Source organism: Ovis canadensis, chromosome 13, assembly GCF_042477335.2.
Source record: "Ovis canadensis isolate MfBH-ARS-UI-01 breed Bighorn chromosome 13, ARS-UI_OviCan_v2, whole genome shotgun sequence".
Lineage (NCBI taxonomy): Eukaryota > Metazoa > Chordata > Mammalia > Artiodactyla > Bovidae > Ovis > Ovis canadensis.
Window position 1 is genome coordinate 55,510,110 of NC_091257.1, and position 144,179 is coordinate 55,654,288.

Below are 144,179 nucleotides of genomic sequence, written 5' to 3' on the forward strand. Positions count from 1 at the left end.
TTGAAACTCCAATACTTTGGCGACCTGATGCGAAGAACTGACTCCTTGGAAAAGACTCTGATGCTGGGAAAGATTGAAGGCAGGAGGAGAAGGGGATGAGAGAGGATGAGATGGCTGGATGGCATCACTGACTCAGTGGACATGAGTTTGAATAAACTCTGGGAGTTGGTGATGGACAGGGAGGCCTGGCATGCTGCAGTCCTTAGGGTTGCAAAGAGTCAGACACAACTGAGCAACTGAACTGAACTGATAAGCTAGTAAGTAAAATGCTTCTCTGAGTTCTGTGAGCCCCCCTAGCAAATTAATGACCTCCTGAGGAGGAGGTCACAGGCACTTCTGATCTACAGCCCCTGGGTCAGAAGCACACATGGTGGCCAGGCCTTCAGGTGGTCTCTGAAGTCTCAGAGGAGGACAGTCTTGGGGGACAGAGCCCTCAACCTGTGGGACTGTATGCCAACAGGGATGGTACCTCCAAAGAGACCCTTTGTTCCTTTTCTTGTTCAAAACTTGCTCTTCTCAAGACTGAGGAGTGTCAATTTTTAAAAAATTCACAAGGACTTCCCTGATGGTCCAGTGGCTAAAACCCCGCACTCTCACTGCAGGGGGCCCAGGTTTGATCACTAATCAGGGAATGGGATCCCACATACTGCAACTAAGAGTTTGCATGCTGGAACTAAAGATCTTGGTGCAAGCAAATAAATAAATCAATATCTAATTTTTTTAAAAAAGGCTGTTAAAAAGTGCACGATGTGAGAGTTACAAGCTAAGTTTTACCTGAGGCAAAATGTGCTGAGAAACTGCTCTCAAGAGGTTGGGGGGAAGGTCAGTATAGACGTGACTTCTGGTGAAGGGGGAAGTACATACCATCAAGCATATATTTTTCAAGAAGATTTCTACTGGTTTCATGAAGCCTTTGCTAGTCACAGGGAACCATCTTCACCATGGACAATTTCAGTGCTTTTTCTAGATATGGGGAGATACAAGAATTGGGCTCCTAAAATAAGCTCCTGGAAATATCTGCCTGAAAATGTGTCCTGCCAGTTCCCACCCGCCTCCAGGACTGAGGGCCTCATTTCTGTTCTCCACCCTGAACTCCTTTCATGGGGTGTTGAAGGTCAGCAGCTGCAGCAGGACATGATTTAATCTTTCTAGAGGTAAATAAGTAGATAAGTATTAGTCCCTCAGTCATGTCTGACTCTTTGCAGGCAAGAGGCAAAACCCTATTGCATTCTCTAGGCAAAATATTGGAGTGGGTTGCCATTTCCTCCTCCAGGGAACCTTCCCAACTGTACATAAAGGGGACTTCATTAATGGGCATTAGAGGATACCCCAGGTTAGCTTGTCATAGAAATCTGTCTCTTGAGCCTTTAAATTCTATACCAGTTATAAAGCTCTGGTTGGCTTATCATTTCTTCCTTTACTTAGGTTTTAAGGTGAATACATTGGGGCTATTTGTTCCCAACAACCTGATTGCAAATCTAAAGGCACAGTTGAGATGTCTATTTTTCTTGCTATCCTCAGAAGATATTGCTGCAAATCTACCCTGATTCTTATTCTGTTCAGCTTACAATACAAATAGCTTATTATTTTTTGCAACCTATGTCTTACAATAAAGCAGTGCTGAAAAATTAAATAGAAGAAAGTCCAGTTGCCATATAGGCTATGAAAAAGATTTGCTGGTGGTGATTTTTAAGCCTGATTCTAAATAGATTTTCTAAGAAGGGCACTTGGAAAATGTGGTTCAAATTTTGCTATTTAAGCTATCTTGAAATTAAAGGTTCACTCTCCCTAAAATTTCAAAAAGCATAGAACTTAGGCTTTTAAGGGTATAGCAGTGATAAAAGCTTTCAAAATCATTTCTATAAAGCAACACTTCACAGTTTTTTCTCTTCAATGGTTCTCTAATATAATTCTAGAAGGAAGGCAACAGAAAATTAAGAATAAAAATGGCTGAGCTCTCCACAGTTGGGCTTCCTGCCTACTTTTCCTGTTCAAAGAAAAGAGGAGACACCATCTTGCAACAGATGCATTATAGACAACTGGGCTTCTCCAGTGATAGTCAGCATTTGATGCCCCATATCCCTTGGTTCTTTTTGCCAACGGTCAGCCTGGTGATGGTGGTGAAATGGGGGCAATTAATCTGTAGATCAGGGAGGGCTTCCTTTAACAGTTGAGGGTTACCATCCAGCATGATTCCAAAGACCTGTAGTGTTTTTAGTGTGGGAATTTCTCCAAATTCAAGTAAAGTTTCAGGTATTATGTCATAGCACCGACTGAGTGCTATGTTGGAGGTAGCTCAGTTGGTAAATATCTAGAAAGCAGTCATATTTCAGCATAACACTATCACTTAAGTCTAGGTGGACAAGATTGGGACATCTTCCCAACTGAGGTAGAGACATCTGATCTCTGCAGATTCTTTCGGTACCTGCTGAGATTCAGCTGGATGATGGTCTCTGACACGTATGCTGCTGCTGCTGCTGCTGCTAAGCCGCTTCAGTCGTGTCTGACTCTGTGCCACTCCTTAGACGGCAGCCCACCAGGCTCCCCCATCCCTGGGATTCTCCAGGCAAGAACACTGGAGTGAGTTGCCATTTCCTTCTCCAATGCATGAAAGTGAAAAGTGAAAGTGAAGTCACTCAGTTGTGACTAACTCTTAGCGACCCCGTGGACTGCAGCTTACCGGGCTCCTCCATCCGTGGGATTTTCCAGGCAAGAGTACTGGAGTGGGGTGCCATTGCCTTCTCCCGACACATATGCAATAGCCACGTATACGTGCTTTTCAGCAAAGTCAAAGTACCAAGAGAGTTTTAGCTCATCCAGTCTGGAACAGCTGCTCAGCAAAATCTTCACGGCAGATTCAGAGAATCCAGAACACCCAGAAAGGTTGAGTTTCAGTAAATTTGTATTCTTAGCAAGATTATCAACAATGGGACCAGAAAGCTGGAGGCCTTCCAGGCTGAGATTCCCCAACTTGGAGCAGTGACAGAAGGCCGTGGAGGGTAGACACATCGATCACTGAGTTCGACATGTCCAGGTGCTGTAGACAAAAAGGGCTGAAATATTCAACAAACAATTGGTCCATAAATGATCATGGGCAGCAGAAGGCAACCACCCGTCAGGACAGAAGCCGACCAACCACATCTGGGTAAGGGTTTCTGCCTGTGAGGTCTACAGTCTGCCAGAGAGACTCATCAAACTCTAGACAATGCTGTCTCTTAACAAACACTGGAGACTTTCAGGAGTTCAGGGAGGCACAGACAGGAAAAGGTTCCTAAGAGTAGCTCGTCTGGAAGGGAGTCCCAAGATATAGCTGGAAAGTTCTCTTGGTTTAGCTTAGGTCTGCAGATAATCGTAAAGTCCTTGTCATTCCCTTTGCTTTTCAGCTGTTTTCATGGGGGACTCTGTGGGTGGCCTAGGTTTGAAAGCAGTTCCTGGCAGATGTTCTCACTGTCCATCTCCCTCCTTCTCTAGGGTGGAGACCCCCATGCCTGAAAGCAGTCAGAAGTCTAGAACCCCATCACCACCTGAAACTGGTGGTAGCATTGGTACTCTGGTTGGGAGTCTCCTGGAAGTGTTTTCTGTGTGTGGCGTCTGCAGGTTGGGGAGTTTTAAATGTGCTCATTAATTGCAGAGGTGCCTGCCTCCCGGATTCCCACTTTGGTCTGTAGAGGCATACCAAATAGATAGGTAGATAGCAAGTGCCAATTTGTAGTTGACAGGAATACCAAAGAAAGGTGGAGGGGCAGATATTGTAACCAAGAAGTACCCCTTGGGGCCTTCCTGGGTTGCCTCCCCCGCTACCCACATCGTCTGCTTTAGCTCCTCTCATAGCTCAAATGGTAAAGAATCCGCCTGCAGTACAGGAGACCCGGGTTTGATCCTTGGGTCAGGAAGATCCCCTGAAATGGCAACCCACTCCAGTGTCCTTGCCTGGAAAATCCCATGGACAGAGGAGCCTGGTGGGCTGCAGCCCGTGGGGTCTCAAAGAGTGGGACACGACTGAGTGACTAACACACACACAAAGTATCTAGATAACAATATTGGATGCAAATTTTCTGAGTGGTTTTAAAGATGTAAAAGCCTCCCAGTCTCCAACAAATGGAAGATGTTGACTACTTGAAGACCGAGAGCACAGAGCCGCAAGCCTCCTGGAGCCTGAGGACTGATACTCTGAATCCCTGTGATACCATCCTTCTGCCTCACCATCAGCCAGTCAGATGATTGCACAAGCTGACCTCAGATCTGTGACACCACTCCCTTCTCTGGCCCTAAAAATGCTTTCCCGAAACTCTTTTGGAAACTAGAGGTTTCTCAGGGCAAGAACTACCTTGTCTCCTTACATGGCCCAGCAGTAAAACTTTCTGTGCTCCAAACTCTGACGTTTCAGTTTGTTTGGCCTCACTGTGCATCGAACGCACCAACTTGCAGGAACGAGGTCTGATGCTGTCTCGGGGTAGACAGTGTCAGAACCTAGTTGAATTGTAGGACACTCAGCTGGTGTCAGAGAATTGCTTGATGGAGAATTGCAATTACACACTGAAACTGGTGTCAGAAGCTATATGTTAATTATAACCCAATGTTAGGGCTTCCCAGGTGACGCTAGTGGTAAACAACCCCCCTGCCAATGCAGGAGACGTTAAAAATCACAGGCTCGATCCCTGGGTTGGGAAGATCCCTTGGAGGAGAGCATGGCAACCCACTCCAGTATTCTTGCCTGGAGAATCCCATGGACAGAGGAGCCTGGCAGTTTACCATCCACAGGGTTGCACAAAGTCAGAACGACTGAAGCAACTTAGCACACATGTGCACACTCCAATTTTAAAGAATGGAAAATGGCTCTTCTTGACACTAAAATACAGCCCACACCCCACTCTCACACTCTATCCCTAGGCCCTGTTTTATTTTACTCCAGAGCAGTTATCACAACCCAATTACATGTTGTTTCTTCACTTAGTTGCTCCCTACCCCAAGCAAGACTGTAGAATCTAGGAGAACCGGCCATTTTTTATAAACACCCAGCACCTGTAAAAGAGGCTGACACAAAGCTGTGCAGTCAAGATCTATCAAACGTCACCAAAAGCATTGAATGACTGCAGGGAGGGAAGCCCCATTCAGCTGAAAACAAGTTGTGTATGTCGGCGTATTCAGTGAAAATCACAAATGCCACAGGCATTTGGACAAGGAAGGGGTGTCTATACTGGATGGTTAGAGCCAGAAGAATCCTCAGAGGTGACTGGGTTTAGCAAGTGGCTTTACAGGTGAGGACGGTGAGGTCCCAAGGAGGTGAGAGGCTTGTTCAAGGCCACACAGCAGTAGGTCTAGAGTCAGGCCAGTGACTTGGGTCACTATGTAAACTTAAAGCTCCACATGTCTTATTCCTCTCTCCAATGAAGCATCTTTTAGGGCCGTAGCATCCATAGCCTGACAGTGGTGGTTGGCTGGGCAACAATGAATGAGATTTCAGGAGGAGACTATGGACTGGGCAGTAAAAGTCAGGCTCACATGCTGTGGGATCTCTGGGTACTAGACAGAGGGAAACATATTCTTTGGAGCTTTACTTGATTCACCTTGGGTCATGGGATCAGCTGCATGAAAAATAGTTCCAGTCTTTTGTATAAAATCCTGTTTTTCCCAGACATCAGCTACAGGGCTCACTGTAAAAGATGGAGGTTTCTAAGCCAGTTGTCCTTAAGTAAGTGATCCCATGATAGAAAGATAGAAACACGTGACTGCCGTTCACACACAGAAAAGCTTGTGGGTTCTTACTTTGTTAACTTTCTGAGAGCACTAATTAATTTGAGGCACTCTCCCATGGTGCTGGACTAGCTCCCACATTGTGCAGCTAGAAGCTGAATCATGACTCATTTCTGCATCACACAAGTGTCCAATTCTGTCTTAGTTCTTATTCAAGTTTCTTGAGTGATTCCATTTGAGTAACATGTTCTAAGACAAAGACGTGCACTAGTCCAGGTAGAAGATTCATTTCAGAAAAGAACACGAAGATTTGCAGAACAGTGGGAATCAGTTAAAAAAAAAATACAAGAAACGAGACATGGTGCTTGCATGCTTTCTACACCAATGCACTTTCTCCTTCAAACTGGTATGGTTTTAGCAAATTTAGCCAAGCGAGCCACTGGTAATTTTTTAAAATGCACAGTTCTTCTCTCAGCCATCCTTGTTTTCATCTTCATAATTAGCTTTACCTTGAAGAGTGAAAGTGAAAGTCACTGAGTCGTGTCCGACTCTTTGTGACCCCATGGACTATACAGTCCATGGAATTCTCCAGGCCAGAATACTGGAGTGGGTAGTCATTCCTTCTCCAGGGCATCTTCCCAACCCAGGGATCGAACCCAGGTCTCTCACATTGCAGGCAGATTCTTTACCAGTTGAGCCACCAGGTAAGCCCACCTTGAAGGGTGTTAACTACAAATTGGCAAGAGTGTCAACTACGAATTGGCACTTGCCATCTACCTCTACAGGATTAAAGCATGTGCTGCTTGTCTTCGACACCACCTGAAAGGAATTCAGGGTGGAAAGCAGTAATGAGATCCTCTGTGCTGGGGGTTGGGGGTGGAGGGGAACTGATAGGACACATCTCCAGGTAGTTAGATATTTTCAGGGGCCAATTTTATGAGCCCAATTCTTATATCTTCTTTACCTAGAAAAGCATGAAATCCTTCACGGTGACAGCTGCTCCTCATGACCAGCAGAAACCTTCTCCAAAAAATAATGTGCTTAATTGCATGTACTCCACCTTCGCCAAAACCACATATATACTGACCTTCTGCCTTGCCCCTTTGAGCAGTTTCTCAGAGCTATCTGAAACGCTGTCTCCCAGGCTACAGTCCTCATTTTGCCTCAAACAAAACTTAACTTGCAACTCTCGCACTGTGTATTTTTTAAGTTGACAAGAGAAAACAGCTGAGTGAGACAGGGTGAAATAAACCCTTTGTTTTTCTTCCTCTTTGTAATCATCATGAACTGTACATTCCAGTTTTCCTGTTTGTGCTTCAGATAAAATTGTATCAGCCCATGTGGTCACTTCATGCTCGCTTAGAGCTGTCTGCTACTTGCCCTTTTTGACTGCTGCAGTGACCCACACCCATCCTACAGAGACTCTACAAATGTATCTACTACTATGCCTTGCTCACAGTAGATACTCAGTAAATGCCTGAAGACTGAATCTGTGAAGAGAATGCCCTCTATACTCCCCTCCCTTCAAAAAGAGGATTTCTGAAATCTTACAAACATGCTTGAAATGTTTAGAGACAAACAAAATTTCAAGATTCATGGTATCTGGGAAATTTGTCTTAAGAATGTGCATAAGTCACACATCTGAGTTAGGACTTAAAACTGATCATTTGGCCGGTGGGTATGTGGTCACAGACAATGAGGCAGAAAGAGGAGGAAATCCATGTGCAGTCCTGGAAGCACTGCCACTTATGTTTGGCTCAGTTGTGGACAAGCAAGTAGTTCAATTGTGTGTGAGTGAGTGAAGTATAAGTATACTAGCGAGGTAGAAAAGCAAAATAATGAAAAGCAGATGGCAGAGAGCCAAAGATGCTAGTCTAAGGAGTATGAATTCCACTCATAGAAATCAGAGAGCCTCCTAAGGTTTTAGACAATGACAAGAATGCTCATAGAGGCCATGCCTATAATCATCAAACATATATAACATAAATGTTGCTTGGTCATATCCGGCTCTTTGTGACCCCGTGGACTGTAGCCCATCAGGCTCCTCTGTCCATGGGGATTCTGTAAGCAAGAATACTTGAGTGGGTTGCCATGCCCTCCTCCAGGGAATCTTCCCAATCCAGGGATCAAGTCCAGGTCTATATGGCAGGTGGATTCTCTACCGTCTGAGCTAACAGGGAAGCGATATATGTTACCAGCAATTCTTATTCCTAGTATTTTCTCTAAAGAAATGAAAAGTGTATTTGCAAACACACAAAAAAATTGTACAAGGGTGTCCACAGAAACTTTATTCCAAAAAACTGGAAACAACTCAAATATTCACAATAGGTAAATGGTCCAAGAAATTGTGGTACGTTGACATAGCAATTAACAAAGGATTGATTCACAGAATGAGGATGTTTCAAAACCATTACGCTGAGGAAAAGACGTCAGACACAAGACTGCAAACGGCAGGTTTCACTTATAGGAAAACCTAGAAAACAAAAAACAAAAAACTTGCCAGGTGGCGCTAGTGGTAAAGAACCTGCCTGCCAATGCAGAAGATGCAGGTTTGATCCCTGGGTCAAAAGGATCCCCTGGAAATGGCAACTCACTCCAGTATTTTTGCCTGGAGAATTCCATGGACAGAGGAGACTGGCAGGTTACAATCCATGGGGCCACAAAGAGTCAGACATGAATGAGCACACAAGCATGCACTAGAAAAACTATTCTAATCTATTGGAACAAAATGCAGATTAATTGTGCCTGAGGCCAGGGGTGAGGGGAGGAGTCGCCACCCCATGCACAAGAGCACAGGGAACTTTGTGTGTGTGTGGGGGGCAATGAAATTGTTCTATATCCCTGTTGTAGTGCTGATTTCGCAAGTACATACATTGGTCAAAATTCATTGAAATGTACACTTGAAACGGATGCACTTCAATGTATGTAAATTAAAGCGAAATGAAGTTGGTTTTAAAAAAGAAAACAGAACTATATTTGGACACAGCACTACCTACGGCAAAGAGGAAACAGGACAGACTTTCCTAAGGTGCTTGTCCTTTAGCCTGAAAGTAAGGTGTAGCCTGTGACATAGAGGCTCTGCTCTGTAGCACCATGGACAGCACCATCGGGGTGCCCATGGCCAAGGAACCACGTGGAAAGAAAGGAGCCAAGAATGCCTCTGTGTGTGTGTGTGTGTGTGTGTGTGTGTGTGTGTGTGTGTGTGTGTGTGTGTGTGTAGGGGATGGGATCCCTGGAGTTAATTAATGCATGTCGTTCTAGTGAAGATCTTACCTACTGGCTTGTCCTTCAAGATTCTTTCCAGTCCTACTTCCCATGAAGTCTTACTTGAGTTCCTGCCCACACCAGCCTTTTCCTCTTTCTCTCTTCTGAACTTTTACAGTAAGTCCTGTTTGTTTAATTTTGGGGGGGTAACTATGGCCTTTTTTTTTTTTCCTTCTTGTGCTGCTCTTTCAGTTGCTTATCGCTACTTAATTTGAAATGTGGTTACACTTTACATCATCTGCTACTTACTGCCAGGCCCTGAAGAGGGAACCACTGTCTGGATCCCCCTCAGTGCCTCCAGAGAAGTCAGGCAGTATTTGTGTATGTTCTTGATTCATGTTGGTTTTCACTTCCTGAAAGTGGACTCTGTTAATAATTTGGCATAAGGAAGAGACATAACAATTTTCTTATGATTGAATTTAAGGGCTAAGTAGGGAGATACTGGGTCTTCCCAGGTGACTCAGTGGTAAAGAACCTGCCTGCCAATGTAAGAGACATGGGTTTGATCCCTGGGTCGGGAAGATCCCGTGGAGAAGGAAATGGCAACTTACTCCAGTATTCTTGCCTGGAAAATCCCATAGACAGAGAAGCCTGGCGGGCTACAGTCCGTGGGGTGGCAAAAGAGTTGGACACGACTCAGCGACTAAACAACAACAAGAGATACTGAGGTTTGTAAACCCTTTGGTAATTTATCTCTGTTTCTACTTTGATTGACTGACCATAATTTCTACCGCAAATCCAATACCCTATTCAGGTGATGTAGTCTCTGCAGCAAACTGAAATCGAGTTGCTGTATTTCCCTGATGATTTCATATCTCCACGATTTTTTTTTTCAATCCTGAATTTCAGCCAGGGCAGTCACATTTGTATTTGAAGCCTGCCAACTCTGGCCAGAAATCGGGTGTCCGCTTAAGACACACCTTGACAAGTGGATTAGATGTTCCAGTAAAAGGCAGATAAATGTCACTCATGTCACTATAAATAAAAGTCTAGGCCTGCTTATCAGCTTGTAGGGTTGAGGTTGTACCTTCAACACTTCTGAGTGCTTCACACTTTATTATCCTTGAAACGAGTCCTTTTCCTTCCAGTCTCTCTACTTACGCACCCAGAGGGAATTATTACCATTTGACTCCTTGAAACATGTGCCTTCTGTCAGTGTCCTGTCTTTTGCTTTAGGAGACAATATAACCTGTGGCCTTAAACAGAAATCTGCCAGGATCTTCTCAGATGTCATATTATGGAATGAAATGTAGCAGGAGGCTTTCACGGTGCTGATCCAGAATGTCTTGTACCTGCTTTATAAGCAAATCACATTCTAGCGGACTTTGACTGTTTGGGGTTATGTTTTAGAGCGTGGGATTTGTCACTGAAATCCATGTAACAATAAGTATGATTTATATTTGTGGTTTTGGTCAAATCCTGTTCTTTGAAACCAAATTATGTACAGCCAGCCAAACTTTGCGAAAATGTCAGTCACAACGTGTCACACTTACAAACATACAGCATCAATTCTAAAAGTATCTGAGGGATAAAAGGCCTTGAAAAAAAAGAAAGATTTTTGTGGTTGGAGAAATTGAGAGATGGAGCATGCAAAAAGGCTCTAAAATGGCCACAGAAATGTAGGCCACTTAATGCAATTTAACCCTAAAGTCATTTCATTACAGTTTCCCTTTCTCAACACTTCGGGGTATGATGCTCATTGTTTAATGTCTTTGGTTAACTTAAGGTGTGAGCACAGATGGAGAAAGTTGAGAGGGAAATAATCTTTCTGAATACATTCATCAATGTGTACAGATGGAGGCCTTACAAATGCATCTTTCAGTTATCTACATTTCTGAGCTGCATTCTGAAGTTCAGCCAGGACAGGACTGCATAGGAACAAACATGCTTTCACCAACGTCATGTTCATTTGTACCTGTGAATTACACTTGGTGATAATGATTGCCTATTGTGTTGCAAGGAGCATTTGAGACAAGATCTCAATATATCAAAATCTTAGAAATCTGAAAAAGTAGCTTTGGATTGGGTTCTAAGAGCAGAAATTTGTTGATTCTATTTCCATTTCTTATGTCTTAAGATAGAGGTTCTCAAAGTGTTTGGCCTTGGGGCTCCTTTATACTCTTAAAAATTATCCAGAAGACGGTGGAGGAATAGGACAGGGAGACCACTTTCTCCCACACAAATTCATCAAAAGAACATTTAAACGCTGAGTAAATTCCACAAAACAACTTCTGAATGCTGGCAGAGAATATCAGGCACCCAGAAAAGCAGCCCATTGTCTTAGAAAGGAGTTAGGAAAAAATATAAAAGACAAAAAAAGAGACAAAAGAGGTAGGGACAGAGCTCCATCCTGGGAAAGGAGTCTTAAAAAGAGAGAAGTTTCCAAACACCAGGAAACACTCTCACTGCCAAGTCTGTGGTGAGCCTTGGAACCTCAGCAGGCAACATAACTGGGAAGAAAAATAAATAAATAATTTAAACCCACAGATTACCTGTCCAACGGTAACTCCCCCATGGAGAAGGAGCGCAGATGCTTGCACCCGCCACTAGCAAGCCGGGGCTGGGCAGGGAGGCGTGGGCTGCATCGCCTAGAGTAAGGACGGAGCCTGAATGCCCCGAGGGCAGTCTGAATGAACTAACTTGGGCTCTCAAACCAGACTGTGGGACAGCTACCACACAAAAAGCCCTAACCTAAGACACCGTCAGGTCCACTCACAGAACAAAAGACTGAACAGAGATAGCTGGCTGCAGACCATCCCCCTCTGGTGACAGGCAGCCAGAGCTGGAAGGGGGCAATCGCAGCCCCAGAGAGGCATTATCTGCCAAACTGCAAACAGGCTTCTTTACTAACTAAGACTTCTTGGGGTTCTCGATGGTCAACATCCGCCTGAGAAGGTGCACCGGTTGTACACCCAGACAACCCAGCGGCAGGGATGAGCGAGGCGATAAGTCACATCAACCGCACTCGCCAAACACCTCATCACCTGAGCTGCTTGCACCTGGGAAAGGCACAAACGCAGGCCCAACTGAGTCTGCTCCTCTGAGGACTACCTGAGTGCCTGAACCTGAGCGGCTTAGACCTGGGAGGTGCATGCAGCCCAGGGCCGGCCTAGGACGGTTCCTGGCAGAGCAACCTAGAGCCTGAGCGGTGTGGGCAGGGAAAGTACATGCGCCGTGAGCAGGGGCAGGTCCAGTGTGGCTGAGACACTGCGAGCACATGCCAGTGTTATTTGTTTGCAGCATTCCTCCCTCCCCACAGCACGACTGAACAAGTGAGCCTAAAAAAGTGTCCACCACTCCCCCCCTTGTGTCAGGGCGGAAATCAGATACTGAAGAGACCAGCAAACAGAAGAAGCTAAAACAGAGGGAACCGCCTTGGAAGTGACAGGTGCAATAGATTAAAACCCTGTAGTTAGTACCAACTATATAGGAAGGGGCCTATGCTGCTGCTGCTGCTAAGTCGCTTCAGTTGTGTCTGACTCTGTGTGACCCCATAGAAGGCAGCCCACTAGGCTCCTCTGTCCATAGGATTCTCCAGGCAAGAATACTGGAGTGGGTTTCCATTTCAGGAAGGGGCCTATAGATCTTGAGAAAGATAAGCCAGACCAAGGAACTATCCAAAAATGAACTGACCCCACACTGCCTACCACACCACCAGAGAAAGTCCTAGATATATTTTCACTATTTTTACGATCATTCTTCTTTTAAAAAATTTTTTAAAAAAGTTTAAATCCTCTATTACTCCTTCAATTTTCATTTTTATAACCTACTATTACTTTGCAAAAAAAGACCCTATTTTTTTAAAGCAAACTTCATGTGTATATATATATGTACATATATATTATATTTTTGTGACTTTGTCTTGTGCTTTTTTTTTTCTTCTTTTCTTTAATATTGTATTTTTGAAAATCCAACCTCTACTCTAGGTTTTTAATCTTTGCTTTTTGGTATTTGTTATCAATTTTATACCTTTAAGAACTCAATCTTCGGTACCCATTTTTACGTGGGAGTGAGATTACTGGCTTGACTGCTCTCTCCCCCTTTGGACTCTCCTTTTTCTCCACCAGATCGCCTCTGTCTCCTCCCTCCCTTTCTCTTCTCTACCCAACTCTGTGAATCACCAGTGTGTTCCGGACGGTGGAGAACACTTAGGGAACTGATTACTGGCTGGATCTGTCTCACTCCTTTTGATTCCCCCCTTTTTATCCTCCTGGCCACCTCTGTCTCCTTCCTCCCTCTTCTCTTCTCTGTATAACTCCATGAACATCTCTGAATAGTCCAGACTGTGGAGCACACATAAGGAAGTGATTACTGACTAGCTTGCTCTCTCCTCTTCTGATTCCACCTCATCTCATTCGGGGCAACTCTAATTCCCTCCTCCCTCTTTTCTTCTCCATGTAACTCTGTGAACCTCTCTGGGTGTCCCTCACCATGGAAAAACTTTTCATCTTTAACCAAGATATTTTATCAATGGTGCTGTATAGAAGGAAAAGTCTTGAGGCTACTGTAAAAATAAGACTGAAAACCAGAAGCAGGAGGCTTAAGTCCCAAATCCTGAGAACACCAGAGAACTCCTGACTCCAGGGAACATTAATTGACAGGAGCTCATCAAATGCCTCCAGACTGAAACCAAGCACCACCCAAAGGCCAACAAGTTCCAGAGCAAGACATACTACACAAATTCTCCAGCAACACAGTAACACAGCCCTGGGCTTCAATATACAGGCTGCCCAAAGTTACTCCAAAATCACTGACATCTCATAACTCATTACTGGACACTTCATTGCACTCCAGAGAGAAGAAATCCAGCTCCACTCACCAGAAAATCGACACAAGCTTCCCTAACCAAGAAACTTTGAGAAGCCACCCATACAACCCCACCCAAAGCGAGGAAACTGTACAATAAACAGAACTCCACAAACGGCCAGAATACAGAAAGGCCACCCCAAACTCAGCAATATAAGCAAGATGAAGAGACAGAGGAATAACCAGCAGGTAAAGGAACAGGATAAATGCCCACCAAACCAAACAAAAGAGGAAGAGATAGGGAATCTACCTGATAAAGAATTCCAAATAATGATAGTGAAAATGACCCAAAATCTTAAAATCAAAATGGAATCACAGATAAATAGCCTGGAGGCAAAGATTGAGAAGATGCAAGAAAGGTTTAACAAGGACCTAGAAGAAATAAAAAAGTCATTATATAATGAATATTGCAATAAATGAGATCAAAAACACTCTGGTGGAAACAAATAGTAGAATAACGGAGGCAGAAGATAGGATTAGTGAAGTAGAAGGTAGAATGGTAGAGATAATAAATAAATCAGAGAGGAAAAAAGAAAAACGAATTAAAAGAAATGAGGACAATCTCAGAGACCTCCAGAACAATATTAAACACTCCAACATTGGATTCATAGGAGTCCCAGAAGAAGAAGACAAAAAGAAAGACCATGAGAAAATACTTGAGGAGATAATAGTTGAAAACTTCCTTAAAATGGGGAAGGAAATAATTACCCAAGTCCAAGAAACCCAGAGAGTCCCAAACAGGATAAACCCGAGGCGAAACACCCCAAGACACATATTAATCAAATTAACAAAGATCAAACACAAAGAACAAATATTAAAAGCAGAAGGGAAAACAACAAATAACACACAAGGGCATTCCCATAAGGATAACAGCTGATCTTTCAATAGAAACTCTTCAGGCCAGGAGGGAATGGCAAGACATACTTGAAGTGATGAAAGAAAATAACCTGCAGCCCAGATTACTGTACCCAGCAAGGATCTCATTCAAATACGAAGGAGAAATAAAAAGCTTTACAGACAAGCAACAGCTGAGAGAATTCAGCACCACCAAACCAGCTCTCCAACAAATGTTAAAGGATATTCTCTAGACAGGAATCACAAAAAGGGTGTATAAACTCGAACCCAAAACAATAAAGTAAATGGCAACGGGATCATACTTATCAATAATTACCTTAAACGTAAATGGGTTGAATGCCCCAACCAAAAGACAAAGACTGGCTGAGTGGATACAAAAACAAGATCCCTATATATGTTGTCTACAAGAGACCCACCTCAAAACAGGGGACACATACAGACTGAAAGTGAAGAGCTGGAAAAAGATATTCCATGCAAATAGAGACCAAAAGAAAGCAGGAGTAGCAATACTCATATCAGATAAAATAGACTTTAAAACAAAGGCTGTGAAAAGAGACAAAGAAGGACACTGTATAATGATCAAAGGATCAATCCAAGAAGAAGATATAACAATTATAAATATATATGCACCCAACATAGGAGCACCACAATATGTAAGAAAAATGCTAACAAGTATGAAAGGGGAAATTAACAATAACACAATAATAGTGGGAGACTTTAATACCCAACTCACACCTATGGATAGATCAACTAAACAGAAAATTAACAAGGAAAGACAAACTTTAAATGATACAATAGACCAGTTAGACCTAATTGATATCTATAGGACATTTCACCCCAAAACAATGAATTTCACCTTTTTCTCAAGCTCACACTGAACCTTCTCCAGGACAGATCACATCCAGGGCCATAAATCTAGCCTTGGTAAATTCAAAAAAATTGAAATCATTCCAAGCATCTTTTCTGACCACACTGCAGTAAGATTAGATCTCAATTACAGGAGAAAAACTATTAAAAATTCCAACATTTGGAGGCTGAAAAACAAGCTGCTGAATAACCAACAAATCACAGAAGAAATCAAAAAAGAAATCAAAATATGCATAGAAATGAATGAAAATGAAAACACAACAACCCAAAACTTGTGGGACACTGTAAAAGAAATGCTAAGGGGAAAGTTCATAGCAATACAAGCATACCTCAAGAAACAAGAAAAAAGTCAAATAAATAACCTAACTTTAGACCTAAAGCAACTAGAAAAGGAAGAAATGAAGAACCCCAGGGTTAGTAAAAGGAAAGAAATCTTAAAAATTAGGGCAGAAATAAATGCAAAAGAAACAAGAGACCATAGCAAAAATCAACAAAGCCAAAAGCTGGTTCTTTGAAAGGATAAATAAAATTGACAAACCATTAGCCAGACTCATCAAGAAACAAAGGGAGAAAAATCAAATCAATAAAATTAGAAATGAAAATGGAGAGATCACAACAGACAACACAGAAAGACAAAGGATCATAAGAGACTACTATCAGCAAGTATATGCCAATAAAATGGACAACTTGGAAGAAATGGACAAATTCTTAGACAAGTACAACTTTCCAAAACTGAACCAGGAAGAAATAGAAAATCTTAACAGACCCATCACAAGCACGGAAATTGAAACCGTAATCAGAAATCTTCCAGCAAACAATTGCCCAGGTCCAGATGGCTTCACAGCTGAATTCTACCAAAAATTTAGAGAAGAGCTAACACCTATCCTCCTCAAACTCTTCCAGAAAATTGCAGAGGAAGGTAAACATCCAAACTCATTCTATGAGGTCACCATCACCCTAATACCAAAACCTGACAAAGATGCTACAAAAAAGGAAAACTACAGGCCAATATCACTGATGAACATAGATGCAAAAATCCTTAACAAAATTCTAGCAATCAGAATCCAATAACACATTAAAAAGATCACACACCATGACCAAAGTAGGCTTTATCCCAGGGATGCAAGGATTCTTCAATATCTGCAAATCAATCAATGTAATACACCACATTAACAAATTGAAAAATAAAAGCCATATGATTATCTCAATAGATGCAGAGAAAGCCTTTGACAAAATTAAACATCCATTTATGATAAAAACTCTCCAGAAAGCAGGAATAGAAGGAACATACCTCAACATAATAAAAGCTATATATGACAAACCCACAGCAAACATTATCCTCAATGGTGAAAAATTGAAAGCATTTCCCCTAAAGTCAGGAACAACACAAGGGTGCCCACTTTCACCACTACTATTCAACATAGTTTTGGAGTTTTGGCCACAGCAATTGGAGCAGAAAAAGAAATAAAAGGAATCCAAATTGGGAAAGAAGAAGTAAAACTCTCACTGTTTGCAGATGACATGATCCTCTACATAGAAAACCCTAAAGATTCCACCAGAAAATTACTAGAGCTAATCAATGAATATAGAAAAGTTGCAGGATATAAAATTAACACACAGAAATCCCTTGCATTCCTATACACTAATAATGAGAAAATAGAGAATTTAAGGAAACAATTCCATTCACCATTGCAATGAAAAGAATAAAATACTTAGGAATATATCTACCTAAAGAAACTAAAGACCTATATATAGAGAACTATAAAACACTGGTGATAGAAATCAAACAGGACACTAATAGATGGAGAAATATACCATGTTCATGGATCAGAAGAATCAATATAGTGAAAATGAGTATACTACTCAAAGTAATCTATAGATTCAATGCAATCCCTATCAAGCTACCAGCAGTATTTTTCACAGAACTAGAACAAATAATTTCACAATTTGTATGGAAATACAAAAGACCTCGAATAGCTAAAGCAATCTTGAGGAAGAAGAATGGAACTGGAGGAATCAACCTGCCTGACTTCAGGCTGTACTACAAAGCCACAGTAATCAAGAGAGTATGGTATTGGCACAAAGACAGAAATATAGATCAATGGAACAAAATAGAAAGCCCAGAGATAAATCCACGCACCTATGGACACCTTATCTTCGACAAAGGAAGGAAGAATATACAATGGAGAAAAGACAATTTCTTTAACAAGTGGTGCTGGGAAAACTTGTCAACCACTTGTAAAAGAATGAAACTAGAACACTTTCTAACACCATACACAAAAAAAAAACCTCAAAATGGATTAAAGATCTAAATGTAAGACCAGAAGTTATAAAACTCCTAGAGGAAAACATAGGCAAAACACTCTCCGACATAAATCACAGCAGGATCCTCTATGACCCACCTCCCAGAATATTGGAAATAAAATAAAAAATAAACAAATGGGACCTAATTAAAATTAAAAGCTTCTGCACAACAAAGGAAACTATAAGCAAGGTGAAAAAGACAGCCTTCAGAATGGAAGAAAATAACAGCAAATGAAGGAACTAACAAACAACTAATCTCAAAAATATACAAGCAACTCCTGCAGCTCAATTCCAGAAAAATAAACGACCCAATCAAAAAATGGGCCAAAGAACTAAATAGACATTTCTCCAAAGAAGACATACAGATGGCTAACAAACACGTGAAAAGATGCTCAACATCACTCATTATCAGAGAAATGCAAATCAAAACCACAATGAGGTACCATTTCACGCCAGTCAGAATGGCTGTGATCAAAAGTCTACAAGCAATAAATGCTGAAGAGGGTGCAGAGAAGGAGAAAAGGGAATCCTCTTACACTGTTGGTGGGAATGCAAACTGGTACAGCCACTATGGAGAACAGTGTGGAGATTCCTTAAAAAACTGGATATAGAACTGTCTTATGACCCAGCAATCCCACTGCTGGGCATGTACATGGAGGAAACCAGAACTGAAAGAGACACATGTACCCCAATGTTCATTGCAGCACTGTTTATAATAGCCAGGACATGGAAGCAACCTAGATGCCCAGTAGCAGATGAATTGATAAGAAAGCTGTGGTACATATACACAATGGAGTATTACTCAGCCATTAAAAAGAATACATTTGAATCAGTTCTAATGAGGTGGATGAAACTGGAGCCGATTATACAGAGTGAAGTAAGCCAGAAAGAAAAACACCAATATAGTATACTAATGCATATATATGGAATTTAGAAAGATGGTAACAATAACCTTGTATGCAAGACAGCAAAAGAGACACAGATGTATAGAAGAGTCTTTTGGACTCTGTGGGAGAGGGAGATGGTGGGATGATTTGGGAGAATGGCATTGAAACATGTATAATATCATGTAAGAAACTAATCGCCAGTCCAGGTTCGATGCAGGATACAAGATGCTTGGGGCTGGTGCACTGGGATGACCCAGAGGGATGGTATGGGGAGGGAGGTGGGAGGGGGGTTCAGGATGGGGAACACATGTACACCCGTGGCAGATTCATGTTGATGTATGGCAAAACCAATACAATATTGTAATTAGCTTCCAATTAAAATAAATCAATTTAAATAAAAAAAATTATCCAGCACCCCAAAGGGGTTTTGTTCAGGTGATTATACCTGTCAATATTTACCATGTTTGAAATCAAACCTGAGAAAATTTTAGAATATTTAAAATGCTAAAATAAATAATTATTAATTCATTTAAAAGTAACATGAAGCCCTTAACATGCTAACAGAAGACACATGCTTATGAAAACAACTATTTCTCCCAAACCCAGATTAGTGAGGAGATTGGCACTGTTTCATATTTTTTGAAATTCTTCAGTGTCTGACTTAATAGAAGACAACTGGGTTGCCACAGCTGTTTCTTATCAGCAATTCGTTGAGAGATCCCATCACATAGCCTCTAGAAATTTCCACTATATACTTTATACACTTGGAGGATTAAAGTGAAGACAGAAAATCACACATTTTTTTGGCTGTGCAGCATGTGGGATCTTAGTTCCTCAGCCAGGTATTGAACCCATGTCCTCTGCACTGGAAGCTTGGAGTTCTACCCACTCGACCACCAGGGAACTCCCCCAAATCACATGTTAATATTATTATAAAAAGTTTTAACATTATGGACGCACTGAATGAATCTCTGGGATCTTAGGGATCCCTGGACCACATTTTGAGAACTGCCGCTCTCAAAATTCAATTCCATGAAAATATTGACAATCTACTGGATGCTCATCACAAGATCAATAAAGACACATCCCTGCCTCCAGGGAACTTACAGTGTCTCCTTCCACACACACCTCATTTCCAACCCAATCTCACTGAGATTTCAAGACTCCTTGTCAATCTATTTCCTCCCTATCATCTCTGACTACCCCTTTAGATGACTAGATCTGTATCTTTTTAAAATGTCTGTAGCAACTGTCTGTGCAGTTCACTTGGGATATTTAATAAGACTTGTGGTATGAGTTTATTATTGGTCAAAATGTGACTTAATTACTTATTTCATATGCTGTGGCTATATCTTGTCCTTGCTAGTGATGGATAAAACAAGTGAGGGTAGCAAGACAATGATTTATTTTGCTAATGGTGCCCACATAGGCAGCAAAGGCTGTGGACCTTAAATGGATATTTAATAATTTGATTTGCAGCTTAACTAAGGAGTATGGCAGAGACAATGCTGTGTTCCCCAATCCTGTCTCATTTTCCTATTATTGAGTACTCCAAAAGATGAGATTGGGTAACTTTTCTGCACAATATTTCCCAATCTTGTCTTCAGCTGGGAGCCAAGTGATTGGAATTTGGTCAAATGAATGTAAGTAGAAATTATGTAAAGCCACCATCAAGCCTAGCCCTTCAGAACATCCAGGGCAGCCCTCCTGCCCTGCCTTCCTTTGGTAGTGGCTGTGGTGGTCACATGTTGAGCTAACAGAACCGCAGGATGAAAACAGCTGGATCCCTGAGTCACCACGTGGAGGACAAACAGCCCTGGAGGGAGCTCAACCACACTTTTGGTCAGCTGATGAGATTTCAGCCATTATTTATTATCCCAGCAAAGTGTAGCTTGTCCTGATATATTAGAAGAAAGAGAATATTTACAGATGAGATAAGAAAAATATAAGATGCAATACCACATGTTAGAAGTCAAGGAGAGCTATGGAAGATGAGAACTGGCAGGAGCCTTGGGCTCTGTGCTGGAAAAATTTATGGAGAAGAGGGGAAGTGGAAACACGTAGCATTTGAGCTGGCACAAAGACTTTTTCCTATGCAAAGGAGAGGAGCTTAGCTCCAAACAGCTTAGGGCAAAAGAATCATTTATTGGCACATGGAAATAAAGGACAGGTTTACCAACCAAACTGCAGGAAGAGGGATTTAGCTGTACTCGAAACTCACTGAAACCAGGGACTAAATCTGCTTCTTTCATTGCAGACTGGCAGTAAACCCCATTCTTATCTTTCAGCCTCAACCATCTGGGAGGTGCTGCCTCACCTTGCTTATGGCTTGAAGTTAAAAAACGCTGGGCAAGGACTCTCAATGACTCAGCTTTCCCAGCTAACCATCCCCTTACCAAATGCCTACTGTACGTGTGTGCCTATGAGAACATAGCATTGTCCAGGGAAGTCAAATACTTGAGGAAGGGCTCTTTCTAGGAGAAACGAGGGACTTCACCACAGACATAATTCCAGGTAATAGTTTTGACTGTTCTTAGGTAAAATATGGGCTAACCATTTCTCTAATTTCCACACCAGTGGTTTAAACACAGTGGCATCAGACCACAGAGAAGGGGGCAATGAATACTGCCAGGTGGCAGGGAGAAACGCTTCCCTAGAGACCTCTTGAGGTGAGCCTTTAGGATTGAGTATGATTTGTCAAGGCAGGAGGGGATTCCAGGGAGACAGACTTCCAGATTTGAGCAAATGGACATAAATACCTCCTCTTCCACGCCTCCCTTCTTATATGCTGAAAAAAAAAAATGTATTTGAAGCCATCAGAAAACAAAGGATATAAGTATCCTGTCAGTGCAAGGACAGAGTATTAAATGATCTTTACTTGGACTGAAACAAAAGCGGTGTGAATAAGCAAGACTTAAGCCCCCTCTATCCCGGCCTCTCATCTGTTACAGGAAGATGATTAAAGCACCCTCAGAAGGCCCAAGTGACGATCAAATTTGATAATGCCTTAGCCAATGCTTTAGCACAGTGTAAACTTGCAAATAAGTGCTGGAGAGTGACACGAGCAATTATTTTACTCTCATAAACGTAGCTGGAAGGTTGAATTACATGCTACACTGCATTTTATAACCAGTGATAAGTGAGTTGTTTACGCAAACCAGCCGTCATCGGTGCAAAATACTTAAAAAAAAAAATACGGTTGCTAACCCAGATTCATACTGTGGCATAAAATCGGGAGAAAGCAGGAAGCAGAAGTAACAAGTGCGTGTGGATGATTAGATTATACATGAATCGAGGTGGGTGAGAAGAAGGAAACCAGTCCGCCAAGGTTCCCCTGGAGCAGCCTGGAACGCAGGGTTCCCGCCCGAGGGTCGCGGGTTGCTGGGGAAGCTCCGAGTCCCGTGCGGCCGAGGACGACGAGCCACGCGGGCCACTGCTCCGGGCCACCCGCTCACTAGCCACGCCCCTTTCCGGCCCCGCCCCACCGGGCCGGCACCTCCTTCCTTGTCTCCTCGGCGGCGGCGCCGTGACCTAAGTTCCGGTCGCCGGGCGCACGTGGGCGGAAGAGCCGGTGCCCGCCGCGGCTCGTCTCTCTGGTTACCGCGCGTTCGCTGGCCGGGCCGCCGCCCGCAGCTGCGCCGCCGCCATGGGAGTCCCGGCTTTCTTCCGCTGGCTCAGCCGCAAGTACCCGTCCATCATTGTCAACTGCGTGGAAGAGAAGGTGAGGGGGCGCCAGGCGGCCGCCACGCCGACGCCTAGAGCACCCCTCTGCCCCGGCGCGCGTGCAGGCCGCGGTCCTCCGGGGGCCCGCGGGGCCCGCGCCCACTGCCTCCCCGGTCGCCGCGGGCCGACGCCCGCCGGGGGCGCGGGCGCTCGCACTCCCGGCCCGGGAGCGGCTCGGGCGGTGCGAGGGCCGCCCCTGCGCTGCCCGCGGGTTCCTGGGCTGCAGACCCCGCCCACGGCTTTGTCTCCTCCCGGGGCGGCCGGCCTGAGAGGCTTTCGGCTTGGGGAGAGGCAGTCTATCGCTGTCGTGTCAGGGGTCTCGAGGGGAGAGCAGCGCCTCGGGAAGATCTCGGACAGCACTCAAGTCCGCGAAGGGCCCCTCCCTCGTTGCCTGATTGCTGGGCCAAGCCCGCCTTTGACATTTTCAGGGTTCCTGGGCGCGCTCGATCGGTGCTACGCCTCTTTGCTGTTGGTTTCTTGACGTTTCGTATTGGTCGTTTCCAGGTTTCTCCGTCCGGTTTCGATTTGGTACCCGTGCTTTCAGTTTCCAGATCGGGGAGGTTCAGGGACACACGATGCCCTGTTTTAGAACGAAGTGCCCAGTCGACCCTGGGAACTTTCTGCTTAGGCTAGTGAGGGTTTTTGTGGGGGAAGGGGGAAAGGTTGTTTGTTTAGTTTTTGTTTTGGACAGGTAGATGGGTCTCCAGGCTTCATTCAGTGTGAGATCTTGACCTTGCTTAGTTCCTGTCCGAGGAGAAACCGAAACTGATGGTTCTGATGAAATTTCCAGTACCGCCTGTTTTTCTCAAAGAGAAACTGGAAACAATGCTCATGTCCTTTGCGTTTAAAACTTTTATTAACTGTATATCTTACCTCCTTTCTGCTCTGTAGGGATAACTGCTTTAAACTTATTTTTGGTTCTATCTCTGAGTGTCATGGTTGTGTTTGATGTATTACTTTTGGATGTATCTGTTGAGTTGTAGCTGTGTTACGAGTGGTCACTTGTACAGGCCCCCGCCCCCCACGCCACCCCCTAATCAGTGCTTTTATTCTTCTACTGATAAACTATAGCGTTAAGTAATTTTGTTTTTGTTTCCTTTTTCGTCTCCTATACAGAGTACCGCTTGACCCTTCACATGTTGAGGTTAGGTATTAACTTTTCTACCCCTGCTGTCCTTAGTCCTCATGCCAAGCTTGTCGGCTGTGTTCTTTTCCTTGTTGGCATCCAGGATTAAATTGTCAGGGCTTTGGCTATACAAGTTTGTTTTAAAAGCTGAATAATCAAGTAGTATTGGTGACTATTGTCACTGTGTAGATCTAGGTTGTGTACTAGGATTCTGTTTCTTTTCTGCTACTTTTGTCTTTTTGTCTGTTGTCTGTTTTCCACTGTACATGGTTCCCCATCCAGGTCTTATATCAGATATTCTATCAAGTCCTCTTTCTAATCGGAGACTGCTTGAAGTCTGTATTTCTGCTGCTGTGGCACCTGGTTATGTAGCCTTGCTGGAAAGCTGCTTCTTGATATTATTTAAAATTTCTGCAGTTGGAGGTACTGTTTTTAATCATCTTTCTTGGTTTTTGTTCTTACTTGAGTTCTTAAGAAGTGCTGTTGTAGTATGTGAGTTTTCTAAGTCCATTCTTCCCTCGTAATCATGAGTAATCATTAGCTAGGCAGAGGTTGAGTTTGAAAATTGCTTTCCCTCAAAACTTGGAAAGCATTGTTCTTTTGATTTTTGTCATCCAAAATTGTTGATGAAAAGTTGAATGTTAATGCAGTTTATTTATTTGGCTAACACTTAAATGCAGTATTTAGTAGGTACTAGGCATTTCACCTGAGAAGGCAATGGCAACACACTCCAGTACTCTTGCCGGGAGAATCCCATGGATGGAGGAGCCTGGTAGGCTACAGTCCATGGGTCGCTAAGAGTTGGACATGACTGAGTGACTTCACTTTTACTTTTCACTTTCATGCACTGGAGAAGGAAATGGCAACCCACTCCAGTATTCTTGCCTGGAGAATCCCAGGGACAGAGGAGCCGGTTGGGCTGCCGTCTGTGGGGTTGCACAGAGTTAGACACGACTTAGCAGCAGCAGGCATTTCACAGATGAATTTATTAAATCCCCATAACAACCATGTAACTATTTCTTCTCCTCCTCCCCTGCTTCTTATTACAGATGAGAAAACTGAAGCACAGGGGCCTTACATAGTGTACTCATGGTCATGTGGTTAATGCATGTCAGAGCCTGTGTCAAAACCAGGAAGCCCATGCTCTTAATTTCTATGTTCTTTTGCTTTCACTCTTTCGTAGTTGATGTTTTTCTTTCTGAATTTTAAAAAGAGCTTTATCCTTGATAATACAAGCTTGTGTGACTGTGTACTTAGTTACAGATTTATTTATTTTTTTAATTTTAATTCCTTTTCATCAGTGCTTGGCTGACTATGAGTCTGGAGGCTTGTGTTCTGTGTTATGGGGAATGCTTTTTTATTTTTTTCCCGTTTTCCTTTTACTTCGTCCTCTGAACTCTGAATTCTGGTCCTCCTAGTTGAGTTATTTTTCTTTTCTCTCTCCTCCCCCGAGGTATAATTGACCTAGAACAAACTGCACTTTTTAAAAGTGTACAATTTAATACATTTTGACATGTGTCTATCCATGGACTCATCACCACAATCAAGGTAATGAACATCACCTCTGAGACATTCCTTCTGCTCCTTTTTTGTTCCCCCAGCTCCTTCCTCCTGTCCATCTTTGGGCAACCACTGATTTATTTCTATTGATGTTTTCATTTTCTAAAATTTTATATAAATGGAATTATACAATCGGTACTTTTTTTAAAAACCTGACTCAGTTAACTTGGTTACGTTCGTTCAGAATAGTTATTTTGAAAGTCTTCCATGTTGCTACTTGTGTCAATAGTTTCTTATTTTGGAATTGTATTCTGTGTTGTGCATATATTACATTTTGATTTCCGTTCATCGGATTGGTTTTCATTCACCCAATTGGTGAACATTTGGATTATTTCCAGTTTGTGGCTATTAAGAAAAACTGTGAACACTGGTATACAGATCTTTGTGTGGACATGCTTTCATTTCTTTAGAGAAGTGGTTGCATTGTATATTGGTGTTTGATTATTTAAAAAGAAAAAACTAGCCAGACTGTTTTCTAAGAGGCTGTACTGTTTTAATGGCAACAGCAGTGTATGAGAGGTCTGGTTGTTGCACTTCCTTGTCAGCACTGAGTGTGGTTAGTCTTTCTGGTTCTAGCCATTCTAGTGCAGTGTTATTGCAGTGAGAATTCAATTTGCATTTCCCTGATGACAAATGATGCTGAGCATCTCTTTAGGTGCTTATTTGCCTTCCATAAATCTTCTTGAGTTGGGTATATGTTCACATCTCCCCTCCTCCCCCCTTTTGAAGAACAAGGACTTTTTTTTTTTTTTTTTTTTGTCCTTTTATGAGACTTGAGGAATCTTAGTTCCCCAACCAGGTATTGAACCCAGACACACAGCAGTGAAAGCAGAGAGTCCTACCAGCGACATCCCTTTTGCCCATTATTAAGTTGGATGGATTGTCTTACTGAATTAGAGACTTTTTTTACATATTGAATTTTTTGGTAAACGTTTTCTTTTAATCTGTGATTTCCTTTTTCATGCAAAAAAGAGCAAAAGTTTTTAGTTTTAATAAAGCCTGCTTTCTTTTTTCTCTGTTACTGCTTTTTGTGTTATGTTTAAGAAATCTTTGTCAAAGTCAAGGTCACATATTTTTCTTGTTTTCTTAGAGTTTTTAAAACTATACTGTTATAAAATTATACTTCATGCTGTGCTTTTTTAGTTTTTTTTTTTTTTTAATGGTGAATCGCACTGATTTTTAAATGTTAACATGAGTCTGGTATTTCAGGTAAATAAACCCCACCTGGTCATGGTGTACTATTTTTTTTATATACATGGGAGTCAATTTGCCAAATTATTGCTATTCATATCTAGAAATTTTTCATCATTCCAGATGGAAACTCTGTACTCACCTAAATAACAATTCTCTGCCTCCCCTGCCACCTACTTTCTGTCTTGTGAATTTGCCTATTCTAAGAACTAATGTAAGTGGAATCATATATTTGTTATTTTGTGTCTGGTGCATTTCACTTTTTCATTTCGCATAATGTTTTTAGGATTCATCCTTGTTCAGCATGTATCAATTTCTTTTTTTTTTTTTTTCAGGATTTTGGAAACCTTTAGATGCCATATTTATAAGCAAACTGAGTTTCTTGTATTTTACAGCTTCATTCCTACAGTCTATGCTCTGGTCATTTTTATATGAGAGCTGACATAGGACAGAGTGCTGCCTTGTTTAACATAAGTTGGGAGTGTGTGTGTCGGTGGACTCAAATTTTTCCATTCTGCTTGTGTTTGTGAATGACCTTGAGATTGCAACAATATTAATTTGGGGTATAACAAAATTTTAGTGAGCAGATGAGTTCGCAAATTTGGAATTCATGAATAAAGACGACCAGTTGTATGTGTGCCACATAAGGTGGTTGTGTGGATTGAGTCAGTAAATCCAAGTTAACAGCTTCAAATAGGGCCTTGCACTGATTGATAAGTTAATTTTTGTAGTTTATATATCCAAGTAAAAGTGGAGATATTTTTGTGTCTGGTTCTTAGTAGCATTGCATCGTATAGAATTGTGCTGTTTGCCTGCAGTGAAATCTAGGTTTCCCACCTTGCTTTTTTCTTTCTTGGTCAGACTTGTCAATTTCGTTGATCTTGTAAAACAACTGACTTTTGATGTCATAGATTATTTGCTTGTGGCTGCACTGGGTCTTGATGCTGCGTGAGGGCTTTGTCGAGCTGTGGTGTGTGGGCTTCTCGTTGTAGTGGCTTCTGCTGTTGCAGAGCTTGGGCTTTTGGCACATGGGCTTCAGTAGTTGCAGCACAAGGGCCCAGACTTGCAGCTCACAGGTTCTAGAGCAGAGGCTCAGTAGTTGTGGCTCACAGGCTTAGTTGCTCTGTGGCACATGGGATCTTCCGGGATAAGGGCTCGAAGGTCCCCTGCATTGGCAGGTGGGTTATCCACTGTGCCACCAGGGAAGTCTAGTTTCATAGATTTTTTAAATAAAATTGTCCTTTTTATTCTGTGTCATTTTCTCTCATATTTATTTTCTTCCTTCTGCTTGCTTTATTTTGCTCTTCCAGTGTCAAGTTGGAAGGTTAGGTAATTGACTTGAGAGCTTTCTTAATACAGACATTTACAGCTATAAGTTTTCCTCTGAACACTGCTTTTGGGCTTTACAATATTAGTTTTCATGTCGTATCTTGTTTTTCATTCATCTTAAATCACTTTCTGAGTTCCCTTCTGATTTCTTCTTCATTGATTATTCGTGAGTGTGTTGTTAAATTTCCCATGTTTACAAATTTGCCAACTTTTCTCCACTTATTGAGCTCGAATTTTATTTATTTTGTTGTGGTTGAAAAACATGCTTTGTATTACTTTCTTGCTTGTAAATTCATTGAGGCTTGTTTCATGGCCCAGCGATTGGTCTATCCCAGAGAATGTTGCACATGCAGTCGAGAATGTGTATAGTCTGTTGAGTGTTCCACAGAAGTGTTACAGACTAATGCAGTGACACCTGCAAGGCTTAGCCTCTGAGATTAATGCCTGGTATCTGTTCTAACCCCAGCTGGAGGGCGGCTCCTCCCAGCTTTCTTAAACCCCACTTCTCTCCCACAGACTAGCCAGGTCCCTGATTCATTAGGTCCCTGATTCTTTTCTCGGTTCCTTTTCGCCACAACTTACACAGTTCTTGAGAATGCCCTTGGGTGTGAATTTCTCCACGTTCTGTCACAAATGAAGTGAGTTCTGAATTTTCAAAGGTTTTCTTAACTAGGTTGCTCTTTGCCTCCAGACTGTTTCCAAAGGCTTTAAATTTAAATGCTTCTGTCTCTTTCAAAAGATTCTCACTAGTTCAGCTGGGGAGCAGGTGAGCAGAAGTCCTCATGCCATCATGCTGGCGGCCCAACTCACCAGTATGCTCTCTGGGCAAGTGAAGATCAGGTTTACACATCAGCATACTATGTGTGCCCTATAGTTCTGGCTGTGGTCCTTGATGCACATTACAGGTGTTCATTAAGTTCATGATGAATCTAGTGAAATTGGAATTAATCAGGCTGACATATGAATTCAGATGACTGAGTTCAATCCTGGTCTCTGAACTTGACAGAAGTATGGCATTGGAAAGCCACTTAACCCCTCTGAGCATTTGTGTTCTCATTAGTAAGTGAGATGCTTTGTACCTCACAGGGTTGTTGTGAGGAGAGAGGAAAATAATCCACGAGTAAAAGCCCTGAGAACAATGCCTGTCCCATTTTAAGTATTCTGTAAACGTTAGTGGTAATGAGTAGTCCTTGTTGACTGACACCTTATAAAAATGGAGCTGACATGCAACGTGAAAAAATACTCAGTTCAGTTCAGTTTAGTCGCCAAGTCGTGTCCGACTCTTTGTGACCCCATGAATTGCAGCACGCCAGGCCTCCGTGTCCATCACCAACTCCCGGAGTTCACACAAACCCACGTCCATCGAATCAGTGATGCCATCCAGCCATCTCATCTTCTGTCGTCCCCTTTTCCTCCTGCCCCCAATCCCTCCCAGCATCAGAGTCTTTTCCAGTGAGTCAACTCTTTGCATAAGGTGGCTAAAGTACTGGAGTTTCAGCTTTAGCATCATTCCTTCCAAAGAAATCCCAGGGCTGATCTCCTTCAGAATGGACTGGTTGGATCTCCTTGCAGTCCAAGGGACTCTCAAGAGTCTTCTCCAACACCACAGTTCAAAAGCATCAATTCTTCAGCACTCAGCTTTCTTCACAGTCCAACTCTCACATCCATACACGACCACTGGAAAAACCATAGCCTTGACTAGATGGACCTTTGTTGGCAAAGTAATGTCTCTGCTTTTGAATATGCTGTCTAGGTTGGTCATAACTTTTCTTCCAAGGAGTAAGCGTCTTTTAATTTCATGGCTGCAGTCACCATCTGCAGTGATTTTGGAGTCCAAAAAAATAAAGTCTGACACTGTTTCCGCATCTATTTGCCATGAAGTTATGGGACCAGATGCCATGATCTTCGTTTTCTGAATGTTGAGCTTTAAGCCAACTTTTGCACTCTCCTCTTTCACTTTCATCAAGAGGCTTTTTAGTTCCTCTTCATTTTCTGCCATAAGGGTGGTGTCATCTGCATATCTGAGGTTATTGATATTTCTCCTGGTAATCTTGATTCCAGCTTGTGCCTCTTCCAGCCCAGCGTTTCTCATGATGTACTCTGCATATAAGTTAAATAAGCAGGGTGACAATATACAGCCTTGACGTACTCCTTTTCCTATTGGGAAACAGTCTGTTGTTCCATGTCCAGTTCTAACTGTTGCTTCCTGACCTGCATATAGGTTTCTCAAGAGGCAGGTCAGGTGGTCTGATATTCCCATCTCTTACAGAATTTTCCACAGTTTATTGTGATCCACACAGTCAAAGGCTTTGGCATAGTCAATAAAGCAGAAATAGATGTTTTTCTGGAACTCTCTAGCTTTTTCCATGATCCAGCGGATGTTGGCATTTGATTTCTGGTTCCTGTGCCTTTTCTAAATCAGCTTGAACATCTGGAAGTTCGCGGTTCATGTATTGCTGAAGCCTGGCTTGGAGAATTTTGAGTGTTACTTTACTAGTGTGTGAGATGAGTGCAATTGTGCGGTAGTTTGAGCATTCTTTGGCATTGCCTTTCTTTGGAATTGGAATGAAAACTGACCTTTTCCAGTCCTGTGGCCACTGCTGAGTTTTCCAAATTTGCTGGCAGATTGAGTGCAGCACTTTCACAGCATCATCTTTCAGGATTTGAAACAGCTCAATTGGAATTCCATCACCTCCACTAGCTTTGTTCGTAGTGATGCTTTCTAAGGCCCACTTGACTTCACATTCCAAGATGTCTGGCTCTAGATTAGTGATCACACCATCGTGATTATCTTGGTCTTGAAGATCTTTTTTGTACAGTTCTTCTGTGTATTCTTGCCACCTCTTCTTAATATCTTCTGCTTCTGTTAGGTCCATACCATTTCTGTCCTTTATTGAGCCCATCTTTGCATGAAATGTTCCCTTGGTATCTCTGATTTTCTTGAAGAGATCTCTAGTCTTTCCCATTCTGTTGTTTTCCTCTATTTCTTTGCATTGATCACTGAAGAAGGCTTTCTTATCTCTTCTTGCTATTCTTTGGAACGCTGCATTTAGATGCTTGTATCTTTCCTTTTCTCCTTTGCTTTTCGCTTCTCTTCTTTTCGCAGCTCTTTGTAAGGCCTCCCCAGACAGCCATTTTGCTTTTTTGCATTTCTTTTCCATGGGGATGGTCTTCATCCCTGTCTCCTATACAGTGTCACAAACCTCATTCCATAGTTCATCAGGCACTCTATCAGATCTAGGCCCTTAAATCTATTTCTCACTTCCACTGTATAATCATAAGGGATTTGATTTAGGTCATACCTGAATGGTCTAGTGGTTTTCCCTACTGTCTTCAATTTAAGTCTGAATTTGGTAATAAGGAGTTCATGATCTGAGCCACAGTCAGCTCCCGGTCTTGTTTTTGTTGACTGTATAGAGCTTCTCCATCTTTGGCTGCAAAGAATATAATCAGTCTGATTTCAGTGTTGACCCTCTGGTGATGTCCTTGTGTAGAGACTTCTCTTGTGATGTTGGAAGAGGGTGTTGGCTATGACCAGTGCATTTTCTTGGCAAAACTCTATTCGTCTTTGCCCTGCTTCATTCCGCATTTCAAGGCCAAATTTGCCTGTTACTCCAGGTGTTTCTTGACTTCCTACTTTTGCATTCTAGTCCCCTCTAATGAAAAGGACATCTTTTTTGGGTGTTAGTTCTAAAAGGTCTTGTAGGTCTTCATAGAACCGTTCAACTTCAGCTTTTTCAGCGTTACTGGTTGGGGTATAGACTTGGATTACCGTGATATTGAATGGTTTGTCTTGGAGACGAACAGAGATCATTCTGTCGTTTTTGAGATTGCATCCAAGTACTGCATTTCAGACTCTTTTGTTGACCATGATGGCTATTCCATTTCTTCTGAGGGATTCCTGCCTGCAGTAGTAGATATAATGGTTATCTGAGTTAAATTCACCCATTCCAGCCGATTTTAATTCACTGATTCCTAGAATGTCGACGTTCACCCGTGCCATCTCTTGTTTGACCACTTCCAATTTGCCTTGATTCATGGACGTGACATTCCAGGTTCCTATGCAATATTGCTCTTTACAGCATCGGACCTTGCTTCTATCACCAGTCACATCCACAGCTGGGTATTGTTTTTGCTTTGGCTCCATCCGTTCATTCTATTTGGCAACTACATCAAAATTTATGGCCTGAATTTTTAACAAGAATACTGTAATTTAAAATTTTCAGTAGCCTTGTGACCCTTTCTCCCCAAAATATCACCTGTGTTTTGTCTTTTCTGAAGTTCTGAGCTGCTTTAACGGAAATCTAAAACCAAGTTCTACAATAGGTTATCTGTCAAGAATCCACCTGCAATGCAGGAGACCCCAGTTCGATTCCTGTTTTGGGAAGATCTGCTGGAGATGGTATAGGCTACCCACTCCAGTATTCTTGGACTTCCCCTGGGGCTCAGCTGATAAAGAATCTGCCTGTAATGCAGGAGACCTGGGTTGGATCCCTGGGTTGGGATGATCCCCTGGAGAAGTGATAGGCTACCCACTTCAGTATTCTTGGGCTTCTCTTGTGGCTCAGCTGGTAAAGAATCTTCCTGCCATGTGGGAGACCTGGGTTCTATCCCTGGTTTGGGAAGATCTCCTGGAGAAGGGAACAGCTACTCACTCCAGTTTTCTGACCTGGAGAATTCCATGGACTGTATAGTCCATGGGGTTGCAAAGAGTCAGACACGACTGAGCCACTTTGATTTCACTTCAGTTTCATTAAACGGAGGGAGCTCTTATTGCAGCAGAACCTCAGGCATGAGTCCGATTTTTCTGTGTCTGCGTGTGTTGCACGCTTAGTTACCCAGTCGTGTCCAACTGTTCATGATGCTTTGGACTGTAGCCCACCAGTCTCCTTGGTACATGAGATTCTCCAGACCATAAACTGAGGTGGGTTGCCATGCCCTCCTCCAGGGCATCTTCCCGACCCAGGGATCAAACCTCCGTCTCCTGTGTCTCCTGGGTTGCAGGGGGGTTCTTTTTGCTGTTGTGAAATATGTACAGGGTTACACAAAAAATGCATCTACTTAACTATTACTGATAGTTGGGGTTTCTAACTAACATGTGAAGTGCCAGAAAGTTGTATATCGTTGACTAGAATAGCAGGTTGGTGTGGAATTTATTTTAGGAGTTTTGCATTAAAACCTGTGGAGTGTATTTTTATATAGTCACTATTTTTGTGTGGACCATCTTTACTTTTTCACATAGCTTCTTTATCATCCTGTGCAGAAACAGGCTGATCTCTTAGCTCCTTGTCTGGGATGCAGATAGCTCTTCCTCTCCTCGTGCCATGGGCCTTGGAGAAGTGGGCTTCCTGCGGGGTAGGACTGGCCTGACAGCCAGCCTTCCATCAGCCAGGGTGCTGACTGCCCTTCCTCCGCAAGCACCCTTGTCTTTTGGGAATAACGGTCTCAAGGTGCCTGGTCCTCATGGGGCCTGAGACGGTGAGCGGAGGGGAGAGTGCTAGGTTTGACCAGCTGGACTGTTCCTGCTGCTGCTGCTTCTGGATCCTCCAGAGGCTCTTACGTGAGCCCCTTGTGGGCCCGGTGCCCTCAGATTCTCCCACATCTGCATATTTGAGGCATGCCCTCTGATCAGTTTTCCACATTTCGGGCATCCCCTGTGATTTACCAGTCACCGACGGTTCTTCTCTTCGTTTTCCAGCACAGCTCTGTAGTGGTGGTGGGATGTTTTTAGTCTTTTACGTGGCCCGGGGATGGAAAGGGAAGGCTGTGATGTGTACTCAGTTTATTACTGGAAACCCCCAAAGATAATGAAAAGCCATTTGAGATGAATTGGTTTTCGTGTTCAGAGTAGCTCTCCTTGTAGCTACTCTCTGATTAAGAATCTCTCGAATCCAGCAGCAGATACACTCACATTGTATTTAATGGCCAGGCTCTTGAAGAGTGAGTTCCTTTGTTGAGAATCTTCTCCTGAAGAAAGAAACTCTAGGTTTATGTAATTAACGTGTTGAAGATATCCTTAGAACTCCCAAGAGGAAAATGTGTGTCTGTCTTGTTGGGAATGCCTGGCGCTCTTTTCTCAAAATCAGGACCTGCCTACACCTTCTTCCCTAGGCTCTGCTTTCTAGGCAGGGGAAGTGGAAACTCATCAGCTACCCTCAGCATTTGTTGAAAAGCTGCAATATAGCAAGCCAGCAGTCTACTGTTTTTATAAATAAACCTTTATTGGAATACACCTATACTCATTCATGTCCATATTGTTTAGGGGTGCTTTAATTTTATAAAGGTAGAAATGAGTCGTTGCAACTGAGGTCATAGGTCAACAAGTCAAAAATACTTAACTGTCTGACTTCTTGGGAATCATAAAGAAAGTGGGTCTGGATTCTCCTGAGTGTGGTGTCTGCTTGGTTCAGGAGGTAGGGAGGTGTGGACCTTGAGTTTGGAGCAAGTGGAGCGTCACAGCCTCCTGCCTTTATAGAGCTTGTTTTTGTTTGGGAGTCATCAAACGATCTTCCCTGATAGACCTCTAAAATTGACTCGCTTTCCTTCCGGTTCACTGCTTCTGATCAAGCCCCTCTTTCCTGATTCACAGGGTGTCTGCACAGAACTCTGATAGCCTCTTTCTTTGACACCCATTTCTCCCGATTAGAAATGCAAATTGAAGCCCAATCTCATTCCTTCCGTCTCTTGAGGATCACCACTGTCCTGAGATTGGTGTTCATCCTCCATCTGCTCTTCTCTGTGGTTTCTGTTCATCCCTGAACAATGCCTAGCACTGTTTCGTTCGTTTATAATTTTCTGGAAGTGGTGTACAGTATGTGTTTTTCTTTACTTCGCTTTTTTGGCTTAAGATACTGGTGACCATCCAGCTGGATGTTACTTTTGTAACATTTGTACTTATTGTTACTTTTGTACATTTGGAATGTACTTTTGTCAGACATTCCACTCTATGGTTGTGCCACGGTTTCATCAATCCTTTCTGTGGGCCCTGTTTTTTTTTCTCATTGACTTTTTGTCTTTATATCTTTTAAAAATAGCTTTATTGAGATATATATCATATAATTCACACGTTAAAATGATAACAGTTCAGTGCGTTTTAGTATGAATGCAGTGGTACAACCAGCACCATTACCTAATTTTAGAACAGTTTCCTCATTTCCAAAAGAAATGTTGTAACTATTTTCAGTCACTTCCTATCTCCTCCCCTCCTGTCAGCCCCCACTGCGGATTGAAGCTAACCTGTTTCTAAAGATTTGTCTGTTCTGAATCTTGTAAATAGGATCTTTTGTGGTCTTTTGTGACTGGCTTTTATTTAGCAGAATGTTTTTGAGGTTCATCCATGAGGTAGCATGTATATGATGGGTTTTTAATGATACACAATTTTTTTTTAATGATACTTTGCATGTATTATTTTTAAAGTGCCTAGCTCTTATCATTTGCTAAAGCTGTGGCAGAAAGAAAGATAATGCTTTACCACAAAAATACAGTTGAGAGCCTCCAGGAGTGAGTATAGCACAGTCCTTACCTTTTGAAGAACTTGCAGTGTAATTGGGGGTTAGAATGACAAACCAAGTAGAAAAACACAGAATAAGAAAAATTGTGACGACATGGAAGAGGAACAGTTAATTTGTTGGGGGGATGTGTTCAGCTGTGATAACACGGTGGCATTCGGTCTGAGTCTAGACTTTGGAAAATGAATAAGATGTCAGGAAGGAGTGTTGGTCAGGAGGGAGGAGGAGGAACAGAGGTGCTGAGAGATGGAAGGGCATCTTCTGGGAGCAGGGGAGGTGGGGTGGCCTGAGCAGCGTTGAGGCAGGACCGAGGGCTGGTAAGGGCCAGGCTTGTGGATCTGCACGTGCTGTGGTGGCACTGGAAGACGCAGGCAAGAGAAGACACAGCCTCGTTTGTACTTAAAGAAAACTGAGAGCATAGAGGGTGGGCTGGAGAAAAGAGAGCCCGGAAGTGGGGCAGTCCATCCAAAGGCCAGTCTTTTGGGTGAGAAGTGATGCCTGATGCTGGTAGCAGGAGTGAGAACATGTGGCATGGAGAAGCATCTTTCAGGTTAAGTTGAAATGGGCGGTAAGGAAGAGAATTCTGGGAAGGCTCCCTGGTCTCTCTCTTACACAGCTGAATGACTTGGGAAATTGGTCACTATCCCCCACATAGTCAAGAGTAACTTGTCGTGCTGGAAGCTTTAAGGAGTAAAAATAGCCTATCTTGTAACTTAAAGATGACTAAAAGTATTTTATTTCCAATTCAGAAATGAAGCACAGGTTCATACTGAGCCTAGGATATGTCAATTTCAGACTTGAACAGTCAAACCAAACTACTATTAATTATCACTTCCTCATAGCCAAAAGAATGCAATGGTGTAAAGATTCCTGTCGATGCCAGTAAGCCTAACCCCAATGATGTGGAGTTTGATAATCTGTATTTGGATATGAATGGAATCATCCACCCCTGTACGCATCCTGAAGACAAGTACGTAACCCATTTTTGTTGCTGATAGCACAAGTCACAGAGGAGTGCTATATGATATTACACTATTTGCTTGTCATTGTAGACCAGCACCAAAAAACGAGGATGAAATGATGGTTGCGATCTTTGAGTACATTGACAGACTCTTCAGTATTGTCAGACCAAGACGGCTTCTCTACATGGCAATAGATGGAGTGGTAAGTGCTCAATCAGTTAAAATCAGTTCCCCTGTGTTTGTTTTTGCTGTGTTCCCAGTGTCTAGAATGAAAGTCAGCTAAGTGAAGAATGATTGACAATAATGAGTTTGAGAAAGAAAGCCTCATCTTTCAGCCTCTCATTCAGCTGTGTTTTGTGAGTGTGCCTGTTTTGTGCCAGAGCCCGTGAGGTCCTGGGGGTGTTGGTGGCTGCCCTGGCTTTAAAGGGCTCACCACTGCAGGGGCAGAGGCAGGGGTAGACGGGTAAGGTGAGCTACCCAGGGCCTTCCCGAGCATCAGCAGCTCATGCAGGGCATTGGGGCATGGAGTGGGCAGTGCTACATGGCAGTGAGGCAATAGAGAGGAGCGTGCCTTTGTCCCATTTATTTATTTATTTTTGAGAAGTTAAAGAGTATTGAATGAAATAATTTTGAAAATCCAGAAAGCTTTGGGTCCGAGAAGATTAACTTTTCTATTTACTCAAGGAAAGAATCTTAGCTGCCTGAAAACCTAAGCTACAAGTAAAGTATAGTAAAAAAAAGTAGAGGGAGCAGGAGTGTGTCTTTCTTAGAGCAGATTACAGTTCACGTTAGCTAAGTTTCTTGCAGAAGCCCTTTCACTGTACTCCATTGTGTTTTTCTGCTGGGTCAAGGATAAGTTATGTGCACATTTGAATGTTTATAGATATGTACCCATTCTTGTCTGTACCCCTTTTTTTTGTTGTTAAAAATAATAAATGTAGATTGTAGTGCTTGAAAGAGTTAGATTAGGTGGTCTCATTTTACAGGAAAGGGAACTGTTTAAATAGCTTAGAATATGAAATAAGCTTATGCAGACAGGAGGCTTGAGAGTCCCTTCCAAACCCAGTTCAGTGCGATTGAAGTTACATTTGGTTAGAGTGATATAAGATAAAGTGTTCTCTTTCTACCCGCTGTGCTTTATTATAGAGACAGGGTGGTAATTATGGTCTTGTGAATCCCATCTGGAGCCCTTTCTTCCTTTTAGGTGTGGGCTCAGAGAAGGTATTCCTGATCCTGGCTCTGTGGCAACTACTCCCTCTTTGTGCTGAGTCTCTGAGTATAGCGAGCTTTCCATCTGGGGTGCCTGAAAGTATTGCAGCCCAGTGGAACTGTCCTGGGCCCGCCCTTGAGCTGTGCGGCCTTCAGTGCTGTGGCCTCATAGGGGGTTTGTCTTTTATTGACACGTTGCTCGTTCACCTGACTGCACTGCGCTTAAGGGTTTTGGTCCAAATTTAAGCTCTCAGGTTCTACTGTATGTGGTGAAAGGATTGTTTGGACGTATTACTTAGCTTTTCCATTTGAATGTACTATTTTTATAAGAGTAGCTGTTTCAAAATAATGTACAAATATAGTTGTAAATGTTTGAAATAGTATGTGAATATGAAATACCCATTTTCAGGCACCGCGCGCTAAAATGAACCAGCAGCGTTCAAGGAGGTTCCGAGCATCCAAAGAAGGCATGGAAGCAGCGATAGAGAAGCAGCGAGTCAGGGAAGAGATACTGGCAAAAGGTAAAGAGCATGCACCTTGGGCTTAGATGTGTTACACAAACTGTGTGGAGGGGGCAGGGCTGGTGCCTTCTTCTTACAAGTAGGTAGGGTTTTAATTTAATTAGAATCCCAGGATATCCCGGAGAAGTCTGTGTTCACTGTTAAGGAAAAGTAGGTAATAGGATCGTTTATTCCTTTAATAAGCTTGTTCGTTTCTGAACTCTGTAGTAAAAGGGAAGTGAAAGTCTCTCAGTTGTGTCCAGCTCTTGTGAACCCATGGGACTATATAGTCCCTGGAATTCTCCAGGCCAGAATACTGGAGAGAGTAGCCTTTCCCTTCTCCAGGGAATCTTCCCAACCCAGGGATTGAACCCAGGTCTCCCACATTGCAGGCAGATTCTTTACCAGCTGAGCCACCAGGGAAACTTGTGGACAAAAGGAAGGAATTATGTAGGGAGAGCAAATTGTCAGCTTCTGTCAGGGCGAGTGCAGCCCTTCGCTTCAGTTTCATCTGTCTATAAACTAGAAATACATTAAGTGCTTCTTATTGCCTTTTGCTGTGGGGGCTGTTAGGAAGCTGCAGTACTGTAAGCGTTTTCCTCCCATCAGTCTTGGTGGCTTGCTTGCTGCTTCTCCGTAGCACTCAAATCTGTATGCAGAGGCCTGGGATGATGGCACCATGTTTCTAGGCTGTCCTGGGATCGTGCACACTCACTGTGCCCAGAGCTCCCTCAGTTCAAGAAGGACCCCATTGTGGGGTCGAATGGGGTCATCTTTGCAGTCCGTCTAAGGCCTGATGGGTCCAGAGGCAGGAGTTGGCTGTGACTCAGAGAGGAGGGAGACCAGGGTGCTAATCCCCTGGGACCGCTTCTCCCAAGACCCCTGTGGGTGAGGTGAGGTGAAGCTCAGTGCCTGCAGGGTGTCTCATTCTCTGTTGTGTTACCTGAGGCAAAGCGATAGACTAGGAGAGCCACCATTGTTGGTTCAGGATGTTGTGTCTGGCAGGTGGAAAAAGGCGTAGTGTAGTCGTCTGAGGCTTGTAGTTACAGTGCATTTAATGTGTTTTAATTTGCTGGAAGTGTGCAAGTACATACATATTTTAACAGCTTGTAATTAATATTCTGATTACTGTTTGTATTTATAACAGGTTGTCTTTGCTTCTAAAGATGTCTTTTTTTCTTGAAGATGTTAGAAGTTTAAGAAAAGGCTTTTCAGTGATACAGAGGAAAAAATAGAATTTCTAAATCGTTCTAATGATATAAAGCTGTGATAAACTTGGCTTTTTAGTTTTCTCTTGGGCCCCTTCTTCTTAAGAACTGTTACTGGGATTAGATCCTCTACCCCGTGTGTGTGTGTGTGTGTGTGTGTGTGTGTGCGCGTGCTAGGTCATTAGGAAGAATGTCATTGTTTTTACATAACAATAGAGTATATTCTGTGTACCATGTGTTGTTTGACAGTCATGTTAAAGCAGCTTCATGTAATTCGAGGGGAGGAATCTTATTTTCTTCGAAAAGGGGGAACATTGTTCCTCAGGTGACAACACTTCTCTTTCTTTATATTTCAACTTTCTGTTTTTGTTGTTCTGGTCTAATATTGAGTAACTTACCTCACTGTTTATGGGGAGAACAAAGCATTGCCCCTTCTTCTCTAGGTGGCTATCTTCCTCCAGAAGAAATAAAAGAAAGATTTGACAGCAACTGTATTACACCAGTAAGTAGTCTCATACTTTGCTAGCTATTGCTAACTCTTAAATGATAGGTTAATTTATTTTTTTCTATCATTTTAGGGAACTGAGTTCATGGACAATCTTGCTAAATGCCTTCGCTATTACATAGCTGATCGTTTAAATAATGACCCTGGGTGGAAAAATTTGACAGTAAGTTTCACATTTTGGTACTTCAAAAAGATGAGGGTGACAATTTGAGTCATGTCAAAGTCATGTCCTTTGATAGGACTGATATTATTTGTCTTTTTCTCCCCCCATGAAATGCTGGTTGACTGTTAGAGGAATGAGAGGCTTCTAGGGTTATTAGAGATGGGGTGCCTTGCATGGTCCAGTGACCGGCAGCCGAATTTTCTCTCAGTGCCAATTTTGTCCTCTTACCGTCGCTGTGAAGCCATAAGATGGGACTCATGATTTAAAATACATATATATGAAAGTAATTTCTGTTGTTAGAAATCAAAATACAGCAGGATAAAAGTGATGGGGCTGCCTTTAAAGAATGGCTGTGTGCTCCTGAGTATTTAAGTAAAATTTAAGCAAAATGTTTATATAACCTTGGGTTCATAAGCCTGTTTCCCTGTTAATTAGATGTGGTACTCTGTATTTAATGGGTATCTCTTACCAATTACTCTCAGGGCTTGTGTGGCTCAGTGCTGTATACTTGAGTAGCAGCGAAGAGTAGAAACTTGTGAACTGATCTGTTTTTCTAATGGCTAAGTTTGACCCCAAAATTTCATTTTTTCTGTTTCAAGTAGTCAGTTAACTGGTGAAATAATTTTGGTGTCTAACACACACCTTATTAAGAAAAATTTCCAATTAGTAACACTATTTTAATAGAATTATCCCAGTTTATTTAAAATGTTCAGTTCTGTTGATTTTTGAGCTTGAAAACTGGGAATGAACTAAAAATGTTTAAACTGTTTTTTATAGGTTATTTTATCTGATGCTAGTGCTCCTGGTGAAGGGGAACATAAAATCATGGATTATATTAGAAGACAAAGAGGTAAAATTCATATATAAATAGTTGATTATATGTTCTATTAAAAAAAAAAGACAAGCCATTGTGTAGAAAATGTTTGGTAAAATGTGATATTCCTGTAGTATGAAATCTGTTTACATAAATATATATTTCCCTTTTCTCTAGCCCAGCCTAACCATGACCCAAACACTCATCACTGCTTATGTGGAGCAGATGGTAAGTTTCTTCTCCGGGATCTGAATCTCTTGGGTTAAACAGTAGCGAGTCCATGGATTGGTGTGTAGTAATGAATTATTCATGGCTGCCTGGAAATTCTAAAATGCCATGCTTATTTTATGTTTGAGAGAGAACTAGTATGGAGTTATTTAATCTGTGGTTAATATTCACCTATCTTGATTTTTTATTTTTTTTTCAACTTTTTAATATGGTCGTATATCTTTAAAATGGAAAGTTTCCAGGTGTTGACTTCTGAGTGGTAGTTACACTCTAGGCCCATGTTTCTGGAGGTCCTGTTCTTGGCCAAGTTTTAGGCTTTTCAGCTTTGCTCTCTGTGTGATCCTTTGGGCTTTTCTTTGCCTTACTATCTTGTGTTATGATATCTTGCCTTTGGTTACAGTAAGGGTCTTCTGGAAATGCTCACTGTTTGGTATTTTGTTGTTGTTGATTGATAGCTGATCTCATTATGCTTGGCCTTGCTACACATGAGCCCAACTTTACCATTATCAGAGAAGAATTCAAACCAAACAAACCCAAACCCTGTGGTCTTTGTAATCAATTTGGACATGATGTCAAGGACTGTGAAGGTTTGCCAAGAGAAAAGAAGGGAAAGGTAAGAATTTCAGGATGGTAGTAGCCTCATTTAATATTTTTCAGTTTTATTTTTGTGATCAAACATACATAACAAACTACCACTTTTTAGCCATGTTTAAATGTGCAGTTCAATGGCATTAAGTATATAAATGCCTCATTTTAAAAATAGATAAAAAGAAGACTGGTTGGTTTGATTTTTTTAAATCTACTTGCTCTGTTACCCTTCATAGAGATGTATCTTTCCAAACTCCATAAACACACATTCACAACCTTGCATGCAGTCAGATTCTTTCTCCTCCCTGCTTTCCTAGCACAGCTTATATCTACACGAGGCTGAGGTCTCATAGGTAATAATGCCCATTGTATGTGATTTGTTTGGTTATTCTTCTTAAAAGGAACTGTAAATCAAGTACATTAAACTTCTTGATACCTTTGAGTAACTCCTAGTTTCTCCCTATTATGAGTTCCCTTGGTTATATCCATTTAAACCATTTATATCCATTTTAAAGGATGTCTGTTTTAAGAAGATGGTACCTCTTTAAAAGATGTGCTGAGTGAAAACTGGTAAAAAGTATACATATTTACAGAGAAGGGTGAGGCATGTACATTAAAATGTTAATGTTGGTTGGGTGTAGGTCAGGGTTTGGCACAGTACACCTCTCCAGGTCCGACCTATGAGTTAAGAGGGTCTTTTGTTTTTAAAGGGTTGTAAAAATAAAACAAACCATGAAAGAATATGCAACAGAAACCATACATGTCTCCCTCCACAGGCTAAAATATTTAGTGTCTCGCCCTCTTAAAAACGAGTGTGTGCTCAGTCAGTGTCTCAATGGTAAAGAATCTGCCTGCCAGTGTAGACCCGCAGGAGACATGGGTTCAATCCCTGGGTCGGGAGGGTCACCTAGAGGAGGAAATGGCAATCCACTTCAGTGTTCTTGCCTGGGAAATCCCATGGACAAAGGAGCTAGTAAGCCCCATGGGGTCACAAAAGACTCAGACACGACTGTACATCTGAACACTCAGCCCCTGGTCTAGGTGTGATTGAGATTGTGGGTAATTTTTATTTTTAAAATGGTTTGGTAAATTCTGCTCTTATTTAATACTTGTAATGTTAAAATGGGTCTTCCTTTAGAAAAAGCTGTGCTATTTGTTTGAATGAAGAAAGTTCCAAGATTCAGAGTAGATATGTTGAGTCTTCACCCCCTTTCTTACAGCACGATGAACTGGCAGACAGCCTTCCTTGTGCAGAAGGAGAGTTTATCTTCCTTCGTCTCAGCATCCTCCGTGAGGTATGTGGCAGTGACCGTTGGCATCGGTGCGCTAATAATAAGCCAACTGCTATTTGATGGCTTTAATAACAGCATTCCTTTTTGGTCACAGTATTTGGAAAGAGAGCTCACCATGGCCAGCCTGCCGTTCACGTTTGACGTCGAGAGGAGCATCGATGACTGGGTCTTCATGTGCTTCTTTGTGGGAAACGACTTCCTTCCTCACCTGCCATCCTTAGAGATTAGGTGTGTGCGTGTGAGCTTGTTTCTTCAAGCTCCTGTTTTAGCCCTCTGGCCTCTCCATGCAGTCTGGTCCTAATGCTTGATGTTTGTTTCCTGGTGGCAGGGAAGGTGCCATTGACCGCTTGGTTAACATATACAAAAATGTGGTACACAAAACCGGGGTAAGTTCACTCTTGAATAATTTCAAAACAAAAGTGTTTGCTTTTGTAAGAAGGTCATTTTACATGTATTTTATCACTTACAGGGTTACCTTACAGAAAGTGGTTATGTCAATCTGCAGAGAGTACAGATGATCATGTTAGCAGTTGGTGAAGTTGAGGATAGCATTTTTAAAAAAAGAAAGGATGATGAGGTAAAGTGTTTCTCTTGCAGTAGCTCAATTGCTCCTGTCTCTCATAGGCTGTGATGATCCTGTGATTGTCCTCTTAACCTCTCTGAGTGCGCTGTTAAATCAATGTAGTGTATCAAATACCAGTGTGATCACCAGTGGTCAGTGCTCTGACGATTTTATAAAGGCTGTGATGCTTGCTGTGTGGAATTATGTATTGCGCCCTGTGTGAGTTGCTTTGTACCTTCTCTCTTTTTAATCTCAAGTAAGATATAAATCCAAATACCTGCCTAATCAATGGGCCATGAAATGAGGGTTCCAAAGCTAGAAGAATGCTGGAATTGAGCTGCTGGCTGCCGTGTTTTATAGGCACTGTGTATGCTCTGGACTTTGCAACTCTCTACTCTGGTGGCAGAATATAGGGGATCTGGGATGGATTGACTGCATTGCCTGAGGTAGAGGGTTGCAGCTGGTGTAAGAAATGTGGGCGTAAAAGAAGGAAATAAAGTCGCAGAGCATTTTGGAATTAGTTACGTGTGATAGGGTGAGTCTTAGCATGGGCAGTGGGGAGTTTGCTGGAGCCATTCACCCAGGTAGTGAGCCCTCTGGGGGTGGAGATAAGGTCGAAATGCGTTTCGTTTTGGAGGTGCTGCGATTGAGGGGTCACAGGACACCTGAGAGGAGAAGTCTGTGAAACCAGTCAGATGGATCCATGTGGAGCTCAGGTCAGAAGTCCTTCAGAAGGAGATTTGAGAACCATGAGCAGATGGGAGATCGTTCCTGTCTTGAGCAGAAACTTGACATCCCTGGGAGCTTATAAAGTGGGAAAGTGCCTCCATCAGGGGTCTCTGGGAGTGTGAAGGTTTCAGGAGAAGGTAAGGCTGGGGGAGGAAGCTCCTGGAGAGAGGCGAAGCTGTTGGTGCTGCCTGAGGTTGTCAGAGTGGGATGGATGGGCCCCTGGTCCTTAGGCTGGAGGGAGGGGCCACAGCCTGGAGGCAGAGTGGGCTGAAGGGAGGCCACCAATGGGTGAGAGGAGCAGAAAGGAAGCGGAGGAGACCCTTCAGCTTCTTAGTGCTACAGATCTTTATGAGCAGATTGCAACATAATATCGATTCATAACTTTCTGATCTCCTTAAAGATTAAGACATGTTATTGTATCTGACAAGATTTTGTGTTTTCCTCAGCTTTGCGTTACTGTAGCTAATGGCCTCTTCTTTAGAAGCATGGGTACCATTTTGTATAACAGTAGGTGGACTGTAGGCATTTTTTCAAAGCCTTTGGTACTTGGTAATCTTCACATGTAAAATTCAGACAGCAGAACTCACTCACTGTGAGGTATGACACACCCACCAGAACAGCCACTTGTAACGAGTCTTAACCGTCACGGCGGCTCCGCTTGCACTGCTGCTGTTCATGCCGAAGAAATAAACGACACACATTGTGTGTTACTGTATAAAATCGCAGGTTAGAAAGGTCTTTTCCTGTGACTTTAGCAGACTCTGCAGTGTTAAATATTGATGGTATTTGGCATTAGACTGGGATGTGTAGGATTTGATAGAAACCGAAGTGCTTCAGACTTCAGTAAGTCATATAGTTTCCGGCTGGCCTGGCAGAGAGGGCGTTTGACAGCTCTGGGTCTTTGTTGGTATCCGTGACTTGTTATGTTTTTTGGCATGGTTGGGCATTGTATTGGACAAATTTATGAACCCTCAGAAATTCAACATAAAAGTATCTGGGTGTATATATTTTCCAGGAACGTGTGTCCGTGGCTTTTGACAGATTTCCAAAGGAATTCATAATACAGAAAAAGATGAAATATCAGTAAGGTCCTGTCCAGGTAGATTTGATCTGCTTATGTAGCTGCCTCCCTTAACAAAGAGCAAAATAGTAGAATGGGAGTCTATCGATATTTGTTATTAAAATTGAACAGTTAGGTCAGAAATGTCTTTTTATTAGCTTTGATTTTTGCCTTTTATATTGCAAATGTTCATTTATTCAGCACACGTTTCCTGTTTACAACGTGCCAGATAGTATTCGTATTCTGAGGGTTAGTGATACAACAAAAAAACAAAATAAAAAATAGATGAACTTCTGAGCTCGTGGAGCTGACATTCTTCTGGGGGAGATGGATAATTAAGACAAAGCTGAAGTGTAGTATGCAGGGTGTGAGAGAGTGACACGTGCCGTGAAGGAAGTTAAAGCAGGGGACGGTGTCTGAGGAGGTCGCAGCCCAGGGAAAGGTGGCTGGAGAAGGCCTTGCTGATGTCAGGGAGTGGACCATGCAGATATTTTCAGGAAGAGCACTGCAGACGCAGGGAATCACCCACCAAAAGGCTCTGGTCTGGAGCACTTAGGGGTTTGAGAACAGTGAGGAGCCTGTGTGGGAGCAGAGGATACAAAGGGAAGGGAATAAAAGAGGTCAGAAAGGTGGTGGATGTGGTAGAACCCTCTCGATCATGGACTTCAGCAGGACTTCAGCTCTCAGTCTGCATCACTGAAGCATAGAAGTGACAAAGTCTGACACGAACTAGGAAACATTAGCTCGAGCTGCTGTGTGGAGGCAGAGACAGAAGCATGAAGCCCAATTAAGAGGCTCCTCTGCAGTATGCTAAGGGAGCCAGCATGGTGGCAGTGAAGGTGGTAATAGATGGTTGGATTTGGGATAGGCTTTGAAGCTAGAACCAGTGGGATCAGCTAAGGGATTAAATCCTAGGTGTGAGAGAAGGAAAGGTATCAAGCATGACTCCAAGGCACTTTTTTCTGAACGACCGAAAAATGGTCTGGTCTGAGTAGCTATGAAGAGAAGACTGGGAGATGCAGAGATGGGGGTGGCGATTCTGTTTTGGACCTGTCAAGGTTGAGACACATCGGTGGGGGTGTTGAGTTGGGAGAGGCTCTGGTTGGAGACTCATGAGACTAGGTGATTATTGTTATGAGAGCAGAGAAGTGGGGAGGTCCAGGTGTTGGGCCCAGGGGAGCAGCAGCTTTCAGAGGGTGGAAGGAGGGCTGAGTGAAGGCAGCAGTAGGAGTGAAAGAACAGGTGAGTGTGGTGTCCTGGCAGCGAGGTGAAGAGCATGGTTTCAGAGGGAGGAGTCATGGCCAGAAAAGAGACGGCTCATTAACTCTGCAAGCAGAGCGTGGTTAGGGAAATTGGTGGTGTTCGGATCTTAGGAGGTTTTAAGTGGTCAGTCAGCATGTATCTGGCATTCAGCCCCTCCTGGCAGAAAGTGCTAACCTCCCATCTTGTTAAGTGTTCTCTTGGGGTGGCAGTACTGCCTTGGAGGGTAGAAGTGCCAAGAGGAGGGTGATGGCCATTATAATACCTGCTGTGGGCACTTTGCTGTTGTTTCAATGCCTGGGCACTCAGGCATGGGCATGGGAGGGATGCTTTCTGGGGAAGGACGCCTTTGAATGACTTGGTTAGTGGGAAGCAAGGTCAGCTCTAAATCCTGTCTAGTTGAAACCATGGCTAGATTTCAAAAATGAGGGAAGAATCAAGGCAGATTGGACCCTTTCCTGTGAGTTAAACTGACCCAGAATAAGCAGTGCAGACATTTGACTTTTCTTCCTTCTCTCATTGGGTCTATTTGGTGGTGGTCATTGGGGGGAGCATCTGAGTGGTAGTGTTTGCCTGGAGCCCCACTGTTATCTTTATCACATGCCACACATGTGATAGGGTAGGGACTGTCCAGCCCTTCTTAGGTAATAGAGGCTCATTATTAAATTGTCCTCTTGAATTTTTAAAATTTTCATCTTGATTATGAACCATATTCAGCTACAACTTAAAGAATTGTTTTCTTACTTACGTGTATCTTCTTTATACTGCCAGCCTATTCACTCCAGGGTAAAACCAAGGGTCTTTGTCATGACTCTTACATTCTTCCCTGAAATGATATTAAAAACTATCTGAAAAAAAATTAAGAGGAACCATTTAAATTGTATATAAACCCATTTTAGAATGCCCTCTAGCCATGTACAGTTCTGATAAGCAGCACTTTGAACATGCAGTCTATTGCCTAGTTTCATTATGTACCTAGGTTTCTGGGGTCTTCCTTTAAAACTTTAATTGTCTCTCAAATCATTCCTGGTAATGTTTAACTCTTACATTTTTGTGTAATTATTTGACAGAATATGTGGATTTTATACTTTTAGGACAGTTTTAGAAGACGACAGAAAGAAAAAAGAAAGAGAATGAAGGTGAGTTTTAACTCATAAGACTGGCAGTGCTATAAGTTTACAATTTGGGAGGAAGGTGTTCATTACAGTAGCTTTTAATTTTTTACCCAGTAGGATCTGGTTAGAGACATGGTACCCACCCAACTGCCTTCCTGCCTGGTATTGATTTTAAAGGAGTCCTATCTAAGCTCTGTCTCGAGTCTGAAGGGAATACTTGATGGGCAGGAGGGGTAGGTGGTACTTAGTTATTTGAGTTTTTTACAATAATCAGTTATTATTATTTTTTTTTTTTTAATAAAAGCAGTCAACCTTTGGTACCCCTTGAAGTCACTATGCTCTGTCTTTTAACTTCGTCAGGTTAATCTTCCTGGAATAGGATGCATGCATGCTCAGTTGCATCCGATTTTTTTGCAGCTCTGTGGATTGTAACCACCAGGCTCCTCTTTCCATGGGATTTTCCAGGCAAGCGTGCTGGACTGGGTCGCCATTCCTTTCTCCAGGGGATCTTCTTGACCCAGGGATCGAACTCACATCTCTTGCTTGGCGAGTGGATTCTTTACCGCTGTGCCATCTGGGAAGCCCGCAGAATAGGATAGCTACCTGCAGTTTTGTTGTTTCTCTGCTCAGAAATCAGCAGTGACTCTTTAGTCCCCCTCAGAGTCCATTCTCAGTCTGGCTTGCAGAGTGCACTGGCGTCTGGTCGAGTTCCTGCTGCCAGCTCCTCCCTTCCTGTCGTCTCAACATCCTCTAAACAAGCCAGGCTGCCCCTGCCCCAAGCCTGGCCCCTGTTGGCTCGTCCAAAGGTTCCTCCTCCCATCTGTGCACACTTCACCTTCTCCATGGCTTCCCTTGCTGCCTGGCTGGTGCCTGGGTTGAGCAGGCCTTTCCTTTACCTCTTGTGATTCTTGTCATCCTTCCTAGATTCTAAACTCAATGGAGTTGAGGGACTGCCTTTTATTTTCAGATTTTATTGGGTTTGATCAATTTCAGGAACCTAGAAAGGAGAAGAGTAATTTATTGCTGAATTAGTTCCAAACAACTTAGATCTGAGGAGAAGCCTGTTTAGTTACTGCTTTCTATTTTCTTAATTTTTTAAATTGAGGTATAGTTGATAACTGAAGAAGGGAAAGGCTTACCCACTCCAATTTTCTGGCCTGGAGAATTCCGTAGACTGTATAGTCCATGGGGTCACAAAGAGTTGGACACGACTAGGTGACTTTCACTCACTCATTCATAGTTGATATACAATATTATGTAAGTTTCAGGTGTACAGCATAATGATTCACAGTATTTAAAGGTTATAATCTATTTATAGTTATTATAAAATGTTGGCTGTGCAGCTTATTTATTCTATCCATAATAGTCCATACTCTGTATGATTATTTTCTTTCAGTCAGTATTTGTTTTTAAAACATCTGTCAGTCATAGCTGTCATCTATTATAGCTGTTGTCATAGCTCTGATTGGCAATAAAGAGTTAAATTCTAGCAAGATGAAGAGTGAATAAAAGCTGTATTTCCTAAGTACAAATCAAACTCTTGACTTTTTTTTTAACCATTAAGGTAAAATGTTAATGTTATTTGTTATTTTTATTTGACTGGAATTATGTCTTGAACATGTAGAGAAATTGTAAGTAAATGTAGTAGAACAGCCTGAGACTTGAATAGTTCCATAGAGTGGAACTGAATGTGATGATGGCTATTCTCAAACGTCACATGTATGTACCAGAACAATGAATTATATGTACTTTTAGAGCAGAGTTGCTATCAGACTGTTTACAGGGTGAGTTACCATCATATCAAAGTGTAAACAACCCTGAATGTTAACAGAACATTTCATCTTTTACATGCTTATAGTGGGGTCTCTTTCCATTGCCCTCTTTTTTTTCCTGTCATCCAGTTGTGTTGTGGTTTCATTTTAATTTCTACATTCGTTTGTCTTCATTTATTTTAGAGAGATCAACCATCTTTCTCTCCTGGTGGAATATTAACCCCTCATGCCCTTGGTTCAAGAAGCTCACCAGGATCTCAAGTGGCCAGTAATCCAAGACAAGCAGCTTATGAAATGAGGATGCAGAATAATTTGGTAAGGGACTCACTTTTCATGTAGCGTGAAAGGGTGGTGGCTTACCAGGTGCCCCTTGTAGTTGTGTGTGAATTTGATCATATAGCCTGGAGGTGTTTTTTGTTTTACAGCTTTTCTCAATGTCTTTTGCCTTGGGATATTTTTATTTCTGTTAAATCTGCCTTTATCAGTATGAAATGATCTAAATGTGAATATGAAATATGAAAATACCTAAATGATGTGAAAGGAATGAAAATGCATGTAAATAAGATGGCTTAGTGGCTGCAGTGTTTCTGTAATGAACATGGGCCTCAGTGCTTCCAGCTCCTCCGCAAGGCATGGTGGTGATGGTGGTGGAAGCATGACGGGACATCCACATGTCTCATAGCTGGGGCAAGAGAGGAGGGAGGGTTTTGCTACCTAATTACCCCTTTCTTCCAGTTCCAGCAGTTGTGGGCATTTTGCAGAATGGTATTCCTCAGTCTGTTAAGTACAGGTGCTCATTACTGCCTAAACTCTCGCTCTCTGATTCAGACATGGAATAGATCCAAGTATCTATTTTAAGGTAGCTCTCACTACCGAAATTCTAGTTGGTCCCTGTTTGTAAACTCAGGAACTAAATTGATTTGCCTTGTGATATCCCTCCATGTTTGAACTTTGTAATCCAGACTGCAGGAGCAGATCATCTCAGCTGGCAAGGCTGTACTCTGCCCGTTAGCTTTCTGTTGTATTGACAAAAGACCCAAGAGCCCAGGGCACATGGCAAGATAGCAAGCAGGGATGAGGGACTGGACCATGAGCTAACACAGACAGACAGCAGATGATCGAAGCTATTGCTTATTTCAGTCTAGCAGGCCTGAGAGAAAGAGAACTCTGTACAGGAAAAAAAAGATACATAACTTGTTACTGTGATGAATTGAAGGAAATTGTGTAACTTTGGATATTTAAGTTTTATTATTCCTGTTAGTTATCCTGTTGATGTTCAAGTTCTTTATTGTAGGGCAATCCTACATGTGGAAATTTTGCCATGTCAAGAGACTGAATTTATGTCCCTATTAATTCACAATGAGAAGTTTTAGGGACCTTAGATTTGAAATTGAAGAAACAAGGTTTTGCATCTTCCCAGGGAAGAAGCTTGCCTTACTGTTGTGGGTTTGTTTTTTTTAAATTTTTATTTATTTTTTAGTATTATTTTTATTTTATATTGGAGTATAGTTGGTTAACAGTGTGTTGGTTTCTGGTTAAATTCAGCTGTACACACATATACATGTATCTGTTTTTGCTGTTTGTTTTCTTGTCTTATTACTTGCACCATTAACAGTGAGCTGCAGAGGGTCAGTGAAAGGGATTGCAGTGAGACTCTTGAGTAGGACAGAAGAAACTGATGTTTGTCATTGAAGAGCACAGTGGCTACGGTCCCCACAGAGTGGACCTGAACGTGACTGGCAGCACCGTGTTGATGATGGAGTGCTGTTTCTTAACATCAGGGAGGCGTTAGGTCTAAACTCTGTCACCTGTGACACCTGGCCATACAGTATCATGAGTAAAGTTGATATTCTACATTTTAAAACAAAGGGTTATGGTATTCTACATTTTAAAACAAACTCCATGTGAAATGTAATTTTGCTTTGTTGTAACAGACTTTCTTAGCCTATGGTTTGAACTGCCTTTATGCTCAGATTTTAGGTTCATCAAAATAGCCTCCTGAACTTCTCAATTTAAAAAGTTCAATTTACTCAAAATATCTAATAGATTTTCACTAACAAAACCTTTATTGTGAAAACCTTTTCTGCTGCATATGTTTTTGTTCACTTAAAACTAAAGTTGCAGAAGATTTTAATTTTTAGTTAAATATTAAAGTACTGTAGGGTATGCCTATCATTGAGTTAGGTACGTAGAGAACAGAACACTGAATTTAAACTGGTATCCAAGTCTTTGAAATACTAATGTATATTCTTCTGAGATGACCAATAGATTTTTATTTGTACATTGAATTTTAAAGCATGTATATAAAATATTTAATAATTTATAGTTACCTGGCTGAGTCTTATTACTAAACTGTTGCTTTCCAGAGTGGTTATACTGTGCTAGGTTGAACACATAACATTTAACTTCATTTTCACCTGCTTGGCTATTTTATATGTTGTTAATTTATATATTTATCTTTTCACCCCTTTACAGTTTTGCCGTTTGATTAGTAGAAAGTGACTGTGAATTTGTAAGATCAGGGAATTACCAAAGAAAGAAATATTTAAGTAATAATTTTAAAAATCTATAAAATTCGATTTTTCTTTTGAAGCAGTTTTTGTCCTAAGAACGTTCAAATTCATTTAAGCATAGGAAGCTTGGTACCATATTACTCTTTTTGGGGAGAAGTACAATAGGCCAGAATCAGTCTTTATGCTTTCTAAATATATTCACCATATCTATTTAACAGGTTTAAAAAATAACAGCTTTAAATAAGGTATTACCATGAAGCGTGGTGGTAGAAGCAGTGGGATGTAGCTTCTTTTGTGAAAGGAATAATCAAATCCTTCCTCTGTAATGTCATAATTGTCTGCAGAGTCCTTCGGTCTCTCCTAATACGAGTTTCACTTCTGGCGGCTCCCCATCTCCGAGAGGAGGAATTAAACGAAAAGTGGAGGACAGTGACAGTGAACCTGAGCCAGAGGATAACGTCAGGTGAGGCCGTTTTTGGGTAGCACTTTGTTGGCAAATTGCTGAAATAGAGGTGGTCTAATTAGTGCTATTTAGCTCAAAGAAGCAGTGCCTTCAGTTGCTTGCCTGTGATCTTTTTATCCACCAGTAATTAATGTGGAGGGTTAGGATAGTCAGTAAATTCCAGTGAGATATGTAAGCTATAGCTGTTAAACCTAAGTATCTAGATTAGTATGCGTGCAGGTTCTCATCCTCCAAGCCACTTTTCCTCTGAGACCAGGCGCTAGATAGGCTAGGCATGAGGTGCTTAGCTCTGACTATGTGTTCTGAATGTTACTGTATGGGGATTAAATTTTCAGGCTGCTTAACCCAGAAAGTTCAGTAACACTTGGATACTTGATATAGTTTGCTTTAATTTTCTCAGTTGAAAAATTTCTTCCTCAGGATGAAATATGCAGAAATCATTTGGTTAAGAAATAGGTATATTTTTTAAAAACCATAGATTTGTATATGCACAGTTCTATTTCATGACAGAGGAGTTTCCCTTTAACTGTATACTTAATATTTATGATGGGAAACTTTGATTCTTTCATTTGTCCAGATCAGAGATTAAATAACCTCTTGTATAATTAAATCTAAGCTTGAATCCTAGACTCCCAAGTGCAAAAGGCCAACAGTCTCGATAAATGTAACTCATTAATAATTTAGCAAAATAATATAGTCCAAAGTTAAGTGAACAATAATGGTCCAAAAGAATGCACAAAAGAAGCTCATGCTTCTTATGTAGATTATGGATGGTGTGTTTGTGTTTATGATTAGAAACCTCACAAATGTCATGTGTGGTTCTGCATTTTCCAAACAACCTTTGATGTCAGACACTGCAGTCTGTGATGATGTGTCATCGTACTTCTACCTTACTGAGTTTTTGTCCTCTGCTTCTGTAACAATGGATTTTCCTCTTTGAGTGTTTTTTGTCTTACTATGAAGTCATCATGATCTGGCTAGCTTAATAGTAAACTAATTAATGCTAGCTTAATAGTAAACTTGATTTATTTAGTATTTTATTGTTTAATTTTGGTGCTGGGAATAATCATGATGGAAATGCTTCTATGACGAAATGCTTGGGATTCTTAGCATTTATTTTCTTACTGTCTTTTGTATAATAGTGATAGTCTACATCATGAATAGAGATACTCCAGATTGATGTTCTGTGAATCCTTTGTGTAGCTATGAAACCTTTCATAGCTAGAATGGCATATAGTGAAGAACCAGTTACCCCAGGTCGCATTTTGCTGCACAAAATAAATGGAGATCAGGCCCAGCTGCTTACAGACACAGCTCACAGCTCTGACGACTGATGCTCAGACGCTGTGTGGCTCCTGAGGAAGGAGCTGGCAGGGCTGCTCCCACTCCCAGGGTGCACCCTGAAAACAAACGGGCTAAATGAGATTCCTACTTTCTGCCTTTTTTAAAAAAAACGAAATCGTCTCTGCACTTCTTTCACTTGGGGAAAACAGGCATTGATGGAGGTCTTCTGCACAAGCCAAGTAGTGTAAAGTGAACTTTGGAAAGGGCTTACCTGTATTCTGAAACATGACTGCAGTTAATTTGTAAGGTCTGGCACATAGTAGAAAGTGGCCTTACTGTAGAAGCATCTTGAGATCTGTCCTGATGAAAAGAAAAATTATTTTGGCTTCTTTGTGTTCTTTCAAGAAAATGTTTTAATCTCTCAGAATGAGAAATCAGTACTTTGTGGCTCTTCTCATTGTATGTTTAGTAATTAATAGTGAATTGATTGGCCTGCTTCTATGTTTTACCAGAACATGCATATATACGTATGTACATGTGCATGCATGTCCTTCCCTTTAACTCTTAGCTTTAAGATGCCCAAGCATGAAGAGTATAGATTAGCTATACCAAGTTTCTGCCTGGTTTCTAGATTATTCTTTTATAAATTGTGTTTTACCTTTAAAAGAATTACCCATAGCAAATCTTTTTTTTCAAAGTAGTTTAATTGACTTTCTTTATGCAGTTTAAATATATCCTAATAAACTGAGGAACTTGAACTATATAAAAATATATTCAGTATTTGAATCTTAAAATGTAGTTTTAGAATTATTCCACGGTCCAAAAGCATGTAAAACAGTATAAAAATTCAGGCAAACAAGTGTTATGTATCTGCACTTAGTCACTCAGTCATGCCCAATTCTTTGTGACCCCATGGACTGTAGCCCACCAGCTCCTCTGTCCACGGGGATTCTCCGGGCAGGAACGCTGGAGTGGGTAGCCTATCTCTTCTCCAGGGGAACTTCCTGATCCAGGAATCAAACGAGGGTCTCCTGCATTGCAGGCGGATTCTTTACCAGTTGAGCTACCTAGGAAACCCTGTTACATATCTACTTTAGCATAAGTGATGATCCTTTTTTAAAATGTAGTTTTAGAATGATCTTACTGGAATCAGTGTTTTGAATTTTTGATGTTTAACTTCTTTGAGTTGGTAATCCTGTGAAAGTGGAGTTTTTAGAAGATAGTTAAATGAACTGTGTTTGCTAGCGTTACTGTTGAACTCATTTACATTTCACCTGGACATTAGATATAAGTTGATCGGGGTGATAAATAGGTGTACAGTTACCATATTGAATCAGGATAAACTGATCTTGCATGGTTTGTAGGTTATGGGAAGCTGGTTGGAAACAGCGATACTACAAGAACAAATTTGATGTTGATGCAGCAGATGAAAAATTCCGACGTAAAGTTGTTCAGTCTTACGTTGAAGGACTCTGCTGGGTTCTACGATATTATTACCAGGTGCAAAGGATATTTTCCTCTAAATTTCTAGCTGATCATTTTAGAAAGATAATTTTTGTAATAATGTGTGTTATTGAGCCTAGTATTTGTTTCCAAAGCTCATTAATGTGTATTCATAACTAATTTTTGTTGTTAAAGAATTTCAACATAAAGGAGTGTTGTTGAGTATGCTTTGTCTTGCAAATGACTACAGTTTAGTGTTTTTTTTAATTGGAATAAAAAAACAACTGAATAACTAATAGGTAGTCACTAAATGAATTGGAAGAAAAAAAAAAATAACCGAGCAACTATTAGATGGTCACTAAATTACAGAACAAAAGAGAAAGCCTGGAAAGTACTAGTAAGAACTGGAAAGGAATTTGAATGATACTATTTCCTCCATGTAAAGTAATGATGTTACTTGAAGTCTGACTTAAAGCCTTTGGTAATTGGGATGTCAGATTGGTGAGAAGTTAGGTAGACATGGGGGTTGTAACTCATAGTTAGTATCTGGTTTTGTGTTTGTAGAATGAAGCAAGTTCAGTTTGTTGTGATCTGTAATTAGTAGAAAGTAATTTAATGTGTTAAGTATCAACTATAGAATATTTTAATACAGTGTTTTACTCCTACAAAGATTAATTCACCAGGCACAGAGTCAAATACATATCATTGAATATTTTTATAAGAAAAAGAAAGTTCTCACTGAAAATCTAGGGAATTCTCAAATGAAGCTTTTGCTGATTTTGTTGTCAATCATGGTGATGTCCCTTGTCCATCTGTAGGCTCAGTGTCAGCTACACTTTTGTTCTTCATTTTAACTGGAAGCTCTAGAGTTGTAAAGAAATACCACCAAACGCATTTGAAGGACAAAAATTTCACCAAATTGTGTTTGTGAATATAAAATTTGGTATTAACTACTGATTTTAAAGGTGTTTTGCAGTATTTTTTAAAATAAAGGGGCCATTGATATGAAGTGAAAGGTTCAAATTGAATCAAAATAACTTAAAACTCATGGAAAAATTAATACATGGACTGTCTACTAGAAATCATATGTTTTGTAAATAGAATATTATAGATTAATAGCCTAATATTTTTTGGTTTTCTGTGTATATCATTAACATAGATTTGTGGCTTTGCTGTTTTGAATGATTCCAGGGCTGTGCGTCCTGGAAGTGGTATTACCCATTCCATTATGCACCATTTGCTTCAGACTTCGAAGGGATTGCAGACATGCCTTCTGATTTTGAGAAGGGTACCAAACCGGTAAGCTGAGCTATTTAGAGCCATAAAATTTGTAGAATTTTGGCTTAGATCAAAATTGTGTGTCATATGTTAAAGTTTTTGTTTGTTTTGTTTTTAATAGTTTAAACCACTGGAACAACTTATGGGGGTTTTTCCAGCTGCTAGTGGTAACTTTCTACCTCCATCATGGCGGAAGCTCATGAGTGATCCAGTGAGTCTCTCCCTACCACCCCCCCGCAAATCTTAGACACGTTCATTATTTTGCAAAATAACAAGTGCATTCTATTTCTTCAACCTGCTAAATAAGTAAACTTCTTAATATCTAAATAGTAAACGTAAGAATTGTTCTTGATTCGTGTTAGTGATGGTTTTTTTTTTTCTTATGATACAGAAACTTTGCTGTCTGGCTTGAGAGAGTAAATGTTTGGAGTTGTTCACAAGATTAGCCAAATTTAAATTATTCTATATTATCAACATGTTACTGTATTAATGTTAAATTCAAAATGATGTACCTGATATATTCTGAGATATATTTGCCATGAGTCTTGGTGTTTTGAGTGTGTAGCTGGGTTTTTGTCATACACTTTACTAACATGAGTCACAGTTGCATTTCATAGTTAAAAGAGTGAAGTACAGAAACAGTGCAAGTATTTGAGTTCTTCTGTACATTTTTCACTACTTTATTATTTTTTTCTGCTTTTCTTGGCTGTCAGTACCCTACTTAGTAAATAAAATGCATTTGTATTTTGAAGAAATTCTTAAAACAGTTATTCTGTTCTCCGCCTACCTGTAAGCCATTATTTTTTTTTGTTCCGGCCTTTGTGGTGGCTGCCAGACCTAAGACTGGCACACCTGGAATCCCCTCCTAGCTAATCTTGTGTGTGTGGAGGAGTGAGGCACAGCTGGGAAACAGGGTTCTCTATAAATTCTTCACTCTACACTGGATCCACAGATATCCATTCTAAAATTCTTCTGTGTTAATATCTTTATTTTTATCTTTTAAAATTGTTGATTTTTTCCCCTTGGACCTGCTGTTTAAAGAATACTACTTTAAAAGGAAAGCTTGTTTTCTTATCAGGCATGATAGCATGATCAAAAGTTTTATATCAAATTTTTCATAACAGAAATGTGTAACTTCACTTTTTGAATCTGTATTTGTCTCCCTGCTATAGGATTCTAGTATAATTGACTTCTACCCTGAAGATTTTGCTATTGATTTGAATGGGAAGAAGTATGCATGGCAAGGTAAAATTTAGACAGTATTCCTTTTTATTAATTTTCTCTTTCTGATAAAACTGTATACTAACATGACTTATTCCAGAAAAACATCTGCTGCTTCTTCATTGACTATGCCAAAAGCCTTTGACTGTGTGGATCGCAACAAACTGGAAAATTTTTCAAGAGATGGGAGTACCAGACCACCTTACCTGCCTCTTGAGAAATCTGTATGCAGGTCAGGAAGCGACAGTTACAGCCAGATGGAACAACGGTTAGTTCGAAACTGAGAAAGGAGTACATCAAGTCTTTATATTGTCACCTTGCTTATTAAACTTACATGTAGAGTACGTCATGCAAAATCCTGGGCTGGATGAAGTACAAGCTGGAATCAAGATTGCTGGGAGAAATATCAATAACCTCAGATATGCAGATGACACCACCCTTATGGCAGAAAATGAAGAGGAACTAAAGAGCCTCTTGATGAAAGTGAAAGAGGAGAGTGAGAAAGTTGGCTTAAAGCTCAACATTCAGAAAACGAAGATCATGGCATCTGGCCCCATCACTTCATGGCAAATAGATGGGGAAACAATGGAAACAGTGAGAGACTTTATTTTCTTGTGCTCCAGTGCTGGGCTACAACCATCACTGTAGATGGTGACTACATGAAATTAAAAGACAATTGCTCCTTGGAAGAAAAGCTATGACAAACCTAGACAGCATATTAAAAAGCAGAGACATTACTTTGCCAACAAAGGTCTTTGCCAACAAAAGTCAAAGCTGTGGTTTTTCCACTAGTCACGAATGGATGTGAGAGTTGGACCATAAAGAAAGCTGAGCACTGAAGAATTGATGCTTTTGAACTGTGGTGTTGGAAAATACTCTTGAGAATCCCTTGGACTGCATGAAGATCAAATCAGTCAATCCTAAAGGAAATCAGTCCTGAATATTCATTGGAAGGACTGATGCTGAAGGCCACCTGATGCGAAGAACTGACTCATTTGAAAAGACCCTGATGCTGGGAAAAATTGAAAGTGGGAAGAGAAGGGGACGACAAAGGATGAGATGGTGGAATGGCATCACAGACTCAATGGACATGAGTTTGAGCAAGCTTGGGAGTTGGTGATGAACCGGGAAGCCTGGTGTGCTACAGTCCATGGGGTCACAAAGAGTCGGACATGACTGAGTGACTGAACTGAACTGAATGACTTACGGGATGAAAGAATTTTCTCTATTTTGCCATCCAAACTGGGATTATCCATGATTAATGTAATTCTAATAGTCACATTATGATAAATAGTAAATCAGGTTGAGACAAATTAATCATTTTATCTTTTATCTTCTTTGAATTAATTAATGGAGCCTGGTACTTGGCTCCTGTTAGTCACTGATGCCTGATGAAGTTGCTTGGTGATGTATTAATAGAAACACTCAAGAGTATCCATGTAGAGATTTACTTACACTCTTTTGAAAAATATATTAAACATTTAGTTTAAATGTTTAACATTGATCATCACTTAAAGTTTATTTGTCTGTATATTATTTTTTCATTCCTTCTGTTCACAGACTTTGTAGAAATAAGGGCAGTAAAAATTAGTATTAAATATAAGGTGATAATTTAGTATTCAAAAAATGTGTAATAACAGTAGAACACAAGAAGGTCTCAAACACACTAAGCCAGCTGTTGTTTCCCATCAAAGTCCCTTTCAACAAGTCATTTTAACCTGTTCTTCCACCATTATTTTTCTGAAATGATAAGTGTGTTTAGTACTACCATTTTTCACACCTTTTCCCTTGATTATTCTTTGTGGTGCAGAAGATCAATAAAATAACTCAAAGAGAATTGTGGAACAAAGGGGAATAAGTAATAATTTACCAATTGAAATAATTATTTTATGAGATTTTAGAGTTGACTTGCGCAGTAACTGGAATTTCTAATTAACTTGAACAGAATGGTACTGGGAAATGCAGCCCATTGCTTGGGGCTATGCAGGTGTAGTGCTGTGTGGGCATATTGTGTTACACATATGGATTGGGATTTAGGTTGCTTTTGAAGATGCTTTGTGGAGGAGTAACAGGGAGAGGAGACATAGGAGAATAGGAAATAGTAAATAAAAATATAAGTGTATTTATGTGAGTGTGTGTTAAACGAGTGAGTAAATACATAGACATGCAGACAACCTGCTATTACTATAGTATAAATTACCCAGAGGAAAGGTCAGGCAGTGTGCATCAGTTACAGCTTCTCCACATCCTTACTGATAGTAGCTTTCTGTTTCCTTTGATAGTAGCCATCTGGATGGGTATGAAACAGTGTCTTATTGTGGTTTTTATTTTCATTTTCCTAGTGATTAGTGATATTGATCATTGTTTTCATTTGCTTATTAGCTATTCCTGTATCTTTTTTGGAAAATTGTCTGTTCAAGTCCTTGGCCCATTTTTGACTTGGGTTTTTGGTACTGTATGGTGGATGTCTTTTGTATGTTCCAGACTTAGATCTTTTATCAAATATATGATTTGCATACATTTTCTCCCATTCTGTGTGTTTTCTTTTTCCTTCTGTTGATAGTGTCCTCTGATGCACAGACATTCTTAATTTTGGTGACATCCAGTTTTAGTTGGAGTGTTTTGTTGTTCCTGCCTTTACTTTTGGTGTCTTAAGAAATCACTGCCTGGCCCTGTGTCATTGAAGCTTCCTCTGTATGTTTTCTTCTAAAAGCTTGATAGTTCTGGCTCTTTACATTTAGGACATTTGAGCCATTTTGAGTTTATTTTTGTATATGGTGTAACGTAAGAGTCCAGCTTCTTTCTTCTGTGTGTGGATATCCGTTTTCCCAGTGCTGGTTGCTGACAAGACTGCTTTTTCCCCACTCAGTGGTCTTGTGGGGGAGTTATTCCTGGGCTGTCTGTTCCATTGGTCATTGTCTGTCTGATGCCAGTACCGTATACTGTTTTAATTACTGTACCTTTGCAGTAAGCTTTGAAATCAGAAGATTGGAGTCCTCTAACTTATTTTTCTTTGTCAAGATTGTTTTGAGTCCCTTGAGATTCCAAATGAATTTTAGGGTGGGTTTGCATGCGTGCATGCTCATTCGTGTCCAACTCTTTGGGACCCCCCACTGGACTGTAGCCCACCAGGCTCCTCTATCCATGGGATTCTCCTGGCAGGAACACTGGAGTGGGTTGTCTTCCTTCTCCAGGAGATCTTCCCGACCCAGGAATTGAACCCATTTCTGCATCAGCAGGCAGATTCTTTACCACTGCACCACCCGGGCAGTCCCAGCATGGGTTTAACTCAGACCTTTAATATTTTTTTATCTTATATAAATATTTTCACTTAGTAGACTCTGTACCAAGAATATACCTTTCTTGAGGTAAAACTTACTACTATTAGGAGGTATAGTTTTTTTCTCCATACATGTATTTAAAACTTATGGAAGGTAACGATAATACTTAGTTAAGTTCTTGCCTAAATTGAGTACATCTAAAATGATAGAGGATAAAACTTATCTGGGTATATTTCCAACATTTGTTGACCATACAAATACTATATGTAATAATATAACAGGTATTTCAAATGTGTTTTTTATATGAACAGAATATAAGTTATTTGATCAGAGTCACACAGTGTCAGAAGTAAGATCAGAACCTGGAAAGTGTGACCACTGTTTTTACCTAAATACTACCACCATTTGGACTGCTTCTGGGCTGTTGAGACGATTAAATGAGCCATTGGATATAAGTGCTCAGGAAAAAGTCACCACTGCTGTCGTTTTTACTATCATTTCATTCTCGAGCACCACCATCTTCATACCTGGGTGCAAAGTATTCTTTCTTCCACTGGCCAGTAGGTCTTGTTTGTTACTTATTAACCATATTGCTGTCATTAGCACTGCAAATTGCTTACTGTTTGCTTCTGGAGTTGATATCGTAGGAAAATCTCTCATAATTTGTTTAGATCCTGAATCTAGTAGGTAGAAAATGAAAGCTAGGTAGTGTTTTAGCTTTTCATGATAACTTATGTGTGTGACTACCTAAACTCAAACAACTCTTGGAAGTTTTTTTCCATCTAAGTGTTTATCAGCTTTTTGACCCTATGAAATTCACACTAGAACTTAGTTTCTTTTTAACTTAAAAAAATATATATGTATTCTCCTTAGTAGGTGGTACAATTGAACACATTTCTTAACTTTGAAAATATGGCAGCTAAATCATTAATGACAACTTTGGAAACTTTCCACTTCTAATCATTTTAAAGGGAATAATCATAAATGCAGCAGTTTTGAATGGCAGTAGTTTCAAAACTGTTTAGCTTCATTTAGCATTTCTCTTTGCTATTTAAGTTTTTTATTTGTCAAAGATACTATTTATACTATAGACAGCATAACTTACTAAGCTTCAAAAGCTTCATATGTTTTTCTAGTAATGGATCCTGCATTTACTGGTGTGCTTCTTTGAAGATGATGCACATGGTCTAGCTAAAACAATGACCTTAATTCTATCACACTCCAGAGGACAATTTTTAGCCTGAAAATTAACATCTCTTCTACCATCCCCAAGTTATTTAAGCAAACAAATCTCTAAAATTTTTGTGTAAGTTAATTATTAGGTTTTAAAGTGTGATAGAACTTCTGTATACTTTTGTTGAATGATCTTGTTTTATGAAAGAATCCAAGGTTCTAGAATGATGAAAGGATAAGCCCAAGCCCTTTGGGGAATTGACTAACTTGCCCAAGGCCATCTTATAAGGAAGATGAGAACAAGCTGCTATCTTAAGTATTCTTTTAACGTAAAATTTTTATTATCACAGAGTTAAGATCAAAGATGGTTTTCCATATGAGCCATTTTAAGAATGGAAAATTGAAGGTGTTTTTCTTCTACATTTGAATTTTGACTAAATAGTTCAATTCCAAGATGTTTTTATGTTTGTGGGAATATTCTACTAGAAATGTCCATTTGGACCAGTTGACATTGAGGTGACTCTAATACTGGGGGCGGTTGGTGTGCTTTTGTGTCCCCAGGTGTGGCTCTGTTGCCGTTTGTGGACGAGCGGAGATTGCGTGCTGCCCTGGAAGAGGTGTACCCGGACCTCACCCCTGAAGAGAGTAAGGCCACGCCCACCGGGTGGCACAGTCTGTGTGACACAGGCTTCATGTTTGCTTATAAATTAGACCTTTTTTTTTTCATTTGTCAACTTTTTCATAAAGGAGGCATAAATCATTGATTTTACTTCTTTGTAACAAAAATTAGTTTCTTAAAATTAATACTACCTGTACATTGAGTAGTAATTAAATAGTAAATTAAATTGAAAGTTTTTAAGTTATAAGTGTTTGATTTCCTCCATCTCCCTTCTTCCCTTCATCTTCCCCCACCTCCCAGATTATAATAATTTTGCTTGAAGGTTAAGATGAATTGCAGGCATTTACTCTCAGATTGTTAACTTGAAATGTTATTTTTCGCAACAAGTGGGATTTTGTCATTATATTGATAGTTAAAATATTAGGAAATTGCAAGGTTGGGTTCAACTGGAAAATTTAATACCAGTGTAATAAACCAATATAAATTATTTTATCAGCCATCCTTAGGATAATTTTTGTTCTCAGATGATACAATTTGTATTTCCTTGGGGAATGTTTATATCTTATAAGAAATTGAGTCCTACATAAATAAAATCTTGCAATTCTATGTGCAGATATCTTTTAGTGACTTTTTTTCCTAATAGTCATTGATTTTTAAAGTTTTTTTTGAGATTAAAATTTTTTTTGATAATCATTGATTTTTGAAACCTTATTTATTGTCAAAGTGTTTTTTCTTCTGCAGAGGCATATCACCTAAATTTAGGCCGCCTCTTGTTATTTTCTCACAAACTCTATAATTAAGTTTTTTAAAAAGCATTCATTTATTTATTTGGCTGCATAGGGTCTTGGTTGCATTATGCAGGATCTTTTGCTCTAGCGCTTGGGCCCTCTAGTTGTAGTGCTCAGGCTTAGTTACCCGACCAGGGATCGAACCCGTACCCTGCACTGGCAGTTAGATTCTTAACCACTGGTCCACCAGGAAAGTCCCTATAATAAAGCTTTAAAAATTTAGATGCATCTCCTAATTTTGGTCTCATAATAAAAATTGCTCTTGTGGATATAAGTTTGATCTTGTCCTGCGTTCCCCTCCAGCCAGAAGAAACAGTCTTGGAGGTGACGTCTTATTTGTTGGGAAACATCACCCACTGCACGACTTCATTTTAGAGCTGTACAAGACAGGTTCCACAGAGGTATGGTTTCTTTTCCATCATGATGTGTTTCTTGACAGTGTATTCATTTGATTATTTAATCAGGAATACATTTTTACAATGTTGGCCAAATATAAACCTAATTTACCATTCAGAGCATTTTTAAGTGTGTAATTTTGTGGCATTAAGACCATTTACAAAGTTGTGCATCTTCTTGATCAGAAACTCTGTACCCGCCAGACAGCATTAAACACTCCTCTGGACATCCTTCCCTGCCCCCAGCCTCTCAGAACCTCTCTGCTACTTCCTGATTTTATGGAGTCGCCTAATTTTGACATCTCCCCTAGGTCACATCATATAGTATTTGTCCTTCCATGTCTGGCTCACTTCATTTAGCAGAATTTTCAAGGTTTAGCCATCTTATGTCAGTGTTTCTTTTTTTTTTTTAGGGCTGAATAATACTTCATTTGTGTATACACTACATTTCATTAGTCCACTCATCTCTTGATGGGAACTTGTGTGGTTTCTACCTTTGGGGTGTTAAGAATGGTAGTCCTGTGACCACTGGTGAACAAACATGTTTGAGTTCCTGCTTTCCATTCTTTCACCTGTATAATAAGACTGGGTTGTTTTCCCCCTCCCCCCCCCCCCCAGTCAGTGGATGTACCACCTGAGCTATGTCATGGGATCCAAGGGAAGTTTTCTTTGGATGAGGAAGCTGTTCTTCCAGATCAGTAAGCATCATTGTATATAATTGAGGGGGTGGGAGGATGTTTAGTTAGCATTTCTACTTTGTTTCCTAAATGTTTCATTTTCTAGAAATAATAAGAAAGTAGTGAGAAAACAAAACAACATAAAACCCCTGGACTTGGGGTCAGAGCCCAGCTCTTGAGGCAATCCACAAGGTCAAAATTACTTTCATAATCTTATTAAAGTGTCAGGATGTCGTGTACCTTGTTGTGTACGTGTCTCTCAACTGTTTGGTGTTCCTTATTTATGAAATACCTGTTCTGTTTTTCTATCCAATTATCTGTTCCCCCACTGCCCCCTTTTTGGTTTATAGAATATAAAGAATTCTTATACCAGAATTCTTTACAAATTCTGATATAAACCCCTTGTTCATAATCGTTTTCTATTAGTGAAATTATAAACAGGGCCCTTTTTAAAAGTTACCTATGATTATATTGTTTTTTATTGGTTTAGTGATTTCTCTCTCTCAAAGCCCAAGAAACATAGCAGCACGTTGTTTCCACTTTTCCCAAAGGTTACAACTTATTCTTTTGTTTCTTTTTAGAGTAGTATGTTCTCCTATTCCAGTATTAAAGGATCTGACACACAACGCTGTAATCAGGTAAGTTTCCCCAAATTCCTGACATTTGCCCAGAGTACAGCTCTGAACTTGCAAATAAGTTTAAGAATAGACCTGTGATTCACAGGGAAATGGTAACTGTTACTCCAGCAAGTCTTTGATATTTGGAGAGTCCCTGTGTTGCAGACCTCCCAGTAGAGCCTCTTGACTTTAAATTATGTATATTGTTAAGGTTACTGACTTAACAGGCTTACTTTTCTGCTTTCTGGTTTCCCCTAACAACCTCTAATTCTTCCTGGATTAGAGAGGTGGGAGGTAGAAAGTAGGAGTTTCCAGGAGTTGTGTGCTGTGTAGGTTCAAATAGACCTCTGCACCCTGGAGGCCCACATGGCTTCAGGGTATTGTAACATAATATAAATTGCATTTATATTTGTGGCCCTGTAGAGTTAAAAAACAGAGCTCTTAATATACTTTATTTTGGTTAAGATGAGATAGAATGAATTTGTGGAATATTTTTTAAAATCAACAATTATAAACTTTTAAAGGGCTTATTTCTGCTACGTGGAAAACTCATACTTCATTTTCTCAATGGTGACAGCATTTTCTGCCAAGTATGTAAAACATAATATGGCTCTTTAGAATAAAAATCAGCAAATTTACTCTGCATCTGTGTAACTACTGTATGAATCCCTAATCTTGGCGGCAAGGTTTATGTTGTTGTTTCCCTCCCTCTTTAGATGAGAATAGGGCAAATGTTCAAGTAACTCAAGGATTTTGTAAAAAGCTATTCCTGAATACTATTTTCCCATGTTATTATTTCTCTCACTCTTGGGGACTATTTTGGATTTTACTTAGATTTCTCATTGTGAAGTATAAGCATGTTTATTTTCCCATCTTTAATGGATTTAGATAGCAGCTGCCATTCCAGGAAGGCTTTCACTTATAGAAATCCTTTGTGAATTTGAAAAATCTTGCTAGATTAATTGCCTTCATCTCTCACCACCCCCATTCTTAAATTTCCGGTGAATCATTTTTTAACTTAATTTGTACTGACATATAGTTGCTTTACCCTTTATCTTTACCCACAGTTTTTGTTTATCTTGGTGTATAATCTGTTCTGGCTCTTTGTCTTTTGGCTCTTTTGTTAAAGGTGGGATTCAGAATCATAAGCTATGTTCCTGTGTCCGCCACAAACAGTCTGATTCTGGCAGAGCCAGCGTGGACTCTGTGTTTAACCCCTGGGTCCCTGTTGCAGCAGACCTTCAGGCCGGTTACTGTCACCAGTCCTCTCCAGATTGGCACATGTTTGCTGTGCTCCTTAGTTTCTCAGTGTGTTTTCAAGGGTCTTCCTTCGCAGCCCCTTAGAAATAGTAAGTTCTACTTAACTTTCTAATTAGGACTCTTGCCCAAGGAAGAGTTCCAAAGTTGGCAAATCCTGGTTATGATGGTGATGGTGATTTCTGAGCCTGAATTTCCTTTGGTGTTATTTGGTATCCATTGTTTTCACAAGATTGTTAAATTTATAAAAGAAATCTCAAATCCAGCTGTATATTCAGGTATATGTTGAATATAACTTCATAATAAAATTGAGTTGATTTCCTGGAGATGCCTGAAAAGACCAAAAGTAACTCTTTTCTTATGAGGTCATTTTCAGTCTTTTCTCTGAGGGGTCATGCTGAGACTGATGCAGTTTACTTTAGCTTTTTGGATGTTTGTTTCAGGGCTTCTTCTGTATCCCAGTGTTGTTCTTGCTTTATAAACAAAACATCTGAACATGCAACCTCCAGTCCCCCCTGCCAGTTACTCCTGTCTATGTTGACTCCTGGCATTCCCCCGCTTCTCTGTTTGCATGCATCTGGTGTTGGAGTCCGTATTTGAGAAACTGTCTCCTTGAGTCCACTTTGGTGGACTTTCCCTCACCTCCTGTCCCCATCACATTAGTTGTTACCTGTGTTGTTGAGGAAATATATTATAGAAGTTATTGAAGTGTCTTAAACTCATGGAAGGACTCTTAGAGAATACAGTCAACTGTGACCTAGGAATTTTTTTTCAATTATGATTCCATAAATCTTCCCACATAGTAGTAGTTTAACTGTGAGTAGAGCTGAGCCATCTCCCTGAATTTCTCTCGTCCTTCTCTTCTTCTACCATTGTAGCTTGCTCAGGTCTGCTATTTTTACAGTAGCTCTTTGGTAACTGTAAATATATAACACCTCTGTTTGATTCTCAGTTTTCTTCCCATCTGGAGGAGCAAGTGCCACCCTCCGTGTCACCTGGGCTCTCTGCCTACACTGGCTGCTGTGTCCTGTACCCACGCACACCTCCTTGACCATCCCTCCATCTTTCCCTCACCTCTTGTTCCCCCGTTGCCCAGACTTAGGAACTTCAACTTCTCATGGTACATGACTCTGTGTATTGATACCACTGCTCTGGAACCGTCTTTCTTTCCAATTATTTCTCATATCTGGCTTTTCCCAGTGAGCCTGTTTGTATTCTCTTCTCCTGGATTACTGTAGTGCTCTCCCAGCTGATTTTTTTTTTCCCCCAAATCCCACCTAGCTTCCCACTGAATCTTCTCTCATCTTTCTTAACCACTGCCCCCCTTGGAGACCTTTGGTTCCTGCCATAGTTTGATGGAGCTGTGCTGTGTATCTGGGTCCCCACAGCTCTGCAGGGACACCTCCTCCTTGCTCTCCAGGTTGGTCCCTCCATGAAGACCCCCTGCCACACATATGCGTGCATTTAGCCCACACTCACAAGGTCCTATGTGGAAGGCAAGTGACAGGCTTTGATCAACATCTTTCTTGTGCCTGTTGTGGCCTTTTCCACTTTCTTCCTTACTAAACTGTTAAACTTTTCCAGTCTGTCTCCCCTATTAGAAGAGGAGGCAGGCCCCATGGTTGGGCACTGTTTGTGCCTCTGTGCCCACCATGAGACCATGTATACAGTAGGCATGCTGAAAATTTTGTTTGGTAAACTGCTGAAAAGGCCTGTGGACACTAAGAGAACTGTTCTGAGATACTTTAGTTGCAGGCCTTGCTTTATTACCAGTTTTCCCTGTTTACTTTGTGTCTAGAAAGCCCCAACAAATCCATATACCTACCTACCACCTTGTCTCTCACCCTCTTAAACCTTTCACATTGCCTATTGTGCCTGGCCCTGCCCTAAGCCACCTGGAGTAGAGAACATCTGAGATAAAAACAGTCATGGTGAAGAGTGAGTTTATAAGGGGAACAGATTGAGTCAATGAAGTGCTGTTCAGCTGGTCTTGAGCTTATAGCATCTTTATTATAAATGGGACCATTTTTATGTACTTAAAATATACACTTAACAAAAATTTCTCTGTAACAGATGGGCCCTAATTATTTTAAGTGGCATTATTTGAAGAGAAAAAAAGTTAGCTATCTAAAACATCAACCAGTTCAATAAAACCCTTTTTCACTGATTACAACTGTAATCTGTAATCTTCAGAGGATCTTTGGAGAATATAAAAAAGCACAGAAAAGGAAAGGAAATGGTTGGAAATGGTTGCGTGTACAAATAACCTTCTGGTGAACGTGTGTCATAACCTTCTGGTGAACTTGTGTCTAGTCTGTTGCCTGTATTTCCCCTTGTCATTAAGTATTTTGTTACTACATTTTAAGAAATGCCAATTGAGGATATAATTTCTATTTATTTATTATTTTTAAAAAATGTGAACATTTATTTTTGGCTGCGCTGGGTCTTCCTTGCTGCACGTGGGCTTTCTCTAGTTGTGCTGAGCAGTGACTGCTCTCTGGTTTCGCTGCACAGGTATCTCATTGAGGTGGCTTTTCTTGCTGCAGATCACAGGCTTTAGGGCGTGTGGGCTCAGCAGTTGTGGAGCACAGGCTTGGTTGCCTCCGGCATGTGGGGTCTTCCTGGACCAGAGATGGAACCCACGTCCCCAGCATTGGCAGACAGATTCTTAACCACTGGACCTCCAGGGAAGTCTCTGAGGATACCATTTTTAGAAAGAACCATAGTTTCTTTAACCAGTCCACTATCCGCCCATACACTTAGGTTTTACAGTTTTTCAGCATTATGAATCCTGATGTTATGAGCATCCTTAGATGTAAACTAGGTGCATATCCAGAGTCCTAGAAGAGACATTGCTTTGTCAGAAGGAAGACTTGTGTGCTTTGGATGAGACACATACACACAGACACACCCACCCACACCCACACACCCACCCACACCCACACACCCACCCCCACACACTCAAAAAGGCGGTTTGGCCCAACTTATTAAAAGTCTGAGTCTGAATATACAGCCATCACATTGTTTCAAGTTGTGACTCTTTACATTCTCACAGAAACACATTAGTCGAGCAGGATATGGGGCTTCCAACAGGGAGGGTTTGTGTTTTTTCCCCTGTGGATTATCTGTTCATTATTTTTGATTTTGCAAATGTTTCTACTGTTTCTTGCAACTAGCGCTGATCTTGAAGATGTTCGAGGGAGGGTCTTCGCCATGGCCCGAACAAAAGGAAAGGTGGTTTTTACTTTTGTTGTTGCAAACCTCTTGTACCAGTGTTTGGTATCATACTGGAGTTTCTCAAGAGTTGGGCTGTGTCTGTTGTTCTTTCTCTGTGATCACCTACAATTAGGTGGAACATGACTTTGCACATAAAGTTACACGAGGGCCACCCTGGGGATTAGTGGCAGTTTGGTGAGAAAGATGTACAGCCATTTGGCAGTTTGGCAGAATCTGCTGACTCAGATAATTTTGGGAGAAGACTTCTGAATTGTAGTCATTCTGTTTAAAGAGCCACAGTATCTAGTTCCCTGGTGGTGTAGTGGTTAGGATTCCAGGCTTTCACTGCTATGGCTTGGGTTCAGCCCCTCGCTGGGGAACGGAGATCTGCAAGCCACGCAGAACAGCCAAAAAAAGAAAAATAAAAAAACCTTAAAAATAAAACAAAGGTCACAAGTATCTAAATTTGGGGAGCCATGGCTGCGAGCTCCAGATCAGCAGCCAGAGCCGGGCCTCTCTGCCACGTATATGCTGGAGGTGTGTCTGGGGCTGTTCTTGGGTGGAACTGCGGCCGTCGCGGAGCCAGACCACCTGAGGGAGGTGGGCGTCACGGCAGTGCTGACAGTGGACTCAGAGGAGCCTAACTTCAAAACAGGGGGCTGGGGTCGAGGGTCTACGGAGTCTCTTCGTGCCAGCACTGGACAAACCCGAGACCGACCTGTTCAGTCACCTGGACCACTGTGTGGCCTTCATTGTCCAGGCTCGCACCGAGGGCCACGCGGTGCTGGCGCACTGCCATGCAGGGGCCAGTCGAAGTGTGACTGTAATAGCTGCTTTTAGGATGAAGACTGACCAGCTCACCTTTGAAAAAGCCTATGAAAACCTTAAGACTGTCAAGCCAGAGGCCAAGATGAATGAGGGGTTTGAGTGGCAACTGAAATTATACCAGGCAATGGGCTGTGAAGTAGATACCTCCAGTGCAGTTTATAAACAATATCATTTACAAAAGGTTACAGAGAAGTATCCAGAATTGCAGAACTTACCTCTAGAACTCTTTACTGTGGACCCATCTGCCATTTCACAAGGATTGAAAGATGGGGGTCTCTACAAATGTAGAAAGTGCAGGCGATCTTTATTTAGACAGTCTAGCATTTTGGATCATAATGAATGAAGTGGTCCTATAGCTTTTGCCCACAAGAGGATGATGCCGTCCCCCTTGCTTTCCACAGGGAGTCAGGCTCAGTGTACATCTTACTTCATTGAACCTGTACAGTGGATGGAATCCACTTTGTTGGGAGTGATGGATGGGCAGCTTTTACTGCTCCAAATGCAATGCCAAGTTGGGCTCTTTCAGCTGGTGTGGTGAACAGTGCTCATGTGGTGGATGGATAACACCTGCTTTCCAAATACATAAGAACAGAGCAGATGAGATGAAAATGCTGCTGGTTTGGGGATCACAAACAAGGAAAATATGAACTTGTTACATTTGATAACTTGCTGATATGTGCTACTCTTCCTTATTGTCATCTGTGGCAGATTGTGTAGTTTTTAGGCCATTAACATTTCATTTGCAGTGTGAGAAGATAAAATCACTTGATGTTACTTAGAAATTATACATTGTCAGCTTCTTATACTGTCTAAGTAGATTACTTTGTATAGAAATCAGAACTTTTTAATCATGTAAATTATACTTTGATATTAAAATCTTCTATAACCTAAATACTTTATTTCATATATATTAAAAGTTGTGATTTTTTCCTATCTTTTTAAAAAATTTATTCTTTAACTGGAGGAAAATTGCTCTACAGTCTTGTGCTGGTATCTGCTGTAGAAAAATGCAAATCAGCCATAATTACACATACGTCACCTCCTTAAAGTTGTGATTTTGGGAATGTTAGGTATGAATTCTCCAGGTCTAGATGGGCAGAATAATGTCCAAAAATTTAAAACTGTCATATTTAAGCGACATCCTTTTATTTCTAGAAAAAGGGACATTAGTAAAGCTACATAAGTCTGGCTTTTTCTTGGAAATGTAGAAGGAAAGGACATCAGTAAAATGCTGACTAAAATGTCAAAAAAAAAAGTACCTGAATTTACATGGTAGTAGTGAAGCAGGTTAATCTAGTGAAATCATTAAATTGTTTCTTGTTCTCTTCTAGTATCAATTTTAAAGACCCACAGTTTGCTGAAGATTACATTTTTAAAGCTGTCATGCTTCCGGGAGCAAGGTAACAACTGTACAAGTTAGAAAATATAAGCTCTTCAAGTTTATTTTGTGTAAGTGAAATCCATCCCTGTAACTAAATATTGTATTTTCAAATGGTTAGAAAACCCGCACCGGTCCTGAAACCTAGCGACTGGGAGAAATCCAGCAACGGACGGCAGTGGAAGCCCCAGCTCGGCTTTAACCGGGACCGGCGGCCTGTCCACCTGGATCCCGCAGCCTTCAGGGCTTTGGGGTGAGTGGTAGGTTTTTCTGTCTATGTATTTTGATTGTTCAGAATCTTCCATGGAGCATTGTCAGAACTTATACCACAGATATTCGAGATCATTAAAAACAACTGTTCTGCAGCTATTTTAATGACTTTGATGCTTTTCTTCATTTTTTAAATTCAATTCTGTGCCTTTGGTTTATCTGTTGCTTTGTGTTGCCTGAGAATTCCATTATTTTCTCTCAAGAGATTTTGCTGTCTCTGACCATTATTTCAAAAGCATGAAACATGCTCTTTACCCTCAAGAGAGTTGTGACTGGGTTAACCTCTGGGTGTTACAGTCCCTCTGTGAGGAGCCGCCAGCTCCTGGGCTCGTGCCCATGTGTTGAGACCTCCGTGATGCCTGAGTGTATCTCCTGCCGTGTTAGTGAGGTCAAGCCTCTCAAAGTGTCTGCTGGCCTTTTGTATCTCTTCTGCTGTGAATTTCTGTTTTTTATTCTTTGCTTTCATTAGCTTCAAATTTTCTTTTTTCTTGGCTATAAAAGAGGGAGCTTTGAAGCAGAAACACATAAAGCTGAGATAAAAAGAGCAAAGTGCTAGGGCGTGTATTAATGAGTTATCATCTGTGAATTGATGTTGGTAACTCATAAATAGATATTTCCAATTCATAGGAAAGCTTTAAGATTCAAAGTGGGCTTTAGGCAGTAGGTTACCATCAGTAGCATGTACTTTATGCAGTGACTAGTAAGGGACAGTGGCGTCATGGGCTTTGAGTCCTGAGTGTCTGGATCAAACACTTTGTCTACCACTGGATATTCTTATTAAAATTATAGAACCTCTCTCTGCCTCCGTTTTCTGTGTGTGAAATGGAGGTTGTAATCACATCAGCCTCGTGAAGTTGTGGGGATTAACTGCTTGGGATAGTTTCTAAACTGATATGTAAATGTGAGGTATTCAGCAGGTTGCTTGAAAGTCTTTAATAGTTAAAAAAAAAATTGAAGTCTAAAATACTCTCTACATTTCTTTTTTGCATTATTTCAGCCACTTTGGAAAGCAATGAAGAAATATCTCTAAGTAGAGTGTTAAGTTCTGAAGATCCTCTGAACTTTTGATCCAGATTCCTACTTAGAATTTATCCTGAGAAAATATTTTAGAGGAGCCTAGTTATACACCCATGTCTCTAGGCATTGCTGGCTATACTACTAGTACTAACTAGTACTAAATGAGTGGACAGGTTTAGTAATGTATGAGACACTAACATGTAAGTATTCTGTAATACTTAATACACATTACACTTAGGAAGACTGTGAAAGGTATAGAGAAATGTTTGATGCAATAAACTGAAAATAGTAAAATATAGAGCAGTAGTATATACAGGTGAACCCTGAACACCTGTGGGATTAGGGACACTCACCCACTGAAAATCTGCAGCTGTGGATTGTGCAGGACTCCGGTATTTACTGTTGAAAATACTCCACGTGTAAGTGGACCTGTGTTGTTCAAGGGTCAACTGTATAGTGATAGCAACAGCATAGGTCTTCAAGGGAAAAACTAAGTATAATGCAAAAAAAGAGAAATAGACTGAAATGATTTTTTTTTGCATAAAGTATTAAATATTTACATGATTATCAGGAGGATTTGGTGTAACAAATGAACATTTGCTGTCTCCATTATCACGTAATGTTTTGAACTTTGTTCATCATAAATCTTTCAACCTCTCGTTGTCTTGGTCAGATCTAGTAGTGACAAGATGACTGCTGGCATTTGTTTATTATAATAGTGATGGGTATGTCTGTATCTAACTTGTGTTTCGGCTGTGGGGGTCCTTTCACAGCCATGTTATGCCGAGAGGCTCCTCCGGAACTGGCGTCTACAGCAATGCTGCACCACCACCCCCAACTTTCCAGGGGAACATGTACCGGCCACTTCTGCGAGGACAAGCCCAGATTCCAAAGCTCATGTCAAGTACGTTTTCAATAATGGGTTCTATCTCCTAGCTTAAGTACTGCTTCAAAGGGTGGTTTCTGATCCACATTGCTAAAAGGGTGGACCTAACAGCGTAATTGCATTCATTTTAATTCATATCCCCAGGTAATGTTAACGTTTGTGCTCCATGGCTGTGCTCATTTTCTAGAAAATACAGGGCATGTACCAAGTTCTCAAAGCCTCTTTTCTTCATGAAGCCTTTGCATCTCCATTCCTGGTTGTCTGATTGCTTCCCAACCAGTCAGCCCCCGGGTGGCAGGGGAAGAGACAGTATGGCAAGATGCTGACATTTGTTAAGTCTGAGTGTCGTATCATTTAAGTTTTCTTCTGAATGTTTCAAAGAAACATTAAATTTAGAAAAAGCAGGAGGGGTTACTCTATTGCAGAGAGCCCTTAGAACTCTTTTAAAATCAAAGTTACACCTGTCAAAGAACCAGATTAAAGTGATGATTGTTGGGAAATATTTATGCCCTATATTTAGTAGTATTTCATGCTAATTTACTTACAAAAGCATTTTTAACCTGAAGCCCTGTAAGAAAGGAGTTCTGACAGTCTCTGGTTCTCAGGGTTCTGTTTTCACTGTGTTCTGTCTGTCTGTCTGTGTTTCTCTGTGTGTCCTGATGATAGTGAATGGAGCGTTGTTGCCTCCATCGTAAAGTCTGTGAACTTGAGCTGTTCAGTGAAGGAAGCACAGAGGGCATGGAGTTTAATAGGCTGTGGAGAGCTGCTTGGTACGATAGTTTCTTTAGCTACTTTTCCCCAAAAATTGAGCAAATAGTGTTTCTTAGCATTTCCATTTATATCTGTGTGTATGTATCAGGATGTACCCCCTAGAACTGAAGCATCTAATCGGTTTGACAGAGCTGTCTGTGCCCCAAGAGCTCACCAGTGGGTGAGGACACCTCCGGCGGATAGTTAAAGCCTCCTCTTCACTCACACGCTCCTCGTCATTGCCTTTCTTCTGTGGCTCTTGGCCATTTACTTCTATCTGCTGTTACCACGGCTTCCCAAGAGGAGAACAAAATAAGATGCAAATACTAGACCCAGGTGTAATCCATCTATGTATGTGTCTTGGTTTAGTCAGTCATTCTCAAGACTACGGTTGTGGGGAATTTCGCAGGTTACTGTGTCGAGTAGAGTTTCTGAGGTTTGAGAAGCACAGGTGAAAGAAAGCACAGGCTCCATGTTAAGCAGCTTCCTTCCATCATCAATCAGTGCATTCCGGGTTTGATGTCCTTTTTTCAAATATACATCAAAGTGAATACAGCCACAACGATAACAAGCTTTTTCATGGACCTCTAATAAACCATCTTTTATATCACCTGTGATATGCAACACACTTGGGAAGTATTACCCAGGTCAGTAGTTCTAATCAGGGCATCACAGACCCAAATGAGAATCTGTATAAGTGGGCCTAGTTCGATTCCTGGTCAGGGAACTAGATCTCACATGTTGCAACTAAACATCCCACATGCTGCAGCTAAGACCTGGTGCAGGCAAAATAAGATAAATAAAATTTTTAAAATAAAAATTAAAAATAGGAAATAGGCTTTGTAGAGTAGGGATTCACTTTGAGCAAGAAACAGGTGGCCCTCCCTGCCTGGTGACTTGTAAACATCATTTTCCTGTTGCTTGCTTGTATATATATAAAGAGTTGATTTTTGAATATTGACTGATAGTGTCACTAAAATTCATTTACTCTGAAGTCTTGTCTGTATGTTCTTTTGGATTTTGCCCTTTTCATTCATGTCATCTGTGAGTAGTGACAGTTTTATGTATTCATTTTCTGATCTTAATGCCTTTGGTCTTTTTTACTTTATTGCACTACCCAGGACCTCTAGTGTGATTCAACATAAGTGGTGATGCTGGGCATCCTTGTTTCATTCCCAGTCTTCAGGGGAAGACTTGTAACATTTCACCATTAAATATGATATTGGCTATAGTTTAATTTTTAGGTAAAATTTTAATTTATATTTTAAGAATTAAAAAATTTTAATGTATAGATAACCTTTGTTAGGTTGGAGGAGTTTCCTTCTATTCCTTGTTTCTAGTGGGTATTGGATTTTATCAACTGCTTTTCCTCCATTTCTTGAGATGGTAATGTTTGTTTCTTTGTTTTATATTTTTTCTCCTTCTGTTACATGGTGAATGACACAGACTGATTTTTGACTGTTAGACTAACCTGGCATTACTGGAATGAGCCTAATGTTGATTTATCCGTGTGTGTGTGTGTGTGTGTTAGCATTTTGTGGGATATTGATTCATGTCTATGATTTGAGAGATAAGTTTACAGCTTCACACATTCTGGGCTCATAAAACAAGTTAAAAAGTGTTCCCTACATTTTTATTTCTCTAGTAAGGGTTACTGTGAGATTGTTGTCATGTCTTAATCCTTCCAAGAATTCAGTGGTTTGTGTGAGTCTCTTTTTTTGCAAGAGCTTTTTAAAGCTTCTCAAAGGAGAAAAGTGCACAGTTACATCTCATTTCTAGAAGTACAACTCGGTTGTGGAAAGGCTTGGTGGTGGTTCTGGTTAGGGAGAGAGGCGAAAGTCTGCACTCATCTGTGGTCACACTTGTACAGTAAGCACAGACAAATGCTGTAGCTGTCAGGAAAGGAAATTCCATGTCCTGCTAAGTTTCACCAATACTCTTCACACACAGCTCAACATAAGATTTGGCCTTTCTTCTTTCTTTTCTTTTTTTTTTTAAGTTTACTGTCATTAAGATTTTTATGGCATATTTATCTCATGGCCTCTTGTGACCTCTCAGTTTCTATTTATGCAGACAGGCCTAATCCCTGCATGTATGCCAACCAGTCTGTCTGTCCATCCATCCATCTGTCCATCAGTATCTCTCTCTATATTTCCTGTCTGATTTGTATCTGATCCTTTACATTTTCATATCTTTTTTGAATACCAAGTGCTTTAGGGTGGCGATACCCTTTTAAGAAGAGCAGTGATAAGATCTTTTCTTATTTTCTCCCCATGAGTCTGTGTTGTCAAGACCCTCACTCCCAGAGTGCATGTGTGAAGTGTGCTTGTTTCCTCTCCTATGTTAATTAGATGTGTGTATTCTAAACTTCGAAAATAGTGAAAGTAGTATGCAGATCCTCAGTCTTGCCTCCTGGAGATCTTGAGCTTCTGAGTCTCGGGTTGAGGAGGCAGCTCTCCTGGTGCTTCTGACATAAAATAACATGAGACTCACCTCAGCCAACAGCGCAAGTGCACGTGGACCGTGGCGTGGCGTGGTGCAGTGGGCGTGGTCCTGGCTTCCCCTCCACCCCTCGGCAGCCTGTGACTTCAGGCAGGCTTTGATCAGGACTCAGTGCTGTTTCATTTCTGAAATGGTACAGAGAACACCCATCTCACAAAATTCCATGACAAATGAGTTTAAGTTATTAAGTACTTGAACCAGTACCTGGCACATGGTACATGCTATGAAGGTATTAAGTGAATCCTCTATATAGCGTTCCTCTCTATAGAATTTTGAATTTTAAGTTTTGGTTAGAAATAGTTGTAGTAAAATTGAAATCTAAACTGGTTAGTCAGTCTTTTAAAATATTTGTAGTATCATAGCTGTTTCTTCATGTGGTGCTGAGTTCCATCAAGGAGAGCCACTGGTCACAGAGCCAGTTTCTGTCAAGTGTCTGCTGCAGGCGTCTCACTGTTGGTCTTTGATTTGTCTTTGATGTGTCAGTTTTTGGCTGATGGGTGATTGTCCGGGGACTGTTGGAGTCAAGTGCAGCCTTGAGTGCTCGGCATGAATAAAGCATTCGCTTCTGCAGCCTGGAGAACGTGGCATGTCACTTCTCTTCATTTCATGTAAACTTGTCAATTATCTGCATTTGAAAAGTGATTTTTGATTAGTGGCAATCAGTAAACATGGAATCTTTTCTGTGATTGCCACAGTGATTAGGTAAATTGTCACTTGAGGAGCTGTTGGTAAAGCCTTGGTTTCTGTGGCCGTAGATCGCTAGAAAACGGATGTGTTTTTAAAGATCACGGGGAAAAATTAGCTCTCATTTTTTTTCTCTCTTCTGCTTCTACCTTTCTGAAGTGCAATTCAGTATCAGAATTTTTTTTCCCCCTCTCTAATGGATCTTCTGTCAGAGCCATACAAATGAATGATAATAAGTTTGTTTTACATTCTACTTCATTACTTCTCAGCCAGGAAGTATTTCTGCTTTATGAACACTTAAGGGCCATATATATTGTTCAGAGCCACATGAAGAGATTTGTTTAAAGGTAGCCTTGAAGTTTGTCAATCCTCTTTAGTTTTCTTCTTTGATGGAGAGCAAGAGGTATTTTAATAGTCGTGTGATGGAATTTTTAAAAGTCTTACAAAATTTGCTTAGGTTTTTAACAAAAAATGATAGTTTTTGCATGTGCTGAGTTTGGAAAGAAAATTGTCTTGGTGGTTAGAAATAGTGAACGAGAAACAGAGAGGAAAGCACCTGGCATACCAGAGTTGGTGGGGTAGGAACTCCGGCCTCTTTCCTGGTCTGCCTCTCCAAAGAAAACATTTGTGCGCTGTGAACTTTACATTCTGGTTCTCCTTAGAAATATTGGTGTGCTTAATCTAACGACGTGGCATATTCGGTTATAGTGAATAATCTAGGATGTTGAGGACTTTCCCTCTACTTAAAGCTGTTCCTGGGAGGAGAACAGAGGACCACAGAGAAACATCATCAGCATTGTTCCCGGTTTGACTGCTACTAATTTGGTTTTTAGGGCTTCCCGGGTGGCTCAGTGGTAAGTGCCAGTGCAGGAGATGCAGTTTCAATCCCTTGGTTGGGAAGATCCCCTGGAGAAGGAAATGGCAACCCATTCCAGTGTTCTTACCTGGAGAATCCCATGGACAGAGGAGCTGGTGGGCTACAGTCCATAGGGTCACAAAAGAGTTGGACACAACTGAGCAACTAAACAACAGTTTGGTTTTAAAGAGATGACAGGGAGTCATGATTCACATTGACTGGAAATGCATCCCTCTTTCAGTTTGGAATGGCAAGCTGCTTGGGAGTGATGGAGGTGGAGGCCTCACGCACGCGTGCACCGTTGGCCCAGGACTGGGCTCCCCTAGGCTGGTTTGTCTACCTCGGAGGCTTTTTTTGGGCCAGCACCTTGGCCATGTTGCTTCCAAAGCGGAAATAGCCAGGTGCTTCCTGCTGGAACCCTTGTGAGCAGCCAGGTGCCTTTACTTGTTCCTGATTCTCCTTGGCAGGAGGTTTTAAAGCACCATTCTACTTCTCTTTCTTTTTCTCCTCAAGTAAACCCAGATTGCATCTTTTTGGTTGCCAACCAGAGATAAGCTTTCCTTTCTTCTTTCCTTTTAGAAAGTAATTTTGAAAAGCATGTTTCTAGTTTGTGTTTCTATTAAAATGTGAGCTTGAATACATTATGGTAAGCCTTGTTGTCCTTGGGCCTTGGGAGTCTGGAGGCCTTACTGTCCTCACACGGAGACCTCATTAGACAACTCCTGGAACAGCTGGTCACACTCAGACCCTGCCAGAAGGTGGCCGAGGTGGCCGAGACTGGGGGCCAGAGCAGTGGATAGTTGATACCAACTGTGGGCCTCGCTGGGGGTGCCCTGCACCCTATTTACACAGAGGGCGGCAGCCACTTACCTGTTCCTTGTCATTCATTCAGTGTTCCCGGCTTCGCTTCATGTTAGGGGAAGAGGTTTGACTGTCAGAAAACAGCAGGGAAGTAGGCGATCCCTTGTGAGCACATCCTCTGGCCTGTTTTGGAGAGACTGTGCTGTCTGAGTCCTGTCAGCACAGCTCAGAAAGTCAGGGTGCTTTCCGGTTGACATGTTTAAGGGTCAGATTTTAGACTTTCTATTAAAGTTACTGTTTGTTCAGTTTTTGTTTATGGATAAAGCCAAAATACCATCGTTTTGCACAGCACTTAAAATATGAGTGTAAAATACATACATATGTCTTTGCATACACGTACACACACAGCAAGGGAGAGAGAAACATGTGAGTTTAATGAGAAAGCCTTCTAAAACTAAAAGCTATGTTTTCTTATCAAAGGAGAAATAATGTTGAGCTTGTTGATTTCATATCTTTTCACTTTTCCATGGTATGTATTTATGCTAGTTATCATATTCGGTCTCAATTTTTCCCAAGAATTGTTAATTATAATATATGTGGGTAGCTGAATAATAATTACTTTTCAAAAACAAAAAATCTGCTGTTTAATCCTTTCCTGTTTATCTTCCAGATGTGAGGCCCCAGGACTCCTGGCGAGGTCCCCCTCCCCTTTTTCAGCAGCAAAGATTTGACAGGTAATACTAAAGCAGACATGAGTTTTCAGTAATTTTTCACACCAGTATTTGAGGTTTGGGCTTTCTCTGTAGTATGAAATGTACTTTCTCCCCTCTAAAGAATTTCTCTTGAGCCTGTTCTTTAGGAAAATACATGGTTAACACACTGAAGTAAAAGATTCATATTTATATAGTTTCCTGCTTTTCTTGGTTCGTAGCCTTTACTTTATTGATGCTTTTGAGGTGCCCTGAAAAATGCAACACAGAGAGCTTAAAATTGTATTAGGTTTTGGTCAGGCTAAACAAATTTCTTTTTAGAAGAGTTGTGCAGCTTAATGAGGCATAACTAATGGGGTTCCACTTTTATCATTTCTTTGCCGGCAACACAGTGTCAGTACAGACCAACCATTGATTCTTGCTGCAGACCTCTTGAAGTCCTAATCAGCTTCTTTGGTACAACTTTTTCAGGGTTGACAAGCTTATTGTAGTGCAGTGTCACTGTAGGTCAGTAGTTATTAGTTGCCACTGAAAACAGTTTCTTCAACTACTTAAGACTGAACTGAATTAAACGCAGAAGGGACTCAGAAGAGGATTATGGGATCTGCAGTCTAATAAGTACCACCGACGAGGAAGAATGTGACATGGTTTAATAACAAGGGATGTTTGACATGTGTTCTTTCATTGATAAGTTGTGCTCGCCTAAGTCAGGTGGTCTCTGCACGACAAGGCAGCCAGGCATGTTATGAATAATTATATTAACATCTGAAGAATAATTTTTAAGGGCAGCTTTAAAGTCTGTCGTCTCATGCTGGTCTTGCCCGCATCAGTAAATGCCGAGACGAGTTTAAGCCTCCTCCTAGCACGGCTTCCTTCTTTGCCTTCCCAGTCATGATCTGTTTTGTTTGCCTCTCCTCTGCCGTTTTAGCAGTCTGATCTGTTCACATCTGAAATGAATGAAGTGTTATTTGAACAGGGTTATAACCTCTACCCCCTTTAAGAAAGTTCTTTTTTTAGAGACTCCAAAACCTCATTTCATTATTTTCTTCAAGAAGATAAATTATGTTATTCAATTGTTTATTAATAGTATCAGCAACTTAGTGCAAGCTGCATTCTAATTTGGAACAGCTGCTCTTGCCTGTGTTTACGTTCTGCTTTCAGTGTGAGTGCTCAGGGCACATGATATGTGCCACTTCAGCATCCTCAGAGTGGCACCATCGCCACACTAAATGAGTGAGGGGTGAATTTTTCTAAATACGTATTATCACATTCACACTGATCTTTCCTTAGATAACCTTCTTCTGCAGAACTTTTGTCACGTTTGCTGTTTAAGATTTGGTTTCCCCACTTTGTTGCTTGCTTTTTCCCGTGTTATTAAATACTCACCGATATTAATAATCACCAAAGTGCCAGCACTGTGCTAATAACATGCTTTTAGAAACATGAATTCATTTATTCCTCCTGTCGCCCCTTTGAAGTAGATGTTATTACTTTTACAGATGAGGAAACTGAAGCCCACAGTTCAGTAGCTTATCTGAGGTCTCTCTTCCATACCGTTCTTTACCAAGAAACTTTTCACCCAAGCAAAACTCACTGGAAAACTGGCTGTGAGCATCCTGTCCTGTGAAGCCACAGGGACTTCAGAGAAGTCCTTCCCCTTCTGAGGCATCCTTTCTTCAGTCCTACAGCCTTCCTTCCCTCTCCACATTAAGCCCCCTAAGATCGTCACTTATGTCCTGACATCCGTTGGGTTTTCTTTGATCTATGATCTGTGCCCTAGTCAAGTTGGTATCTTCTTGATTGACTCTGTGAACCCAACAGATTTGAGGTGTGTTCTGTAGGAGTTTTGGTGTACTTTCAGTCAGAAACTAAAACCGTGCCATAAGGCAGAAGTTACATGTGAGCTTAATAGAATTCTTTCTTATGTCTTAGAGTGTGGTCATTTAAGAAACACACTGTTTATTCTTAAAGAAAACAGAGTTTGAATTTAGCCTCCTAAACGTCTCCATTAGCCAGCCTTTCAGCAGATACATCACTCATTTCTGTAGCCTGTGTCAGTCTAACCTTGCTGACCTTACGTGACATAGAGAACATACAAACTCACTTTGACTTTGCTGAGATGTCACAACTGGCAAGTAGAATTCTTACTAGAACCAGATTTCACTGATCATTAGTTCAGTACTTTTCCATTGCACTGTTAAGTATTTGGTTGAGAACCCTAATAGAGAAGAAAATTTTTTAAGTATACTTTTTTATTTTTAACATAAACTACCCTGTTCCTTGAATTAATTCCTACTTTGAGATAGTATTTATAATTCATATATTCATTTCACTTAAATTACAACAGGAGCACCCCACTCCCACCTTTGCCTCCCCTCAAAAAGACAACCTGATGGTGTCCTCATGATAGCCGTCATCATGATGGTGATTGAGGTCCAGCTCGTGCCTCCTCCTCCCCTGGGTGCTGCCCTATTGTCTGTGTCCTTACCAGTGGGGGAGTCTCTTTTCTGGCCATATCTTATCCAAAGTGGCCATTTAGTTTTTTAACTTAATGGGCACTAAGCCCAATTGTAGATTTTTAAAAGCTGATTTGTCATGTACATATATATGTGTGTGTGTGTGTGTGTGTGTGTAGTTATAAATTTAAAATATCCCAATGAGTAGTATATAATTATGTCATACTGCCAGCTACTTTCCAAAACAGTAATTCAGAAACTTAAGAATATTGTTGCCATCCACGGTGTGGAATGCCTCAAATAAGTTGCCTCAATCAATAGCTACTCATTTAAAAAAATGTGTGTCAGCCTCAGCACTTCTGTCTCACATTTAGAATGTATTTTCCAGGGCAGATTTCAGTTTGTAAAAGTGTTTGCAAACTGATATAATTAGTATAGAAATATGATTAACTTATGTATAATAAAGGCCTTTCTGCCACTACCAAGCAGAAGAGGGTAGTTCATACATGTCCCGCTTACATGACTCTTTCCATTAATTATATTTGTAACTATTTGATTAAATTATTATTTTTATACTTTTGTCAAAAACCATTTCAGGTAATCATTTTAAACCAAAAGGAGCACTTTGTGCTTCTGCATTGTGGCCTTGTTCCTGTCTTTAGGTCATAAAATAATGTAGAAGTGCATTTATAATGTATTTTAGCCATGCCAGCTGATTTTCCTGAAACTCAGTTGACTGAGTTTCACTGTTGTAAAACTGTAGAGAAAACATGAGCTGTGTGTGAAACAAGCAGGTTTTGCATTAATGGCCCAATTTTCACGAGCCTCCTTGGTCACAGCACGAAGCTTAACTGCTCAGTCCTGCAGAAACTGGAAGAGACTGTGTCTTCTCTGCAAACAGAGCTGTTCCTGCTTCACAGTTGAGCCATTCTCGCTGAAATATATTTATATTAGTGAATTCAAAAATAATTAAAAGCCCCAAATATATGCATATTCTTTCTGAGGTATAGATCTTTCAGTTTATTTTGACTCACAGCAGATTATATTATTAGAGTTCTGGTCCCACCACTGTGAAGAATAGCACTGGCCTTTCTAGAATTCTTTAGAGAGCAGTTCTTGGAGACATCACACAAAAATAGTTTTCTTTGCTGGTTTTGTTTTTTTTTAAAGGGCAAGCTCCAAGTGAAGGAAGGAGAGTGGGGGTGGAGAGGATGGATTCAGGCTTGAATAGCTGAGAGAAGAATGCATTACCCAGTGAGCCCAGCTTTGGGCTTTCCCCGCTAAGACCTAGGCAGTGAGATTCATATGCTGATGTGGTCATAGCTAATACCAGCTACTCAGTGTGTTAGCAAATTTCAGGTTTTCTTATAATTTCTCCCAATGTCTGTAACAGCCCCCAAAGCTTCTTCTACTGCTGAAATACACTGGGGAATTTTGCTACTGTTTATTCTTGGTAGTGACTGTTGAATAAAATGGAAGTTGAGGAAAATACCTCAAGAAAGCTGTGTCATACAGGGTGATTGCCTTTAGAGGGTAAATCTTTGCTACACTGTTTATGTGACAGCTTTAAATTGTTATGATTTAATACTTCATACCTGTTGTTTTGTATCTGCAGAGTTAAAATAGGCACTTGAAAACAATTAAAACATTTCTTTTGACCAGTAATCCGGGCCAGCAAACTGGGTTATAATAGCTTTTGAATCTGTGTTCCCATGTAAACTGTACACCAAATGCCAGTCAGTCCATGCCAATTAGTGCTCATGTTGCTAGGTCACCATGGTCAATTGAAAGCCGCATCAATAGAACTTGAAAAGGTTTCCTCCCGATCAGACCTTCTGACATATTGAGCAGAATAATGGATGGGAAAAAACAGCCAAGTCCCCTACCCTAGATTCAAAATACTCAGCAGTAAGAATTCATTTGCAGCGTGCAATTAACTAGAAAGAATAGACTCGAAGAACGAGCCTGGACATTTTTAAAAATAAAGCTTCATTCTCTTGTCTCATGCATGTTTACTCTTTGGATAGCATCTTAAAATGTAGCCAACTTGGTGATGTTGGGTCCAAAACTTGAGTGACTAAAAAGGAAACTTTACAATTGAAGATGAACAGTTTTTTTTTTTTTTTAAAGTCATATCTTTCTGATTCAACTGACTTTTAAACAAATGCTGATATTTCATGAAATATGTTACACTACACTTGCTGTGAGGGACCTAAAGGCCACTCTGATCCTATATATCCCATATGACAAATCCAGGCACATTGGATTGTCCCAAATTTGGAAATGATACCTGTGAGATTTTGACCTTTAACGTAAATGTGATGCTTTTCCACAGAGGTGTTGGGGCCGAACCTCTGCTACCATGGAACCGGATGCTCCAAACCCAAAATGCAGCCTTCCAGCCAAACCAGTACCAGATGTTAGCTGGGCCGGGCGGGTATCCACCCAGACGTGACGATCGTGGAGGGAGACAGGTGATGAATGTGGTGTGGGCTTTGGGGTGGAAAGCTTACTGCTCACTTTGTCCTAACCGTACCTCTTGGGACTCAATGGTTGGTCCTAACCGTACCTCTTGGGACTCAATGGTTGGTTGGTTGGTTTAAAATATATCTATGTCAGTACTGTTACGAGTAGCTCAGTTGCCCTTGGATCTTTCATTAAAAATGTTTATGGGATGAGTATCTGCCTCACTAAATAGGTTATACTTTGAAGATGCTGAAAAATTTTCAGACCAAAAGCCCCTTTAATCACAGCAGTCCAATATTTAGCACAAATATGGTCCAACACCAAAACATATTGTTTCTCTTTATGATGTTGCTTTTTGTTTTATCAGAAACTAGATCTCTCAAAAGGAATGGTAATTTTATAGAAGCTGAAAGTAATCTCTCACCTTTTCAGCTGTTACCTTTATTCCCCTTAGGAGTTTTCTGTCTTGATTTATCTGTTGTGTCTTCATGGGATGAAATCTCTCCTAATTTCCCACTTTTTTTTTTTTTAACTAAATTTAAACCAGCTATACATTGAATGAGTATAGTAATTCCTAGACAAATTCAGTAAGAGGAAGCTTTATTTCCTTCTCTTTATAACATCCAGTTGTAGCAACATTTAAGCCTGAGGTCTGTTTGTCTCAGTCTGTCCCTCAGCCATTTGACACCCTGGCTAGTATTTACATGCTCTTTAATTCAGTGCTTGCCAGAAAGCAGGGTCTGAATGCAGTGATTCAGAGTGTGTAGTATTCATGGAGTTGGCACCTGCAGTGATGTGAAGTGGTTATTAAATTGCTTACCTTGTGTTACCTCAGCCTTTTGCAGTGCTTCAAATATTAACTTTCTAATTCAAGTTCTTGCCATGTGTCCCTTTGTCCTGACAACTGGGAAGAATCTCCTGCCAGCTAAGAAAAATCTTTTCTTCACACTTTTTTTGGTGTACTCTTAAAAGTCTCAGTTCACTTTACAAGAAAATAACCATCTTAGTTGTCCTTTGAGAGAATTTTGTAACAGTTCTTTAGACGTATAATATTACTTTACATACATACTGTCTGCCCAGAATCTCGACAGATGCTATATATCAGCAGGTTCTTTAGGTCGAGACTTTATGCTGCTAGAGTCAAGGTGACAACCAGGCAACCGAAACAGTGACTATTATTGAAAGGAAGGTGTACCTGCAACTAGAAGTTGCTCTGGAGAAATTTGAGTCTAGTCCCCTCATTTTCCAAGTCAGGAATTGAAACCTCAGATCTCCAGTTATTCAGCAGCAGAGCTGGGGGTGCCTGTTAACTTCTGACCCCAGTTCAGTGGCTCTCTTGCCTCCTTTAAAGGAGACCCTCCCTTTAGAGGAGCTTTCTGCTGTTCCAGGAGGTATAATTGTTATTCACTCAGGAGATCTAAATCGTTTAGGACCTTTCGGAAATACATGTCTTGTTCAGCCTTTTTTCTGCAGAGATTTCTTTTTCAATTAGAATTTTGAAGCACTATTAAATTGTAGAAGTTCACTGTTAAAACCAGTAAAATTATACTTTCAGTATATTTTTAGTGGAGAACTAGTAAAGTGCTCTGAGCTTCAGTATGGGGAAAGGGGTCCATTTCAGAATCCTCCCTAGAAATGAGGAGTTGTGAAGGCAGACACATCACATTTATCTTTAGGTTGTACTGAAATGGTGTTTGGAAGCATACTAGGAAGTGTTATGAAAGTTCCCTGTAATTGATTATGTAATAACCTAATGTGGTCTACTATTATTTATAGCTAAACAAACAAAAATGCCTAAAATTAATAGTTCATTAGGAGAAGGCAATGGCAACCCACTCCAGTACTCTTGCCTGGAAAATCCCATGGACAGAGGAGCCTGGTAGGCTGCAGTCCATGGGGTCGCACAGAGTCAGACATGACTGAAGCAACTTAGCAGCAGCAGGCTTCAGCTGAGGCAGCAAGCTCCTGCCTTGGTTAAGCAAAATGGCTTTCCTAGTCTAATGTGTCTGAGGATGACATGGGCACCTTCCTACAATGTGGCCTGAAATACCATGGGGATGGGGGAGGGGCTGGTGGTGGGCGAGACTGACAAGTGTTTTACACGAGACACTTAACTGTCCTTCATCTGTGTACATTTTAAGGAATTTCTTATGTGCTTGTTAAGGCTGAGTTGGTTATTTGTCAGTGATAGCATTTATGCTAATTTCCACTTGCGTGCAGCTTTGGAAAAGGCTGAAAACCAAATACACGTGTTTATGGAGATCATCCATGTGATATACCTATAAGAAATAGTCCCTTTCTTTTTGGTGTGTTTTTCCATCGGAAGTAAGATTAATTTCTTTGCAGGAGGATTAATCCACAAAGTAAACTTTTGCTTTTTTTTTTTTTTTTTCCTTCAGGGATATCCCAGAGAAGGAAGGAAATACCCTTTGCCACCACCCTCAGGAAGATACAGTTGGAATTAGGCTTTTGTAAAGCTTTCCCAGATCCTTTCATCATTCTACAGTTTTATGCTATTTGTGGAAAGATTTCTTTCTCAAGTAGTAGTTTTTAATAAAACTACAGTACTTTGTGTATTTCTTTTAACTGTATATTTCTACTGATCCGATCTCACTGTTTTATGTTGCTTTCCAAAGATGTGTGTTGCATAATACAGTGGATCTGAATTTATTATTGCTTGTAAAACACATTTGATGGAATAGAAATACTGGTTTTTCATTATGGTTAAAAATCAAACCAGCTGTGGATTTCAAAACACAGTGTATTCTAGATCATCTAAGATCCATGCTGATTTTTAATGCACAAGAATTAAGTATGAACTCTTGAGCTGGATCCTCAGCTAACTAGAGTGTATATTGTTCAGTATTTCTTTGGGAACATTTCATTGATGTACTTGTCATATGGAAATTTCTGGACTTTAGTAAAAAACAATGCAAAACTTAGAACTCTGGTCTCTTTTGTTGTTGTTCTTTTACAGTATTTAAACTTTGAAAATCTTGGCAAGTGTATGGGTTTTTTTTAATCAATATATCAGAATTTTCTACAATTAGATGTCAAAAGAAAATCAGTGAAGTAGATTTTAAGAGGATATGGTCAGAAAGACAGCCCATCTGATTCATGTATGCCTTTCCACTACTAATTTGGCAAATTATAAAATCTTCGTGAGATTATCTACATTTTACAAATTTCATGCATATTTGTGCTGCAGTTTTAAAGATTTAAATCTTTGAGAATTCTCAAAGTTTGAGAAAAATCTTGGAGAAAAGTTCAGGGGGTGGTGATGAGTGAGAGAGGTAAGGAAGATTGTGGTATAAATAAACTTCTGGTTACAAAATAAATGAGTCATAGGATGAAATTTACAGCATGGGGATTATAATATTTTTGTATGGTGACAGAGGGTAACTAGATTTATTGTGGTGATCATTTTGTAATGTATAGAAATCTGGAATCAGTCTATGCCCCTGGAACTAACGCAGTATTATAGGTCAGTTATACTTTAGTAGGGAAAAAAAAACACACAATGGAAGAACAGCAAGAGGAAAACTTGAAAAGTTTTGGACTTCCTTAACGGTCTAGTGATTAAGAATCTGCCAGCCAATGCAATTCCCAGTCCGAGAAGATTGCACATGCCACGGGGCAACTACGCCCCAGCACTGCAACTACTGAAGGCCACTTGCCCTAGAGCCTGTGCTCAACAACAAGGAAAACCCGCATATCACAACTGGAGAAACCCAGAGCGCAGCAATGAAGATCCAGCACAGCCAGAAATGAGTAAATACAGGATTTAAAAACGAAAACCTGAAAAGTTTAATTCCTAGCTAAATTGCCTATGCTCCTTGGTATATTTTTGCATTATTTCACCATAGATTCCAATTTGTACTCATTTTTTCCCTTGCTACAAAGTACACTAATTCCTTAAAAGTATGCTTGTAGGTCACACACAAGCACTTTCATATATGTTTTTCATTTTCCACAACAAATTTAGACATGTATGAAGACTTGTCCACTTTTCCATTCTAGCCTCAGATTGTAAAACAAGGTTTCTGTCTTTCTGACTTTTGACATTTTTGCTTTAATATTCAACAAAGGCAACTTGTTAATCTTAAATCTACTCAGGAAAAATCCCACCTTAACCTTGGATAGGAAGGTATTTTGAAGCTATTGAGTTCATTGCTGCTGATGGGTGAATACAGCAGGGTTCTTTATTGTTGAGATAAAGAGTCTCTGCTGGGAATTAACCATTATATATTACCATCACAACACAGTGAAGGAATAATGCTGTTTATCTTCTGAGTATTAACAATGTGTAACACCTGAATCAAGTATTGCATATTCCAAAGGAGCCCATGTACATGTCTTAGGGTATACAGTTTCATAAGTACCCTATAGCCATGCTTTTAAAGGACCTAGATTTCTCAGAAGATCTTTACTAGTTTAAGTTTTCATGAGCGTATCTAAAGTAATTGTTTTTTACTTGTTTTCTTGCACCATTGCATGTAACTGATCAAAACACATTGTTTGAAAATGTTTTTAAGCGTTTTGAAGACATCTAAGCCAAAGCCTGATGGGAAAATAAAGCCCCTAGCTTTCCTCCAGCAGGTGGTGAGCCCTGCTTCCTTCTCTCTCCTTACTCTGATGTCTCTTTCCAACCTGTCCCCACGTTTGAATCTTCCAGAAAAAGTCCCCGTTATTTCAACAAAGGCTTTTTAGAACTTTCAATGGCGCGTTTAAAGCTATAACTAGCCCCCTCCACACTCAGGAGTAAATAAAGCTAACGGGTCGATTTTGTGTAGTTTACTCCACCTTACTATGCTTGAGTAGGGCCAAGTTTTTCAAGGTCTCATGTTGAAGGTTTTTAAGCATTTAAGAACCTGGGAACAGCCCGACTTTATCGCGGCGCTGAGAGCCGGTGGTGAGCGTCTGTCTTCACGGTAAGGTCGAGGGCAGCACACGGCCATCCGTCCATCCCGGAACGCTGTCCGGCCGCGCGGCGTCGGGGAAGCAGGTGGGGAGGTGACCTGCAGGCTGACCCCGAGCCACAGCCGGGCGGGCGGCTCAGGGGGGCGTGCGTCGGCGGCATCATCACCTGGGTTCCCTGGGCCCCGCGCCGCAGCTTCGCCGCCCGCCAGCGTCGTCTCGGCTCCCCGCAGGGATGCGATCGTCGGCCCTGGAAGGAGGCATCGGAAAGGGTCTTCTCCGAGGCTGCTGTTTTTTTCAGTTCTAAGCCTGAGGGTAAGTTAATTTCGCTTGGCTTGGAAATCAGCATGTAGTCGTTCTCCAACGTAACCTGGAAGCCGGTCCCGGGCGTGGCCTGCATCCGGCTCGTCCAGCCCCGCGGCTGCCTGGAGCAGACCCGCTAGCCTTCGGCCCGCGAGCGCCAAAACTAATCAACTAGCAAGCGGCCCATTCTCGGCGGATTTCTTCTCCACTCTGGGTGAGATGAATATCTGCATTGCTAGTTATCTGATACCGCATATATGGCACGAGGGCCAGAGGTAACAGGGTTTAATTAGTGTGTGTGAAATGGGAATGGAACCATTTACTACGCAAAACAGTTTCTACAACTTAAACTTAGGCTACATTTGCAATTAAACTTTTATTAGAAATCACCTAAGCAACTACTGAAAGAGGTTACATGGAAATTTAGAAACTGAAATAATAGGCATTTCATTCCAACGTTCTAAAGCAAAAACAAAGGAAACCAAAACACCTCTCTCAGAAGCTTCCAAACCTCCGTGCTCAAAAAATAATGACATAAAGTGATCCTAAAATCACAAAGTGATCTCAATACTTACTGGAGAGAGCGACTCCTGACTTCAGGCCTTCTTTGAATCTTCTCCAGATGCTCACCAATTTTCACTAGCAGCAAAAGTCTACTTATTTAATTCATTTTTAATAAAATGTATCCTAGTGCCGTTTCATTGGATTTGAGCATGGCAAGTAGCAGTATTTTAAAAAACTGGACTTGAGTAATTAACATACGGAGTTTTATTCACATATTAATGTTAACGTTAAATAGTTGGGCGGTATCATTCATATTCTCAACTACATCTGAAACTTTTATCACCACTACACTGTGCATTATCTTATGCACAAATTCATATTTAAAAATCCAGTCATGGGTCTTTATGTGATTATGGTTCACAAACTTTAAAGTCTTTCTAAAAGTCATCATTACGAAATGCAGCTAACAAAGCAAGTCTTTGGAAGGTGCTTGCATTTAATGAACAGGATTCTGTCTCTGATTTGCTTTAAATTGAAAGTAAACAGTCAATAGCAGAATGGAGTTTGGACACATCTGTGTTGATAAAAGTCTGATTGACTTACTTGTTCTGACTGTTAGGTTTCAGTTCTAAGCAAAGCCTCAAACAGAAGACAACTGGGTTATACCCCCTCTTCCGTGTACAAAACACCCTTCCTATATCTTTCAACATTGGGCGTGCATACACACACACACACACAAACACACACACACAACTTCAATTTACATCCCAAAACAGATTTCAGAAAAGTACCTGCAATCTCCGCCGTTCCTCTCTGCAACTTGGATTCTGGATTTTGATTTCTGTGCCTCAACTGGGAAAAAATAGGTTAGAGTGTTGTAAAACCCCAAAAACCTTTAGGAAACTGTGACATCCGCAGTTAGCATTTCTCAAACCGAGTTTTGCTGTGGCCTCTGCTAAACTTTGGAGGGGCTTTGTTCCCACTTAGACCCTGCGCCAACCTCCCGCTTGGTTGTGAAGACACTTATCCTCCTCTTCAGTTAATGAGTTTCACCTAGTCTGGCTGTTTGTGTTTTTATAAAAGATCTGCAAAGCACTAATTGCAAAAGAAGAAAAAAAAGCTTTTGTTTCACATTAATCAGAATGTGGAATTCTACAGTATAAACATTTTCTATTTTAATGTTTCAAAAGCAAACCTTATCTTAATGTCTGGATGTGCACACATAAACTCAGTACATTTCTGGGTGCAGAATGTTAAGCTCTCTGCGGCAATTACCTCTGGCTAGAGTCCCTTACTATTTAAAGGAACACAAAGGAAAAAGATACGCCTGTACCAAATACACTTTCAGAAAATATTGTATAAAGAAGGCTGTTTCTTTTTAATGGTCCTTTTGATTGATAGTTTACTTAGTCTAAGGGATTTTTTTGTTCCAAAAATTATCAAGGGAAAAACTGTGCATGAAGATTTATTTTCTTTAAATATGTTACTCGGAACCCTTACTCCATAAGCTACTGTTTTTGTTAAGTATTGGGCTATAAAAAAAAAAATACAAACCACGTGAACTTTTATAACATGTTTTCTAGAAGTAGAATTTCAGAAGTTGAAGGAATCAATATAAAGAAGCATTTTAAAATCTGGCACATCAGTAATAGTTATGCTAGCCTGGCTAGCATTTTGAAAATCAATTTTATTAGTATGCAAAAACTCAAACTGGGAGAATTTTCTGAAAGTGTACTGCATCATTTTCATATTTTTTCTGCTCAAATTTAAAATGTGTTAAAAATCAGTTGTCATTTTACAAAAATGTATTCACAGCATTGATAAAGATTGATTCACTTGCTTTAGTGTTTTTTTCCTCTTTGTGAAAGGAACTGGAGTTTTTATTATTACTGTTTACTGTAGAAAATAAAGTGCAACTTTTAAAAACACTTTGCACAGTTCACAAAAATACCCAAGCAATGAAATGAAATAAAATGTTTCACTGCAAACTATAATTCTAAAATTTCAAATGTAGAAGAGGTTTAGGGTCTCTGGGAAATGTTTTGGTCATTTGTAAAACATGCATAATCCATGTTATGTCTTTAATTTTTCTTCATTTTATGAACTCACTTTCTCCAGCTTTCTTTTAGCATTTTTAATCTACTACCAGTTCTTTAAATCATGAATAAACTGAGCTGTGTTGTCACATCATGCCAACTAGTGTAAAAAAAAAAAAAAGCCTATACAACATAGTGAAAAAGATCATTTGACATTTACCAAAAAAAGGAATTAAAAGATTCTTTCAAGTTATATTTAAATATCCTTTTGAAACATAGGAAATATAAATCAGCATATTAAAGAGTTAAATACATTATTTGTACAAGAAAACACCAACAAAATCGGTGTGTAACCCCTATTAACTTCTAAATATGAGAAAATAATAAATATTTTACTGATTCTTTACACACTGATTACCATTCAATTAGTCACCTTATTTTCTTCCTTCTTGACATGCTTTGAGATTAATTGATGTCTGTCTTAGCAATTTTGCTTGCTTGTTCTAGTGTTTTATCAAGGTACTTTAATTCAGATAATCAAATACCTTAGAAAGAGTAAATAACATGTCTGTAGAATAGGGTATAATTTATTTTGTCCGTTGATTTTGTGAGACCAGTTTCCATATAAAAAGTAGCTTACAATCTTTTCTTTTGATGAGCTGCATCTTAGGAGGAAAAGCCTCTTTTAGACTAATATACAAACACTCATTGCCAAATCATGATCAAAACATTTAAAAAACAGCATTAAGTTTAAAAAGCTATATCAATTCATATAAGCAATATTTTGATTACGTTTATTCCATTTCTCTAAATGGCAATAACTCCTCTGCAGTAATGTTGCTATGTGCATGATCCACCTTGAGCTACAATTCAATTTACTTTCCATCAAACATTAATGAAATTGCACTTAAGCGGGGGCAGGGGGAACGGTGAGGGGGGGGTTCGAAAATTAATCTCCCAAGGTAAGTTCCACTTCAAGAAGAAAACCTTGTTAAAGCTGGGTTGACTTTTAGAGCTACAAACACCACCTAAGTCTCCAACGTTTGAAACTCCGAGAGCTTTGGTTAGGAACGTGGTGGTGGATGTGGACTCGGCCGGCTTTTTACACAATTTAGGAACATCCGGAAGGAGGAAATCACCTCAAAGCCTCCCGGCCGGCGCGATCTCAGGATTCGATCCTGGGGCTTGTCGCGTTCCCACCCGCAGCGGAGGCCTGGCGCCCGCCCCTCTCCGCGATCCGTCCGTTCTCTCGCGAGCCGCGGCCCGGCCGTCAGCGCGAGCAGACCCTCGGGCGGCAGCGGGACCCCCGGCCAGCCGCGCCGTCACCACGTCCGGCCGTAGAGCAGGTTGCCGCCCAGCGCGCCGCCGCCGTAGTCCCCCGCCGCCGCCGCCGCGTCCAGCCCCGCCAGGCCTGCCCCCGCCCCGTGCAGCGCGGGCGGGCTGGGCGACAGCTCCTCCAGCTCCGGCGTCGGCGCGGGCAGCTGCGGGCCTGCCTGGGGCGTCGGCGTGGCCGCGCCGTTTTGGCAGGGCTTGCCGTCCTTGACCAGCACCGGCACGGCCACGCGGCGCGGCGACGGCGGCGGCGGCGGGCCCAGGCCAGCCTCCTGCTGCAGCTGCTGCGCCGCCTTGTCCTTGGCCTGGCGCTTCATCTTGTAGCGGTGGTTCTGGAACCAGATCTTCACCTGCGTGGGCGTCAGGTGGATCATGCTGGCCAGGTGCTCGCGCTCGGGCGCCGACAGGTACTTCTGCTGCTTGAAGCGCCGCTCCAGCTCGTACACCTGCGCCTGCGAGAACAGCACGCGGCGCTTCCTCCGAGGCGCCGCCGCAGCGTGCAGAGGTGCCAGCGACTTGGCCGTGTCCGCTATGCCCGTCAGCGACCCCATGGCGGCCACGTTCACGCCCGCCGACGGCCCCATGAACCTGGAGACTGGGGAGGGGCCCAAGGGGAAGACCGGTCAGCAACCGCCGCCCAGCTCTCTTCACACGGCGGCGGCCGCGACGCCGGCAGGGCCAGTTGGGTCCCAGAACGCCCCGCGCGCTCAGGGTCCCAGGGTCCCAGGAAGCCCCGCGCACTCCGTGTGTCAGGGTCCCAGGACACCCCGCGCGCTCAGTGTGTCAGGGTCCCAGGACGCCCCGCGCGCTTGGGGTCCCGGGCTCCCAGGGTCCCAGGACGCCCCGCGCGCTCAGTGTCTTAGGGCCCCAGGACGCCCCGCGCACCCCAAGACGGATTCCCAAGTGCTCCCCGCGCCCCGGGCTGCGGCGGGGAACGCCCGCGCCGTCCTCGGCCCTCAGTCCCGCGCTCCTCGCCCCGCTCACTTGACGAGTAGCGCGGGTCCGGGTTGGCGCCGTACCAGCCGGTGGCCGCGGCGGCCGCGCCGCCCCGCACGCCGTCTGTGTAGGCGGGCAGCTCGCCCACGTTGCCCAGGCCGCCGTTGCAATAGCCGCCCACGGCGCCGTGCGGGAACTGCGAGACGCCGGGCGGCATGTGGTAGGTGGCGGCCGCCGCCGCTGCAGCCGCCGCCGCTGCCGCTGCCGCCGCGTTGTGGCCCGCCATGGCGTGCGGGGGCTGCATGCCCGCCGCGGCCGCCGCCTGCGAGGAGGACCCGGGCGGCGGCGCGCGGTAGGCGGCCCCCAGGGGTGCCCCCAGGCCGGGCGGCGTGCCGTCCATGGCGCCGCCGAACTTCTTGTAGGTCTCCTCGATGGGGCTCAGGATGTCGGACACGGAGAAGGGCGTCGTGTGCTTGGGGCTCAACGACATGGCTCGGCGGGCGGCCAGGTAGGGGGGCCCGGGGCGCGCGCGGGTCGCCGCCACCTCGGCCGCGGCGGCTGCGCCTGTGACCAGGAGTCGGCGGCGCGGCGAGCCCCCCGAGCTGCGGGATCTGGGGTTTATTTTAGTCCGGCGCCGGGTTTACGACAGACTCGGGGGGCGGAGCAACATCCCAAACGAGCAAACAATGGTCCTTGACATCTTTTTTCTCTCGCCAACACCCCCACCCCACCCCCACTCCCCATAGAGGAGGCAAGAAAAGTAAAGGGGGCAGTTGGATGTTTCTTGAAAGGATCACCCCCTTCGCTTTCTCCATCCTTCCAGCTTCCATCCAGACTTCCTGTTACCCTAGCCCTGGAACATCAGAAACAAACTCTTGAGGCTGGCGTCGAGGCTGGATGTGAAGGACTCCGCGCGTCTGCCCATCAGACCCCAGTTTCCTAAAGTGATTTAGTAGCAAAGTCCAGTGTATCTGGAGATGGGGGGGAGGTGGACAGAATGGTACTAAGCTGAGAGTGGATGGCGGTTTCGCCTAGTCCTCTCTAGCTATCAGCCTCTCACTTGCTCCGTCGTCTAAAGTGTTAAAAAAAAAAAAAAAAAAAAGCTCTTGGGTCCCACCGTAAGAGCGCATAAAGAGATGAGGTACAATGACCGTCCTCTCCCTTTGTAGGGTTTCTAATTTATGCGTCAGTAGAGTCTCAAGCATCATTTTGTGGGCAACCAACCGGGCACTTTCAAATTAGCTCAAAGTATCCAAATCCAAAGAAGAGAAAACACACAGAGACACAAATACACGGATACTAATTTGTAAGTATTCTGTTTTTGCTCTGTGGGGATAGAGGTTAGATAAGGGAAAGAGGTTAGGTTTTTATGTGTTCTAATGTTTCCTGTTCAGCTCGCACCTGTAAAGTTCTGTACAGGTTTCTTTCCCTTTCGTTTTCCCCCCCGCACGGCCCCCTCCCCCGAGTGAAAATATCCAACTTGGGGTTTACTGGCCTACCACTAATCAAAAAACAAAAAACAGCCTCTTAAGTCCAAAATTTCTAGCTATTCGAAATGGGTCTTTTTATTGTTCAAAAAATATAATCTGCTTAAAAATGTGAAATGGATACAGAAATCAGGTGAAAATGGTACTTTTGCTTGAAAGATACTCAACTGTAGATAAATGATTTTTTTAAAAAAAACTTTGTCATCCTTTGATTTGTAAATTTACCTGCATAGCATAGAAGAACTTAGACATTGTGAACTTTCCTATGAATGCTGAACATGACAAAGAATATGACAAAAGAAGTCTGTGAAGCATATTGACTAAAATTTGAAAAGTCCTTCACTTAAAACAGCCAGGAAAAAGAAGATGCAGTTTTTAAAGGTTTCCTGGAGACTGGGGCAGGAGAAAGAAAAACAGGGAGAGTGCTTTCTTAAGCAAGATTTTATTGTTTAAAACAGAAGAACAGGATGTAAGAAAACAATTCCAGTTTAACCTATTAGAACATAAAATCTAATAGTACACATCTTGAAGGTAAGAACAGTTACCTATTCCTTTTCTTGTTTGGTTTCAGTACTTTGATTGGAATGTTTTCCATGGTTTTGCTTTTATTGTTTTAATCATTGTTTTGTTCATTTCAGTGAGTTTTGCAAAGAATCTAGGGGTGAGGGGATGGGGGGAGAAGGGACCCGTATTTACCTATGGGAAGAAAGTGTCAACCAGGCAAGTGTGTAGAGTATTAGTATTTTAAAATATTGAAAGAACGAAAGACAAGGTACCGTGATTATTTGCAGATGTCAGTTATTTACTTAGCAATATTAGTATTGCTACAATTTTAACACCATGCCACTTTTATAGGTCTTTCCTGAGCCTGAAACATTTGGACTACGTCTTCATCCTTACCTGCCGTTGAATTACTTACTTAATTTTTTAAATTAATGAATTACAGAGAAGCATTTATGTATGTATTTAAGTAGTTGCTAGAATCTTGAAAACTGCACTTTGGTGTTTAAGTTTTGGTTTAATTCAAAATGTATTGTTTACTTGATCCACTTAAATAAAAAATAGTAGACAGTCTTTCATTTCAAACTTTCCTCAAAGATAACAGGGTAAGTAAAAATAGTTAACATCCATGGACAGAAAAAGTCATTTGTGAACCATTATGTTTTACTTTTAAAGTTCAAACATGTTTCAAAAATGAAACCTATTATCATAGTCTTTGTATTGATTAGTTATCCAAGCTGCGAAAGTACTTATCATTAGTTTTTTCCAGACAGTTATTATTTGTTCTGTTTTCAGGCTATGCATTTCATCTCATGTAATATTTTTATAAACTCTAGGATAGCAGTTCGCTTGAGTGGTTGAACTACAAGTTGTTGCTTATTTTGTTTTTCAACTGTAGTGGGTCCTGCTACAAGTTCGATGACATCTGGAAAGCTCACACCTTTGAATAAAGAAAGCACCTTATCTGTCTGGAGGCTTTCTGCAGACTGTCTCTTTCTGACTGCTTGGAAACTTGATACCCTAATTAGTACTCCTTTACTAGAGGTAAACAGTTATGAAAAATATCCACAATCTTCAACAGTTCTTCCTCTCAATTGTTTGGGTCTTGTTCCAGAAATTGCATATCTTCGTGCTGAAAACACTGGATGTGTGCAGATGATTCTGAAAACGTGTATTCTGGAGGATGTGTATATACAGATGCAAATTAGACTAATCCAATTGATACTCCATTAAAGGTTTTTATCAAATTCATTTCATCATATTATTGTCTGCCTAAATTATGTATGGAAATTAATACTCAGTAGATTGTTAAATACTGTTGACCAAACTGGATTTCACAGGAAATACATTACTGAGAAATGTTTTCCTGGTGGTTTTTTTCTTTTCTTAAAAACAATGCTGGCATTCAGCAAACAACAACAACAACAACAACAACAACAAATACTACCGAAGAGAACACGGTGAAAAAAGATGGCCCTGCCTCCCCATCCTCCGCCTTCCTCTTTACCCCTCAGAGGCACGGTTACCTGATTCTTCTGGGTGAGTCTATACATCTTGAAACATGCTGCCATTTTACACACAGGAGGTGGCATTTGATACCTTGGTTTTTTCGCAGCTTAGGTTTTTGTACGTTTGTATACCACATCACTGAAAACTTAATAATTGGACTGTGGCAGACATAGAAAAATTACCTAAACAAAAAGATTCAATAGAATCTCTTGGCTTTCTGACAAAAATGTGGTATTCGTTGAAAATTTCTCATGTGTTAATTAACCTTAGGGCCACAGTTATTTAGGAAAACAGTCCTGAGGTAGGAGCCTTACCCCAATAGGGGATTTGCTGTTGTCAAAGAGAAGCTCAGAGAAAAAGGCCTGAGAGACCTTGCAAAACCAGTCAGTTACTTAAAGGGCAATGTTGTTTTTCTAAGGTAGCAAGTAGATATCTAGTGTGTCCTGAATTTACTTATAAAGGAAAATAATGTTTGAAAATACAACTTTCTGCTTAATATTCGAGATCCATGCCTGTTAGAAATGAGACACTTGCCACATTTGTGATTAATTTAAAATAGTTGTTAATAAAATTCTTACTGTTTGGAAGTGCCTTTAAAATATCTCCTTTGCAGTAGGGAAGGAACAAAAAGAATATATCAGGATGCTAGTAAGAATATGTCAGGATACTAATATTTTGTAGCAAAATTGAGATTATAAAGAGGAAACAAAATTGCTATAGATATAAAACACAAAGTTTTAAAAAATTGTAAATGTTTATGAATTTCACCAATTTCTGAAATTTGATTTCTTTTTATTCCTCCTAGAAAACTCTTTGTTTTAAATGTTCATTTCAATTATTATGAATCTCTTGTGTTAATTTTACCCTTTGTTATTAATAGAATGACTCTGTTGTTTCTCCCCTACCCTCAATCCTCGTGCTTCCCCACCAGGGTTCCTCATCTTAACCCTCAATTCTGCTCCCTCTGATGCCCTGAAATGCAGCTAAGGCCCAGGGAGGACAAAAAGAAGTTAGAGAACTTGAACCACCTCCCCCCCACCTCATTCTTCCATAATTTCTTCACAAATGCAAATTTCTTGCAGTTTAACTCCTCTATTAAAAAAATTTTGAGTCAGTGTTTCCTGATCATCAGATTTTTAGATTGAAAATATTTTTCTGATCAATGAATATATTTTAAATTAAAGTGGTTATTAGTACAATGTGAGAAAGAGTAGTAGGTGTTAAAGATGTGATTGTTGTTGGAATCCTAATGAGATCAATTAAATGATTCCTAAAAAACAAAAACGAAGTCTTCCCTTTTAGTGTCAAATTGTAATATTCACTTTTACAGTCTAGGTAGAGAATAAGGTTATGCTACGTCAGAGGTGTAAAAATATTGGTCACTTTTCAAAAATATGAAAATTGACCACTAGGGCACAACTCTCCTACCCTAGGATTACAAGCTTTGGCTAGAAATTTAAATTTTTCTGTGTTTTTAAAATTATTTTTAGTGTAAATATTAAATACATGATATGGGAAACAAGGGCAGGCAATATGGAATTATATTCTTTATTGCAGCAACAAGTTTACTTGTATATTTTGCTTACACAGAATGTTTAAACTTTAAAATAGCATTTCTATTGAACATTATCTGACATTTTTACATGTCTTAGAATGTAATTGAATTGTTCTTTTATAGGAAGAAAGAATTCTTTGAATTTTAAGCAAAATTATATTTTTATTATTTTATGTGAGGAGCTAGTCTAAGTTTGCACTATATCTCTACATATAACCTAAGTGATTACATACAACTTTTTTAAAAATACAATTTTATAACTTTTATTCTCATGTGCACTTAATTTTTCTAAATCTAAGAGGTTCATTGAATTTACTGTAAAGTCTCTTTCTGTCCTACAAGTCCCATTAAAGATGTATCTTCTTATGTTTACAAATTAATTTGTGATTATCAAGGAATATATCTGTCTTTCCACCTGAGTCAGGTACTAAGATTATTTGTTATTGTCACTTACTTGAAAAAGAAACTTCAGTTTGGGGTATTTTGATAAACTATTTGTTGCATTTATTAACAAAGTTTTACTATGTATATTTTTTGGACATGAATTGAATTTGAGCAAACTCTGGTAGATAGTGAAGGACAGGGAAGCCTGGCATTCTGCAGTCCATGGGGTTGTAAAGAGTTGGGCAGGACTGAGCAACTAAACAACAAGATGTATATTTTAAAAGAAAAAAAAAACTATGACAATAATATAATTAGAAAATGTTGCCCAATTTTGTTGTGTTTGTTCTGTGTACTACAAATGTTGTGGAGGTCTCTGCATTCTAGGTTGAGAATTGTGCTTGGTGCAATAGGCTGGTGTTCATGTCATAAATCAAAATCAGTTTTTGGTACATTTTAAGCAATTTAGTTTCTGGTTCAATTATTTATGAAGCTTGATATGAAATACTTTTTATTAATGTGCTTCATATAGACACTGAGAAGCATGAAGAGAACTAATTGATAAAAGTTGCCTTGTAAGGTTTTCTTTAAAAAAATTTTTTTTTAATCTAGTAAAATGAGTCTTAAATTATAACAAACCTGTCAGATGAACTTGATAATTACTAAATATTGACTCAAAATACCCAGTTTGTAAAGTAAACTAACAATGAGGTGACTCTTCAGTAAAACTAGTGTTTATTAAGTATTTGAAAATTAAGTCCTAAATTTGATCTTGTAACTGTGTAGGGAATTACAGAGGTAATACTGGAAACAAGTATCAGGAGACAAGAGCTATTGGAATTTGGCCAAAAACGCAGCATAAGAATTACTTGAGAAAATCAGTACAGCTTGAATGAAAGCAACATTGGTATAAAACAAGTCTTTAAAAATAAATAATTCTTCCACATGAGAAATCAGTAAAATTTGGAGTAAATCATCTCTTCCAAAATAAAAAGCGTATGTGTACATGCAAAATAGTTTAAACAGCTAACAAAACTATCTTAACTCTAGGAAAATGGCAAATTTTAGTGAGTAAAAGATTGTTTTTAATTACAAAGTAAAAGAAACTTAAAATAGAATTTTTAATTGTTTAAAGCTCACTTTTTAATGGGATAAATTAATGTTGATCTGTGAAGGGTAGTTTATGCTTGAATGTAGTGCATAAGTCATTCTAGGAGTTAGATGATGGAAAACATGGTAATTGTTTTATGTACTTACCATTATAAACATATAAAATACTCTCAAAGATCTGAAAGAGAACTATTTCACATATGAAGTTTTAGTTTTCTGTAAATAGTCCGATATGTATGAAGATTTCTTCTGGAGTTAATTCTCTTAAATGCACTGTTTCTTTAGAATAATCTGTGCTGCTGCTGCTAAGTCGCTTCAGTCATGTCTGACTCTCTGCGACCCCATAGACGGCAGCCCACCAGGCTCCACCGTCCCTGGGATTCTCCAGGCAAGAACACTGAAGTGGGTTGCCATTCCCTTCTCCAGTGCATGAAAGTGAAAAGTGAAAGTGAAGTCGCTCAGTCGTGTCTGACCCTCAGCGACCCCATGGACTGCAGCCTTCCAGGCTCCTCCATCCATGGGATTTTCCAGGCAAGAGTACTGGAGTGGGGTGCCATTGCCTTCTCCGAGAATAATCTGTGGTAGTGCATATATGATTGACCTGTCACTATGAACATAATTGATGACAGTCTGCCTGATGCAGCTCTTATGAACAATTTGCAGAGATTAAAAGGGTGATGGAAATGGTGCTTTAGGAATTGCTTTGTAAAGACACCAGAGGATCAAAAAGAAACCTGGGGTTTCCAGTGCCCTCTGAAATCATTTTCACATAAAACCCAGGTTTAGTAGGTATAAGTGTTGTTTAAGTGCTCAGCTCTTGAAAAAAAAAATTTATGTGGCATAAAGAGATGATTTGGTCATGGATCTTAAATGACCAAATCAGAGTATCTGTTCTATACCTGTTTCAAAAGGAGAAATGGAGACTCTTTTACCTATTTAGTATTCCATATGTACTTGCATTTAAGTACATAGGCAATAAATGAATATAGATAAATACTCATGAAAGTAAGAAGCTAAGATGTGGCTGAAAGAAGCATCAACTCTATGGGCCATAAAACCTACTGAGTTCCTATAGTTGAGCCTCTGTCTTGGTTGTAAGCTTCCTGGTGGTCAGCTGAAAAGCCAATTAAACTGTTTTTTGCAGGGGGGTGGTGGTGAAGCAACCCCTCTCCTCTGATTCCTCAGGAAAAGAAGGACTTCCTAATACTGTGCTCTGAAAAAAATTCCTCATGGGGGCTTCACATAGGAAACACTAAATATAAAATTATTAATAGTTCTCTAGCAGATGGAGTTATTTCCTAAAGTTAGCTTGTTATAGTGGCTGTTAGTCAACAATTTGAGACCTCAACACCAGCTCAACTAAGGTAACTCCAAGGTGTGGGTGCAAAGTAAGCAGCCTGGTCCAGATGTGTAACCTTCTGATGGTCAAGGAATAAACTCCACACCTTTCAAAGAAGGTTTCGTAAAAACCACAGCATTGTTATGCCTTCCCTATTACAAAGTTCTTATACTGAGGCTATGATTCTCTAACTTGCAGGTATCGGTCCAGTTCAATACTTTGATGCCAAATTGTAAGTTTGGTTTCCTCCCATAAAGCTCTTTAAATATAAAAAGGTATTATATTAATCATATTATCATACCATGTCTCTCCTCTTCACAAAAAAATTCCCCAGAACAAAAACATCTGTAATGAACATACACAGTTATTACCCAAGAATTTATCAAGTGATTACTGTTTATCAAGTGATTATCAAAAAGTGCCCTGAGTGCTTTAATTGGAAATTGGAAAGGGAACCTGTCTGGTACCAGAAAGGGGAAACTTATTTTGTCATCCTTATCCTGATCTTGAAATGGTTCAGTTCAGTTCTGTCACTCAGTCGTGTCTGACTATTTGCGACCCCATGAACCACAGCATGCCAGGCCTCCCTGTTCACCACCAGTTCCCGGAGTTTACTCAAACTCATGTCCATTGAGTCAGTGATGCCATCCAACCATCTCGTCCTCTGTCGTCCCCTTCTCCTCCTGCCTTCAATCTTTCCCAGCATCAAGGTCTTTTCAAATGAGTCAGCTTTTTGCATCAGGTGGCCAAAAGTATTGAGGTTTCAGCTTCAACATCAGTCCTTCCAATGAACACTCCGGACTGATCTGCTTTAGGATGGACAGGTTGGATCTCCTTGCAGTCCAAGGGACTCTCAAGAGTCTTCTCCAACACAACAGTTCAAAAGCATCAGTTCTTTGGTGCTCAGCTTTCTTTATAGTCCAGCTCACATTCATGTATGACTACTGGAAAAACCATAGCTTTGATTAGATGGACCTTTGTTGGCAAAGTAATGTCTCTTCTTTTTAATATGCTATCTAGGTTGGTCATAACTTTCCTTCCAAGGGGTAAGTGTCTTTTAATTTCATGGCTGCAGTCACCATCTGCAGTGATTTTGGAGCCCCCCAAAATAAAGTCAGCCACTGTTTCCACTGTTTCCCCATCTATTTGCCATGAAGTGATGGGACAGATGCCATGATCTTAGTTTTCTGAATGTTGAGCTTTAAGCCAACTTTTTCACTCTCTTCTTTCACTTTCATCAAGAGGCTCTTTAGTTTTTCTTCACTTTCTGCCATAAGGGTGGTATCATCTGCATATCTGAGATTATTGATAATTCTCCTGGCAATCTTGATTCCAGCTTCTGCTTCATCCAGCTCGGCATTTCTCATGATGTACTCTGCATATAAGTTAAATAAGCAGGGTAACAATATACAGCCTCGACGTACTCCTTTTCCTATTGGGAACCAGTCTGTTGTTCCATGTCCAGTTCTAACTGTTACTTCCTGACCTGCATACAGATTTCTCAAGAGGCAGGTCAGGTGGTCTGGTATTCCCATCTCTTGAAGAATTTTCCACAGTTTATCGTGATCCACACAGTCAAAGGCTTTGGCATAGTCAAGAAAGCAGAAATAAATGTTTTTCTGGAACTCTCTTGCTTTTTCGATGATCAGCAGATGTTGGCAATTTGATCTCTGGTTCCTCTGCCTTTTCTAAATCAGCTTGAACATCTGGAAATTCACGGTTCGTGTATTGCTGAAGCCTAGCTTGGAGAATTTTGAGCGTTACTTTACTAGCGTGTGAGATGAATGCAATTGTGTGGTAGTTTGAGCATTCTTTGGCATTGCCTTTCTTTGGGATTGGAATGAAAACTGACCTTTTCCAGTCCTGAGCACTTTTAAATTATATGTATATATGTGTGTATTACTTTATCATTTTAAGTTTTATGTATGTATGAACATATGCTTATGTATACATGTATGTGGCATACATTATGTATACATTCCAGGTTCTAAACAATTGACTTACTAATGAACTTTTTAGAACATATCCTACTTGTTGCTGGTGGATTCTTTACCAACTGAGCTAACAGGAAAGCCTTGTAAGGTGGAGATAAGGCTAAAATCCTATAACCCACTAACAATCTTTTACTAATGTGCTTTATACATGCGTGAACTCTAGGTGCTTGTCTCATTTGATTGTTACAGTGGAAGGGAATTTAAAATGTGATCAACATTGACAGTGATTCAAGTGAAAAAAATACTTTTTTTCTTCCAGTTGTATTGAGACATAATTGGCATACAGCACTGTATAAGTTTAAGGTATACAAGAAAGTGAAGTAGCTCAGTCATGTCCAGCTCTTTTCTATCCTGTGGACTGTAGCCTACCAGGCTCCTCCCTCCATGGGATTCTCCAGGCAAGAATACTGGAGTGGGTTGCCATTTCCTTCTCCAGGGGATCTTCCCAACCCAGGGATCAAACCCAGGTCTCTCGCATTGCAGGTGGATGCTTTAACCTCTGAGCCACCAGGCTAAAGCACAAATCCAATCTCTTTTCCTGAGTTTGTTTTTGAAGTATAATTTACCTACATCACTATGTTAGTTCCTGTTACATGACATAGTGATTTCATACTTTTATACATTTCAAGCTGATTAATAAGTCTGCTGCTGCTGCTAAGTCACTTCAGTCGTCGTGTCTGACTCTCTGAGACCGCATAGATGGCAGCCCACCAGGCTCCCCCGTCCCTGGGATTCTCCAGGCAAGAACACTGGAGTGGGTTGCCGTTTCCTTCTCCAATGCATGAGAGTGAAAAGTGAAAGTGAAGTCGCTCAGTCATGTCCAACTCTTAGCCACCCCATGGACTGCAGCCTACCAGGCTCCTCCATCCATGGGATGTTCAGGCAAGAGTACTGGAGTGGGTTGTCATTGCCTTCTCTGATTAATAAGTCTAACTTTGATATATTATTTAATATGCACAAAGACATTACGTAGTTATTGACTGTATTCTCCACATTGTACATTTCATATTCATGACTCACTTATTTTGCCATTGGAAGTTTATACCTCTTAATCTCCCTCACCTATTTCTTTTCCTGCCATTACTCCCCTTAACTCTGGAAAACATGTTTGTTCTCTGTTTATATATTTTGTTGTGTTGATTCTTTTTTTTTTAGATTCCACGTGTAAATGAATAAATGTAAATGCTCACACAGTACTTGTCTTTTTCTAACTTATTTCACTTAGCGTATTACCCTCTAGTATGAACAAATCTAGTGGAGGTGACAGAATTCCAGCTGAACTATTCAAAATCCTAAATGATGATGCTATTAAAGTGCTTCACTCAGTATGTCAGCAAATTTGAAAAGCTCAGCAGTGGTCACAGGACTGGAAAAAGTCAGTTTTCATTCCCGTATCCAAAGAGGGGAATGCCAAAGAATGTTCAAACTACCGTATACTTGTGCTCATTTCACATGCTAGCAAGGTTATGCTCAAAATCCTTCAAGCTTGGCTTCAGTAGTACATGAACTGAGAACTTCCAGATACACAAGCTGGGTTTTGAAGAGGCAGAGGAACCAGAAACCAAATTGCCAGCATTCTTTGGATCATAGAGAAAGTGAGGGAGTTATAGAGAAACTTCTGCTTCATTGACTATGCTGAAGCCTTTGACTGTGTGGATCACAACAAACTGTGGAAAATTCTTAAAAGAGATGGGAATACCAGACCACCTTACTTGTCTCCTGAGAAACCTGTATGCAGGTCAAGAAGCAACAGTTAGAACTAGATGTGGAACAATGGACTGGTTCCAAATTGGGAAAGGAGTATAACAAGGCTATATATTGTTATTCTGCTTATTTAATATTATTAATATATGTAGAGAAGATCATGTGAAGTGCTGGGGTGGATGGAACACAAGCTGGAGTCAAGATTGCTGGGAGAAATATCGACAACCTCAGATATGCAGATGATACGACTGTAATTGTGGAAAGTGAGCGGAACTAAAGAGCTTCTTGATGAGGATGAAAGAGGAGAGTGAAAAAGCTGTCTTGAAACTCAACATTAAAATTATATAAAGTTTAAATTTCAGTGTTCATAAATAAAATTTTATTGAACAGAGCAGCATACCTTTATCAGTGGCAGAGTTGAGTACAGTAGTTGTAACAGAGACCATATGGCCCATGAGTCTAAAATATTTACTTGCTGGTACTTTTACAGAAAATGTTGGTCAACCTCAGCCAAGGTGAAAGTGAAAGTCATTTTTCCAAATATGCAGTCCCACAGCTATCTCTAGAAGTAATCACTATGGAGGGTTTTCTGGGTATGTTTTTCTAGGTGTGTATGAATACACATATATTCTATAGTTGTATTTCTTTATGTATCTATAACTTATGCATTCACACTTTAAAAATATAATGGCATCATTACATATATATTCTGATTTCTTCACTTAACTGTATTTTATATCAGCTTACAAATCAGTACTTTTACGTATGTTCCTTGTCAGTACAAATATGTGCTTTAATGGCAGTGCGTGTAGATGTTCTCTTTCTAATTATTACTAGTTCGTGATAGTTTTACTGTATTTTATTTCATGGGTCTCATGTTAATGAGTGTCCTTTCTTCCGTTCCTCTTCTCTCTGTCCCTACCTTTCCCTTTTCACTTGTTTCTTACTGTTACAAACAGTGCTGCAGTGAGTACGTGCAGATCTGTGTGTACTGATACAAATAATTCCTCAGGATGGATTTCTAGATGTAAAATTGGATGGAAGGATAAGTTTACTATACATTTTGGAAGAAGTTGCCAAATTACCCTCCCAAAAACCTGTATCAGTTTACATGTCAGCCATGTGCGATGTAACCTTTTACCCTTTTGTCTCTCACCAACACTGGATGATTATTTAAAAGTGTGTTTTTTAAGCAGTCTAGTTCAGTTTTACATATAACTTAGTATTTCCTTAATAGTCTTCTATTTACTAAGTTACTATTGCTCATTTAAAAAACCAAAAGAAGGAAAGAAAATTAACCAAGACATATATAAAGTGCAAAGGGAAAGTCCTTTGAAATAACATTCAGAAATAACCACTCTTAAATAAATATTCAAGCTAGAAATTTTAGCTTAGGGCTCTGATATATTCATATTTTCATTCTTGTTAGTTTTCTGTGAGAGGAATATGGCATAGTAAAAAGCAATCATGCTTTAGAATTAGACTTCAGTTGATTCCTACTCTATTGAACTGTAAAATTTGATGGCAAATTTTACTAAAACTTTCTGAACTTAGTTTTCCCAGCTGTAAAAATGTGAAGGTTAGCTTAAATAGGTTTAAATAGTAGATCAAATCACTGATTATAGCTGTTCCCTAGAAAATTTGCTTTATTTCTCGCTTCCTTTATTTTACTCACTGCTTTCTTTCTGAGAACAACAGAAAGACGTATTTCCTAAAATAACATGTAGTATTGCAGAGGTTGGCAACCCACAGTATGTCAAAGGAGATAGAAGAGAAGTAACATTAGTATAATAACGGATATGGGCTTGTGGAGATATTTATGCCCTTAAGGGCTGAGTATTCTCACCATCTCCTGACATATCTCCTTCAGTTCTTCTCTTGTCCCATGACATTCTATAGCCAAAATGTTGAATAACATTATCCCCCCTTTAGAGAAAGCATGACTCTTAAGGCATAAAGGAAGTGCTTAAATTTTTTTTATTGAAATATTGTTCATTTGCAATGTTATGTTAGTTTCAGAAGTTAAAGTAATTCAGTTATACATACATAGATACATTTTTTCAGGTTCTTTTCCCTTATAGGCTATTATAAAATATTTATATAGTTTCCTGTGCTATAAAGTTATCTGTGTTATGTATAGTAATGTATACATGTTAATCCCAAACTCCTAATTTATCCCTCCCCACCTTTCCCCTTTGGTAACAAGTTTGTTTTCTAGGTCTGTGTGTCTGTGTCTGTTCTGTATATAAATTCATTTGTGTCTTTTTTTTTTTTAAAGATTCTGCACATAGATGATATAATATGGTATTTCTTGTTCTCTGGCTTACTTCAGTTAGCATGATACCCTCTAGGTCCATCCATGTTGCTACAATAGCATTATTTCATTCTTTTTTATGGATGAATAATGTTCCATGGTATAAATATACCACATCTTCTTTATCCATTCATCTGTCGATGGACATTTAAGTTGCCTTCGGGTCTTGGCTGTTGTATATAGTGCTGCAGTGAACATGGGTTCACATATCTTTTCAAATTCTGGTTTTTCTGGATATATGCCTCAGAGTGGGATTGTAGGATCATATGGTAGCTCTATTTTTAGTTTTTTAAGGAACGTCCATACTGTTCCCCATAGTAGCTGTACCAATTTGCATTCCCCCCAACAGTGTAGGAAGGTTCCTTTCTCTCCACACCCTCTCCAATGGTTTATTATTTTGTAGAGATTTTGGTAATGTCCATTCTGACTGGTGTGAGGTGATACCTCATTGTAGTTTTGATTTGCATTTCTCCAATATTAATAGTTGGGGTTTCTGTGGTAGCTCAGTTGGTAAAGAATCCACCTGCAATGCAGGAAACCTCAGTTCAATTCCTAGGTTGGGAAGCTCTGCTGGAGAAGGGATAGGTTAACAACTCCTGTATTCTTGGCCTTCTCTGGTGACTCGGCTGGTAAAGAATCTGCCTACAATGCAGGAGACCTGGGTTCCATCCCTGGTTTGGAAAGATCCCCTGAAGAAGGGAACAGCTACCCACTCCAGTATTCTGGCCTGGAGATTCCATGGACTATATAGTCCATGGGGTTGCAAGAGTCGGACACAACTGTGTGAATAATTACTGATGTTGAGCATGTTTCCATGTGCCTTTTGACTATCTGTATGTCTTACCTGGAAAAAGATTTAGGTCGTCTACTCATTTTTGATTGGGATTTTTGTTTTTTTGATTTTGAGCTATATGAGCTGTTGGTATATTTTGGAGATTAACCCTTTGTCAGTTGTATCATTTGCAAGTGTTTTCTCCCATTCTGTATGTTCCCTTTTTATTTTGTGTGCAAAACCTTTTAATTAGGTCCCATTTGTTTATTTTTGTTTTTATTCCATTACTTTAACAGATGGTTTCACAAAGATATTACTACTCTTTATATCAAAGAGTGTCCTGCCTATATTTTCCTCTAGAAGTTGTATAGTATCTGGTCTTATGTATAGGTCTTCAATCCATTTGGGGTTTATTTTTGTGTGTGGTGTGCAGAAGTGTTCTAATTTCATTCTTTTACATGTAGCTAATCAGTTTGCCAAGCACCACTTTTTGAAGAAACTATCTTTTCTCCATTATATATTCTTGCCTCCTCTGTTGTAGAGGAATTGAACATAAGTGTGTGGGTTTACATATGGGTTCTCTATTCTGGTCGCATCACTTCATGGCAAATAGATGGGGAAACAGTGAGAGACTTTATTTTGGGGGGTGTCAGAATCATTGTAAATGATGACTGCAATCATGAAATTAAAAGACACTTGCTCCTTGGAAGAAAAGTTATGAACAACCTAGACAGCATATTAAAGAGCAGAGACATTACTTTGCCAACAAAGGTCCATCTAGTCAAGCTATGGTTTTTCCAGGAGTCATGTATGGATGTGAGAGTTGGACTATAAAGAAAGCTGAGTGCCAAAGAATTGATGCTTTTGAACTGTGGTGTTGGAGAAGACTCTTGAGAGTCCCTTGGACTGCAAGGAGATCAGTCCTGAATATTCATTGGAAAGACTGATACTGAAGCTGAAACTCCAATGCTTTGGCCACCTGATGCAAAGAACTGACTCATCTGAAAAGGCCCTGAAGCTGGGAAGGATTGAAGGCGGGAGGAGAATGGGACGACTGAGGATGAGATGGTGGGATGGCATCACCGACTCGATGGACATGAGTTTGGGTAAACTCCAGCAGTTGGTGATGGACAGGGAGGCCTGGCGTGCTGCAGTCCACGGGGTCTCAGAGTTGGACACAACTGAGCGACTGAACTGAACTAATTTTGTTCCATTGATCTTTGTGTTCATAATCTTTTTAATGTATTGTTGGATTCAGTTTGTTAACATTTTGTTGAGGATTTTTGCACTTGTACTTATCAGTGATATTGGCCTGTCGTTTTTTTATGTGTGCAGTATCTTTGTCTGGTTTTGGTGTCAAGGTGACGGTCTCATGGGGTTAGTTAAGAAGCATTCTTTCCCCTGAAATTTTTGGGATTAGTTTGAGAAGGATAGGTGCTTACTTTCTACTTCTTCCTGGTTCAGTCCTGGAGAATTGTACATTTGTAGGAATTTGTCCACTTCTTTTAGGTTGTCCATTCTGTTGGCATATGCCTGTCCTTTAGCAATATCTGATGATTTGTTGTATTTATGTGCTGTCAGTTGTAACTTCTTTTTCATTTCTCAGCTTATTGATTTGAGCCCTCTCTTTTTTCTTCTTGATATATCTGGCTAAAGATTTATCAAGTTTGTTTTATCTTTTCAAAGACCCAGCTTAATTTTGCTGATCTTTTCTATTATTTTTTAGTCTCTGCTTCATTTTTTTCTGCTTTAATTTTCATGAGTTCTTTCCTCCTGTTAACTTTGGGTTTTGTTGGTTGTTTTTCTAGTTTCTTTAGGTGTACAGTTAGATTGTTTGTTTGAGATTTTTCTTATTTCCTGAAGTAGACTTGTGTCACTAAAAGTTAATCTCTTAGAACTTCTTTTGGTGTGTACCATAGATTTTGGGATCATTGTGTTTTCATTTATTTCAGATTTTTAAAAATTTCCTCTTTGATTTATTCAGTGATACATTGGTTGTTTAGTAGCCTATTGTTTAACCTCCACATATTTGTGTTTTTTACATTTTTTTCTTGTACCTGATTTCTTGTCTCATAGTGTTGTGGTCGAACATGAGATCTATCCGAGAGAATGTTCCATGTACACTTGAAAACAATTTGTATTCTGCTGCATTTAGATGGAATTTTCTATATATATCTTTTAAGTCCATACAGTCTAATATGTCATTAAGGCTAGTATTTCCTTATTGATTTCCATTTGAGTGATCTGTTCATTGATATAAATGAAGTGTTAAAGTCCTATACTAATATTCTGCTGCTGTCAATTTTCCCCTTTATATCTGTTAATATTTGCTTTATGTGTTTATGTGCTCCTATGTTGGGTGCATATATATTTACAATTGTTATATCTTCTTCTTAGTCTGTTTTGTGTGATACAAGTGTTGCTACCCTGGCCTTTTTTTTTTTTTGCTATTTCTATTTTAATGATAATCTGGTTAGGAGTTGTGCTGTGTTTAATGTTTTCTGCAGTTGTAGGACATATTTCTCCAGTGTCCTTACTTTTTGTCCCTCATGTTTTAGGGCCTTATTAAGGATTTTCTTAAATAGAGCCTGTGTCTCAAAGCTCTTTCAACTGCAATACCACTGTTATTATACCATAATAGTTATGATGTGGTGGTCAGTCATGGCGGGGGGAAGTGTTCTATAATCTTATGATTAAATCTCAGTCTTTCAGTGGGGCTGTGTCCCTGGATGTGACTTTCACAAGTGTGTTTTAGTTCTCCCCTGCCTGTAGAGAGGCAAAAAAGCTAGAGAGGGCTGGGACTGGAGAAGGGCCCTTCCCCCAGGTCAGAGGTCTCCAGTTAAGGTCTTGCCCTTGGAGAATGGGCATTTGTAGGGCAACACTCTTGGTGCATTTCACAATGGCTGCTTTTCCCCTCCCCCTACCACCCTGGGGGATCTTTCTTGGCTTTTTATCATCAGAACCTGGGGTTCTTGGAGGTAAAACCCACAGAAGTGTGGACCCATCTAAGGCTGAGCACCCCACGAGATTCTTACTCGTATGTTATTCTACCCTCAGCCTCCAGCGATTCATCACATTTGCCATTTGTATGCCCCTACCAGCTTATGGCTCTTGCACTTCTAGTCCAGTTAAACAGATCTCAGCTGTGACTCCCAGGGCTGTCTCATCTTGCCAGATTTCAAGGTAGCAGATAGTCTTGCATCCTCAGTTCTCTAATGGGTCTAAGAAACGCCACTGATATTTCAGTTTGTCCAGATTTTGCTTGTTATAAAGAAGAGAATGATGACTTGTAAGCTCTTTACTTTTAGAGGTGAAATATGCTGAGCACTTTGTTCTGAAAATTACCGGCTTACATTAAAAAAGCTTAATATAAAATTAAAGCTGTCTTAAAATACTTAGAGAGTTATAAAAGGGAGATTGGGTTTGTTATCAGTAGCATCAAAAGATCTATTTGGTTAATATGATATTGCTAATCAACTATACTTCAATTTTAAAAATTTTAAGATCTATTGGTGGAAATTTTATGTGTGTATGCAGATCTTATTCAACATAAGAAAAATTTGGGAAAATTATTCAACAGAATAATTTTGGGCATATAGGTGGCAGTTTACTAATTTTAAAATCCATTCCTAATTGTGAATTGATTTGGGGATGCCACTAAATTTTTTCTGTTCTCCCAGGTGAGTAGGTAAAAGCGGAAGTTAAATGACAACTCTTCAGGTGCTGATGATAAAAGATAAACTATCTTGGATGAGAAGGAGCGCTATGTAACTTCCAATGGGGAGATTCTTTGTTTCTCAGACACTGTGTCCTTTAAAAGGGGAGAAGTCCACTTCTCTTCCAAAGTTTTGTCTAACTAGAGTTTCAATCCATTTACACACCTTTAATGGTGATGGCACAGAGGATGCTGATGTTCAGTGCCCTAAACCCCATTCCAGCTTTGCTGCTAAGGTTTAGGCATGGAACCCAGCAGTGCTGGGCTGTGGTGACATTGCTCATGTTGCCTGTGAGGCAGAGGACAGAGAAAGTGCACTGTGCACAAGCTCTTATGAAGTGACTTTCCCCTTTTGCAGGAGGTCAATGGCACCCCACTCCAGTATTCTTGCCTGGAACATCCCACAGATGGAGGAGCCTGGTGGGCTGCAGTCCATGGCGTGGCGAAGAGTCGGACATGACTGAGCAACTTCACTTTCACTTTTCACTTTCATGCATTGGAGAAGGAAATGGCAACCCACTCCAGTGTTCTTGCCTGGAGAATCCCAGGGACGGAGGAGCCTGGTGGGCTGCTGTCTATGGGGTCGCACAGAGGGGAACACGACTGAAGTGACTTAGCAGCAGCAGCAGCATGTGCATGGAAGAGATAAGCTCAGGATGTCTTAAATGTGATCTCCATTGCTAAACTGCTAAACTCCATTGTAAAGTGCTGTGTGTAGCAAGCTTGCTGAAAATACAAAGCTTATGTGCAATATAGCTATTTTGTATTGCCTTTGTACTAAAAGCTGTATTGTTAATGAAAAGGAAAGAAAGACCTTGGTTGGTTGTTTTACTACTTACTGTTTTGTTTTAAAGAAACAATCATGTTCCCAAATATTGAAAAATAAAGCAAATCTTTTAAATGTTGTTTTCAAGGGCTGAGAAAAATCATTTTGAAATAATGATGTTTCTGAATTTTGTATAGTTTATATACAGTTATTTTTTTTTCTTTAATCAACCCCAGATATGTTCGTAAACATATTTATATGTTTCAGGAACCACTTAAGCTGACTTCAGTATATTTCCTGAAGAGTTGAGCCCAGAAAATTTAGGGCTTTGTGCAAGTCACTTTTGATAGTGGCAGAGTTGATAGATTTTACGTAAATTGATCCTCTCTTAGCAGTCATAATTATAAAAAATTTTTAATTAAGGCATAATTAAGATACCTTAAAATTCACCCTTTTTAGTGTTCAATTCTGTGAGGTTTGACAAATGCATGTAGTTATGTAGTCACGTTGGAGCAGGCAATGTCACCCCACTCCAGTACTCTTGCCTGGAAAATCCCATGGGTGGAGGAGCCTGGTAAGGCTGTAGTCCATGGGGTGGCTAAGAGTCGGACACGACTGAGCGACTTTACTTTCACTTTCTACTTTCATGCATTGGAGAAGGAAATGGCAACCCACTCCAGTGTTCTTGCCTAGAGAATCCCAGGGACGGGGGAACCTAGTGGGCTGCTATCTATGGTGTTGCACAGAGTCAGACACGACTGAAGTGACTTAGCAGCAGCAGCATGTAGTCACGTAATCACCACTACAATAAAAATATTGAATATTTCCATTAACCAAAAAAAGAGAAGCTGTGGCCTTATAAAGATTTAGATTTTACTTTTAGGTCTATGATACTTTTGTGAGAATATGAGGAAGTATGGATCTAATTATTTATTTCCTTCTTCCTTCCCCTTTCTTCCCCTCTCTCTCCTTCCTCCCTCCCTCCCTCCTTTCTCTGTTCCTTTCTGTCACAAGTGGATATTCAGTTATTTGAAGACCATCTGTTGAATGGCCTTTCTGTTTCTGTTGAAAATTAATTCACCACATATGTGTATATCTAAAATTTCTGAGCTCTCACTTCTGTTTTATTGATAATTCTCAAAGTTTTTAAATTCATTAATGTGGTTAAGATATGTCTTTGGTTCCATAATTACTTTCTAGTTTATAGAAAATCTGTTTCAATATTAAAAGTATTCAAGAGTAAAACATTACAAAGAGGGTAGAACTATTTGTTTCTTTGAACTCCAGTCTCTGTTTTTGTCTCACTCCGTCTTTCTGGCCTGAGTTTGAACTGCAGCACTTGCATCAAGATGTGAGGGCCCCAGCTTCTCCCCTGCCTACGTTCAAAGCAAGACTTCTTTGGTTTCTTGACAAGAGCTGTATTTCATCAGGTATTTTGTTTCTGAAGTACTCTCTCTCCAAGTCCATATTTAGCTTTAGGTAGATTTTATCTCTGTTGTTGGGGGTATAGAAGCAAAGGATAGAGCACCAGCCACTCAAAGCCATGCTCCATACACCTCCTGGGTCTTGGGTCTAAGTTTGTCCTCACTCCTGGGACCCCATGTGTATTGAAGAGAGGAATGAGAGGGGAAGGGCTTTCCTCAATGGCTCTTGTTCTATAACTGCCATTGAGTGGTCTTTCTATAGCTTTGCAAACATGCCCCTCTGCTTTGACACTGGACGAGCAAGGTCACTCACAGACTGTAGGGGCCTTCCACATGGCTCCATGCCCATGGCTGAGCACCAGGTTCCAGAATGTTGCAGCTAGGCTGGCAGATAATGACATTCACTGCCCCTTCAGTGAGTGGTACTCGGTTGCCTCCACTAAACTGTGCTGTTTCCTGCTTGCCAAAGCCTGTCTCATTTCTTCCAGTCGGCAGCTCACAGAGCGAGCCTCCGAAGGGACTCTGCCCCAACATGTCCCCAGAAGCAAGCCATTGCCCTTTTCTCAACATCATTTCCCCCTTCCCTGATAAAGTAGGTAGTCTTCCTCACCATCCCCTCTGCCGAAATCAGAGCCCACTGATTAAGCCAGCCTCAGGCAGTTCGCGGCACTCCTTAGCACTTTGCAGCACCCCCAGCTCCTTAGCACTTTGCAGCCCCATACCCCCCAGAGCTACAATAGACCCATTCATCTCCCTTTTCTTGAGGGCAGCATAGCCAGGAATAACTAGCTGGGTGGTGGTCAGTGAAAATGCAGCTAAGCCTCCTGACTCAGCTGCCCACCCTTCCCATGCTCCTGGTTCCTTGTTTGCTGGGCTGCTGTTGCTGGGTGGCACCTTCCTCTGCCCTAATGGCTCAAGACTTGGAGCAGCAGTCTTCCAGGGCTGGAGGTGAAGCAACTGATTTTTATCTGCAGCCTTTATCACTCCATTTCGCTTTTCAAACTTCAGTCTTCCAGGAAGGCCCCTGTGTGAAAATGATTCAGGGCCTCAGTCACTCCGTCTCTTGTCCTTTCCGGGGCATGACCCCCAGAGTCAGCCATTTAAAAATGTTGTGTGTAGTCTTCTAGATTATGTTACGCATTTAAAAGAAAAGCAAACATACATGGGGTAATAGATACCTTACAGACTACAGTCTTCTTTATTCACCCCTATGTGTATGGCATTTTTCATGTTGTAGGCTGCATGGAATGCCAGTCTATAATTACAGCATGGTTTGCTTCTCCAGAGCCTCAGTGACCGATGCTCACATTGCCCCAATTTTCAGATATTGTGAACAACACTCCCTTGAACATCCTTCTATGTACACATCAGTGCTCCTGGATAATGACTGACTTAGGGTATATCCTTAGAGGTGGACCAAATAACATTTATATGTTGATACACACCACCCTTTAGAAACAGCACCATTGGCGCTCTCCCCAGCAGTACATAGGGTCACTGTTCCCAGTATTGAGCTTCATCATTCTTTTTCATCTGTCTCAGACCGTTCCTATACTAGGGCAAACAGAGTATTATTTCAGTTTGCATGTCTTTGCTTATTAATGGGGTTGGTTATCATTTCTTATATGTAATAGTCAGTTGCCTGTTCATATCTTTTTTTTTATCCCAGAGAAGGAAATGGCAATCCACTCCAGTATTCTTGCCTGGGAAATCCCATGGATGGGGAGCCAGGGTCACAAAGAGTCGGTCACGACTAAGCAACTAAACAACAACAGGTTTTTTTTTACTATAGTGTTCATCTTTTTTGTTTTGATTTGTAAGAGTTCTTTATATGGGAAAGGCATTAACTCTTTGTCTTGTGTGTATATTGCGTATATTGCAGGTATTTCCCTCAGTTTGTTTGTCTTTTAATTTTGATTCTAGTGTCTTTTGCTAAATGGACTTTAAATTTGTATACAGCCAACTGTGTCAGTATTTTCTTTTGTGGCTTCTCGTTTTTCACTCATTTCCTATGCATAGATTATAAAATATGTAATTGTATTTATTGCCATTAATGGTGCTTCCCAGGTGGCGCTAGTGGTAAAAAACTTCCCTGTCAATGCAGGAGACTTAGGGGATTCAGATTTGATCCCTGGGTCAGAAGATCTCCTGGAGAAGGACACAACAACCCACTTCAGTATTTTTGCCAGGAGAATCCCATGGACAGAGGAGCCTGGTGGGCTATCGTCCATAGGGTTGAAAAGAGTCAGACATGACTGAAGTGACTTAGCATTCATGCATGCATTGCCACTAATAATTTTAAAAAATCTTTTAAGCATGGAGAAGCTGTTTTATTAAAGGAAGAATATTGTAGCATGATTTCCAAGGCTGAATGGAGGAGGGGAGTGTAAAGTCACTTCTTTACAGGTCTGGTGAAACAGACTCTCATGAGCTCCAGAGAAGTTGAGTAGAACCAAGAGCCCAGTTTGATGCCATTGATTGTGTCTACAAAGTTAATACAAGCGTCCCGAATGCTTCATAAGTAAATGAAAGGTAGAACCTATGATTCTTTTGTTAATAAGTTGAACTAATGTTTTGTTTCCAGCCTTGACCAAATATGTACTAACTTTATAATTTTAGACCACTAACCAGTTGGCCTAGAATTTTCTGTATAAGGGGAAAGAAACCTGGCTAAGCAATGTGTTATTAATTACTGTTGCAACCAACCATTTCATCCTCTATTGTCCCCTTCTCACCCTGTCAGATGAGATGGTTGGATGGTATCACCAACTCAATGGACATGAGTTTGAGCAAACTCCAGGAGATGGTGAAGGACAGGGAAGCCTGGCATGCTGTAGTCCATGGGTTTGCAAAGAGTCGGATATGACTCAGCAACTGAACAACACCATTACAGCCACTCTGAGAAACAGAATGGACACTCTCTCAAAATTTGTCTCAGTTGTTAAGACTGTTGGTGGCACACACACATAAAGAGGGTATGAAAAGTTTAATTATGTCCTTAATTAGGAGGTCTCTAGGGAGAGCAAGGCCAGGTAGTCAAGGAGGTCCAGAATGGCTCCAGAGTGTAAAGGAAGGAGATACATGTTTATCATGACTGGGGTGGGGCTGGGAAGAGGGTTCCCACATGTGGGCAGGGCCTTGCCTGATTCATGTCTTTCTCTGGTGTCAACAGAGGGAGGTGGTTGTTGTTCATTCCCTACTCTTTGTGCCCCCATAGACTGCAGCATGCCAGGCTTCCCTGTCTTTCACTATCTCCTGGAGTTTGCTCAAACTCGTGTCCTTTGAGTCAGTGATGCCATCCAACCATCTCATCCACTGTCATCCCCTTCTCCTCCTGCCTTCAATCTTTCCCAGCATCAGGGTCTTTTCTGGTGAGTCAGCTCTTCTCATCAGGTGGCCAAAGTATTGGAGCTTCAGCATCAGTCCTTCCAATGAATATTCAGGTCTATTTCCTTTAGGATGGACTGGTTGGATCTCCTTGCAGTCCAAGGGACTCTCAAGAGTTTTTTCCAGTACCGCAATTCGAAGTCATCGATTCTTTGGCACTCAGCTTTTTTTATTATCCAGCTCTCACATCTATACATGACTACTGGAAAAACCGTAACTTTGACTATACGGACCTTTGTAAGCATAGTAATGTCTCTACTTTTTAATATGCTGTTTAGGTTTGTCATTGCTTTTCTTCCAAGGATCAAGCATCTTTTAATTTCATGGCTGCAATCACTGTCTGGAGTGATTTAAGCCTCAGCAGAGGGAGGGGAGTGGCTTAAAAGCGACCCCATGGACTGAAGCCTACCAGGCTCCTCCATCCACGGGATCCTCCAGGCAAGAGTACCGGAGTGGGGTGCCATTGCCTTCTCCTAAAAACTGATAGACGGCACAATCGTTATTGTAAGCACCAATCTCTGAACAGTTATATTTACATATCCTTAGGTTCCTGGAGGTGCTGAAGGATGGGAGCACCTTTGTGTATTCAAGAGTTCACCCCTACAGAATTCTAGTTCATACTCAGGTGTTTTCTGTAGTTACTGATAGCTGGAGATAGTCAACAAGCCAAACACCTTTAGAAAGCTAAAAATGTGTGTCTGGAACTCCAGATAATCATGTTGCGGGTGTTCATCACATCTAACCTCAGGTTCCTTGATGGCCCAGATATTCATGTTGAAACAGATTTTATTAATAAATGACTTCCTCAGCCACACTGATGTACATGACCTTATACTCCTCTGATGATAATGCCTCAGCCCTGAGTTTTTCCATTACTTGGTGATTTAGTTACTAATATCCTATGAATCAGATGTCAGCAATGCATTTATTTCTAGTATGATGAGTATCAAAGTTTGGATAAACTATTTTCTTTTGTAAAAATTCTATTTGTTGATATGTGATTTTCTCATTTCCTCCTGAAATCACTTCATCATTGTCAGTGATTTCATTCTGTCTCTTTAGACAGCTGTTACTGCCCTTGATGACTTGCTTTTTAGATTTTCTGCTTTCTTGGTAAGCACTTTCAACAATACACAACTGACATCGTGGATTATTTCTTAGATACTCTTGCTTCTGTTGATAATATAAATGGCCATTTGATTTCAGTGGTTCTTTGATTTTGATTAGTTATGTATGTGTTTGTGAACATTTAGTTCTGAGGTAAATTGGGCTTTATGTCCAATACTAATTTTCAAGGCCCACATGATTGGTTGGGAAAACTGAAAAACCAAATATTACTCTTTTCCCCCCACTATTTAATGCTATGCTATGTAATTAATTTTTGCCTTCTGTGAAAGCTTGTCATGAATTCCATTTGTAGTTGTTTTTAGAGTTTGTATCTTCTCCTTTTGTTTTTATACTACTGTATCTTCTTTAATCCTTTGATCCATGCTTCCAACTTAGGTTTTTATTGTATGTACAAATAGTTTACTTTTTTTGAGGTATTACTCAAGTGCCTTTCACTGCATAAATCCTTTAAATTCCACATTTCTGCTTGTGGGAATTCTGGAGATTTATGAGAGATCAACAGGAATTTCACAGTTAGATCAAGTTCATCGAGGTGAGGGATTTTTTACTAGGCATAGTTAACAAATATAGAAAGTGTTAGTATAGAAATCTCAAAAAATAAAAATAGGAAGGGTCCTTGGTCGAGTTTTCATGGAAAATGTTGAGTATATTTTTCCTTAAAATGGAACAAAAATCTTCCATTCAAAAGAGTGATGTTTGCTCCCTGTAAACCAGAAACTTGATAGTAAAATACAAAGAGATTGTGCTGTCAACATTAACATGGATTAGATTTGTTACTTTAGTCAAATGGAATTTAATCACTAAGCTCTGAACTCAGAAAAATTTGAGCAAGTACAATACAATCCTTACAGCAGTTACACTATAACATGACCAACGTAACCATTATAATCTTCCCTGAAAATTACATTCAGCATAACTACACATCAATTATTGAAGGATAACTATGTCTTTTTCCCTATGAAAATAGGCATACTACTAATGTGATAATGAAATAATGCTGTAAAGGTGTAATCAGAAATACCTTCCAAGAAAAGGTGTCTAAAATGTTAAACTTTAATATGGTATAATAATCTTCAAGTATTACTATTTGATGTTCTAGTTTATGCCTAAATCCATAAGATACTATGGCAATATTTAATATTATCTCACTCACCATTAGAAGGTTTCTATTGCCTTTTGTGAGTTCTTAATAAATCATGAAGCCTTGTTCAGGGACTGCTATATTAGTAAATAATCACAGATTTCTCTTGATCAGTGAATCAGATTTCAGTTTGTGATTGCATGACATAGTAAAGCACTTGGAGAGGCTGGAATTAGGAGTACCACGATGTTTGTATGTTTCTAGTATATAGAATCCATACTAATTCTATTCTCTTTTATTCTAAAATTCTAAAACTCCACTGGTGTGATGGTCAATTTCATGTGTCAACTTGGTGAATCCATTGTGCCCAATCATTTGGTCAAACTCCAGTCAAATACCTGTGGAGAAGGTATTTTTTTATTTAATAGATATGATTAGCATTTAAATCAGTAGACTTTTATTAAGCATTTTACTCTTTTTAATGTGGGTGAGCCTCTTTCAGTCGATTGAAAGCCTTAGGAGAAAAGACTGAAGTCCTCAGAAGAAAAATATTGCCTCCAGACTGCACTCCGGCTCAGGGCTGCAACATCAGCTCTTCCCCAACCCCACAATCTTGTGAGACAATTCCTTAAATAAACTTCTCTCTCTCTCTCTCTCTCTCTCTCTCTATATATATATATATATATATATATGTATATATATATATCCTCTCTATATATATCCCAGTGGTTCTCTTCCTCTGGAGAACTCTGTTACAACTGGTAAATTTAAAATAAATAATCTAAAATATAAAAGACCTCAAGAAGAAAACACAAAGGCAGTAAACTCCTTGACATTGGTCTTGGTGATACTATTTTAGGCCTAGTTCCAAAAGCAAATGCAACAAAATAAAAAATAAACAAGTGGAACTACATCAGAATAAAATACTTTTGCATAGCAAAGGATATCATAAAAAGAAAAGACAGCCTACTAAATGGAGAGAAAGCTTGACTTATTTATGATAAGTTTTCCGTTTATAAATATAGTACATCTCTCCATTTGTTTAGGTTTCTCAATGTTTAGTAGTTTATTTTGTAAAGATTTTTGCATGTATTTTGTTAGGTTTATTCTAGGAAAATTATTTTTTAATGTATTATTTAAGGAGTATTCAAAATTTTTTATTTTCTAGTGATTGTTCATTATGGAAATACAGCTATATAGAAATCCAACAAATTTGCTGAATATATTAATTCTAATAATTTATTTGCAGTTATCCTTTGGTTAGCCTGTATATCATGGCATTAGAGTCAGACAGACAAACCTGGGTTCAGATCACTACTCTGATATTTACAGCTGCTTGATCTTGAGCAAGTTACTTCACTTATCAAACTCTCTGTCTCTTAGAGTAGAGATTATTTTTTAGGAGTAGTCAGATAATGTGTACTCCATAAATACTCCATAAGTGACAGCCATTATTAAAACTTTATTTCACTGTCTTTTCATCTCTTTCTGTTGCCTTTTAATTTCAGCCTATTATTTCCTTACACATTTCTGCTACCATCTCTACAGGTAATATATTCTTGCACAGTAACAAAATATTACTAAAAGCCTTTTTTTCCCCTGTATACTGAATTATGTCATTCCCAGAGAAAGAATCTTCCTCTGGGTCATTTAGAAGCAGTTTTCTTTCCCTCTCTTCATGGTATTTCTTCATAAGCTCCACATGGATTTGTGTATCCTTTACTTATGTTTGGACAAGGTCAACTGTGTTCCAGTTCAATGTCCTGAAGCAGAGTGGGGGATGCTTGCCGTAGCTTGGCCTCTGTCTTCCTCCTGAGACCCAGCCCAGGGGAAGTGGCTGATGGGCATGCGCAGTTCTCAGACTGTGACTGAGCTGTGGCAGCTTTCTTCAGTGCCCTGTGCTCCAGGGAAGTAGCGTGGTTTTGTGCCACAGCCCTTGGTCCTCTATGACTCTGAATGGACGGATGTACAGAAACAGAAGCCCCTGACTCCTAGAAGTCCTGTTACTGAGACTCTGCCTGACTCTTTCAGGAGCTTCTCTTCGGTTGCCACTCACCATTGCCAGCCTCATTGTTTTTCAACTGTTACAGTAAACATAGGGTCAGACAAGAGTCACCAAAGGGTACCAACTCTAGGGGAAATTTTGATGAGGAGTAGTATGTTTGTAGGATCTTAATGTATCACCTCACAGATTGCTTATCACTTAGTAGGTGAAAAACAAACCCAAGTTTATTTCAGTGAAGGAAAACGGAGAAATCAGGTAGTGCCTTGGCCATCTGTCCACCAATAAGGGACAGATCGACACTGTTTGCCTCCAGTGTGATACCCTGAGAAGGATGTGGCCTCATCCATGAGCATTCCAGTTGAGGGAAAAAAAATGTGTTAGTCGTTCAGTCGCATCCTACTTTGTGACCCCATGAACTGTAGCCCACCAGGCTCCTCTATCCATGGGATTCTCCAGCCTATCCATCAATTATTCAGTTTCATTGTGACACTTAGATCGGATATGCATTTAGCAGGGCAATTTATTTCTCCCTCCCTCCCTCTTTTTCCTTCCTTCCTTCCATCCTTCCTTTCTTTCACATTGAGCACCTACCACATGGCACACTGTCTGGTAGGTGATGCAGTGATGATGAAAAACAGGCATAGGGTAGATAAACAATAAAGATTTACTGTATAGCACAGGGAATTATACCCAATATCTTGTAATAACCTATGATGGAATATAACCTCCAAAACGAAACAAAAGGTAAATCACTATGCTATACACCTGAAACTAACCCAGTATTATAAATCAGCTATACTTCAAGAAAAAGGTTAAGTTAAAAAAAAAAAAAAAGGTTTAACCATGTGTGTATTACCTATTCAATACACATCCATTGATTTTTTTTTAATAGACATAAACTATCACAGCTCAGCTGTGGGTGCCCTGCCCGGATGTCCTTTGTATTTGTACCATCCCTGTGTATGTTGACACTGTGGCTTCCAAACACCAGCATCTTGACTTCTTTGTTGAGGGATTTATTTGTCCTCAGGACAAAATAAATGGGGCTTCCCAGATGGTGCTAGTGGTAAAGAACCTGCTTGCCAATCCTGGAGACATAAGAGGTGTGGATTCCATCCCTGGGTCAGGAAGATCCCCTGGAGGAGGGCATGGCAACCCACTTCAGTATTCTCCAGTATTGCTTGGAGAATCCCATGGACAGAGGAGCCTGCAGGGCTACAGAATATGTGGTCACAAAGAGTCAAACATGACTGAATCGACTTAGCACAGGACAAAAATACTGCAAAGTTAGTTAATGCCTCCCCGCCCCAGCTGCCCTCAAGCTACCCAGATAGGGGTGGTTAGTATGAAAATCTCCAAGGGGAACAAGGGTGAGGCACATTCCACATTGCATTCCAGACGTCCCCAGTGGCACTGAACCCAGAGGCCCATAGTGGTGACCTACTCAGTAGTATACCCTCTTTTTACTTCCTTCTTTTCTCTATCACTTTCCCACTTCCAGAGGTGCTTCCGGGGGTCACCCCCCAATAAACCACTTGCACTAAAATCCTCAGCTCAGGACTTTGCTTTCTGGAGGAACCCAAACCAAAATGTTTGTTAATATTGATACTTAATGGCACTTACTGGAGAGTGAGGAAGACAAGTCATCACACCAACTGTTGGGTAATTAAACTCATACTGGGCATCATTAAACTCCCATTTGTAATGAATGTACTCAAGTGCTGGTGAAGACATTTTAGTTTGGAAATGGCTCAGGCATTGTTTAGAAGATTTTCATAAAAGCAATTAGTACATGCCAAGTACAAAAAACATTTACAAAAGCTACAGGAAAGGTAGTATTAAATATCAGTGAAACTGAAAATAAGTAGTTTCTGCCTTCTTTGAATTCTAAAGACAAATACAGACATACACAAGGCGGTCTGAATATAATACGGTTTTGTGGATTTCTTCTTAATCACTGCCTTCTGTTTGTTGTACTTTTAGGCTCAAAACACCTGAAAATTGTAGTTGCTTATACAATCAGACGCTTGACAACAATTCCAGGAAAATTATCCTTATCTTTCTTTTATAATGAATCCTAGGAACAATCAGGTCAATGGAGAATCTTAGGTGCTGCTGAGAACTACCAATTTTCTGACAATCATTGAAATTGTGCTGCATTAAAGCTTCTTTGAGGACACACAAACAAAGCAGGATGTAAATAACCCTCTTTATTTTTCTCATTTCAGCTTTGTTTTTTTTTCCCCCATGTTAATCAAATCCAGTGTTATTGAAGACAATATGACATAAAAAACTATATCTGATTTTTTTCCCAGGTGGTTATTATTTTACAATTATCTGGCGAAATAAGGACGAATATTTAGTCAGTTCCCATCCGTGAGACTTTGTCCATCCACGTTATTTACAATACATGAAAACCTACTTAGCAAATAGAGAGAAATATAATATATTCAGCAATCAAACACTGGAACATGACTGCCTGGTATTAAATAAGATGAGCCAGTGCTGTGAAATGGCCTTTTATGGGAAGACTGTTTCATAATCACGAGTAATGGTAGGTAAACCTCTTCTCAGGTGCAAATTGGGGAAAGCTATGTCCTCAAAAGACTGCTGCCAACTGCCTAGATGACCTTAGCTGAGTCTGTTTCTCTCTCTGAGTTTCAATTTTCTTATCTGCATGTTGAAGGGTTTCTACCAGATGCTACATGAGGTCTTCCTGGGAGCTTAAAGTCAATGTCTGTTCCCAAAGCAGAACACAGCTCACCTGGCAGGGACTGGGTTATGGGGACAAAAGAACACAGTGAAAGTCTCTGAAGAGAATTGCATGGTTACTTCTATGCATCCTCCCAGTCAAATTATAACCCCACCTCTTCCTGAAGCTCAGGTTCCAGAGAAGAGGGCAGGAAAGAGGGAGATGGGACATCAGGACATGTGGGCCATCAGCCTGAGTGATATTCAGGGCAGGGGTAGGAGCTAGAGTGGAAGCCAAGGATTATGCCTGGAGCCAAAATGAGCAGAAGAGAAAGGACTGAGGAGCTGTAATTAACTGACTAACAGGCTCCCAACAAAGGCGCTTCAAAGTAAGATCCACGGACGTTTGTTAGAAATGTTCACAGGCTACCATCATTGCCGCAAACAGGCATGAGAGTCCCTGCCAACACTTGTGGGGAGCCTACCATGTGCTTGGGAGTTACTGGAAACCAAAAGTGACTTACACATAGCCGCCTCCTGGGAGTTTAGAATGTGGATGGACAGATATGTATACCACCAATCAGCAACACTTTAGTTTGCAGATGGCACTAAAACAAGCATCTAATCAAGTGCTGTGGGAGCTCAGAGAATTAAATCTGCTTCAACCAAACTGGGAGGGATAGAGGTAGGCTTTGTAATGGAGCTGGTATTGAAACTGGCCTCTCCTTGGCAGGTGAGTAGGATCCTCAGGTGAAAGATTAGGGAAGAGAAGAAAAAACAGCATGAGGAGGGGTGAAGGAACGAGATGATGTGATATGCCTGGTTCCAGTGAGAGGCAGAGTGTAGCTGGAGAAGGAGGGCTGTAGAGGTGGGAGCAGGTGAAGCTGGAAGAGAGGCTGACCTGAACTAGGAAGTGCTTTGACTCTCATGCTAAGGGATCTGGGCCACAACCAGCTGCTCCATCAGATGTCTAGGTGGCCAAGCCTAGCTACCGTAAGTGGCCATAGGAGAAAAGAGAATGAGGGACCCAATAGAAGAGGGGAAAGAGAAGTTACAGCCACCCTGCCATTCCAAGTGAGATGAAGTGCTTAGGAATGTTAGTGACTGAGACATGGGCTGCAGAAGAAGGTTTGAAGAGAGAGATAATGAATTCAATTTGGTAAAGTCTGGAACATCCATGAGAAGCTCATAGTCCATTGATAATGTGGTTCTGAAATTTGGGAGAGAGCCAGGGCTGGATTATCTGCTTAGGAGGAAGCAGTGGGAGTAGAAGACATTTCAATGTAGATTTCTTATGAATAAGGATATTACTTTCCATTATAATAGTGGCCAGAATAATAATTTCATACATTCCATATTCAAATTTCAGTAACTGTATCTAAGAAGTCCTGTTGTAGTTATTTTTTCATTTGGATCCAAGCCGGGATTGTGTATTTCATTGAGTTGTCATGTCCTTTTGGTTTCCTTGAAATGAAAGAGTTCTTAAGCCTTTCCTTATCTTGCATGACATTAACACTTTTTGAAGAGTACAGACTGGTTATTGTATAGAATGTCATTCAGTGTGGATTTGATTATGCTTCCTCAAGACTTGATTAAGCTTTCTAATTTTTTTAGAATGGCCCCAGAAGCGATGTGTCTTTCTCATGACATCCTAAAAGGAGGTACATGACGTCTTATTCCCTTATCAGGGACAGAATCTTTGATCACTTGATAATGTGTGGTCTGCCATGTTTCTCCACTGTGAAGTAGCTATTTTCCTTTTAAAATGAGTAATTTATGAAAAGATACTTTGAGACTATGTAAATATCCTACTCCTCATTAGACAATCACCTACCATTAGTGTTTAGTATTCACTGAGATGGGCTCAATAAAGGACAGAAATGATATGGACCTAACAGAAGCAGAGGATATTAAGAAGCAGTGGCAAGAATACACAGAACTATGCAAAAAAGATCTTCACAACCCAGATAATCACGGTGATGTGATCACTCACCTAGAGCCAGATATCCTGGAATGTGAAGTCAAGTGGGCCTTAGGAAGTATCACTACGAACAAAGCTAGTGGAGATGATGGAATTCCAGTTGAGCTATTTCAAATCCTAAAAGATGATGCTGTGAAAGTACTGCACTCAATATGCTAGCAAATTTGGAAAACTCAGCAGTGGCCACAGGACTGGAAAAAGTCAGTTTTCATTCCAATCCCAAAGAAAGGCAATGCCAAAGAATGCTCAAACAACTGCACAATTGCACTCATCTCACACGCTATTAAGTTCAGTTCAGTTCAGTCGCTCAGTCGTGTCTGACACTTTGCAACCCCATGAACCGCAGCACGCCAGGCCTCCCTGTCCATCACCAACTCCTGGAGTTAACTCAGACTCACGTCCATCGAGTCAGTGATGCCATCCAGCCATCTCATCCTCTGTCGTCCCCTTCTCCTCCTACCCCCAATCCCTCCCAGCATCAGAGTCGTTTCTAATGAGTCAGCTCTTTGCATGAGGTGGCCAAAGTACTGGAGTTTCAGCTTTAGCATCATTCCTTCCAAAGAAATCCCAGGGCTGATCTCCTTCAGAATGGACTGGTTGGATCTCCTTGCAGTCCAAGGGACTCTCAAGAGTCTTCTCCAACATCACAGTTCAAAAGCATCAATTCTTCGGCGCTCAGCCTTCTTCACAGTCTGACTCTCACATCCATACATGACCACAGGAAAAACCATAGCCTTGACTAGACGGACCTTAGTCGGCAAAGTAATGTCTCTGCTTTCGAATATACTATCTAGGTGGGTCATAACTTTTCTCCCAAGGAGTAAGTGTCTTTTAATTTCATGGCTGCAATCACCATCCGCAGTGATTTTGGAGCCCCAAAAAATAAAGTCTGACACTTTCCATTGTTTTCCCATCTACTTCCCATGAAGTGATGGGACCGGATGCCATGATCTTTGTTTTCTGAATGTTGAGCTTTAAGCCAACTTTTTCACTCTCCTCTTTCACTTTCATCAAGAGGGTTTTTAGCTCCTCTTCACTTTCTGCCATAAGGGTGGTGTCATCTGCATATCTGAGGTTATTGATATTTCTCCCTGCAATCTTGATTCCAGCTTGTGTTTCTTCCAGTCCAGCGTTTCTCAAGATGTACTCTGCATAGAAGTTAAATAAGCAGGGTGACAATATACAGCCTTGATGTACTCCTTTTCCTATTGGGAAACAGTCTGTTGTTCCATGTCCAGTTCTAACTGTTGCTTCCTGACCTGCATACAGATTTCTCAAGAGGCAGGTCAGGTGGTCTGATATTCCCATCTCTTGAAGAATTTTCCACAGTTTATTGTGATCCACAAAGTCAAAGGCTTTGGCATAGTCAATAAAGCAGAAATAGATGTTTTTCTGGAACTCTCTTGCTTTTTCAATGATCCAGCAGATATTGGCAACTTGATCTCTGGTTCCTGTGCCTTTTCTAAAACCAGCTTGAACATCTGGAAGCCAACAGTTCATGTATTGCTGAAGCCTGGCTTGGAGAATTTTGGGCATTACTTTACTAGCATGTGAGATGCGTGCAATTGTGCAGTTTTTTGAGCACTCTTTGGCATTGCCTTTCTTTGGAATTGGAATGAAAACTGACCTTTTCCAGTCCTGTGGCCACTGCTGAGTTTTCCAAATTTGCTGGCATATTGAGTGCAGTACTTTCACAGCATCATCCTTTAGGATTTGAAATAGCTCAACTGGAATTCCATCACCTCCACTACCTTTGTTCATAGTGATGCTTTCTAAGGCCCACTTGACTTAACATTCTAGGATGTCTGGCTCTAGATTAGTGATCATACCATCATGATTATCTGGATCGTGAAGATCTTTTTTGTACAGTTCTTCTGTGTATTCTTGCCACCTCTTCTTAACATCTTCTGCTTCTGTTAGGTCCATACCATTTCTGTCCTTTATGGAGCCGATCTTTGCATGAAATGTTCCCTTGGGATCTCTAATTTTCTTGAAGAGATCTCTAGTCTTTCCCATTCTGTTGTTTTCCTCTATTTCTTTGCATTGATCGCTGAAGAAGGCTTTCTTATCTCTTCTTGCTATTCTCTGGAACTCTGCATTCAGATGCTTATATCTCCAAGCCAAGCTTCAGCAGTATGTGAACCGTGAACTTCCTGATGTTCAAGCTGGTTTTAGAAAAGGCAGAGGAACCAGAGATCAAGTTGCCAACATCCGCTGGATCATTGAAAAAGCAAGAGAGTTCCAGAAAAACATCTATTTCTGCTTTATCGACTATGCCAAAGCCTTTGACTTTGTGGATCACAATAAACTGTGGAAAATTCTTCAAGAGATGGGAATACCAGACCACCTGACCTGCCTCTTGAGAAATCTGTATGCAGATCAGAAAGCAACAGTTAGAACTGGACATGGAACAACAGACTGTTTCCCAATAGGAAAAGGAGTACATCAAGGCTGTATATTGTCACCCTGCTTATTTAACTTATATTCAGAGTACATCTTGAGAAATGCTGGGTTGGAGGAAGCACAAGCTGGAATCAAGATTGCTGGGAGAAATATCAAAACTTCAGATATGCAGATGACACCATCTTTATGGCAGAAAGTGAAGAAGAACTAAAGAGCCTCTTGATGATAGTGAAAGAGGAGAATGAAAAAGTTGGCTTAAAGCTCAACATTCAGAAAATGAAGATCATGGCATCCGGTCCCATAACTTCGTGGCAAATAGATGGGGAAACAGTGGAAATGGTGGCTGACTTTATTTTTTTGAGCCCCCAAATCACTACAGATGGTGATTGCAGCCATGAAATTAAAAGACGCTTTCTCCTTGGAAGGAAAGTTATGACCCACCTAGATAGCATATTCAAAAGCAGAGACATTACTTTGCCGACAAAGGTCCGTCTAGTCAAGGCTATGGTTTTTCCAGTAGTCATGTATGGATGAGAGAGTTGGACTATAAAGAAGGCTGAGCACTGAAGAATTGATGCTTTTGAACTGTGGTGTTGGAGAAGACTCTTGAGAGTCCCTCGGAATGCAAGGAGATCCAAGGTATCCATCCTAAAGGAAATCAGTCCTGGGTGTTCACTGGAAGGATTGAAGTTGAAGCTGAAACTCCAATATTTTGGCCACTTGATGTGAAGAGCTGACTCATTTGAAAAGACCCTGAGGCTGGGAAAGATAGAAGGCAGGAGGAGAAGGGGACGAGAGAGGATGAGATGGTTAGATGGCATCACCGACTCAATGGACATGAGTTTGGATAAACTCCGGGAGTTGGTGATGGACAGGGAGGCCTGGTGTGCTGCGGTTCATGGGGCTGCAAAGAGTTGGACATGACTGAGTGACTGAACAGAACTGATGATATTTTAAAGATATATTTATTTATTTATTTTTGGCTGTGCTGGGTCTTCCTTGCTGCACTGGTGCTTTCTCTAGTTGCAGCGAGCGGGGGTTAATCTTTGTTGCCGCATGTGGGCTGCTCGTTGCTGTTTTCCTGCTGTCTAGGGCATGGGCTCAGTAGCTGCCCCTCACCATGTGGAAACATGGTGGACCAAGGATGGAATCCATGTCCCCAGCATTGACAGGGGGATTCTTTGCCACTGGACTACCAGAGAAGCCCCTCATTGATGACTTTTGCCTGAATCAGTTATTAGTATGATGGTTATAAAATGTGATTTTTTTTCCTAAAAAAATGTATTCCTTCTGCATTTATTGGTTGGTTTATTGCTATAAAGAAGAGCTCCTATTAACTTATTTATATGAGTGTGGATAAAGAAGGTTTTTAGAAAGAAGGTGGGCAGACATGAATTTTCTTAGAGATGGAATGAAAAGACTCGATAGGTAACGTAGGGAATAATAGGGGGTAATTTAAGCCATCAAGTCTAAAGAAGGAGTGGGATGGAGATGCAGATTGAAGAAGCTGGCCCTAGACAGGTGTGGGAACTCAGCAGTGTGAAACCAGAAGGGAAGAAAAGGTGGGGGGGGGGGTTGCTGCATCAGGAGGTTCAGGGACTCATTCCTGATGCCCCTCACTGGGGACATGAAGGATGTGGTGACGTCAGCCACACATGTCCCTGGTTCTGTTAAGAGGAACTGCAGGTGGCTGGCAGGATGAGTGGTAACAACTACTGTTAACCCCAAATGCTGTGGCAAGCACTAAGTACAGGTCTGCAATCCATCATCTGAAATCACTGAGGCCAGAGGTGCTATGGAGTTCAGAACACAGGGAAGCATGGTGCATAGACCATGTGTTATATACCACTCCCAGCAGAATCTGGGGCAACACATGGTAATCAGCCCAGTTTCTATGTCTAAAGTGAAGCCAACATTTCTAAAGAGAAAGGTAACATTTCACACTGACTATAAATGACAGTCTCATGTCAGCTCAGATTAGGTGAGGCCACCAAAAAAAGTCTGCATGGAAGTTATCAAAAGAAGTTTGGGGCTTTCAAAGTATTTTACATTTCTGAACTGTGAATAAAGGAATGGTGGGGGGCGCCTATGTAAACAGTTCTGTGAGAACAAATCCTCCCAACTCAAGGAGTCAAGGCTGGCTCTGCACCTGAGCAGGGCCTTGAGGAAGGTATAGGCTTTGATTAGCAGAAACTGAGGATTAGAGGTAGGAGAGAGGAAAAGGACATTCCAAACAGAGGGACGGATTTAAGCAAACGCATGGAGTCAGGGAAGTCCCTGGCCCATCTGGGTGATTATTGGTAATTTCGGGTCACTAGACCTGAGGCTGGCAGGAGAAGTGGTGGAAAATCCAACAGGAAAGGCGGGTTGGAACCTGAACACACAGCTCCGAAGGGCATCCTCAGGGTCTGAAACCTGATTCTGTCGTCAGCGGGGAGTAACACGTCACATCTCTGCCTTTGTTAAGTGGAACCTGGGCTGACTGCATCCTTGCTTTGTGCCCATGCAGAGGATTAACTCAAGTCAGGGGACACTGAGGCAGGAGGCAATAGCAGCCATGCAAGAGATTTGTTGAAAGCTAGGGTGAGCCCAGCAAGGGGAGGATGGAGATTTGAGAGCCAGGTTAGACTCCATTGGGCTTGAGTAATTGAAGAGGAGGGGCAGAGGAAAGGGAGATTCAAAGTTTGGCTGCTGGCTGAACCTCAAGGACAGAAAGCTGGCCAGTATATGTGTGATGAAGACTGAGGACTCAGGTATTCACCCACCTGGACTTATGTCCCACCTCCAGCTTCCTACCTGCCAGAAGTGCAGCCAAGAGCTCAACCTTTCTCCCATTGGCAAAATGGAAATAATAGCATCTTCCTGAAAGGATAATAGTGTGGCTTAAATGAATTAATCTATATAAATACTAACCATAGGGTCTGACACATAGGAAACATACCACAGATGTCTGTGAGTCTTGTTGATGGTTTTGATGATGACGACATTGGGTGAGTAAGAGATCTCAAAAGATGTTTTCATTCTGGAATTGTATATAGATTGACTTGTAGTTATAAAGTCATTTGAGGAAATGACTTTTGACTATTTAATATTCCCAGCTGCTTCAAAAACATTTATGTAGAATAAAACAAAAACCTATTAATATTCTTCAAGACATATCAGACCCTGTGGTTAGTATTGCTATATGAATCGATTCATTTAAGCCAGGCTATTATCCTATCAGGAAGATGCTATTATTAGAGAACTGTTTCCTGGCCTTAAGATAGCATGCATACTCTATACCCTTGTCTATTATGTGTACTTTTAAAAAATTATTTTAATTGGAGGATAATTACTTTACAATATTGTGAAGGTTTTTGCCATACAGCAACATGAATTGGCCACAGGTATACATGTGTGCCCCCGGACCATGAACCCCCCTCTTACTTCCCTCCCTACCCTATCCCTTTGGGTTGTCCCAGAGCACCGGCTTTGGGAGCCCTGCTTCATGCATGGAACTTGCCCTGGCCATCTACCAAACACTACTATTTATTGGGAAGAAATTTTTCTAGAGGGGGTGGTTGCTGTAGACTCTAAGGTGATGGTTCAGAAGAAAATGAACTAATAGACCCTCATCAAGGGGAAATTCAAAGAACTAGTCATAGATACTCAAAACGGTATTAGCAGTATGGCCAAATAGAAAGATGACTTGGAATTTCAATGTGGTTGAGAGCTGCCTTCACAAGAAGACCTTTGTGTCTTGGACTCTTTAAAATTCTTTGAGAGAATTGCTTAGCCTTCTGGATAAAAAAAATACCATCATTGGACTCACCTCTATGGGGCAGCATCCAGATCTCCTGAGTTTAGGTCAATGACCTTGATGTTCAGCCATCTCTGGAGCAGAGTTGTGGTTGAGACCTGTGAATGTCCTTCAGAAAACATCACAGGGAAGCCGGGAGAGTTGATACAGATGTCTTTCGAGGTGTGTCTGAAGTGGAAACTTAGGCAAACTGTTAAAAAACCTCAAAAGTCACTCCCCACGATCAAGTACTGAAGAAAGAGTTGCAACTGCTGCAACTCTAGGTAGAAAATTCAAGTGCAGATCCAGAGACGTGTGGGAGCATGGTCCTGCAGCAGTTAAACTCCATGTGCATTAAGTTACACAAACTTACGAACACGTGGAATGAAAAACCAGTGTTATCTATAAAACACTCTCTCTTATGTGCCATCATCTTTAGCAAACTGGAAAGTGTCCTGCATTTGGAAAGCAGTTTCTTCTATGTGAAGAATGGAAGTTTTCTGATATATATATATATATAAAAACATTATTATATTCTCTCGAGTTAAAAAATGTTTGAGGGGCTTCCCTGGGGGGATTTGCTTCCCTGAAGCAAAATTATTTGGGGGGGTTATGAATACAGAGTAGTAATGGCAAGCATATAATACAGTGTTATATTTCCTCATGGACCCCTGCATTTTGGAGGAAATGTGTTCTTCAGTAGCTTTAATATTAGAGAGTCCAATTAACTCAGACTTGTCTCAGTCAGCTCAAATAAGGCAAAACCCAAATGTTTTTTGAAACTTTGTGGTATAGGAATTATTTTCAGGAACCTAAAGCCATCAGAAGAAAAGTTATGTTCAACAAGCACTTGGAACATTTAACTTTGTGTTAAATAACATTCTACACAGACGCATGAATATTAAGCTAGAAAAATCGCTGCAAAGTTAAATAGTCTATCTTTTTCTCTATTTTTTGCCACACGGCTTGCAGGATCTTAGTTTCCTGAACAGGGATTGAATGCAGGCCATGGCAACGAAAGCCTGGAGTCCTAACCACTGAACCCCAGGGGAATTCCGGTAGTGTATGTTTGAATAAGCTTTGTCTATGTATGGAAAGTTAAGTCAAGACCTGTACCAAGGATCCAGTTGAAATAGTTGCACTCTCCTTTCTTTCCCTTTTATCTGAAGTATCCATGCAAATTTTCTTTTGGTTTTCAATTTGCGTCTTTACTATATTTTGCCTGTATAGATAGAATCCAAAAGAGATGATTAGAGGTTTACATTATTAAAATTAATATGGAACCACATACATGCAAGCCAACCAGGAAAATCATTTTACCCTTTAAAGCTTCAAGCCTATTTACATAACATCTAATTTGAAAATATTGCAGATAATGGGATTAGTATAATTAATTTAAAAATAAATCTCTAATCTTAACAAGAAATCTCAGTAATGAAAAGGAAATATAAAAAAAGCTTCAAATAAATGAAGACACTGTTTCTGAGAAAGATGGTGAGTGGCCATGAGTAATGAAACATAATTCTTCTCAAATTAGATCATTTATTTAAGGCGATTTAAGGTCTGTTTTTCAGGATCTTGAGGAAGTAACGCTAAAGTTTATCTGAAAGAGATAAAAAGGCAGATACTGTCAAGCCAGTGATTGGCGATCCCATATAAAAGCTTGTGTTCAGTTCAGTTCAGTTCAGTTCAGTTCAGTCGCTCAGTCGTGTCTGATTCTTTGCGACCCCATGAGTCGCAGCACGCCAGGCCTCCCTGTCCATCACCAACTCCCGGAGTTCACTCAGACTCATGTCCATCGAGTCAGTGATGGCATCCAGCCATCTCATCCTCTGTCGTCCCCTTCTCCTCCTGCCCCCAATCCCTCCCAGCATCAGAGTCTTCCAATGAGTCAACTCTTCGCATGAGGTGGCCAAAGTACTGGAGTTTCAGCTTCAGCATCAGTCCTTCCAAAGAAATCCCAGGGCTGATCTCCTTCAGAATGGACTGGCTGGATCTCCTTGCAGTCCAAGGGACTCTCAAGAGTCTTCTCCAACACCACAGTTCAAACGCATCAATTCTTCAGTGCTTAGCCTTCTTCACAGTCCAACTCTCACATCCATACATGACCACAGGAAAAACCATAGCCTTGACTAGACGGACCTCAGTCAGCAAAGTAATGTTTCTGCTTTTGAATATGCTATCTAGGTTGGTCATAACTTTTCTTCCAAGGAGTAAGCATCTTTTAATTTCATGGCTGCAGTCACCATCTGCAGTGATTTTGGAGGCCAAAAAAAAAGTCTGACACTGTTTCCCCATCTATTTTCCATGAAGTGATGGGACCGGATGCCATGATGTTTGTTTTCTGAATGTTGAGCTTTAAGCCAACTTTTTCACTCTCCTCTTTCACTTTCATCAAGAGGGTTTTTAGCTCCTCTTCACTTTCTGCCATAAGGGTGGTGTCATCTGCATATCTGAGGTTATTGATATTTCTCCCTGCAATCTTGATTCCAGCTTGTGTTTCTTCCAGTCCAGCATTTCTCAAGATGTACTCTGCATAGAAGTTAAATAAGCAGGGTAACAATATACAGCCTTGACGTACTCCTTTTCCTATTGGGAAACAGTCTGTTGTTCCATGTCCAGTTCTAACTGTTGCTTCCTGACCTGCATACAGATTTCTCAAGAGGCAGGTCAGGTGGTCTGGTATTCCCATCTCTTAAAGAATTTTCCACAGTTTATTGTGATCCACAAAGTCAAAGGCTTTGGCATAGTCAATAAAGCAGAAATAGATGTTTTTCTGGAACTCTCTTGCTTTTTTGATGATCCAGCAGATGTTGGCAATTTGATCTCTGGTTCCTGTGCCTTTTCTAAAACCAGCTTGAACATCAGGAAGTTCACAGTTCACGTATTGCTGAAGCCTGGCTTGGAGAATTTTGGGCATTACTTTACTAGCATGTGAGATGCGTGCAATTGTGCGGTCGTTTGAGCTTTCTTTGGCATTGCCTTTCTTTGGGATTGGAATGAAAACTGACCTTTTCCAGTCCTGTGGCCACTGCTGAGTTTTCCAAATTTGCTGGCAGATTGAGTGCAGCACTTTCACAGCATCATCTTTCAGGATTTGAAATAGCTCAACTGGAATTCCATCACCTCCACTACCTTTGTTCATAGTGATGCTTTCTAAGGCCCACTTGACTTCACATTCCAAGATGTCTGGCTCTAGATTAGTGATCACACCATCGTGATTATCTGGGTCATGAAGATCTTTTTTGTACAGTTCTTCTGTGTATTCTTGCCACCTCTTCTTAACATCTTCTGCTTCTGTTAGGTCCATACCATTTCTGTCCTTTATGGAGCCGATCTTTGCATGAAATGTTCCCTTGGGATCTCTAATTTTCTTGAAGAGATCTCTAGTCTTTCCCATTCTGTTGTTTTCCTCTATTTCTTTGCATTGATCGCTGAAGAAGGTTTTCTTATCTCTTCTTGCTATTCTCTGGAACTCTGCATTCAGATGCTTATATCTTTCCTTTTCTCCTTTGCTTTTTGCTTCTCTTCTTTTCACAGCTATTTGTAAGGCCTCCCCAGACAGCCATTTTGCTTTTTTGCATTTCTTTTCCATGGGGATGGTCTTGATCCCTGTCTCCTGTACAATGTCACGAACCTCATTCCATAGTTCATCAGGCACTCTATCAGATCTAGGCCCTTAAATCTATTTCTCACTTCCACTGTATAATCATAAGGGATTTGATTTAGGTCATACCCAAATGGTCTAGCGGTTTTCCCCACTTTCTTCAATTTAAGTCTGAATTTGGTAATAAGGAGTTCATGATCTGAGCCACAGTCAGCTCCTGGTCTTGCTTTTGTTGACTGTATAGAGCTTCTCCATCTTTGGCTGCAAAGAATATAATCAATCTGATTTTGGTGTTGACTATCTGGTGATGTCCATGTGTAGAGTCTTCTCTTGTGATGTTGGAAGAGGGTGTTTGCTATGACCAGTGCGTTTTCTTGGCAAATCTCTATTAGTCTTTACCCTGCTTCATTCCACATTCCAAGGCCAAATTTGCCTGTTACTCCAGATGTTTCTTGACTTCCTACTTTTGCATTCCAGTCCCCTCTAATGAAAAGGACATCTTTTTTGGGTGTTAGTTCTAAAAGGTCTTGTAGGTCTTCATAGAACCGTTCACCTTCAGCTTCTTCAGCATTATTGGTTGGGGCATAGACTTGGATTACCGTGATATTGAATGGTTTGCCTTGGAGACGAACAGAGATCATTCTGTCATTTTTGAGACTGCATCCAAGTACTGCATTTCAGACTCTTTTGTTGACCATGATGGCTACTCCATTTCTTCTGAGGGATTCCTGCCCGCAGTAGTAGATATAACGGTCATCTGAGTTAAATTCATCCATTCCAGTCCATTTTAGTTTGCTGATTCCTAGAATGTTGACGTTCACTCTTGCCATCTCTTGTTTGACCACTTCCAATTTGTCTTGATTCATGGACGTGACATTCCAGGTTCCTATGCAATATTGCTCTTTACAGCATCGGACCTTGCTTCTATCACCAGTCACATCCACAGCTGGGTATTGTTTTTGCTTTGGGTCCATCCCTTCATTCTTTCTGGAGTTATTTCTCCACTGATCTCCAGCAGCATATTGGGCACCTACTGACCTGGGGAGTTCCTCTTTCAATATCCTATCATTTTGCCTTTTCATACTGTTCATGGGGTTCTCAAGGCAAGAATACTGAATGGTTTGCCATTCCCTTCTCCAGTGGACCACAAAAGCGTGTTAAAGCTATGCTATTTGAAACAGAGTGGTTAAGGCATTCAAATAGATGAGTGTAGCAGAACAGCTAGCTACATGATTGTAATTGTACTTGAAAACAACATTTGATAAGAGAAGCATCATGGATCAGTAGGTATAAGAAGAATAATTCAATATGTGGTTTGAAAAGGTTGACAAGCTATTTTCAGAAATAGCAAAGGAAAATATAGATTCTCCTTCTCTACCAAAACTTTATGTATAAATTTCAGATAAATTTAGAATTAAATATTTAAGAAAATGAAGTAATAGTATTTGAAAAAAATCGATAAATATATAACTGATCTCTAGAAGAAAAGACCACTTGCTAAACATAATGAAAAATCACAAGGGAAAATATCAGTATTTTTGAGTTTATAAATTTTAATCTCTATGCTTAAGAAATGATAAAATACTAAAAGTAAGCAAAATGTATGAAAAAATATGACTTTCTAATATGACTTTAAATTATAAAAAGTTCATACAGTAGAATCTTGATAAACTCATGGCTAAAGAACAAGAATAGATAATATTAAAAAATAAAAGTAAAAAATAAATTTTTGAAAGAATTCAGACTCATCTGTAATGAAATGTCAATCAAAACAGCTATGAGATACCATTTTGCTGATGGAATTATGAAAGATTGAAAATCAATGATGTTATTGAGGCTGTGTTAAGATTGGGGCTTCCCTGGTGGCTCAGAGGGTAAAGCGTCTGCCTGCCATGTGGAAGACCCAGGTTCGATCCCTGGGTCAGGAGGTTCCCCTGGAGAAGGAAATGGCAGCCCACTCCAGTACTCTTATCTGGAAAATTCCATGGGCGGAAGAACCTGATAAGCTACAGTCCATGGGATTGTAAGAGTCTCAGAAGACTGAGCAGTTTCACTTAAGATTGGGGCTTTTATAATGGCTGGTGGGAGTGTGAACTGGTACAAATAATCTGGAAAAGGATTTGGCAATGTGAACCCAAAGTAGGATTACTGACAAATTATCCAAAATTCAGTCAGAAATACAGGGTTGTTCACTGCATTATTATCATTATTGTTGTCATAGCAGCAAGTGTCGTGATTTGGTTTATTAGAAATATAGCACATTATGTTTGCATTTTACCAAATGCCAAATATAAAAAAACTGAAATTGTCATGGACAATGAAATTTCAATAGAATTATATGTACTGAGTTTAATAGAAGCAACTGGGAAAGGTTTTTTTTTTTTTTTCAGTTGAGATATAATTGACATAGAATGTTGTTTAAATTTAAGGTGCAGGATGCATTGATTTCATCCATTTATATATTGTAACATGATTGCCATTGTAGCTTCAACTAAACATCTCCATCACATTACATAATTATCATTTTTTTGTGGGGAGAGAACATTTAAGATCTAGCTTCTTAGCAGCTCTGAAGAATGCTGAGTCATTGGAAAGGACCCTGATGCTGGGAAAGACTGAAGGCAGGAGGAGAAGGGGATGACAGAGGATGAGATGGTTGGATGGCATCACCGACTTGATGGACATGAGTTTGAGTAAACTCTGGGAGTTGGTGATGGACAGGGAGGCCTGGAGTGCTGCAGTCTGTGGGTCGCAAAGAGTTGGACATGAATGAGCAGCTGAAATAAACTGAACTGAACTGATAATTATAATACTGTGTCCCAGAAGTTATTCCTCTTATATTTGGAAGTTTGTATCTTTGAACCACAGCTCCTCAATTCCCCCACACCACCTTCAGTTCCTGGTATCACCATTCTACTCTGTTTCTATAAGTTTGGCTTTTTTAGATTCCAAAAATTTAGATCTTTATAAGATCTCCACCTATAAGGGAGATCATACAATATTTGTCTTTCTCAGCCTGACTTAACTCACTTAACGTAATGCCCTCAACATGCATCCATGTTTTTGCAAATGGCAGCCTATTCTTTTTCATGAATGAATAATATTCCATTGTGTACATATGTATCGGAACTTCCCAGGTGGCACTGGTGGTAAAGAACCTGCCTGCCAATGCAGGAGACATAAGAGGTACAGGCTTGGTGCCTGGGTTGGGAAGATCCCCTTGAGGAGGGCATGGCAACCCACTCCAGTGCTCTTGCCTGGAGAATTCCATGGACAAGAAAACCTTGTGGGCTACAGTCTACAGGGTCACAAAGGGTCGGACACCACTGAAGCGACCTAGCACGCACACACACATATGTGTATCCCGTCTTCTTTATTCATCTGTTTTATTCATCTTCTTTATTCGTCTGTTGATAGACACTTCAGTCGTTTCCATATCTTGGCTGTTGTGAATAAAGCGGCAATAAACATGGGAGTGCAGATATCTTTTCTATATCCTGTTATCATTTCCCTTGGATATATACCCAGAGTGAGACTTTGGATCATATGGTAGTTCTATTTTTAATTTTTTGAAGAACCTTTGTACAGTTTTCCATGGTGGCTGGACTAGGGAAGTTTTGTGATGGACTGAAGACATTAAGGACCAGAATAGGGGCATCTGATGCAGCCTGGTTGGAAGCAGAGGCTGGAGAAACAACAATTTCTCTCCATGACCTACAAGTAGGGACGATTTCATCATCAGTGACTCATGTATCACACCCCTCCACCAGATTTTAAGGTGCTTGAGGGCAGGGAGTGGTCCTAATGCTTTTGAAGCAGCCAGAGGCCAGCTCTGTGCTGGACATAGAAGAGGACCTTCAGACATGTGCTTTCTGGAGGAGATATTCTCCAGCTGGCTTCTGCCCACGTACTTTCTGGGCTGTATTTAATTTCTACTTAGTCTGTTGCTGATGCAGGTTTTGTTTGTTCATTTTAAACTAGGGTCTGATTTCTGAGGTGGGAGAGGTTATTATAAAACAAATACATCTCTCAGCTAAGCTATTTACAGTACTTGACACTGGCAACAAGAAGTAAGCTACTTTATAATTTTAGAAATTTATGTTTGACTCGGAGTCTTGTCATCTCTGAGCCCACAGATATTCTGTCACTGGCGCTCCTTGCAGCCATGTTAATGGTTAGGGCCCATGGGTGTCAGGTGTTTCTGTATTGACCCTCTAGGAGTGAGCAGTCCTGGAGGCCCCCTTTTCCCCTTTTAAATTATGTATTTATTTAATTTTGGCTGTGCTGATCTTCATGCTCAGGCTTCCTCTAGTTGCAGTGAGCGGGGAACCACTGCACTCTCCCTTGTGGTGCATGGGCCTCTCCTTGCAGTGGCTTCCCTTGTTGCATGGGTTTTAGAGTGCAGGCCCAGCAGCTATGGCTAACAGGCTTAGTGGCTCTGAGGCATGTGGGATCTTCTCAGACCAGGGATCAAACCCGTGTCTCCTGCATTGATAGGCAGATTCTTATCCACTGTGTTGCCAGGGAAATCTTCTGGAAGTCTTATTAATCTCTTCAAACAACCAACCTCTCTATTTAGAATGCTGAAAGGTATTGCAAGGTGGAAAGGTCCTTATTATTGAGTAGATAGTGCAATTGCACACCTTGAGATCATTATGCTGAGGAGTAAATTAGGTGAAACCGTGAAAGACAGTGTACTGCCTGAACTCTCCCGTGTGCTCAGTTACTCAGTGGTGTCCGACTCTGCAACCCCATGAAGTGTAGCCCTCCAGGCTCCTCAGTCCATGGGACTTTTCCTGGCAAGAATACTGCAGTGAGTTGCCATGCCCTTCTTCAGGGCATCTTCCCAACCCAGGAATCAAACACGTGTCTGCTGCATTGCAGGTAGATTTTTTACCGATGAACCATCAGGAAAGCCTTTATTCTGAGACTCTTGGATGTTTTCCTTGGGAATAGGATGGAGGGACTTCTACATGCTCCCCTCCAAGTCAAGAGAAGAAACAAATGTGCTGTTTTTAGTGCTGAAATTAGTGTTAATACAAACATTTATTCCTTTGTTTACACTTATGATATGGCCACTGGGAGAAGTGTTGCCAGGAATGACAATAAAGTAGTTTAATATGCAGGAAACTGTTTCTAAGATAGATACTAGCTGGTGCTTACTGAGGAAAATAATTACTCTTAAGATTGCACCCTGCTTCCTTTCTATATCTTTCTTGGTTTTACAAAAATGTTTATCCTAATGGTATATTTCCCTAGAGTCTTTTTTGTATTCACATTTTACAAGGCTGTCAATTTTTAATTAATATCCAGCATAAATATTTCCATGTTATTAATTTTGATGGCCATAATTGTGTTGCTGAAAAATATTTTGTCAGATAATTTAGTGTAATTTATTAAATATAACCTAATGTAAGGATTTTGGAGAAGGCAATGACACCCCACTCCAGTACTCTTGCCTGGAAAATCCCATGGATGAAGGAGCCTAGTAGGCTGCAGTCCATGGGGTCGCTAAGAGTCAGACACGATTGAGCGATGTCACTTTCACTTTTCACTTTCATGCATTGGAGAAGGAAATGACAACCCACTCCAGTGTTCTTGCCTGGAGAATCCCAGGGACAAGGGAGCCTGGTGGGCTGCCGTCTCTGGGGTTGCACAGAGTTGGACACGACTGATGCGACTTAGCAGCAGCAGCAGCAATGTAAGGATTTAGACTTGCTTCCAAGTTTAATATTATAAAAACACCACTTTTGCTGTGATAAAAACGTATTTATTGTGACATGTCTTTTTATTATTTTAAATTATTTAAAATCAGATTCCCAGAAGTTAAGTTTTGGGGCACAATGTTTGAAGTCTTTATGTTTTTTTTTTGTTTGTTTTTTACTGAAGTATAGTGATTTACAATATTATATTAGTTTCAGGTATATGACAGTGGTTTAATAGCTTTATAAACTGAAGTCTTTTTGGTCCTTGATAAAATTGCCAAATTTCTTTCCAAAGTGGTTGAATCAGTATATAAGTCTACCATCTACAACCTTCTTTTGTTGGTCTCATGAAAGTCTCCTTTTATTTACTGAGAAAAGAGTGAAAGCAACTTGTTTGATGATATGCATGATACGTCCCCCAGAGAAGCCCCCGAATCAAAATGGAATTTGTACATATCTGTAGAGAGAAGAAAAGGTGGAGAAGTTTGGTACAGGACCATCACAACAGTGTCCATGTGCGTGCATGGCGGGCAGTGTGGAGAGTTGGGGCTTAATGTACCTAACAAGAGGGTACTCTTCTGCCTGAAAAACAGGCTCAGCTGACCAGATGGTGAGTGAGATGAAGTCACTTTCCTGCCATTTGTGCACAAGATTTCTAGGTATTTGTCATGACTCTGTCCTTAGCTAGTGAAGTCAATGGCGATGCCTCCCTGAAAATGGCAGGAGGCAAAACCCCATTTCCGCCCTAATTTGTCATCATTTGCCCAGGACCTATTCATTTAGACTTTTGTTTTTAATACACGTATTCTCCTTTGGCAGTGCTATAATGCCTTTCTTCCCCCGTTGGTCTCTTTCTGCCCTAATCACGATGAACACAAATGTAATGGGCGCAGTATTCCTTCAT

At 40.7% G+C, this 144,179-nt stretch overlaps 2 protein-coding genes and 2 pseudogenes across 8 annotated transcripts; 2 read left to right on the forward strand and 2 right to left on the reverse strand.

Annotated features, from left to right (window-relative positions):
* Positions 1 to 2,029: 2,029 nt before the first annotated feature.
* Positions 2,030 to 22,325, reverse strand: LOC138416850 (S-phase kinase-associated protein 2 pseudogene; annotated as a pseudogene).
* XRN2 (5'-3' exoribonuclease 2) lies at positions 22,190 to 87,852 on the forward strand. 7 transcript variants are annotated; one of them, XM_069546497.1, is made up of 31 exons: positions 22,654 to 24,298; positions 24,980 to 25,074; positions 35,957 to 36,084; positions 36,167 to 36,278; positions 37,695 to 37,806; positions 39,437 to 39,495; positions 39,572 to 39,661; positions 40,439 to 40,511; positions 40,653 to 40,703; positions 41,159 to 41,316; positions 42,512 to 42,586; positions 42,678 to 42,811; positions 42,912 to 42,969; positions 43,053 to 43,160; positions 47,289 to 47,333; positions 49,265 to 49,396; positions 51,939 to 52,057; positions 54,706 to 54,841; positions 55,976 to 56,083; positions 56,184 to 56,273; positions 57,235 to 57,307; positions 62,299 to 62,382; positions 63,448 to 63,545; positions 64,158 to 64,237; positions 64,798 to 64,854; positions 71,466 to 71,534; positions 71,634 to 71,765; positions 73,573 to 73,703; positions 79,949 to 80,012; positions 84,780 to 84,918; positions 87,310 to 87,852. In XM_069546497.1, the coding sequence occupies exons 3-31, from the start codon at positions 36,044 to 36,046 to the stop codon at positions 87,373 to 87,375; spliced, it is 2,694 nt and encodes an 897-aa protein (XP_069402598.1). In that variant the 5' UTR covers positions 22,654 to 24,298; positions 24,980 to 25,074; positions 35,957 to 36,043; the 3' UTR covers positions 87,376 to 87,852. The 7 variants fall into 7 exon arrangements, with proteins under 7 accessions (XP_069402596.1, XP_069402599.1, XP_069402601.1 ...); XM_069546495.1 differs by lacking the exons at positions 22,654 to 24,298; positions 24,980 to 25,074 and adding an exon at positions 22,190 to 22,398; XM_069546496.1 differs by having other exon boundaries at positions 22,654 to 25,074.
* Positions 69,304 to 70,854, forward strand: LOC138417251 (dual specificity protein phosphatase 12 pseudogene; annotated as a pseudogene).
* A 6,140-nt stretch (positions 87,853 to 93,992) lies between the features above and the next one.
* NKX2-4 (NK2 homeobox 4) lies at positions 93,993 to 95,428 on the reverse strand. The gene is made up of 2 exons (XM_069548865.1): positions 94,987 to 95,428; positions 93,993 to 94,597 (listed from the first exon to the last, which is right to left on the reverse strand). The coding sequence occupies exons 1-2, from the start codon at positions 95,426 to 95,428 to the stop codon at positions 93,993 to 93,995; spliced, it is 1,047 nt and encodes a 348-aa protein (XP_069404966.1).
* Between the last annotated feature and the right edge of the window lie 48,751 nt (positions 95,429 to 144,179).

Bases quoted from the DNA above. Each gene is read 5' to 3' on its own strand.
- XRN2 (XM_069546495.1), top strand. From the start codon at position 22,324: ATGGGAGTCCCGGCTTTCTTCCGCTGGCTCAGCCGCAAGTACCCGTCC. The intron at 37,807-39,436 runs GTAAAGAGCATG...CTTCTTCTCTAG, and splicing joins GGAAGAGATACTGGCAAAAG to GTGGCTATCTTCCTCCAGAA. The intron at 64,855-71,465 runs GTAAGTTTCCCC...GTTCTCTTCTAG, and splicing joins ACACACAACGCTGTAATCAG to TATCAATTTTAAAGACCCAC.
- NKX2-4 (XM_069548865.1), bottom strand. From the start codon at position 95,428: ATGTCGTTGAGCCCCAAGCACACGACGCCCTTCTCCGTGTCCGACATC. The intron at 94,598-94,986 runs GTGAGCGGGGCG...GCCCCTCCCCAG, and splicing joins GGACCCGCGCTACTCGTCAA to TCTCCAGGTTCATGGGGCCG.